At 47.9% G+C, this 140,586-nt stretch overlaps 6 protein-coding genes, 1 long non-coding RNA gene and 2 pseudogenes across 22 annotated transcripts in view; 6 read left to right on the top strand and 3 right to left on the bottom strand.

Moving 5' to 3' along the window:
- Positions 1-3,152, top strand: part of TMEM54 (transmembrane protein 54) — a 6,858-nt gene extending 3,706 nt beyond the window's left edge. Inside the window, exons 3-6 of the mRNA XM_061148488.1 lie at positions 1,377-1,436; positions 1,595-1,783; positions 1,917-2,051; positions 2,485-3,152. Coding sequence (XP_061004471.1) covers positions 1,377-1,436; positions 1,595-1,783; positions 1,917-2,051; positions 2,485-2,559 — 459 coding nt within the window. The 3' untranslated portion in view covers positions 2,560-3,152. The remainder of the gene's footprint in view (positions 1-1,376; positions 1,437-1,594; positions 1,784-1,916; positions 2,052-2,484) is intronic.
- Positions 3,153-3,258: 106 nt separating this feature from the next.
- HPCA (hippocalcin) lies at positions 3,259-11,467 on the bottom strand. Of its 2 annotated transcripts, none has more exons than XM_061148490.1 (4): positions 11,416-11,467; positions 8,200-8,598; positions 3,824-3,929; positions 3,259-3,704 (listed from the first exon to the last, which is right to left on the bottom strand). In XM_061148490.1, the coding sequence occupies exons 2-4, from the start codon at positions 8,575-8,577 to the stop codon at positions 3,607-3,609; spliced, it is 582 nt and encodes a 193-aa protein (XP_061004473.1). In that variant the 5' UTR covers positions 8,578-8,598; positions 11,416-11,467; the 3' UTR covers positions 3,259-3,606. The 2 variants fall into 2 exon arrangements, with proteins under 2 accessions (XP_061004473.1, XP_061004472.1); XM_061148489.1 differs by lacking the exon at positions 11,416-11,467 and adding an exon at positions 10,972-11,039.
- Positions 11,468-22,867: 11,400 nt separating this feature from the next.
- On the top strand, positions 22,868-24,954 carry LOC133060486 (large ribosomal subunit protein eL22-like; annotated as a pseudogene).
- A 1,842-nt stretch (positions 24,955-26,796) lies between these two features.
- FNDC5 (fibronectin type III domain containing 5) lies at positions 26,797-34,836 on the top strand. The gene is made up of 6 exons (XM_061147960.1): positions 26,797-26,869; positions 28,441-28,556; positions 29,302-29,500; positions 30,035-30,124; positions 32,288-32,421; positions 33,312-34,836. The coding sequence occupies exons 1-6, from the start codon at positions 26,797-26,799 to the stop codon at positions 33,348-33,350; spliced, it is 651 nt and encodes a 216-aa protein (XP_061003943.1). The 3' UTR covers positions 33,351-34,836.
- Positions 34,837-39,527: 4,691 nt separating this feature from the next.
- S100PBP (S100P binding protein) lies at positions 39,528-72,799 on the bottom strand. 9 transcript variants are annotated; one of them, XR_009693825.1, is made up of 9 exons: positions 72,678-72,798; positions 70,179-70,220; positions 67,118-67,234; positions 65,555-66,405; positions 65,031-65,119; positions 63,505-63,608; positions 60,201-60,228; positions 42,784-42,871; positions 40,721-40,770 (listed from the first exon to the last, which is right to left on the bottom strand). XR_009693825.1 is itself a non-coding variant. In XM_061148476.1 (8 exons), the coding sequence occupies exons 4-8, from the start codon at positions 66,401-66,403 to the stop codon at positions 40,629-40,631; spliced, it is 1,272 nt and encodes a 423-aa protein (XP_061004459.1). In that variant the 5' UTR covers positions 66,404-66,405; positions 67,118-67,234; positions 70,179-70,220; positions 72,678-72,799; the 3' UTR covers positions 39,528-40,628. The 9 variants fall into 9 exon arrangements, 8 of the variants coding, with proteins under 8 accessions (XP_061004459.1, XP_061004463.1, XP_061004460.1 ...); XM_061148476.1 differs by lacking the exon at positions 60,201-60,228 and having other exon boundaries at positions 39,528-40,770; positions 72,678-72,799; XM_061148480.1 differs by lacking the exon at positions 60,201-60,228 and having other exon boundaries at positions 39,528-40,770; positions 65,031-65,116.
- Positions 53,687-54,824, top strand: LOC133060767 (UPF0729 protein C18orf32 homolog; annotated as a pseudogene).
- Positions 72,800-72,985: 186 nt separating the features above from the next.
- Positions 72,986-103,601, top strand: YARS1 (tyrosyl-tRNA synthetase 1). 2 transcript variants are annotated; one of them, XM_061148470.1, is made up of 13 exons: positions 72,992-73,180; positions 77,492-77,638; positions 77,764-77,939; positions 85,001-85,130; positions 87,710-87,790; positions 92,752-92,844; positions 94,757-94,892; positions 95,339-95,424; positions 98,573-98,708; positions 99,691-99,788; positions 100,659-100,852; positions 101,376-101,517; positions 102,764-103,601. In XM_061148470.1, the coding sequence occupies exons 1-13, from the start codon at positions 73,124-73,126 to the stop codon at positions 102,872-102,874; spliced, it is 1,587 nt and encodes a 528-aa protein (XP_061004453.1). In that variant the 5' UTR covers positions 72,992-73,123; the 3' UTR covers positions 102,875-103,601. The 2 variants fall into 2 exon arrangements, with proteins under 2 accessions (XP_061004454.1, XP_061004453.1); XM_061148471.1 differs by lacking the exons at positions 101,376-101,517; positions 102,764-103,601 and adding an exon at positions 101,549-102,254 and having other exon boundaries at positions 72,986-73,180.
- Positions 103,602-103,871: 270 nt separating this feature from the next.
- Positions 103,872-131,870, bottom strand: NHSL3 (NHS like 3). The gene is made up of 7 exons (XM_061148469.1): positions 131,636-131,870; positions 110,267-110,437; positions 110,126-110,181; positions 109,700-109,823; positions 109,027-109,143; positions 106,397-108,919; positions 103,872-105,967 (listed from the first exon to the last, which is right to left on the bottom strand). The coding sequence occupies exons 1-7, from the start codon at positions 131,868-131,870 to the stop codon at positions 105,945-105,947; spliced, it is 3,249 nt and encodes a 1,082-aa protein (XP_061004452.1). The 3' UTR covers positions 103,872-105,944.
- Positions 131,343-137,064, top strand: LOC133060768 (uncharacterized). 6 transcript variants are annotated; one of them, XR_009693829.1, is made up of 4 exons: positions 131,343-131,618; positions 132,945-133,133; positions 133,551-133,657; positions 136,604-137,064. It is a non-coding gene; the product is annotated as an uncharacterized LOC133060768 (long non-coding RNA). The 6 variants fall into 6 exon arrangements; XR_009693830.1 differs by lacking the exon at positions 131,343-131,618 and adding an exon at positions 131,733-131,842; XR_009693828.1 differs by lacking the exon at positions 131,343-131,618 and adding an exon at positions 132,099-132,197.
- The last annotated feature ends 3,522 nt before the right edge of the window (positions 137,065-140,586 follow it).

Here is a 140,586-nt window from a genome sequence, read left to right as displayed (position 1 = left end):
TTCCATCCCTGCCACCTCCTGGCTGAGGGACTTCTTTCCCCTTCTAAGCCTGCTCCCTCCCCGCAAAGTGAAGCTCAGACAGCTCGCTGGCCCCAAGCCTTGGATAAGCGAGGATCAGAGGCCCCAGCGAGTAGAGGAGCCTCTGTCAGTGGGATAGAGCTAGGCTCTACAGATATGTGCTATGTCTTGTTATCATTCTTTGTTCCTCTGACCAGCTTTGTGAGGAAGGCAGGGAAGGCAGTGAGCTCAGGGTTGAAGGTCCAGCAGAGATGAACTCTGGGGTGGACTACTTCAGCTGTGCTCTCATTTCCCCAAGTAATCCCCACAGCTCCCTGCAACACAGGGCCACTCTTATCCCTACTTTACAGATGGGGACACTGAGACTCAGGGATTCACTCAACCTCCTGCTGATACAAAGAAGCCACCCTAGATGTGAAACAATCTGTGACCGACGCCAAAGTCAGTGTCCTTTCCATGGGGCTCATTCTGCTGAGCAGGCTTAGCCCAGAGAGTCTGAGGCACTTACTTGTGGCTGCAGAGCAAATTATAGGCATTACTGGGCCCTCCAGAGTCTAAGCTGCCTCCTGTGGGTCCAGCCCAGGCCTGATAAAGTGAGAGGACTGAAGGAGGGAGTCTGGCTGAGTGGAACCCAAAAGATCCAGAAGGCAGCTGGTGGGCTTATTAGTGGAGCTGCCCCGCCTATTGGGACCAGGGGTGTTTAGGGAGGCCTGCAGGAGGGAGACCCAAGCAGGTAAAGAGAAGCCGGAAGGGCGTTCCTGAGAAGGCGCTGTGTAGGTGGCGTCAAGGTCAGGCCCTGCGTGGGTGTCCACATCCAGGGTGATGAGGGAAGAGCCTGGCCCAGAGTGGAGTTGAGAAACTGATGGGACAGGGCCAGGTCACTGAGAGCCTGGGAGAGTTTACCATACTCCTAGGGATTTGGAATTCTACTCCATAAAGTGTCCTGGTCTATTTTAAAATAACAACGTTGTTTTTTTAGTTCCTTGCCAGTCGAGTTACTTCGTTTCTTCCAAAACCTTTTCCACTCCAGGGAGACATGTCATGTATATCCTTGGGATATACATCTACGACCCTTGGGATATAGAGGTTTGAGAAACATAGCTGTAGGCAGTGGGAAGTCAGGTAAGGTTGTCGGCAGCGAGTGACCGTGTTTTAGAAGCGTCACTTCGGGGCTGGACCATGAAGAGACAGCGCCCCTGAACAGATGGAGGAAGTGAGACCAAAGCTAAGCAGGGGGTGGGGGTTTGGAGGGCTAGATTTGGAGATGATGGACTCTTCATTGGAGAGCGGCCGGACCCCCTGCCCATTCTCCCCCAACGAGGGGAGGGGGGCAGAGCTGACCTGAGTCTCCCCCGCAGGTCATCACCTCAGGCATTACAGTCATCGTGTTGTCACGCTACCTCCCCAGCATCCCCCTGGTATGTGGTACCTCCTGGGATGGGGCTATGGGGGTCAGGGCAGCAGCTACCTCCAAAGATCTGGCCTGCTTGGAGGGCATAAGGCTGACCCCACAGGGGCTAGAGCTGCCCAGGGGACTGGGCCTGATGTCCACTGACCAGTAGTCTCCTCCATCTAGCGCTGGACAGTGTTTAGCTTGAGTGTGGCCTGCGCCCTTCTCTCTCTGACCTGTGCTCTCGGCCTCTTGGCTTCGATCGCCGTGACCTTTGCCACCCAGGGCCGGGCACTGCTGGCCGCCTGCACTTTTGGGGGCCCCGAACGCCTGGCGCTGGCACCTGACTGTCCCTTCGACCCTACACGCATTTACGTAAGTGCTTAGGCCTGGGCTGGGGGTAGGGAGGGGGGCAACCAGGGGCTCATCAGAGGTGGGTAGGGCTCTTGGAGTCCCACCCTCCACTCCCCAACCCCAGGTGACCATCTCTGCCCCTTGTCCACCGCAGAGCTCCAGCCTGTGTCTCTGGGGCATCTCGTTACTGTTCTGTGTGGCAGAGAGTGTGTTTGCTGTCCGCACCGCCCAGCTCGCCCACCAGCTGCTGGAACTGAGGCCCTGGTTGGGGAAAAGCAGCCATCGCATGGTAAGGCATGCTACCCAGCGCCCCCCCCAAGCCCTGAAAACTCCTCCATACCCCCTGGGAGCCCCTGCTGGGGGGCTCAGACTGATCTGCCCCCACCCCTCTGTAAAGAGCCCCCACCTTGAAAACTGGGGCAACAGTCTTCTCCCCCAGGACAAAACGGAGAGCACAGAGGCTCAGAGAACTCAGCTTTCCCAGCAAAGTCACACAGCTGACACTTGGCTCTCCTGAGCCCCAGGATGAGTCTTGAGCAGGAGAGGGATCTGGACTGGAATTGGGGGCACTGCAGGTGTATGGCCTCCCTCTTGCATAGTAGAGAGTAATGGTGTCCCTTCACCCCAAAGATCCCCCCAGTCCTCCCCTCCTCCCACTTCCTGGATGTCCTGACATCCAAACCCAGCCCCAGCGGGCCTGGCAGCCTCTGGTGTCTCCACAGATGCAGGAGAGTCCAGAGCCCGTGGAGGACCCTGACCTGCCAACCCATGCTAGCTCGGGGCCCATGACCCTCTGACAGCTGATGTCTCATCCAGGCCCCGTAGCCACTGGGGCCCTGCAACCAAGTCCGCACTGCAATCAGGCCAGTATTCCTGGAGCCAGCCAAGAGGGCTCAATGGCCACTCCAGGACCCGGGTGAGGTTTTCACCCCTCTCCTCCGGCCACCCAGCCCGCTGCACTGAAAGGAGACTTTATTCTGAAGTCATTAAAAAGAACAGAGATGCTCCACGTGGGCGCATGCAGCGGGGGAGGGGTGCGGCCAGGGGGGTCTGTTCTTTTCCATACAGGACGCTTTTGGGTGGGGGGGGAGGGGCTCCAGGAGTGTCTGCCCGTCTGTCTGTGGGTCTGTGTGTGTATCTGAGAGATAACACAGAGGGGTCTGTGTTCATCAGAATGCCAAAACGCAAGCGTGGGTTCCTGGGCCTCACAGCTGGGGGGCCGGAAACAGGAGGTTTCCCTCTTGCATCAGGGCCTCCAGGCCAGCAAGGGCAGGAGCAGGCGGGGTTGAGGCCCTCCTGCCAGGAAGGATAGCTCAAGGATGGTTTCACCTCAAGCCCCTAGGCCTCTGGAATCCTTCTCTCCCCTCCAAATAAAAAGACAAGCTCCTTACCTGGGTGTGATTCCCAGCTCCACCAAGGCTGAGATCTACAAGGGTGGGGGTGGAGGTGGGGGAGCTTGCTCCATGGTTGGGGGAGGGAAGTCTGGCCTCCTGGCTGGGGACTGGGGGATACAGGGGAGGGGAGAGGGGCTTAAGTCCTGATATCTAGGTAAGGGAGGGCTGACTCTGAGGGGCAGACCAGGCCAGGGCCCTTGTCTCTATCACTGCCGAAGGGAGACATTGCCTCCTGGATGGATGGGGCGGGGGGGTGGGGCGAGGGTGCTAACCACTTGCTGGCTTGGACCTTGAGGGAACGGCAGGGTTCCATTCTCCAGAGCCCCCGCCAAGAGTGCAGACCCTGGGGGTGGCCATCTGCCCCCCAGCCTGGATGGATACAAGGGTGAGGAAGCTGAGAGCCGGGAGAGGGTCAGTGAAGGCAGGGAGGGGAAACCTGGCTCCTCTTGCTCAGAACTGGGAGGCGCTGCTGGGGTCGCACTGCAGCAGACGCACGATGGACGGGTCGCTTTTGGCCCCGCGGATGAACTCCTCCAGGGACAGCTTGCCTGCGGGGCGAAGGGGACAGTGTTGGCGGGAGAAGGCAACAGCAGCTAGGGGTGGCCGAACAGAGCTGCCGCATAGGAACGGGGAGTGGTGCCCGCCGCGCCCGCCCCTGCCTCCTCACCGTCGTTGTTTGTGTCCATTTGGCGGAAGATTTTCTCGGTCCTCTTTTCCGGGGTCGACTCGTCCTCCGGCATCTTCATCACGGACGAAACCATCTTGTAAATGGCCTGGGGGGGAGGGGGCGGGTGGGGAAGGCAGAGCGTGAGGGGAGCCTGTCGGAGCCCTCCACCCCCAACTTTGTCCAAAAAACGCCCGCAGGTGCGCTGACAATCACCACTCCCACCGAGGTGAGGCGGAGTGGGGCCGGCGGAGGCGTGGGGAGCTGGGGAGTTCTGGAAGGAGTAACCGGGAAGGCTTCCCGGAAGAGGGGGCTATTGGAGCGGTCCCTGACCAAATTCCTCTGGAGCGTTCGGTGGCAAACGAATTGCTGGCAGAGGAATTTTCTTGCACAAAGGCCTCGCAGAGAGCAGCTCTGAGTGGGCACCGAGAATCTGGGGCTGGCTGAATGCAGGGGGTCGGGAGAGATGTTGGAGGACATCGGGGCCCACATGGCGAAGGGTCCGGGACGCCCAGCTAAGGAGTTTGTGCCGACGCCGAAGGTTCCCAGTTAAGCACCAGGTTAGAAAAGCCGCTTCTCAGAAACTTCGGGGCTCCGGGTGGCCCGCCCTCGATGGTTGACAGGGAGCGCTGGGCCGGAGCAGGTGGCACTGGACTGCGATGCCACTGTGGCCGGCAGGGGCCGCAGGGCCGCCCTAAGGGCTGGAGGGCGGGAGGCTGCTAGGTCCACAGGGGGCGGGGCATATTATGCAAATAAACGCACGGGACCATCAGTCGAGGGCGGGGACAGCCTGGGCTGTGACTGGCTGGGCGGGGGACCGCAGCCGTCAGGTACAGGAGCTACGGAGGCAACTCTAAGGAGGGGGGTTGCGCTAAATGTACACAGAGCACGTAGGACTTGGCCTGTGGGCTGGGTCCCACAGTCCCGGAGCTCAGGGACCCAGATTGGTCGCCTCAGTCTGCCAGCTTTTTGCTACTGACACCTCCTCCGAGAAGCCTTCCTTCTCCCAGACCATAAACTTCCCTAGCTTCAGATCCAGCTTTGGCCTCCGCAGTGGTCTGTTCCCAGGGCCACCTCTGAATGCTCTTTCCAAACAGAGATCTCCACTGCCACGTCCCCAGCCCAGGGCCGCCCCCTCGTTCCGTGATACACAGGCCTCCCTCCAGGCCTGCCGTGCACCCAGCTCCTTCTGGATGCTGCCCCACGCTCCTTCTGCTGCCTCCCACTCCTCCTTGGGGCTCAGCTTATATGGCGCTTTCTTAGGGAGGCCTTCTCTGATGCAGGCTGGGTCAGGGCCCATATGCTGCCCTAGCGCCTCCATTGGGGACCCCTCTCCAGAAGTAATTTTATGCCTTTGCTCCTTGCCTGCAGCATACAGATAAGAACAAAGTACCCAGACCTGTAGAATTTAGCAGGGTGCCTGGCATCTGGCAGGGACTCCCCTGTTTAAAAGCCGCTGGCACCTCCCACTGCCCTGTTACCAAGTCCAAACATTTGTCCCTTGGCATTCAAGGCACTTCACACTCTGGTCCCTGCTCTCCACCATCAGGCTTCCCCTAGTAGATGATTTTGCCATATCCAAATACCCCTCCACCTTTCAGGTTTTACAGCCTCTGCCTGGAACAATAATACTAGCTACTATTTACAGACACCCACTATATGAAGGTACTTTTACATACATTATTCTCACCCTTGCAATAGCCCTGAAAAGCAGGTACTGAGATCCCCATTTTCCAGACAAGAAATTGAGGCTCAGAAAGGAAACTGATGGCAGAGACCAGATTAGAACCCTCTCCCTCTTAGTCATTGGAGAGATGATTTTGGAGTGCTAACGACCCCTCAAAACAGGGTATTTGAAGTAAGGTTGACCAGGAATCGCATCTTGGTTCCACTAATCACTTGCTCTGTAGCCTTGGACAAGTACCTAACCTCAGTTTCCTCATCTGTAAAACAGGGAGTAATCATCTCTCCCTCATTTGGACTGTCCAGAGTATTAAATGAGATAATGTATATAGTTGGCTAGAGTAAGTGGTCAGTAAACAGTAGCTTAAAAAAAAAAACAAAACAGCAGCTTATACCATAATCATTACTCATCCACCACATCCTCAGGTCTTCCCTGCCCTTCAGTCCCCTGGACTCTCAAATGCCACATTTGTACCCCTGCCACTGAGCTGGTCTGTGTGCCCTGCACAGTTGTCTCTCCCAGCAGAGAGGGAGCTCCAGAGACTGAGGCAGGATCTCTTCCCTTCTAATATGCCTACCACCTGGCTCAGGGCTGGGTCCTGAGAAGGACTGAGTGAGTGACTTAGTGACTGCTCCCCTGTGACTGGCCTTCTCTCGGGCTTCCTAATTAATTGTCTGGAATTACTGCTCATTCATTGTTTCACTGGAGTCAACTTGTAATTAATCAGTCACTAAGGTTTGCAGAGTTCTGTCTGCACTGGCTGTCTGGGGCCCCTGGCCTGCTGTAAAAGAAACCAGTGTCTGTCTAAATAGCAGAGGCCAGTCTGGAAGGGGTCCTGAGGATGTCCAGAGAATGGTGCTGGCTTGACCAATGCCCTGGGTATGGAGCTTCCAGCAAGGCTGAGATTTACCAGTGTACACCAGTGCAACCACACTATGTGGTAAAACATGAACATTCACGTGGCTTGGTTGGTATCGAGCTGCTGCCCAATCCCTGAGAGATCTTCTACCACCCTGGCTACCCCAACCCTTCCATCAGGACCTTGAGAACTCCCCACTATCCATCAACTAGAGAGTTATTGCCTGGCCCGGGGGAGTTACTGACAATCATTAAGGCTTTCCCTTAGTAATAGACATAGGAAAGACACCACATCCAAAGGCAGCCCATCCTATTCTAGCTGGAGAGAGCAGACCCAGAAGCCAAAGTCAAGAATCCAGTAGAGGCTGGATGAGTTGGGAGGGGGGCTGTCAGCTGCGCTGAGGGGCCAGAAGGGAAGGGATTCAGAGAGACAGAAGGAAAAGGAACAAGAGCCTGTACAAAGTAGCACATTCTGAGGATGTTGGAAAGGCCACTCCAGCTGGAGTGGAGAATGTGCAGAAGAGAAAACAACAATTGACAATTACTAACGTTTACTGAGAGCCAGATATATGCCAGGCCCTCTACTAGAGTTCCCATCTTGCTTTATACCCACAATAGCCTTGGGAGTAGGGGTTAACACCCTCACTTTCCAGGTGAAGAAACAGAGGCTCAGGAGAAAAGTGAACAAGGAATTGACTAGGTAAAATAGAACCAGATCTCTGATGGACCTCAATGTTGCTGAGGGAATGAGCACTCTAGAAGATTTTTTACATAAAGCTAACATGCTATACTTAAATTTGGGCTAAGAAAGGACATTCCTAACAGGTCCTTAAGACACCCTGTGAGATATGCCTCACTATCCCCATTTTACAGATGAGCTATGTAGGAGCTGAAGCCAACTCCAGAATTGGAAGTCTGACTCCTTTAAAGAGGCAGCTCTGAGTGTTGGCCAACTTGAACCTGACTCCACATACATGCTGTGTGACGTTAGGCAAGCCCCTTCACCTCTCTGAGCCTCATGGGGTTGTTTTAAGGATGCACTGAGCTTATGGGTATAAGGATTTCACTCAGTACTAGGCTCTTAGTGGGCGCTCAACCAATTAGTTGGAAGATGGCTGGGTATCCAGATGGAATGTGGGCGACAGAGCCAGGTGGCCCATTCACAGTCTGTGTGATCTCAAGCAAATGTCTTTACCTCTCTGAGCATCCGTTTCCTCCTGAGTAAGTTGGGATCAATGAAACACAACTGGCCTGTACTCTGAAGAAATGTCAAGTCTTGAAAGACAAAGGAGGGCTGAGGAACTATTACAGACTGAAGTGGCCTAAAGAGATAGGATGACTAAAAGCAATGTGTGATCTTGGGGCAGAGGAAAAAATGCTATAAAGAACATTATTGAGATAGCTGGCAGAATTCAATGTGTCTGTAAGTTAGATACTAACATTGTTTCTATGTTAAACATCCTGACTTTGATAATCATATTATGGGTTATGTAAGAGAACGTCCTTGTTCTTAGGAAATCTATCCTGACGTATTCAGGGGTGGAGGGTCATGTTCAGACAACAGAACATCTCACACACACACACACACACACACACACACATAATGATAAAGCAAATGTGATAAAGTGTTCATTGGTGAAGTTGGGTTAAGGGTACACTGAAGTTTTCTCAACTTTTCTTTAAATCGGAAATTACTTCCTATTAAAGACTTTGTAAAATAGGCTATAAGAATAGCATCTGCCACTCGCCTAGGAGGACTGTCGGGAGGGTAAAGAGGGCAGGCGGGTGCAAGCTGCTGGGGCCTGTGCCTGGCATTCTGAGGGGTCCAGGGGCCCACCTGCACAATCTCCAGCATCTCCTCGCGGCTGATGTAGCCATTGCCATCCAAGTCGTACATGCTGAAGGCCCACATGAGCTTCTGCTCCAGGCGGCCCCGCGAGGTCACGCTCAGCGCGATGATGAACTCCCGGAAGTCGATGGTGCCGTCGCTGTTGGTGTCGAAGGTGCGGAAGACATGTTCGGCGAACTTGGAGGCGTCACCGTAGGGGAAGAAGTTGGCATAGATCTTCTTGAACTCGTCCACGTTGAGGATGCCCGTGGGGCAGTCCTTGAGGAAGCCCTTGTACCACTCCTGCAGCTCCAACTCGGAGAACTCCGTGTTCTCCCGCAGGTCCTGCAGCATCTCCGGCCGCAGCTTGCTGTTTTGCTTGCCCATGGCCACCGAGCCAAGTCCCACCTGGGTCCCCAGGGGGGTCAAAGGACAAAGGAGCAGTCAGGCCCTCCTGGCCCTTTGACAGCACTCCAAGAAAGCCCCCCGCCACCCCAGGCTCTCCTTTGACCCGGAGAGAGACAGGGGAGTTGGCCCAAGATCGCACAGCCTGCCAAGCACCCTGCCACTCTGTCAGCCCCACACCATTTCCCCAGACCTTCTACTTCTGCAGGGAACAGACCCGGAGACAGAGGAAGAGAAGGGGCTCACTTTTACTGAAGCCCTTCTCAGTGCCAGCTACCAAGCCTTCCCAGGAGTACACCACTTTGCCCTCACAAAGTGAAGCCTAGCGATTAGCCCATTTTACAGATGAAAAGGTAGGCTCAAGGAAGTGAGGTGACCTGGTTCAGGTCACATAGCCATGGAGACACAGTGCTAACTCCCAGAGTTGCCAGCCAGGTGCAAAATGGCCCTCTGGTCTTCCTCCGTCCTGCCCACTACCCGCCTACTGCGTCACATACACCTGCTCACGTAAAATACACCTGCAACCCAAACACTGACCTGTTCTCCCTCCCACACATGTGTGCTTGACAAGAGGCAGAACAAGACAGGTTAGCCTGAGCTCCAGAGCCGGACCAACATGGGTTTGAATTCCAGCTCTGCTTCTTACCACCTATGTGACCTTGAGCAAGTTCCTTAAACGCTGCCTTGTCTGTGAAGTGGGGGTAATAGTACCTACCTCATTATTGTTGTGAGGATTAAATTAGTTAATACATATGAAGAACTTAGATGCCTGCACATATAAGTGCTACCTAAGTGTTAAATAAATAAAAGAGATTTACAGGTATCCGGATGCCAACAGTAAACAAATGAATACATACTGATGTCTGTTATGCTAAACAGCTCACCAAATCCACACACAAATCCCCGGCCACTCGCATGCCAGCTCCCAGCACACACCCACCCAGGGTCACCATTCCTCCACACACAGCAACATTCCCTCTGCTCCGCAGCTCACACGTTCTGACACAGCACCACACACACACACAACTCCCATACCCTGTGCATCAAGACACACCAGCCCACGACCCCACATGTCTCAGGAATGCATCATAAGCCAGCTCCCATGCCGACACCTCTCACATGGCCAGCTGCACGTGGGACCCTCAGGCACCCTTGCCATCTTTCTTTCTTTACCCAGGGGTGCTGCCAGGTGCCAGGAGAGGGAGCTGCAACCCTTCTCAGACCTATGAAGGTCCCCTCTTCCAGGGAGACCCCTAGCCAGTCAACCATCCCCCAACACTTACCTTTCATCTAGTTCAGAAAGGTTCCCTCAGTGCAAGAGGTTAGACTGTGGAGGGCTAAGGGGAAGGTACTGGAGAGGAGGCAGCCAGGCAGTTCTGGGCAGGGATTTAGGGGTGTATGCAGGTGAATCTCGCCCCCCCCCCCAGCCTGGGGCTGTGAGATCAAGCAAAGGGGAGGGGGATTCCTTGTGTGTGCATGTGCACTTATGTATGAGCATGTGTGAGTGCGTGTGCTCATGCATGCATGTCTGCCCCTGGCTTCTGCGTTGCATTTGTCTCCCTGCATGTTCATATCTGTGCATGTGCATATGTGAGCGTGTGACTAGGTGTGCACCCATCACAGTGTGAGGAGGATGTGCCTGTGTGGCCATTTGGAGGACCTATGTGTGTCCTCAGCAGTGTGTCACACGCATGTTTCTGTAAGTTGGTGGCCCTCTTTTCTAAATCAGCCTTTTCTGCCCCAGGCTGTGGACCCACTGAACAAGTGTGTGGGAGGGCACGGAGGAAATGCCTGGGGCCGGGGCGGCCGAGTGTGTCCCTCAGTCCCCTCCTCAAGGTCCAAGGAACTGGGTCATCTGAGCGGGGGCAGAGAGATGCGCTGGGCAGGAAAGATCTTCCAATGCCCCCTCCTCCCTGCCACCCTCAGAGTTGCCCCCCTCCCACTTGGAAGACTTGGAAACGAGGGTGGCAGAAGGTTCTGCGGTCTCCGCGAAGACCCCCCAGGCCCCCCAAATGAGAAGGACCTAAGCTGAGTCTAAGAAATCCGCCTCGGAGACCCTCTCCAAACCTCTCCCCAGTTCTCGCCCTGGCCCTCGCCTCAATCCTTTCAGCTCTGGGAGAGCGCCGGGCGCGTGGCCCCTCCTAGAGGGGGCGTCCCGAGGCGGCCGAAACGCCGCTCCAGGCTGGCCACTCGGCGGTCAGGACCCTGGAGAGCGCCGCGCGTTTCCCTGGGGCAGCCCCACTCCGTGAGTCCCCCAAGGGAAAATTCCTGGGCGGCCCGGGAGCGGCAGGGTTGGGGAGTCCAGGACGTGGCCCCCCGCCTCCGGGATGCTCCCTCCTCGCACCCCCTAGCCCCGGCCCAGCGGCCCCCACTCACCCAGCGACGCGGAGACACCGACTGCGCAGGGAAGGCGGCGCTGCTGCGGCGCGCGGCGGCAGAGGCGGCCGGAGGGGCGGGCGGGGGGCGGGGGGCGGGCCTGCGAGGGAGACGCCCCGCCGCGTTCGCCCCGGGCCCCTCCCCTGGGGGGGGGGTTCCCGTTCCTCCCCTTTCCCTCCAGCCGTGAGAGCGCGGGCAGCATTGGTCTAGGCTCCGCCTCCGCCCTGCGGGGGAGAGGGAAGGGGGCGCCCTCTCGAGGAAGCACCCGGCCGGGGGACGAAGACAAGAGGTCTCCATCTCAGCATCTGGACTCAGGTAGCCTGAATAGGGTGGGGACTGAGGGGGATGGGGGGGTGGGTGGCGGGCGGTCAGTGCCCAGAGACCTCTTTCTTAAGCCGAGAACAAGCCGTGACGGCTCCGCCCCCTTGCCTCCCCTGTACCTACCTGGGCGTCGCTCCGAGGGCGGAATTCGGATCCTGGGCGTTTCGTTAGGCACTCTCCCTGCCCCTAATCCTCAACTCCGGAACTAACAGAGCTCTTCAGAGAAGGGGCAGCGCTTACTCCTCCAGTCTTTGAGGTCTGGGCCGGGGGGTGGGGTGGAGTGGGGAAAGGGGAGCAGACACGCCCCCAACCTCACCTCTGCCTTTGAGAGCCCCGCCCCCATTTCCGGCCCGCCACACCCGATCTCCTGCCCAGGACCCCATTCAGAATGAATCCCACCTCCTAACAGTGATCTAAATTGCCCCACCCATTTCCCCCCCTACTCCAATCAAGAAACCCTCTCCCTCCCTCTCCAGCCAGTGCCTGCACTGGATTACAATAAGCGAAGGCTAGGGAGCATCTCCAGCCTGGGGAATTCTGAGGTGTGTAGGCCCCCTGCCTGTAGACTGGACCGCGCCTTTCCAGAGTCGCTGACCCCTATCAAAGCTTTTCCTGCCGAAACGGTGGCTGCATCCTCCTTCCTCCAGCCCAGGCAACAGTCCAACATCTTGGCCTCAAATTTTGCTTTTTCAGTATTTCGGGGGAGGGGGTGGTGATCCTTATTGTCCCACTTCACAGATGAGAAAACTGAGGTTCACAGAGGTTAAATGATTTTTTTTCAGTGTCTGACAGTGAACAAGTTGGCTTGGACTTGAATCCATGTGCCCTCATCCATTCATTGCACCAATATTTATCAAGCATTAGTTCTATGTCCAGCACTGTTCTAGGCAGTGGGGTCACAGGAGTGGACAGTAAGGCATGGATATAATATACAAGTCAATTCTATAGTGTATTAGATAAATGTTTTGGGGAAAGTTGAGATCAGTGTGTGGAGGTTGGGATAGTGGCGATGCAAGGACTTTAGGTGAGATGGGAAACTTGGGGTTTTGAGCAGATTGGGATGGTCTGAGCTTACTCAGGCATTCTGTCCTCAACTGACTTTAAGGAGTGGAGGCCAGGGTGGGATCAGCAGGCCCTCGCAGGGTGAGAGATGACCAGGGTGGCAGAGATGGGTCTGCTTTCTGGACCTACTTTGAAGGTGATGTCATTTGTCATCTGACCTCCTCCGTGGCAGCAGCTGGAACCCTTCTGGCTCCCCAGGGCTCAGACCAAGCATCTTGGGTTATCCAAGTCTAGCCTTGGTCTCTCCTGCTTGAGGATGAATAAACAGAGTCTCAACCTCTCAACTGGAGGAGCTGGGGAGCCAAGCTGTGGGGGTTTGGGGCAGCTGGGCCCTTCAGAACATCAGCTCCTCCTCTGTGCGCCTTGGCTCTGGTGTTGGGACCCCCGAGGAGGTGCCAGACATGCGTGGGTGATTCCCAGATGCCTCCTGCGTGAGGACCTGGGGGTGGGGAGAGGCTTGCCACTCAAGATCCTTGAGTGATCCTGAGATCACTCAGGGAGAGATCCCACCCCTCTCCCCACCCGATCTGGAATCCTGGCTCTGCTTTGGGCTGGGAGAGGAACCTGCCCTTGACTCCTCCTCTCTTTCCTCCTCTTTCCCCTCTCCCCTGCCTGAACCCTGAGAATCTTCCCAGCCAGGTCTGGATCCTCCTCTCCAGTGGGGTCTCAGTTTTCCCTCACCAGTGGCTGCTCTGCCACTCTGCTTCCTCCCACTTCCCCACCCCAGCTTCACCTCCTGTGGGCTGACTTTTTGGTTCAGCCTCTTGGGAGCCTACTTCCCCCACCCACTGTTTTTCTTATCTGTGCAGGTGACTCTGACGCCTTGCCCTGGGGACCTCCAGTCTGCAGCCTGACTTCCCAATAGATGGAGCTTCTGAAGACAAGGCTATGTCTTGTCCTCACCTCGGGTACCCCACATCCCTCTGATTTTCCAGTACCTCAAATGAGTAGGTTGGATGGTGGGGGGAAAGGGCAGAGTTTGGGCTCTAGTAGGCTCTGCTAATTGCTTCCCATTAGCCACCTCTCCCCTCCTGGGGTCCTAAGAAGTACTGGGAGTCCCCTGAGCCAAAGGGAAGACATGGGGTTCCCCACACTGTCCACCAAGGCCACTGGCCCAGGACCTAGTGCCCCAAGATATAGTCCGGAAAAGGGGGACAGAGGGGCAGCTGTCAGAAGGCCTGGGTCCCTCACTTAGGATGCCCTGGAGCTAGTCTCTTCCCTTTTGTGAGCAGAAAGGTGAGGTGACCGGAGTGTGTTGACATCTCCCATCAAAATCCCTAACCAGAGTACAAACAAGACCGGCTTCATTTATTGCCTCACTGGCCCCTGGGGGTGGGGGTGGGGTGATTCTGGACATGAGCTTAACACAGATGAGGCTCCAGCACCCCTGGAACCCTGGGGATTGGAAGGGTTCTATGAAGGCCTGTGGCAGGGGTGGAGGTGAGGGGTGTCCTTGCTGATGATACTCAGCCCCCTTCCATCCCAGACTGAGGCATCCAGGAGAGCGGACAATGCAGGAGGGAGTTATTGAGAGAATTAAGTGAGGGATGAGTGAAAAGGCGACCCCATATCTCTTGAGCACCTACTGTATGCAGACTGCTTTGCACAAGTCACCTCCTTTGATCCAAATGGGTTTCCCTCGTGGCTCAGATGGTAAAGAATGTCTGCAATGCAGGAGACGGGGCTTCAGTCCCTGGGTCAGGAGGATCCCCTGGAGAAGGGAATGGCTACCCACTCCAGTATCCTTGTCTGGAGAATTCCATGGACGGAAGAGCCTGGTGGGCTAACAGTCCATGGGATCACAGAGAGTTGGACATGACTAAGTGGCTAACATTGATCCAAATTAATGCTGAGGAGTCAGTAATGTGACTGCCATTTTACAGATGTGAAGACTGAGGCTAGGACAAGTGAAGTCACCCGCCTGAGGTAAAACAGCAAGAAAGAGACAAAGCCAGAGTTTGAACCCAGTTCCACATGATTCGGGGGCCCAGGTCCCTCTCTGGACCCTCTCAGTGAGGCAGGTGGAGGGAGCCCCTCCCTAGCCCCCCTCGGAGGCACAGCCCCCACCCTCTCCTCTTGGGTCCCAAATGGTTTGGAAAATCCTGATGGGAGCAGATGGTGGGGACAGATGGAGGGAAAAGCATCTCAAGGGCTGAATTACACAAACAAACATTGATAAAGTGATTAAAACCTCAAGCCACCCCTTTCCAAAGGGCCCTACCCACCCCAGTCTGGAGCACGGTGGACCTCAAGGTGGGAGCCTGGGGGGGCGGGTGGTCTCCGGATACCTTGCATCTCAGCCCATCTGATCCCAGCTTCTGCCTGCCCGCCTCACTGCCGGGGACCACCCCCGGACCAGAGCCCAGGGTGGCAGAGCTGCCAGGAGCACAGCCCGGGAGGGGGAGGGGGCGGGCCCGGCTGTTCCCAGGGAGCTGGGCAAGCTGGGCTGAGAGGAACAGAAAGCAGGGAGGGTGGGGGTGATGGGGAAGTCCTGCAAAGCAGACCTGAAGTCAGCGATGGGCATAGGGGATTGTGGCGGGGCAGGAGGCCCTCAAGCAAGCCTCACTTTACAGGTGGGGCTCAGTTCCCTTGGAGCAGGGCCAAACCTTGTCCCACCACCCACCCTCACGGTGGAGGGGGGCAAGGCCCTTCACCTCTGGCAGATTTTTTAAATTAATTAATTTATTTTAATTGGAGGATAATTACTTTACAATATTGTGGGTTTTGCCATGCATCACATGAATCTGCCACGGGTCTGATGGGTTTCTTCATCTGTAAGATGGAAACAATGATATTAGCCCTTCCCTGGAAGGGGCCTATGAGGATTGAATGAAACGGAGTCTGTAAAGTTCAGGGCACTGAGCCTGCACACAGGCAGCCTCCAGGCTGCTAATAGGGCCTCCCTGCTGAAGGAGGATCCGGAAGGCTGGGGCTGGTGGTGGACAGGCCCTCCCCAGAGCAGCAGGCAGAGCCCCTGAGGCTGCGGCCTCTGAAGCAGAGGCTCCTCGTGATAAAGGCTGATCTCTTTACCAAGCCCAGAATCCAGGACCCCCAGGGAGAGGGAAGGGGCTGCGTCTCTTCTGCACCCTCACTATGAAGGGACATACCCTAACTATGAAGGAGGGCAATAGACCCAGGCTCAGATCTCGAAGTGGCCCCTTCCCAGCCTTGAGAAGTTGAGCAAAAACAAACTCCTCTGACCCTCTGGCTCCTTTTTTGTAAAATCTGCATTTCCAGCTGCTTTCTGGACTTGCTCCCAGAAACCCATAGACACACCTCAGGCTCAAGCCAGCCAGTATCCAGTTCGTCACCTCCCAGCCCAGCCTGCCCTGTGCCTGGATCCCCCTCCATCACCACACCAGGACCCCTTCCTGCTCTTAACTCCCACACCTGCTTCCTTCCCAAGTCAGCCTGTCTACTAGAGATGCCTCTCAGGCTTGCCCTCCTGTCTCCTTGCCACCTCCTCTGCCCCACACCCTCATCAGATTGTCCCTGTATGCTGGCTCTGGCCCTCTTACAGTTCCTGCCTTTGGTTTCTCTAAATCTAATCCCCTTCCTCTCTATTTAATAACCTTCCATGGCTTCCCACCACCTACCAGAGTAAGTGGACATTTCAGGCTCTCCATGACAGACCCCTGTCATGTCTTGGCTCTTCTCTGCCTTCCTTCAGCAGCTCCCCACCAGCCAGCACCTCTTCTACCAGACGGTCAGGATCTCCCTAACACCTAGAGAAGGGATCTAGAGCCAAGGTAGGGGGAAAGGGGCTCCCTGACCCCCATAACCCGCATGTGAGTTTTAACCTAGTTAGAGGTTGGGTGAAGTGAAGCAATGACCTTCCCTTGCCTGCCAATAATCCCTCTGCTGGTGTAAGCACCTCTTAGCTGGAAGGGCTTCCGACTCTGCCAAGGAGGGATGGTGACTTATCCAAGGTCACCTCGCCAGGCCCACCCTTTTGTCCCCTCCCCAAGTCATAAGTGACCCCTTCTGTGACAGCTTTCCTGACAGATAAGCATTCAGATCTTTCTCATGCATTTTCATTGCTGGCAGGTTTGCTCCTCCCGGTCCATCTCTGACTATCTGAAAATTGTTCCTGGGTTCACAGCAAATGGAATGGTCACTCTTGAAGGTGGAATGAAGGGCAGGCGGCTGAGTGTCCACTTGTGACTTCAGAAGCAATTCTGCCTGGATGTATTAAAACCTGCATGTAGGACACTTGAGACTTGAGTCAAAATCTAAAGAGTCAAGATTTTTTTTTTTTTTTTATGAGTCAAGATTTTTAAAAGATGGTTCCTCCACTGGGACCTGCCTTCCAGAAGCCTTCTGGCAGCCCAGCTCTGCCCCAGCGGGGCAGAAAGCTGCACCCAGTACTCATGGCCAGGGTGACTCTCCTTCTGGGGGACATGGGGACAGCAGACCTGACCCCACCCCTGGCCAGCGGTGTCTTTCCGGAGCCCCAGTTCCACTTCTAGGAACAGCCTCCCTCCCAGAGTTGCTGGGAGGAGCCCACGAGACCCTGGGAGGGTCGTGTACATGAAGGAGGCTGCGCTGTGGCATCCGGGGCCCTTCGGTGTACACTCATGCAGCTTCGAAGGCCAGGGCCCCCAGCAAGAGGAAAGGTAACATCCCAGCTCAAGGCTTCTGCTGGCCTGTGTGATTATCCCTATTCTATGGATGAGGAAACAAAGAGACCACGTTCCCTGCCTGAACCTGGGCACAGGGGTAGAGCCATATCCAAGATGGGACTCAGCTCTGTTTCTTGAGTTCTTTCCAGAAGGCTGGATGCTGTGGAGAAGTGAGAGCTTCTAGAGGGTTCAAAAGAATGCAGAGTCCCAGAATCCAACCAAACCCAGGAGGCTGAGGTTGCCAAATCCCAAGAGCATCATGCTCTGGCTCTGTCTTTCTGGGAAGACAGGGTCAGCTCTCATTTCTGGTATCTTAGGCTCTTCCCGTGGCTGGGGATTGCCTCTTTGTTTCCATGGTAACAGCTAACAGAGGGGCCTCCTGAATCAGTGCAGGGGTGCTGCACGGGTACCCGCAGGTACGCATGTGCCCTGGGAATCCCTGGGATGGAGAGCCTGATGTACATGCACACATACCCATGCACATCCTTGCATATGCATGCACACCCAGTGCATGTGTGTGCATACCCACACTCCCTGCACATGAAGTTACACGTACAATGTGCCCGCTAGCCGAGAAATGGGTCAGGACACCACCCTGCCAGACATGATCCACTCTCACGGCCACCCTGACCCACTCAGGCTCAGGGAGGGACTTGGAGAAATGAAAGATTTCCACTTTGTAATGATATTTTGGGAAGATCCCTTGGATCAGGAAATGGCAACCCACTCCAGTAGTCTTGCCTGGAGAATTCCGTGGACAGAGGAGCCTGGCAGGCTACAGTCCAAAGAGTCAGGCATGACTGAGCAACTTTCACTCACTTACACTATTTACTATGCGCCCAGTACTGCATTTTCCTTTTCACATGTAACATCTCCTATACTCCCCACAACGCCGCTTTCAGAGAGGTCCCTGGTGAGGAAACAGGTTCAGGGCGGTAGAATGATTTACCTGAGGTCACACAGTAGCTGAGATTTAGCCTAGGACTATTTGGCTCCTGCTCTCGTCAACAGATCGCTTGGTGCCAGACCCCAGAGCACTCACACTGGGACCCACAAACACAGGTGGGGGCACTGGGCAGCAGGTGGGGCTGGAGCTGAGGCCTCCCATCTAGGATGTCAGGCTTCCTGAACTTACAGCTCTGGATTCCCATGCCAGCCTCCAGCCATCCTTGAGACTGAGGAGGGAGGGAGGCCCAAAGGACCACAAAGACTTGCCTTCTACTGATTTCTCCCAGTCAGTAGAAAAGGAATATTGAACAGCCAGAACAAGACCCACCGGGAATCTCCTGCCGGCAAAGCCAGCTGGGTTCACCTGTCACCTCCCTGCCCTTCCTGAGAAGGCAAGAATCCAGCTGCCAATGTCCTGGTTCCCCAACCTCTTGAGCCTCTCAGGCAGAACTTGGGGGAACAAGGGAGCCTGAGGCCAGAGGCTAAGCCAGCTGGGTCAACCTGATAGGGAGCTGGGAGGTGGGCTGTTTTCCAGGAGGCAGCTTTCAGCAAAATGATGATGTGACTGTGAGACCAGGCTGCTGGGGAGGGAGTGAGCTCCCTGTCACTGGAGGCATCCCAGGTTGATAGGCACCAGATGCTCCCTGATTAGGAAATTCAAGATAAACAGGGACGGCATCATTCTCATCGTCACTGTCGTCATAGCACCAATGACTGGATACCCTTTGTGTAAGTCACTTTAAGATACAATACAACTGCCACCACTGTTAATAAAAATAGCAGCTCCTGTGTATTCAGCCCTTATGTGGTTGATCATCACTGAATCCTGTGAGGCAGGCACTATTATTAGGCCCATTTACAGAGGAGGAAACTGAGGTTTCTCAGAGAGGTATGACAGCAAGATTAAGGTTCTGCTTGGCTGGAGTCTGAGAGCTGGCCTCTTGGCACCCGGGCAGAGGAGCAAACAGGAGGCCGGGCGGCCTTCCCAGCTGGGGCTCTGGGTCCCCAGAGCCATTCCTGTTCTGGGCCAACACTGGCTTCACTGTGGCCCCGACTGGCACCCTCTGCTGGCCATGCCCTGTTTCTGCAGAGTGGCTTTTTTTTTTTTTCAGGCTGAGGGAGACCCTGAGATGTGGGAGGTGAGTGGGCTCTTGAGCCAAGACCCTCACTTTAGATGGTGATACCTGAGGTCACCCAGCCAGTCGGGGGGCTGAGCTAAGGTTCGAGCCTCAGAGCTGTCTTATTCTGAGGCCCTCGCCCTTCCACCCCTCCCTGCTGGGGAAGTTTTACTCCTGTAGCCTTTGCTTTCCACCCCCTGCCACATCTGGAACCCCTAAAACAGAGCCTCCAGCCCCACTGGTCCTCGGGGACCTCAGTGACTGTGGCTTGTAAGCTGAGAATCTGTCTCCAAAGGCAAATCTGGGATCCAGGAGTTGTAATTTGGGGCATGAAGATGCTGACTATCCGTGTGATGCTGGGCAAGGTTCTCAACCTCTCTGAGCCCTGTCAGATGGGAGTCGGTTCCTTTGTGGACTCTGAAGAACTGAAGACATCTTTTTAAAAGAGGAGGTCTCTTTTACCCAATTCGAAGGCCTTCACTCAGACTTCTCCTCTATCTCCTCCCTTTTCCCCCTTGTCCTTCCTCCTCCCCCATCTTCCCTCTTCTTTATCTCTTTCTCCTCTTCTCCCCACCCCCTACTATCTCTTCCACCATTCTGCGGTGTGGATATTACCTTTCTTTTCAAGAGGAGGCATTTGAGGCTCGGAGAGGCAGAGTAACTGGCCCAGCAACACCCAGCCAGATATTTCAGCTTAGAATCCAGACTTTGACAAGCTGCCCCCTGCCCCATTCCCTCTCCATCTCCTCTCTCCTCACTCATCAGATCTCATCCATCAGCTTCTCCTACGAGGAGTGTCCCCAAATCCTCCATCAGCTTCTCTCCTTGTCCCCTTGCCAAGACCTATCCGAGACCCATCATGATGGCTTGGCGACTGCAGCAGCTTCCCTGCTTCCTCACACGTCAGTGACTGTATGGTGGTGGACTTCAAGATCATTTCCTACGTGGGTGAGCTGGTCACCCAATTTTAAAAGCAGTAAGTCAGGGTTATGAAAAACTCCCAGGAGTGGGTGATTGGTGGAAGCCCCGGGACCTATCTCTCCGGAGCCATGAGCGGGACCTGCAGCTGGAAGAACAATGGTAATTAAGGTAAACCTCCCTGGAGCTACCGAAGAAGATGGTTTCGGACTCGAACGTTGAACTGCTCCATCCCAGTGTGACTGTGAGGAGCAGTCTTCTCCTGCCTTCTAGGATTTACAACCCAACCAGAGACAAGCCCTGCTATGCCTGCTGTAGACATGCCTCATGCCTTCCTCGTGCAGGGACCCCGAGGGAAGCACCATTCTCCCACCTTAAAGGACAAACTCAGGTTAAATACCCCCTCAAAACTATAGTGTCAGCCAGAGGCCCAGCCAGGATGTAGACTCAGAGCTCCAACATCAAAGCTTGCTGCCTTATCCACTACTGCGCGCGCGTGCACGCTTAGTCACTCAGTTCCATCTGACTCTTCACGACCTTTTGGACTGTTGTCTGCCAGGATCCTCTGTCCGTGGGATCTCCCAGGCAATCATGCTGGAGTGGGTTGCCATGCCCCTCCTCCAGAGGATCTTCCTGACTCAGGGATTAAACTCACGTCTCCTGTGTCTCCAACATTGCAGGGGGATTATTTACCTGCTGAGACATCGGGGAAGTCCAATCACTACTTAGATTTGGCCTCATCCAAATCTAAGGGAAAGCACTAGCAGATTTAAAAATCACCATCCCACAGTGATTTGGTGCTCACACCGTCTATCAGGCAGAGACCTGAATGTTCAGCAGGGTGAGGACCCGTCTGTCACATGAAAAAGTAACACTTTTAAAATGTCAATCAGATCACATCACATTTCTTTTAGATGCTTTCCACTGCAGGCAGAATAAATCTAAGCTCTATTCCATACACCTGGTCCCTGTGCTATTGATTCTAGCCACCTTCATTCTCCCTTCTTCCTCATGAAGACCCAGTCTCACTGGCTTCTGTAAGTTTCCTGATGGTGCCAAACCTGTAACATCTGTTGTACCTGCCTCCTTTTTCCTTCTTAGTTCAGATGTCACAGCCTCAGACCACTTTGTAACATTTCCCCACCTGTTTTCCCATTCTAAATCATGTTCCACCATTTTTGCTACAGCTGTGTGTCTCTGAAGGTATTTTACTTAGTCACTGGTATTGTTCACTTGCCAAGTTGTGTCCGACTCTTTGCAATCCCATGGACTGCAGCACGCCAGGCTTCCCTCTCCATGATCAACTCCCAGAGCTTGCTCAAACTCATGTCCATCGAGTCAGTGATGCCATCCAATCATCTCATCCTCTGTCATCCGCTTCTCCTCCTGCCTTCAATCTTTCCCAGCATCAGGGTCTTTTCCATTGAGTCAGTTCTTCACATCAGGTGGTCAAAGGATTGGAGCTTCAGCTTCAGTATCAGTCCTTCCAATGAATATTCAGGGTTGATTTTCTTAAGGATTGACTGGTTTGATCTCCTTGCTGAGAGTCTAAGGGACTCTCAAGTCATTAGCTCGCTTGTTTATTGCCTATCTTTCCCACTGGAACATGAGATTCATGAGGGCAGGGATGTTGTCATCCCCTTCACAGCTGTGTCCTCACGACCTAGCATGGGACCTGGCACTTAATATGTGCACAATATATGTTTGTTGAATGCAGAAAGCCATCCCCAGCCCTGACTTCTCTTGCAAGCTCAGAGCAGTCTTTCACACCAATCCTATTTCTCCTGCTCCCACTGTCACAGCCCAGAGCTGAGAGCAACCCCTCCCTGCCACCCTAGTCTGCCTCCCGTGTTTCCCCTCCATATAGACTCTGTGTCTCCCAGGCCTCAGGGCCAATGTTTCCTTTATCCCCTCTGCCTCTTTCCCCGCATTTGACTAATTCCCACCTGACTGTCAGCACTAATTAAGACGCCCTCCATGCTTTGCTTTTTTTTTTTTTTTCCCCATGCTTTCCTTTTAAGTTTTGTTTGTTTTTGGCTGTGCTGTGAGGCTTGTGGTATCTTAGTTTCCCAACCGAGGATCGAACCCATACCTCCTGTAATGGAAGCACTGAATCCTAACCACTGGACCACCAGGGAATCCCATCCTTTTAAGTTAATATTCTCTCCTGGCTCCTATAGATTTACGGTCCCTCTTGGTCCAGAAGGCAGTCCTCTCTTTGTCTTTTAAGAGTGTCTCTCTCTTTAAGGAGTTCCTCAAGAACTTGGACCAATCTGGTTCATCATGATGTCTTTGGCACCCAGCCCCAGGCTGGCCTGGTGCAGACATTCAAGAAACATTAAGCTGGGTTGGCCTCATCATTGCTGCGATGGGGACTTCAGGTGATTAGATGGGCCGGATCATTGTCTCCCAGCTGTATGACCCATGGCAAGCTACCTCCTCTCTTTAAGACTCAGTTTCTACACCCGTAAACGAGTATAACATTCCCAACGTCTCAGGGTGGTGAGGACTCAGGAGAAGCTTCTAGAGTGTATGTAATGTGCTGGCACATGGAAACTGTTGGATCAATGGTGAGCCCCTTTCCTGGTATGGTCTTGGGCCTGGGCTTAGCAACTGCCTCTGTGAGCAACCAGCCTCCTCAAGCCCTCTAGGGAATGAAAATATATATTCGCTGGTGGGACCTGAGCCCAGGACCCCTGAGGAACCCCCAGAGCTGAAGGAAGGATATAGGCAGACCAGATCAAGTCCTGAACTGGAAGCCGCTCCATAATTCACTAGCTGTGCAACCCAGAATGAGTCCTCACACCTCTCTGAGCCTCAGTTTCCTGATCTGGAATAGCAGCTAATAACACTTATCAGTCTAAGACTCAAAATAACATCGACAGCCTTTCTGCCTCGGCGGCCACCATGGTGCCTGTGAAAAAGCTTGTGGTGAAGGTGGGCAAAAAAGAAGCAGGTAGGTCCTGAAGTTTCCTCTTGACTGTACCCATCCTGAGAAGACGGACTCATGAATGCTGCCAGTTTTGAGCAGTTTCTTCAAGAGACAAAGTGAATGGACAAGCTGGGAGTCTTGGGGGAGGGGCTGTGACAATCGAAAGAAGCAAAAGCAAGATTACTGCAACCTCTGTGGTGCCTTTTTCCAAAAGGTATTTGAAATATCTCACCAAAAAATATTTGAAAAAGAAGAATCTATGTTGTGTGGAGTTGCTAACAGCAAAGAAAGTTACGAATTGCACTACTTCCAGATTAATCAAGATGAAGAAGAGGAGGAAGAGGAGGATGAAAACTCAGTTATCTTGGGGGGAGGGGCTTTCTTGGTGGCTCAGTGGTAAAAAAAAATGCGCCTTCCAATGCAGGGGATATGAGTTCAACCCCTGGTCCCGGAAGGTCTCACATGCCTCGGAGCAACTACTGAAGCCCACGCACCTAGAGCCCATGCTCCAAAAGCAGCCCATGCAGCAAAAGAAGGCACCTCAATGAGAAGTCCATGCAGCAACTAGAGAGTAATCCCCTCGCCACAACTAGAGAAAAGCCTGTGCAGCAACAAAGACTCAGCACAGCCATAAATAAATAGATACAATTTTTTTAATAGATTCAATTTTAATTGTATCTATCTCCAAACTCAGTTATCTGGAATATTTTGTATGGGTTTTTGAATAAAACTTAGGAACCAAAATAAATAAAGAATACGGACAAAAAGCCAAGTTCTGGGTAGGTGCTTGATTACCCTCAAAGCAATCTCCTGCCCTTCTCCTAATTCTTCCTGTGATTTGGAGTGTGCGTATCCACGAGGCACCCTAGAGAGGGCCACGACCATTCTAGGTGGCAAAGAGGAGACTTCCCATCCTAAATGCTTACCTGCAACCTGGGTTAGGCGCTGGGACGCTGAAGAACTCTGGACACTCAGGAAGATCCCCAAGTGCTTGTGACCTCACCAGGTGTGCCAATGTGTAAGTGACCAGTCAGCTCCCCAGGAGGTGTCTGTGGAGTCCTCCAAATGGAGATCTGTGCAGTTTGGGGGGACAGAGGTACACCCCTCTCCCCCTCCCATCCACATCCCCATTCATGCATTCATTCATTCTTCCACTGCTGTATTTCCAGAATGTTGCACAGAGCCTGGGACGTAAGTCTCAATAAATAAATGTTAGAAGAACAAGTTTTTACATGCAACACACCCTGATTGATTGCCTACTGCTCTTAGCCCTGTGCTAAGAGATAGTGTACTGGATGGTGCACATAAAGGAACTGGTCCTGACAGCTCTCTCCCGAGATCCCGCAGGGGGCCTCTAAATCCTCCCAGCTCTTCTCACCCCAGACCCAGCTTCCACTGGTTGCCACGCTCCAGGCATCAGGACTTTCCCCAGAACTGAAGTAATGCCCAAGCACCCCACGCATCATGGAACCCGGGAAGGCAGCACGCCCACAGCCACAATTCTTCAAGTCCTGTCGTTCATGCCCGGTCCATCCTCCAGCCACGCTTGCCCATCGTCTCAAACCCTCAAACACAGCCACCTCCCCGCCTCCCAATGCCCTACATCTGCCTGGGGTTATACCCGACGCGGCCAGCAGGTGGCGCTAAGACTCCCCTTTCCCCTTCGCTGGACTGGACTCCAGACCCCACCGGGACCCTGTCCCTCCCTCCTCTTGTCCCCAGCAGGGACAGGCGTGGACTCGGTGACCTCTAACTGACCCCTCTCCTTCCTGCTGGCTCCTGCGATGAGGCCTGAGGAGACTCCAGTTGCTCCTGCAGGCTCCGGGTTGTGTCTTCCTGCCTGGTGGGTGAGGAGGGTCCCTAAGGGGCCAAGCTGCAGCTGGTGGGGCGGGGCTGGGCGGGGTTGGGCTGAAGGCAGCTGCCGGGGAGAGAGAAAGAGAAGGAAGGAAGGAGAGGAAAAAAGAGAGCGAAGAGGGAAAGGACTGGAAGGGCGAGGCGCTCTGGCTCCCTGGCTCCTATCCCAAACAGGTGGAGGTCCCAGCTGAGGCTCACCCCAGGATAAGGTATGTGGCTGAGGAAACAGAGGGCGGGGGTACTGAGGGGCTAGTGCTCAGCCAGAACCCCCGAGCCCCCTCCCATCTCACCCCTTCCAAGGTGACCAAACAGAGACTTGGGGGCAATACGGTAGTTGTGGGGTGGGCATTAGGAGATGAGGGCTCTGTTGCCGCTCTGGACTTGCTCTGTGAATCTGCACCAAGCTCTGAACCTCAGGTTCTTAATCTAAAATGGAGACAGAGGCAGGGGGCATCTTGAATGTGTTGTTGGATAACTTTGCAAGGTGTCCCCTTTTCAAAAAGAATTAGGTCTTCCAGGGGCTTCTGAAGACCAGAAGGTTTTTAAGACCCAACGGGATGCCCCCTCATGGTGGGATTTCAAACAATGGGGGAGGAGGCTCATTGAGAGAGAAGGGGGGTCCCTCCCTGTCAGGGGCTTAAGGCCCTGGTCTGTTCTTGGCTCTTCAACCTTCTTTCTCTGACTGGGACTCAGGGTGAAGAGAGACACAGGGTGGGGGGTGGGGGGCTTCCCCAGGAGTCTGGTGCTCCAGAGATGCTCTCATCATTAGGGAGAGGGTGGTGGGTGCAGCGTGAGGGTGTGTCTCTGCCACTCCAAGATCATAAGAGTGGATGAGACCGAAGGATGTGTGGGCCGAGGCAGGGACAGTGGTAGGCATATGGATGTCCCCAGGGTGATGACGGAGAGGTACTCAAGCCCTTTCTGAACTGTGGCTGCGCTTTATAGAGTCATTAGCTCATTCACTGCATTCAGCCGCGGCCTGAAAGGCGGGGGTAGGGGGATTGCTGAAACAACTCCCTCATGCCTGCTCTTGAGGAGAGATTGTTCCAGATTGTTCTCTTGCTGGGGAGAAGCTGGCTCTAGGCTCTCAGGGATCTCAAGCGGGGAGACAGCCCAGTCAGGCACAGGATGGGGAGTCAGATGGGCCTGTGTTCCCATCCTGGCTCTGCTTGGGTCCTTGGGCGAGTCCAAGCTGCCGGCTCCTCCGGTGCAAAATGCCGACAGCAGAGCGGGCCCTGACAGGGTGGCAGTGACGTGAAACGAATAAAGGCCCCCGCGTGCATCTGGCACCTCGGAGATGCTCACTGTGGAGAGAAAAACGGAGGTCCAGGAAGGAGAAGGACTGGCCTGGGGTCTCAGGGCCAGGCCCTCCCCCTCTCTCTCCTCGGCCCCAGGGTAAACACCGAGCACCCTGGCACCTACTGAGCACTCTATAGAGTCACCCCCATCCCTACTGGGACTGCTTCCCGCGGCTCCCTCCTGCCCCAGTCTGCAAAGCCTTGGGCCTGGAGCAGGGGCGGGATGAGGGTGGGGACCCCCAGGCGAGGGGGCACAGAGGAGAGTCTCCGTGGCACTCGCCCTCCCTGTCTCCCCGGGAAAGGGCAGCGGTGGCGGCCGGGTCAGGGCAGAGGCGCGGCGGGCACAGGCGCTGCGAGGCCGGGGCTCACTCAGCACGGCGGGGCGCCGAGAAGCCCGGCTCGGGCTCGGGCACAGGCGAGAGGGTGGGAGCGCCAGCAGGCGCAGCCCCGAGGGCCGGGTCGCGGGCCCTCGGGTGGGGGCGGCTGGGGGGTGCCCTCCGGCCCTCACCCCGCCCTCGCGCCTCTCCCCGCAGCGGGGGCGCCCCGCCCCCCCGGGCGCCCGACGTGGACGCGGTCGCAGCCGCCGCCGTGCGGGAGTCGCTGTCCGCGGAGCCGACATGCAGGCGGCGCGGGGCGGCGCGGGGCGGCCGGGCCGGGCGGGCCGCGGGCCGGAGCGCCAGCGCGGGCGGCCGCCCGGCCCCGGAGCCACGTCCCCCTGCGCCGCCCCGGGCCGGCCGGCCGGAGCCGCCGCCATGCACCGCGGGCCGCCCCGCGCCGCGCTCCGCCTGTGGCTGGGCTGCGTCTGCCTCGCGCTGGTGCAGGCGGGTAAGGGGGCCCCGGGCGGGGGCGCGGGTGGGCGTCCTCCGGTCCTTTCCCTGCTCCCTGGGGACCCGGTCTCTGGCCCGCTCACTGCTCCCCCTTCGCCCCACCTCCAGCCCCTTTCCTGCCTACTTGACACCCACCCCCACCTGACCTCCAGCTCTCAAACCACTTCCCGCCACCCCTGGCCCTGGGATCTAGGGTCTTGGGATCCCCAGCCCCCTCCTCCGTTGCCCTGACCCCAGGCCTTTCCTTCAGGAGCCCCAGCTCCTTTCTCTGGCCCAGGGAGCAGCTGAGGACACGGTCCCCGAACCTAAGGCCTCTCTCCCTGTCCTCAGAGCCTTGCAGGCTAACTCTGCAGGTCGGAGCGGCCTGGGTCCTGCGGGGGAGAGAGGGAGAGGATTGGCACCCGAGGGCACTGGGAGAGGGGGGGGTGGACCCCGAGCCCGGAGGCGACTGCCCCCTGGGGCCTGGCCTCCTGGGCACCCTGCCTCTCCTGATGCCCTGGGGAAGTCCCGTCTGGCTGCTGCTGCCTTGCTAGTCTCCCTTCCTGCCCCCCCACCCTGGCCCAGGGCTGTCTCCCTGCTTCCATCCTGTGTCTGTCTCCCGTCCCCCCTTGTCTCTTCTCCGGTGCACTGTCTGCTGCCCCTGTCTGTGTCCCTCTGTCTCTCTTGGACTCCACGTCTGGCTTTGTGTCCCCAGGCCCCAGGCCCACAGGGCGAGGAGGATGGCTCAGGCTTAATCTTCTTCCCCTTTCAGCGCCTGCCCCTGGGGGATACAGAAGTTTCAGTGACTCTGGCACCCCTCTCTTGGAAGGTTCTTGCTTCCTTGACCCCTACCCTCCCCCCACTCTGGTTTCCTCTGGTCCCCTTTGTTCTGTCCCAGCTTCCAGAAGGCCCTCCCCTGTTCCTTTGACTCTGCTGGAGGGGCCCTGCTCTCAGTGACCCCGTCTTCCTCTGCTGCCTCCCCACCTGCCTCCTGGGGTTGGCAGGGTCTGGAGAAGGCCCTTCCCAGGGCTTCTCCTGCCTGGCCCTCCACAATCCTGGGGCTTCCTCTCTGGAGCCTCAGTCCCATCCCAGGGCTCGCCCAGCTAGACTCTTCTCGACCTCTGGGTCTTTCTCCTTCCCTCAAGGTCACTCGCTTGACAGTTCCATTTTGTAGCAAGAGCCCTGGACTGGGAGGCTTTCTGACCGCTTTCACCAGACTCACCTTAGCTCCTGCAACCCCGGCCACCTGTCTCCTCCATGCCTGTCCGCTACCCCCACCCCCCCACCTCCCGCTGCCCCTCCATGAGCCCTGGCCCTGGCCCAGGCTCATCAATTTCAGCTGGACTCTAGTGGGGCCAGTTGTGGCCAGCATGGGCCCCTGCCCTGGATCCAAGGAGCCTGGGGCTCCCCAGGCCTGGCTCTTCAAACCCTAAGAAACGGAGACCACCCCTGGGGGCCAGTCCCACCGGAGGCCTGGATTTCTTCCTTGTCACTGCATAGCCACCTCAGGTTCCCCTTTCTTACTTATGAGACGGTGGATCTGCGCCTCACAGCGGGGGTGCTCAGACTCAGGTGCCTCCCCACCCCCAGACAGCCCCTCGGCCCCAGTGAACGTCACTGTCAGGCACCTCAAGGCCAACTCTGCGGTGGTAAGCTGGGACGTCTTGGAGGACGAGGTTGTCATCGGATTTGCCATCTCTCAGCAGGTAACCCTCAAGGGTCCCTGGGAGGGAAGAACACATCCAGATACAAGTGATGGGTGGGAGAGGAGGGAAGCAGAAAGACAGAGGAACGAGGAGCAAGAGAGATGGACAGAAAGCTGCACAGGCGGCTGGGAAAGAAGGCCCCAGGAGGGAAACCTATGGTTGGAACCTGGGAATTAAGGGCAGGATTTTGATCGTAAACAGACATGAGTTTAGGACCTGGCTCCAGTCCATGGGGTCACAAAGAGTCAGACATGACTGAGCAACTAACACACCAGTTCTCTTGGGTTTCCCTCATGGCTAAGTGGTAAAGACTCCGCCTGCCAGTGCAGGAGACCCGGGTTCGACCCCTGGGTTGGGAAGAACCCCTGGAGAAGGAAATGGCAGCCCACTCCAGTATTCTTCTCTGGGAAATCCCATGAACAGAGGAGCCTGGTGGGCCACAGTCCATGGGGTCGCAAAGAGTTAGACATGATTTAGTCAGTAAACAAAACAACCACCACCACCAGTTCTCTCAAGATATATGTCCTTGGACAGCTTCTGAAACCTCTCTGAACCTATCTCCTGGCCTGCAAAATGGAGAGGTGGATACCTACCTGCAGAGGTGATGGGATGCTTGAGTCAGATTGTGGCTGTGGGGGGTTTAGCACGGTAGCTAGGGTGAGGCCTCATCACTGCTGGAGAGGTGGGCGGATGTGGCGTGAGGGCCCTGGCACTGAAACCCGGGGCCTGGCTTTGCTCTCGGTAGAAGAAGGACGTGCGGATGCTGCGCTTCATCCAGGAGGTGAACACCACCACCCGCTCGTGCGCGCTCTGGGACCTGGAGGAGGACACGGAGTACATTGTGCACGTGCAGGCCATATCCATCCAGGGTCAGAGTCCGGCCAGTGAGCCCGTGCTCTTCAAGACACCACGCGAGGCTGAGAAGATGGCCTCGAAGAACAAAGGCAGGCCTGGGCCACCGTCAGCACGGGACGGGGTGTGGGGAGCTGTGGTCTGGGCTGGAGCGGTGCATGGCTGACAGAAAGCACGAAACCTGCCCCTCCCCAGGGGCCCTGCCACCTAGTCAGGCAGCCCCTGAGCTAGGGAGGTCCACTCTGGTCCCCCAAACAATGGGACTCAAACTCACAGCTTTAAGTCCAGTTACTGCCACCTAAGTAGCCGTCAGTATGTTCTCGAATCTCTTTTTGAGCACAGGTAGAAATAAGCCCTGATGCTGGGAAAGATTGAGGGCAGGAAGAGAAGGGGATGACAAAAGATGAGATGGTTGGATGCCATCACTGCCTCAATAGACATGGGTTTGGGTGGACTCCGGGAGTTGGTGATGGACAGGGAGGCCTGGCGTGCTGCAGTTCATGGGGTCGCAGAGAGTCGGACACGACTGAGCTGAGAAATAAGCAGTTAATATTGGGGCTTGGCCCCAGACGGGTGGCTATTGGAGGGGCAGGGAGCCCCAGACCTTAGCGTCTCTCTCTGCACAGATGAGGTGACCATGAAGGAGATGGGGAGGAACCAACAGCTGCGGACGGGCGAGGTGCTGATCATCGTCGTGGTCCTGTTCATGTGGGCTGGTGAGTCCGCCCCGAGCTCCCCTTCACTTCACCTGGGCTGGGGGCGGGGGTGCGGAAATGGGGGACCCTGACCAGACCCTGTTCTCATGGAAATGAAGGGCGAAGGGCTTGGAGACAGTGAGAGAGGAGGATTTAAGAACCTAAGTTCTGCTCTGGAGGGCCAGATCTGACCCCTTCTCTAACTCACCCCTCACCCCAAAAAAATAGCAATTCAGTAGCTGCCTGGGTGGGGTTGGCCAAAAGGTTCATTTGGTTTTTTTCCATGACGTCATACGGAAACCCAAATGAACCTTTTGACCAACCCAGTAGGATTCTGTGAGTGCTTGCCCTCCCCCGCCCTCACGAGCAGCCACGGCTGCAGCAGCCTCTCGGTCCTCTTCTGGTGGCTGTGCCTCTCGGTCTGAGCAGCTTCAGGTCCGAGCAGCTCAGGCTTGGGCGACCCTCTTATCCCACTCATCATTCTAGACGCTGCTCCGAGACCGCCTGCATGAAGCCTCCCAATCCGTGCATTAGACTATTTCTCCTGCCTCCGTGCTCCCATGACGCACTGTGCTCCTCTCTGAATGTAGCTCTTCCTAGCTAAGTTAGTTGGGCTCCTTTCTCTCTCTTTTCCCACTTGTCTGTGAGCTCCCTGAGGATAGAGACCTCAGTCTCTGTACTCAACCCAACCAGAATTTACTGAACAGCTACTCTATTCCAGAGAGAAGTGCTACAGTTGGGACTACGAAGAGCCAGGTGCTTGTAAGGATCTCAGCCTGGGAGACGCCAGGCCCGTATTTAACTATAATTCGATGTAATGAGTGCTGTCAGAGCACCATGCATGGGAGCAGAGGACAGGGACTTCATTCTGGGGCTTGGAGTAGAAATCAAGAAAAACCCAGAGAGGAGGTAGATGGGGATTGTGTTTTGAAGGATGAGTAGGAGTTCACCAAGCAGCCAAATAAGGAAAGGTATTCTGGGCATGGTGTGTGCAAGAAACGAATTAAGCTCAGTCTGGCTCAGTGCAGCTGTGACCCTAGAGAGAAGGTAGAGAGTGAGGAGGGAAGGATGGTGAGGCTGTCAAGTGGACTGAAGTCCTTTTGAAGGAATTAAACACCATGTCAAAGTTATATTAACATCTGTGGTTGAGAGGGCATCCATGGTTGTTGAGGCATATGGGAAAATACGTTCTATAGATGCAAAGAAAAGCAGACACTTGAAGGAGAAAGGAAAAACAAAGGACTGTACAAAAGGGGAGGTTTGCTTATGTGGCATGTTATTAGACTTGGCACAGATAGTATTCATATAATTGTAACAATATAAAATAGTGAATTAACCCCAAATTGTGGTGTAATTCTACTAGAATGATGCGGAAGGAAGTAGAGGGGGTTGTTCGGCTCTGTCTCCCATGGAGGGGACGTCAACAGATAACCTCTAAAACAGATCAAGAAGTAGCACTCTAGGCGTTCCCTGGTGGCCTAGTGGTTAGGATTCTGGGCTTTCACTGCTGTGACCTGGGTTCAGTCCCTGGTCAGGGAACTAAGATCCTGCAAGCCATGCAGTGTGGCCAAAAGAGAAAAAGAAAAAGCACTGTAAATCAAGTATAGAAGTGAAAATGGGGAAGGCCCCCATGAGAGTTGGAGGTGGTTGCCTTAATATTATACTTAACAGCCTTTCAAAAAAATCAAAAAATACTAGTTTAATAGCATTAAACATTTAGGAGAGTGCAGGCCCTGGAGTGCACACCCCAGCTGCACCCTGTGATGGTGAGTAAGTTATCTGAGCTCTGCCTCAGGTCCTCCTTGGTAACCTGGGGAGGGTAATAACTGGTGCCCCCTGAGAGCTGTGAGGGCTCAGAGAGGTGGACTGTCAGGCCCTGGCACGTGCTTGATGGATGCTGTCATTGCTCTTTGCTCTAAAGGAAAGGGGAGCCCTCTGAGGTTTAGAAAAGGGGGAGGAGGATACAGGGTCAGAAGGGTGTTGTGGGAAGGCCGGTGAGATGCAGGGGTTTCAGGGCTAGGGACAGGTGGACATGGGAACCAGAGGCAGCCTCCTGCATCGGAGCAGGTGAGAGGCCACCTGGAACCTAGACCCGCAGGAGCTCAGCCAGGTCTAACTGGAATGAAGCGGAGGGGCGGGGACTGGGGCTCTAGCCTCTTGACTCCTCCCCCTTGTCCCCTGCAGGCGTCATCGCCCTCTTCTGCCGCCAGTATGACATCATCAAGGACAACGAACCTAACAACAACAAGGAAAAAACCAAAAGTGCATCAGAAACCAGCACACCAGAGCACCAAGGCGGGGGGCTTCTCCGTAGCAAGGTGAGGGTGAGATCTGAGCCCTGGGGCTGGCTCCCTGGTAGTCCCTGGGCTACCGAGGGGTCAGCTCAGGGCCTGGCGTGGCTGCCGCGGGACAGAGCCAAGCTTGGCTGATGCCCGTGTGACACTGGGCACACTGCAAATTGATTTTGGATCCTTTCCTTTTGCAGGGTGCCAGGGGCCAGGAGGGGTTTAACCAGAGGGCACCAAATGGGGGGGCAGAGTTCCTGGTTGATGCGGGATGACGAGAGTTGGGGTTCTGGGCTCATTCTGCTCCTGCTCTGCTCTGTGACCTTGGGCAGGTGCTTCACCTCTTTGTACCTTCGTTTCCTCTCCTGTGAAACAGATATGAAAACCCTGTCAGTGCTTGCTCTGGGCAGCGCAGAAGGAAGACGTAGAGAATGGGAGAGAATCTCATGGTTCTGACGATGGTTGTCCAACAAACATCTGGCCCTCTCCACATTTCCTCCCCTCTCCGTCTCCTTACACCCTCTGGCTTCCTGTCCTCTCTCTCGGCTTCTATCTGGCACTTTCCTGAAGCCTCTTATTAACCCCCATCTCCAGAAGCACCTCAGCAATGTCAGTGGCTGAGGCTGTGCTCAAGAGGCAGATCTCCAGGAGGTGAGAGGACCGGCCGGCGGGGCGGCTGTGCTGGGGCCCAGGACCCTGTCCTGGCCATTCAGCTGAGCGAGGCCGGAGGCTGGGCGTGAGAAGGCAGAGAGACCAGGCATCCAGGCAGGGTTCCTGCTTGCCTTCCACCTGAGACGAGAGCCTGGCTTTTAGGCTGCAGCCCTGCTGCTCCCTTCCTTCTGGTGTCTTCTCCCTGTTTCCAAACCTTGCAAGAACTCTGTTCAATTCAGCCCTGGCCGCTTCTCTCATTTTTTCCCTCCCAGTTTCCAAACAAGCCCTCGGTGAACATCATCGAAGCGTGACTGCCTATCTGCAGGAAGAAGGATTTTATTTTTCTTCTCTGCCAGTCCCCGGGTCCATGGGCTCAGGGAGAGAGGGGGCTGCCGAGGTCGGAGAGGGGGAGGCCCCGCTAGCTGCACAGTCTCCCTCTGCATTCCCATCCTGGTCTGGTGACGAAGGCTAAACTACAAACCCCAATTCTGCAAAAAATAAAACAAGCCACCAAACTAAAAGGCCTGGCCCCATTCTGGAAAAGGCAAAGCTGCATGAGACACAGCCTTCTTTCTGCCTCCTCGCCTCTCCTGGACTGGCCTCCTCTCTGAGAAAATGCACAAAGCTCCTGGGAGCTGACACGCACCTGGACTGACAGAAGCTGTGTCTTTCAGGGAAGCTGTGGGGCTGCCTGCTGGGCAGAGTCCTGGCTGCCATCAAGCCTTCGCTGGATCCAGCCATCAACGACTTGTTTGTGGTGTGATGCACAACTGATGTTTTCTGTTCTGTCTCTTTTGGAAAACACAATCGAAGGGCTTCACTCCAGAGGGCAGAGGGATTCCCTGACTGGTGGCCTGTATCCTGTACCTTCTTTGACCCTTGTTTTTGACTGTAAGGTCATCAGTCTGGGGTCTGAAGAAGACAGAATGGGAAAGAGACCTTTGAAGGTATGGGCTCCATTTTTTTAGAAAAAAAAAAATATCTCTTGGAGTTGCAACAGTGTTGGCTTGCACAAGTGAAAAGATAAGTCCACATGAGATACCCTGAGGGCTGCTCATCACTCCCTCTGGGTTGGACTCTGCTGGAAGGCAGGCCCAAGCCATTCACCATGGACAGTCAGCAGTCCTGGCCTCTGGGGTCTCCATATCTTGCCATCTCATCCAGGGTTCTGCGAAAGCTCCCCAGGGTCCTCATGTCCTTCCCTAGAGCCTGAGTGGTGTGAGGTGACGGGTCCCTCCCTCCACTGCCTCTTTCTGGTTTAAAACATAAATGGTGCTTGCTAAGGGAGGGCAGAGCCTTCCCTGGGACTGACAAGTTTCGGCTGCAGAGTGTCTGCGTGGGAAGAGACGGACCTCTGCGTCTTCCGGCTGTGACTGAGGACGAGTGCGTGGGAGACCGCGCCTGGCACAAGCCTGGCACTCCATGGGCGCCCAGTGCATACCTGTTGAACTGAATGATAAGAGCAATGGCCCCCAAGCCAGAGAGCTGAAAGCCATTACCCAGTGACCGCCCCTTCCTTCCGGTCTACAAGAGCTCTGGTGGCTGGGGCAGCCGCCACTCTGCTTTGCCCAAGTGTGGAGCACGGAGGGAGGAGACACAGGGTAAAACGCAGATGTCGGCAACACTAAGGGCTTCCTCATGGGAGGGCATGAGGCTCCACTCATTGTCTTGTGACTTCCATCCCTGCTGAATGGGGCTGCAAGGCCAAGGCTCCTTAGGGCAGAGGTCCTTACCTCTGATCCAGTTAGAGCAATAACCACTTTTTAAATGTAAAATAAAAAGACAAATGAAAAGGCACATCCTTGTCTTCTGGTAAATGCCCAAATGTTGCCCTCTTTTTCTGGCAGTTGGCAGCAAGTCAGGATGTGTGGAGGAGGGAGGCAGTTCTCTCTCCGTTTTGGCCTGCAGCTTCTTTAGGGACAAGCCTGCCAGCCAAGCTGGAGTTGGAAGGGAAATCTCGGAACAGATGGGGGTGCACGTGTAGGAGGAGAAAATAGCTGCTCTATCCTATGACTGAGCCCCTCCTCCCCCCAACCCCAAACCGAGGTTGGGCTGCCTCATCACATAGGTATGCAGGCTGGAGCTCAGTTTTTAAAACAAAGGGTTTTCCCCTCTGGATGGGTTTGGTGCTTTCCCTGGCCAAAGGAATGCACACAGCCCTGGTTCTCCCAGCGTGAGGGGGAAGTCAGGAAGAACTGCAGGAGCTGCTGGCTGCTGCCGCTCAGAATTCACAGCGTGCTGTTCAGGCTGTTAAAGGAACATCATTCTGATCCCGCAGCAGGCTGGAAGGTAGAGTAATGATGCCATTAGCCAATGAGCAGACCAGTAAATGGGGCACCTTGAACATTTCTGTCCAGAGTGGGGAGGAGCTTAGAAAACATAGGTGAGTGGGGCTTAGAGCAGGCTATTCTAGAAGGTTTTGAGAGCAGAGGGAAGCAGGTCTTGGAGTCTGGGTAAGAAAGTGGGAAATTGATTAGCACACAGAACTCCAAGCCAGATCTCAGAGGTACTTCCCAGGCCCTCTGTGCCCGTCCAGCGCCAGAGGATGGAGAAACTCCAGGTTGGCATCTGGTATAGACGGCTGTCCACGGGGTCCTGGGAGCGCCACTTGCGGTCTTCACCTTGTCAGTGCCTGAAGCACATTATCTTTTGGTTTGAGGGGAGTGGAGCGAACCACACTCCTAACTAAACTCCATTCCCTGTAATCATCTCCCTAACCTCCCAACTTCCCCAACAATTGAGCTCGTCTCCAATTAACTGGAGTTGTACAGTGGAACCCGACAGCTGTGACTTGGGCTGTTTCCTTTCTTCAGCCCTCACTTGGATCTACAAATCCCCCATAGCTTGGGAAGGGCCCAGGCAAGTCGCCTGAGACTGAGACCCCCGCCTGGAAGACCACAACAGGCCTGTGGGAGGATCCCTGGACTGAGGCAGGAGACCTTCAGGCCAGTTACTTCTCTGAGGGGCCCCTGGTCTCCTCTGTCAAAAGGGTAAGAACAGAGGATTCCCAGACCCCACCCTCACCAGAGTAGGAGCCAAAGGGCTTCCCTCTGAGAACAGCAGGGAGACCCCAGGGTCTTAGGAGAGGAAGGAGGACTGGTGAATTTCCATGGGTCAGGAGTCTTTCCTCTCTCCAGTCCAGTCCCCTCAACCCCAGTGGGGGCCTTCTCTGGCAAAGACCCTGATGCTGGGAAAGATTTGAGGCAAAAGGAAAAGGGGGCCGCAGAGGATTAGATGGTTGGATATCATCACCAACTCAAAGGACATGAATTTGACCTAACTCGGGGAGATGCCACCATCTCCCAGAGGACAGAGTAACCTGGCGCGCTGCAGTCCGTGGGGTTGCAAAGAGTCGGACATGACTTAGCCACTGAACAACAGCTCCTCTCAAATCCACTTTAAAGATGTCTAGTTCAGGCCTTTACAGAAATATGTAGTATCTCACCCCTCTAGTCATGTGATGTTTCAGACCTCTAGTTTCTCATCCTCTTTAAACCTATTTGACAGATTTTGGATTTTGCTTTTAAAAAGTGGCCTCCAAGAACAAAATGCTTCTGTAAACAGGACAACCCTCACCCCCAAGCTCCATGGGTACAATTTGCCCAAACCCTCGTTATTTGAAGATCTTTGTATACAAATAATTCCTTAATGATTCAACATTTCAGGACTAGATGGCTTTAAAGATTGTCCAAAAGATGACATTCCACTGCTTCCCAACAGGTGCTCAGAGGGTCAGATTTTCTGTCTGTGGCATGTTCCAGTTGTCACAGGGTGAGGACGGCGGGGGGCGGGGGTGGGGGGTAAGATTGACAAGGCGGGAGCTTTTAGTTAAGGAATTCCACTGTTAGCCAGCTGATACTTCCTGTGACAAGTGGACATTTTTTTCCTGACAGGTGCTCTGGCCTATAAAGCAGGCATACCCTAGAATCAGCTTAGGAATAATTGCCTTCTCTTAGAAAAGCGGGACAGCACTAAGAAAAGCAGGGAGCTCTGCTTTCTAGTTTTAGATGGTTGGGATTTTTTCTTTCTGTACAAGCTCACAAGAGGCTGGTTAGAAAATGAGCTTTTAGAGCAGGTCCACTTCTCCTCCTCCTCACTTCTTCACAACATAAAACAGAGGGTAAGGGACATCACCAGCTCGGAGAAAACCCCGCCTGGTCTCTGAAACCTTTGATGCTGACAGTAACACACAGTTTAAAAAGGAAATAAGCAGTTACTGGACAAAGGAACACCTACACCTGCAAGGACAAAATGGGTATGTGTATATACGCGAGTCAAGAGACAAGACTATCAAATAGCTGAGTATTTAGCAAATTAATACTGAGCCTTTCGCCTGCACTACAGAATACATATTAGACAAAACTTACAGCACAGCAGGACAGAGACCCTGTCCAAACATGTTGCTCCTTATTTCCTCAGCACAAGCTGAGACGGTGAAAGCACTGGCAGATGCAGGTGACAAGCTCTTACTGCCTTCCCTTTCATCCTTGCTCCTGAGGTGAGTCTAAGAAGCTTAGGTTCACAAAAGGGATCTAAGCAAGAAACACTGTGTCTCCCGCACCTACCCACACTTATCTGACCTTCACCCCAGGTTCTAGGAGCAACTTCTGGAGAGGCTGGGTTAAGAACAACCGTCAGTTCTGGTTTCTCACATCCCTTTCAAAGGAAGAATGCCCCAGGTAGCTCAGCTTCTTCCTCAGTCAGTGCTGGCGCTGGGGGCAGAGAGCCATAGGGGCAGCTGTCCAGCCACAGGAAGGAATTCGCCGCAGGCCTGTGTGCCGGGGCTGAGCCCTCCCCACCTCTGCAAACACCGGAGCACAGGGATATTTTGGGCTCTCTCTGTGGCAGGCTCCTGACGTGCACTATATGTAGCTGCAGATCCCAATCAATCTCAACATTTCTTAACTGTTGGAACGCCTTTCTCAACACTGTAATTTACCCTCAGAAGAACTGGGAGCACACACCTCGCCTCCCCAGTGCCACATTCTACTAACTGCCGCCCCCTCCCACACCCCACCAAGCTACCTATGTAGAGAAGGAAGGAACCCTCCTCCAGAGGCCGCAACAGAAGGCCATAGTACATAAGCCATTGACAAGAACTTTTATTTATTTTTAATGACATTAAACACAACTGCTACAAGGGGAAAAACATGATACACAGGAGGCACCAAACTTCATTTTCTTAATTGATCCTGACAACAACCAAAGTAAATTGGGGTCAAATCAGATGGAAAACTATAGGTTATTTCAGGCTCTTTTGGTTACAAGTAAACTATGTAAACAGCACAAGTCTACTCAGCAGTGTTAAGACCCCTGTGGTGAGAATGTCATCACAGATAAAGAAAGCTCGGTAGGCAGTTCAATGCACAGAGCCCTTACTCAAATAAAACAATACGGCAAGAATTCTACATGAAAATTAGACTTAAGAGGCCAACACCAAATATGAGATACATAAGCGCTTTTAAAAACAAATTCAAACTCCAGATTCTACCCACTACCATCTTTAAGGCGAACATGCCTGATAATAAGTTTTCTTTGGCTTTGTTTTTGTTCTTAAAGAATACCATGTTAACCGCTAGGGAACAGTTCTCTCCTCCCCCAGTCCAACAGATTTAATTAAGCTGCTAAAGCTTTGGAAAAACAGAATTATTTGAGCAAAGAGGAAATGTGATTGTCACATTTTCAAGATAACCCGTCACTCATTAGATTTGGCAAAGGCGATGCTCCCGTGACACGTCAGTCTTAAACCTTCCTGCACCAAGGAGGTAAGAGCATGAGAGTTAAGACTTCTGCCCGAGCAAACGGCCATCCCTTTACTCCTTGGTGATCTGTGGGGAACAAGACAACTACAATGCTAGATATTCCAGCAATACTTAGTTCTAATTGTGCTATAGTTTCAAAGTTGGATGTTTGTCTGTCCCACTCCATCAAGCTGATTTACGCGAACTTGGAGAAATGACTGACGTTGTAAATGCCAACTGAAATAACAGATTTTGACTCTTACCTTTGAACAGAACTTCTCCTTTGCATTTTGGCCCCAGACTCTCAACCAAATTTCCAAGGAAAAGAGACACCTTGACAGAAATGGTAAACACTTAGGGACATCCATCTAAATTTACTGGTAACAATGACCAAGTTTCTCCCAAGTTAGTTTCTAAAGCAGATGTTTATGTTAGGTTACTTGCAGACAAAGATGGGGCTGATGGAACAAAATCTGACAGGCAGTAAGCCCAGTATCACAGGCTGTGCTACAGCAACTAGGTACAACCTTCACTGAGAGTGAACAAGAGCACAAATGCCAGACTGTAAAATCTCCCAAGAGATGTCTAGAGCCGTCTGTAAAGAGAATAACAAACTCCAAAGACATCCATTAAGGTAGTTGCACAAAGCTCATCAACTTGGCTTAAGAGTACTAATCCTTAAGATCAGGTAATGCTTTGTGCACAGGCTTCATCAAAACTATTTTAAATCCACTTTAGTAGTTCTGTAAAACTGTACATCCTCTGACCAAGTGAGGAGGTGGAAACATCTGGATCAAAAGGCACCTCTTATTAACTAATAATGGAGACAAAGGACAGCTTCTCAAAAGTCTCTTCTATAGGATGGAGGCTCACTAACTAACTCGCCAACTCATACTCAAAGCTGGGTTCAGCAGATGAGACTGAAGACCAACTCACACCTCTCAATAGCACTGCCTTCTGGCCTGTCCTAGAGTCAAGACTCTCGGTGGGCAGCTCTTCAGTAAAGAGTGCAATGAGGCTGTTCTTAAGCGGCATCTCTATGTCCAAAAGCATACAGGAATATGCCAGTAGAGCCCTAAGATCACTGGGGAAACAAGGAAGGAACGAAAATCCTTGAAGAAAGAGAGAGAAGGCAATCAGTCACAAGACCACAAATCAACAGAGGTTTGTTAGTCACCAGTCTTCTGTTAAGAGTTAAGATATGTAAGACTTGTAAACACTACTGTGCAAAATAAATTTAATGAAGAATGGGGGAAAAAAAAAGCCAAAAAAATAAAGGCAGCTAGTAGGTACAAAAAGAAGAGAAGATTTACACTTTTAATTTGTCCTTTCAACTACTTCAGATGTCCTGAATTACTAACTTTAAAATACTGACGGGTATTCAGAGATTCACATAAAAAAAGTAAGAAGGGTTGTTAAAAGTGACTTGTATCCATTTATAAGTCATCAGCAATAATTAAAACTGGTTTGCAGCCTGATAAAGAATCTCTTCCTTCAAGAGATTAAAGAATGATTTCTTTTGGGCACCAGAAGTAGACTTCACCTCTGCAGAGAGGTGGCTCTTTGCTTGAGCCGGGATATTCTGACTTAATGCTGGCTTTCAGGAGGCAGCCACCTTTAATTTAAATTAAAAAATTAAAACTATGTCAACTCAACACTGCTTAAATGCATACACACACACAGAAACGAAGGACCCTATACAAAAAATTTCAAGTCAGCAATATGCATTTCCAAAAGGTGACGAGTTCTTTAAATAAAAATATTGTGAAAAATAAAATTCGAAATCTACAATGCATGGAACAGCAGAAGATGAGATGCTGCTCTGGACAGGACCCTGGATAGGGTCCTTCACTGCTGATGGGAGGAGACAAGTGGACCGTATGGGAAATCTGGTAGACGCTGGAACCGATGGTGGCTTCGCTTATTCTGGTCAACCCACTGGGTCAGACTGTATCTTTGCAGATTTCTCTGTCGGAACCGGGCGTAGTTTCTATCAGGAGAGGGGGAAAATAAAAAGAGGACAGATGAGGGTTTTGGCCAGAATGGCTATTTATACATAAAAAAAGGCCAAGACAACTATTTAAAGAATATTGTTATTTTACAAATTTGGATATTCATTTTATATTTTGATTCTCACAATTTTAGAAATTTTGTATTATTTTCCTGACATGAAAGTCATTCTGTAAGTGCTATTTCCCTCCAATTTCCAAAGCCACCTAATTCCCATGTAAGTATTATGGTAATATGGTCCATATACATGAATGTTCTAAGAAAAACCAGTGTGTAGCGTATAGTAATGTTTAAGTGGGAAAAAACCATTTTCTTCCTCTGGAAACATTCAAGACAGGATTTATATTTCATTGCTTGCATCAGATCCGTACCTCCAGCAGGACCTCACTGTCTGACACAGCTCAAGGTTGCTCAGGACACAGCAGTTAAAATTAGAATAAAATTCCCAGAGAAGGTAAGGTATCACATGAGTATCACACTGAAAGTTAAGTGGCTGAACAGACTCAAAAGACTGAGAGCCTTCTTTAGTCGTGTACTGGGCTGGGGCTTGGAGCAGGACCCTCTGAGTTAATTTCATCGCCTTCTCAACTCAGCTGTTCCTAATAGACACCTGGGAAGTTTGTTTTTTTTTTTTTCAAGATACAGATTCTTGGCCCCTCTCTCCACCTTTAGACTTAATAACTTAAGAGTCCCTTGAGTCAAGCCCTGGACATCTGTATTTTTAGGTATTTCCATAGGTAATTACGTGGAAGAGCCAAAGTTGAAAGTAATTTTAGTAGCACTTGGCATTTATCTAGCCCTATATGCAAATACCAGAGAAGGCAATGGCACCCCACTCCAGTACTCTTGCCTGGAGAATCCCAGGGATGGGGGAGCCTGGTGGGCGGCCGTCTATGGGGTTGCACAGAATCGGACATGACTGAAACGATTTAGCAGCAGCAGCAGCATATGCAAATACTTGCTGAATTCTTTAAACATGTCACCTCATTTAATCCTAATGACAATCTTACCAGCAAAGTTACTCTAATTTAAACTCCTTGTACAGGTTTAGGAAACTGAGCATCAGATAAAATAACTTCCCCAAGGTCATATAGTAGAGTAAGTAGAAGAGCCTAGATTTGAATTCACATCTGACTGCAGAATTTAATAACTATTACACGACACTGCTGTTCTGAGCACTGCTGTCATTCTGGTTACTATGGAGGAAATGCTGAGTGTAAAGGCCCTGATGTGGGAGCACATCTGATATACTTGAAAAATAGCAGGGAAGCCAGTGTGACCAGAGCAGAGTTGAGCAAGGTGAACAGTAGAGGAGAGGATGTTGATGAGCTAACCAAGCCAGGTTAGACCATGCATATAGGCACTTGCAGGGGATCAGGGAGATGGGAAGCCACTGGAAAATTCTGAGCAAAGAGATTCTGACTTATGTTTATGGCTGACAATCTCTTTGGCTGCTCAAGTTAAGAACACTACACAGGCAAGGGCAGAAGTAGTAAGACCATTTACGAGACTTGCAACAATCCAAGTGAAAATGATTGAGAAATGGTCAAGTTCTGGATAATATTATACATAAGAGCTTATAGGATCTGCTGATGCACTGACTATGGAGTAAGGACTTACAGGTGACTCCAAGGTTTCTGAGTAATTGGATAAAGTAACTGAATAGAACTGTAAAACAACAATGCATCAAGAAGCCAGAGGATTTTAAGACTAGAAAGGCCCTTTGAGCTCAAGTAGTCCAATATCTTATTTTACTGTTGAAAGGACCAGAGAAATGAAATAATTTGACCACAATCATGTAGCTAGTTAAAAAGTGCAAAGCTAGTATCAAAACCCAAGTTTCCTGAATTGTAGTCCAATTCTTATTCCATTATACTATATCACTTCCTTTCTACCTCTGTAGTTCAACAACAATTACAGCCCCAAAGCCCCACCACATTTCTCCTGCAGCGGAATTCTACCCTTTTCTCGCTTCTTCTAAATACCCACTCACCGCCTGGTGAGGTCTGAAGGATGCTGCCATTTCTGGTTGTGCATGTGATGAACTTGATCCATCAAGGCACACAGCTCCCCCAAGGTACCTGTGACACAGAGAGATCAGTGGTTAGGAAGCAGCTCAGTGAACTACCATGTCAGACTAGGTCAAAATATGTGCTTTCAGGAAAAGAGAAAATAGGCACTGGTTCTAAAACTATTTATGATTATCACAAGCACAAAAACCACAAGCCAGAGAGGAAACCTTGCTCTTGGATGATATGAAGATGATGAAGCAGCAATAATGACAGCCACCATTCATTCATTCAACATTTATTAGCTCCTATAATGTGTGAGAATCTTTACTGGGCCCTAGAATATGGTACAGATGAGAGACTGGACCTGTCCAATGATGTTTATACAGGAGACAGGCAATTCCAAAGCTGTGGTAAGTGTAGTGTCAAGAGGAATATGTGATGCTATGTGAGCACAAAGACTGCAGAATGGGGGTTTGAAAAAGTCCCGTCCAGGGCAAGTATCTAAAGGATATATAGAAGTTAATGAGGTAAAGGGGTGGGAGGTAGGAGTGGCCAATACAAGTAGCTAATACAAAGGCCCAGAGACACAAGACAGTGAAACACATTCAAGAAACAAGAGAAGTTGAGAACAGACGGTGGGTGGGGGCTTTCTCCTTAATAAGAAAAATCACTGGAGGCAATTTCTCAAACACCTAGGATCCTGGCAAGATCCTAGGTACTTTATATATTATCTTACTAATTCTGAAAAAATACCTTGAATGGAGATAAGATTTTATTAACATCATTTTAGAGATGGGAAACTGAGGCTCAGGGAGGTGAACCTGCCTTAAATGATTATTAAACTGGACTCAAAATTAGCTCCTGTTAGGTTCTATGCTTTTGTCACTTTGATAATACTTATTTTGCACTTAAGGGCTTAGACTTAGGCTGAAGCTTACAAAAGCAAAATTTATGGTTAGAGAGAATAAAATAATTCCCCTAGACCAGTGGCTCTCAAATTTTAACATGTATCAAAATCAGCTGCGAATATAAAGCAGGTTGCTGGGCCCCACCCCTAGCTTCTGATTCTGCAGGTTTGGAGTGTGACAGGACAATTTGCTTTTCTAACAAAGGCCCAAGTGATGTGCTGCTGCTGGTCTGGAAATCACACTTTGAGAACCACTGTCCTAGACAGTGGAAACCTTTCTTCCAGCTAGTTTACGTATTTCTCATTACCTTTCCTACTCTGCTCTCAGAAACCAAGAGCTGTCCAACTAGGCTGCAGATCATCTTTTCAAGTTCTGGTGAAAGATATTTACTCAACTTTTAAGACCAATTTAATTTATTTGAAGCCTCAAAAAGCCCAACTCTGCAGAAAAAGTATATACTTTGGAGTTACGCAGACTTGAGTTAAAATTCCAATCCAGCCACTAACTAGCTCGGTGACCCTGGGCAAATCATTTCACTTACCTATGAAATGTGGACAGTAGTAATATTTTGCTTGAAGTTGAATATTAGGGATATAGTACATAAAAGACCTAGCATATTTCCTGGCACACAGGCAGTGTGAGGTAAGTGGTAGCTATTATTATTGCGTTACAGCCTCAGGACTGTTAGTTTGCAAAGACTCTTCCTATGACAGTCAATCACCTATTTATAAGGAAAAATGCATATTACATGCATCAGTCTACATATAAACTATGACATGTTTTATAACACTCAGCAGAAATTCTCTAACCATAATGAGATGATACTTTTCAGGAAAATTTTAAGATTCATTACATTAAAAATTTCTATGCAGTTAAAAAGCACAACCAAGGGAAAAAGAAGATAACTGACAAGATGAAAAGTATACCTGAAATGTATTTGCAAGGGTTTACTGTCCTTATTCTATAAAGATCAGTCTCCTCATGAAACAAACAAAAGAGATCAAGGACATGAGTAGGTAATTCACAAATATAATATAGTAATCAAGGTTGCTGTTCAGTTGCTAGATCATGTCCAATGCTTTGTGACCCCATGAACTGCAGCACACCAGGGTTCCCTGTCCTTCACTATCCCAGAGCTTGCTCAAACTCATCCACGAGTAGATGATGCCATCCAACAATCTCCTTTTCCTCATGCCCTCAGTCTCTCCCAACATCAGGGTCTTTTTCTTTTTTTTTAACATCAGGGTCTTTTTCAATCAATAAACATAACAAAAAGATGTTCAATCTCATTAATATGGAAATAAAACATATTAATCTCACTTCTTGAGAAGGAAATACAAATCAGAAATGAATTTTCCCCTTGAGAGGTAGCTTTTGATTAGAAAATCCTTGGCCAATTTGATTTGTTAAGCTAAAATCAAAGTATCTCTATTCAAATCGCCTTTCCTTTATCATACTTTCACATCATCAGCATCCCCCTTCTTCTACCCCCCACAAAAAGAACATTTCAATGTTCTTTGGTGAAGAAATCAGGTTTCTAAGAATTTCAAGATACATTTTTTTTCTGACAAAGCATCACCAAAGGAGGGCTGGCAAGATATGAAAAGTCTAGTGTCCAATCTCAAAATGGAACAAGATAATCTTCAAACCATGTCTTTCAGCTCACTCAACTCTTCCACCTAGACTCAAATGATGGAGATTAAAGATACACTATAAACCTCCAACAAAGAAACTCATTCACTTTAACAGAAGAAAATGGCTGATCGATTAGGCCCAAGTATTCAACTGCTAGCATTTACCATGTTTCAGGCAGTATTCTATTTGCTTTACATATATTAGCTCATTTATTCCTTACAACAATCCTATAAGGTATTTCCTCCAATTTACAGATGAAGAAACTGAGGCACAGAGAGGTAATTCACACAGCTAGTTATAGAGCCCAAGTTCCAACAAAATAATACCATCACACGATTGAGTTTCCTTAAACATTTTCTAGGATTGACATTTCACTGTGGGGATTACAAGAATTATATATTGCAAAATGTCTTGTATATCCAGTTGGTACCTAACACAGCACTGAATAAACAAAGGCCCAATAATTAGGTCTCAGCTTATGCATCAAGAAATGTTAATTTTCATTAGCACTATGAACTTATTGATGTACCAACATTATTAGTAAGACTTTATTATTAGTAAGACAATGATCTAGAGATAATGGGAACTAATATTTTTCACGTATTTATTATGTGCCAAGCACGTGGCTAACTGCTTTGCATTCTTGTTGTTGTTGTTCACTCGGACATGTCCGACTCTTCACAACCCCATGGACTACAGCTCGCCAAGATTCCCTGTCCTTCATCATCTACCGGAGCTTGCTCAATTCATGTCCATCGAGTCGGTGATACCATCTAACCATCTCATCCTCTGTCATCCCCTTCTCCTGCCTTCAATCTTTCCCAGCATCAGGGTCTTTCCTAATGAGTCAGTTCTTCAAATCAGGTGGCCAAAATATTGGAGCTTCAGCTTTGGCATCAGTCCTTCCAATGAATATTCAGGCCTGATTTCCTTTAGGATTGACTGCTTTCATCTCCTTGCAGTTCAAAGGACTCTCAAGAGTCTTCTCCAACACCATGGTTCAAAAGCATCAATTCTTTGGCAATCAGCCTTCTTTATGGTGCATCTCTCACATCCATACGTGGGAAAATCATAGCTTTGATTATACAGACCTCCGTTGGCAAAGTAATGCCTGTGCTTTTTAATATGCTGTCTAGGTTTGTCATAGCTTTTCTTCCAAGAAGCAATCATCTTTTGATTTCATGGCTTTGCATATATCCTATCATTTAATCCCAACACCTACATGAGGCAAATACCATAATCTCCATTTTATTCATGAATAAACTGAAACTTAGAAAAGACAGTCATCTGTGCATGCATGCTAAGTCGCTTCATTTGTGTCTGACTCTTTGCAACCCTATAGACTGTAGCCTGCCAAGCTTCTCTGTCCATGGGATTCTCCAGGTAAGAATACTGGAGTGTGTTGCCATTTCTTACTCCAGGAGATCTTCCCAACCCAGGGATTGAACCTGCATCTCCTCCAGCTCCTGTGTTGCAGGTGGATTCTCTCCTGCTGAGCCACTGGGGAAGCCTGATACTCAACTATCATCGAGTAAATGAGAAAGCCAGGATTCAAACCCGTATGGAGCTATTAATCCAAAAACCTTATTTCAGCTCATAGCTTCAATCTCTTCTTCCTACAAATTTAGAGATGCTAACAAGAATGGAAACACTTTACTTTTCTCTTCTGTTCATAGTTTTTAACAGATGGGCTTTCTTGGACCAACAATCAGGACCACAGTTTTATTTTAAGTTGTGGCTAAAAGGTGGTGAAGACTGTTCTTTGTTTTGTGGCTAAGAATGAAATTCATCTAAGAATGAAATTAGGAAGAAAAAACCTCAACATTTCAAACAAGGGATCAGCACTTCACTGAAACCTTAATCAATAAATATGCAGCTGACTGATTTGGGGGAAAATCCAGTCTAGTAACTATCCTTAATAGGTTAAAAGTAAATCAATTGTTATAAAGGAGGAGGAATGATAATGTTGAATGCTTGCTATGCCAATGGCTCTTCTGACAGGTCTTACACATCACCATACTCTGTACTCTGTGACCAAGAACAAAGACTCTCTCTGCTGGCTAATGATCTAAGAGCTGGCCTGGCACCAGCAGATCATTAAGAGAATCAATCAGATACTCTCCCTTGGAATGTGAACAAGAGCTTAAATAATAAGAAGAGAGAGAACAGCACACACAGGCAGGGCTCTAGGACAGGATGGACACTTGAGATAGCTAGTAAAGAACAGCAGAAGCACTAGTTATGGAGACAGATTAGAAGGATCAGAATCACTAACTCAGGAGGGAAAACCTATTATATAGGAAACAAAAGGCACCTGTTTCTGAAGGGGCTGGCTCTATGGCTGATTCTTTTTCAGTATGAGACAGAGCTACATTGTTGAGCCTCTAATCTTCATCTTTTCCTATAAATCCTTAAATTGAGTTACTTAAAGGCAATCACAATGTCTCTATTTAATGTAATAAAAAAATACCTAATACAGGGGAGGGAATGAAAAAGAAAGGAAGGAAAAAAAAAACTGTGCTACAGGGTTATAGGCTACAGCTTTTCAGTTCATTCAGTCGTGTCTGTCTGTCTCTTTGTGACCCCACGGCCTGCAATACGCCAGGCTTCCCTGTCTGTCACCAATTCCTGGAGCTTGCTCAAACTCATGTCCATTGAGTCGGTGATGCCATCCAACCATCTCATCCTCTGTCATCCCCTTCTCCTCCCGCCTTCAATCTTTCCCAGCATCAGGATCTTTTCCAATGAGTCAGTGCTTCGCATCAGGTAGCCAAAGTATTGCAGCTTCAGCTTCAGCATCAGTCCTTCCAATGAATATTCAGGGCTGATCTCCTTTAGGATGGACTGGTTTGATCTTCTTGCTGTCCAAGGGACTCTTTTACAAAGAGATTAATTAAATAGGAGTAGGGAATTCCCTGGCAGTCCAATGGTTAGGACTCTGAGCTTTCACTGCTGAGGGCCCTGGGTTCAATCCCTGGTAGGGGAATTAAGATCCCACATCCCACAAGTCATGTGGTACAATCAAAACAGAAAAAAGGAAAAAAAGATTAACCAGAAAGCAAGAATGCAAACATGGCACCTCCAGGTCAACAAAACTATAATAAGGAATTTCGCTTGCAGTGCAGTGGTTAAGACTCCATGCTCCCAATGCAGGAGACATGGGTTCAGTCCCTGCTCTCAGAACTAAGATCCCACATGCCGCAAAGTATGGCCAAATAACAAACAAACAAACAAAAACCCTGTGATGATTTAGTACAAATCTTGACTGATTTTCCATGCACACAAGGCAAAAAGCGAAAGAAACAGGATTTATATAACTCATTTCTGCAGTGTTGTATTATATAGGGGATATTGAATGATGTATGAATGTCCTTAACAGTATTGGCAAATACAGAAACAGAATTTACATAACCACTGCTGCTTATGATCTTCAACAAAAAAATCAAAGCAGAGACTTCTAATTATAACAAATGGGCATATCTCTACTGCAAGCAACTAGAGACTAGGCAAAATGTATGAAACAACTGTTTTCAGACTGCTCAGAACTGTGATCTGTAAGGGAAGATCACAGATTCCTTTAGTCTTAAAGGAAATCAGTCCTGAATATTCATTGGAAGGACTGATGCTGAAACTCTAATACTTTGGCCACCTGATGCAAAGAACTGACTCATTGGAAAAGACCCTGACGCTGGGAAAGATTGAAGGCAGGAGGAGACGAGGACGACAGAGGATGAGATGGTAGGATGGCATAACCAACTCGATGGACATGAGTTTGAGCAAGCTCCAGGAGTTGGTGATGGACTGGGAAGTCTGGAGTGCTTTGGTCCATGGGGTCGCAAAGAGTTGGACACAACTGAGCGACTGAGCTGAACTGAAAGGAAGGGAAACAACTGAGATGAGCCTTGAAATTTCCTATGAGTCTAGAAGCTTATAATTTTTCAAAATTAAAATACTGTTTTTTAAATGAAGACCCAACAAACATTAAATAAACAAAAGCAAAGAGACTTCATCACCAGCAGATCTGCACTATGAGAAACTAAAAGGAGTTCACCAGGAAAAAAGAAAATGTGAGATGGAAACAAATCAAGAGCACTGGAAATGGAAATATGTGAGTAAATATAAAAATCATTTTCTCATTTAAAAAATATTTTTAAAAGATAACTGTCTTGGGACTTTCCTGAAGGTCCAATGGTTGAGACTTCTCGCTTCCCATGCAGAAGGTGTGGGTTTGATCCCTGGTTAGGGAACAAAGATTTTGCATGTCATGCAGCATGGCCAAGAAATTTTTTAAAAAAGATAACTACTTACAGTAAAAGCAATTATATATTGAAGCATTTATAATATATGTATATATGAAATCAATAGCAAAAAAATGGAGATTTGGAAGGGTACTATTGTTAGGGCCTTACAGTATATGTTAAAGTGTTAGTCATTCAGTCCTGTCCAGCTCTTTGAGACCCCTGGACTGTAGGCTGTCAGGCTCCTCTGTTCATGGAATTCTCCAGGCAAGAATACTGGAGTAAGTTGCCATTCCCTTCTCCAGGGGATCGTCCCGACCCAGGGATGGAACTCAGGTCTCCCGCATGGCAGGCAGATTCTTTACCATCTGAGCCACTAGGGAAGCTTAATGTGGTAAACTATTTTATCACAGAGTGGTTAAAGATCTGTACTGTAATCTACAGAGCAACAGTTCTCAATATATGTCCTATGGTCCCCAGAGTTCTCAGTACTCTTCAAAGCCTTCACAAGGTCAAAACTATTTTCATAACAACACTAAGATGCTATTTGCTTTTATTACTTGCTACTTGCCAGTGTACTGGGGAGTTTTCAAGAGGCTACATGACGTGATATGGAACCTACAACCACATATGAGAATCTGGTAGTATCCTATTAAGCCAGATAGTCAATGTAATCATTGCATTCTTCTCCCTAAAATTTTTTAAAAATTATTTTTATTTATTTAATGAATTTATTTGGCTGTACCAGGTCTTAGTTGTGGCATATGGGATCTTAGTTCCCTGACCAGGGACTGAACCCAGGCCTCCTGCATTGGGAGCATGGAGTTGTCTTAGTCACTGGACCAGTGACTAAGTCCAGTAAAGTCCCAAAATTTTGGCTTTGTTTTGAAAATTACAGTCACTTCTAATAAAAACACTATGTTAACATGCAATGAATTTGTTACCTTAAAATATATGAATAAATATTTTAATAATTTACCAGTTCTAAGTTTTAATATGGTTGCATAAAGATAGATATAATGCACACAAACAGAAACACTTCGGGGTCCTCAATTTTTAAGAGCATGAATAATCTGTAAAACTGCAAATGAGTCCTGAGACCAAAAACTTTGAAAACTACTATCCTAGAACAACCACTGAAAATAAAACAAAAGGTTAGGTAGTAAGTCAAACATGGAGATAAAAGAGAATACTTAAAAATACTCAAAAAAAGCAGGAAAAGATTTAAGATTTAAGAAAGAACTGGTAGACAAACAGAAAACAAGTGATAAATGTTAGATTTAAATCCAACCATACTGATAATTATATTAAATATAACTGAAATAACACTTGAATTAAAAGACAGATTGTGAGACTAGGGGAAAAAAGCAAGACCTAACAATATGCTGTCTATAAGACATCCATTTTAAACACAAAGATATAGCTAGGTTAAAAGTAAAAGGATGAAAAAAAAAATATCATGCAAACACTAGTCAAAAGAAAGCTCAAATGGCAATATTAATATTAGACAAATAAGACTCCAAAACAAGAAATATTACAAAGAGTATAGAGAGTTCATAATGATAAAGGAGTCAATTTATCACAAGGACATAATATTCCTAAATGTATTATGCATCAAACTGCAGAGTTTCAAAATACATGAGGTAAAAATGACAGAAATGAAAAGAGGAATAAAAACATCTTCAACTAGGGTTAGAGATATGAATACTTCTTTTTTAATAAAAAAAATCTGTAAGGATATAGAACTGAACACCACTATCAACCAACAAAACCTCATTGAAATTTATAGAACACTTTACCAAAATCAGAATACACATTTTCAAGTACACATGGAACATTCACCAAGAAAGACCATATGCTTGCCTATAAAGTAAGCCAGTTTATTTAAAAGGACTGAAATCACACCAAGTATATTCTCTAACCATAAGAGAATTAAACTAGAAAATTAATAATAGGAAGATAGCTGAAAATTCCTAAATATTTGGAAATAAACAACACACTTCAAGAAATCACAAGGGAAATTAGAAATTGCTTTGAACGAAATGAAAATGAACACACACCAAATTTGTGAGATGCACCTAAGTAGCACTTAAGATGGCCCATGACTGAAGTGACTTAGTAGCAGCACTTAGAAGGAAATCTGAGAATTTAAATGCTTACAGGAGTTAGAAAGATCTCAAATCAGTGATCTAAGTTTCCACAATAAAAGCTAGAGAACAAGAGCAAATTAAACCCAAAGTTAATGGAAAAGAAATAATAAAGTGAAGAAAAGAAAATAGCCAAAAATAATATAGAAATATGAAACTAAAGACTTACTTTTGGGGAAAAATAAAATTCATAAAGCTTTAACTAGATTTAAGAAAAAAAATGACAAATTACCAATATTAGAAATGAAACAGTGAACATCACTACAGATCCTACAGTAATTAAAGAAACAGTAAGGAAATATTAAGAATAATTTTATGCCAATAAATTAATCAACTTAGATAAAAAGGACAAATCTCTTTTAAGAGACAAATTATTAAAACGGACTCAAGACGATAAAGAAATTCTGAAAAGCCCTATATCTACTATTAATACATCTGTAGTTAGAAACCCTGCCAAAAAGAAAACTCCAGGCTTTATGAGTAAATTCTACCAAACATATAAAGGAAGAAACAATACCAATCCTGCAACAAACAGAAACTGAGGAGAAAACAATTCCCAACTGATTTTATGAAGCCAGCATCACCATGATACTTGAACCAGAAGAGGACAATACATACAAGAAAAATTAAAGACCAATATTCCTCATGAACAAGACAAAAAAAACCTAAAAAGACTAGCATATTGACTAAAGATAATTCATCAAGACCTACTGAGTTTATCCCAGGAATGCGGGTTGGTCTAACAGACAAAAAAAGGTCAATAAATGTAATACACCATATTACAGGAAAAAAGAGAAACAGCACATGGCTCAAATAAAATTCATTTGACAAAGTTCACTTATTCATGATAAAAACTCCCACCAAACTAATAAAAAGGGAACTTCCTTACCTGATAAAGAGTATCTATGATAAAGCTGTATCTAATGTATCATTCTTAATGTACTAGAGGTCCTAAAGGTCCTAATAATGTACTAGAGGTGCTATAAGGTAAGAAATAAAAAGCTTACAGATTGGCAAGGAAGAAGTAAACTGTCCTTATTTGCAGATAAGGTCATGTTAACATAGTCTAAGGAGTCTATTAAAAAGTTACCAGAAGTTACCAGAAAAATTTAGCATGGTTGTAGGATGTTAAGTTCAACAAAAAAAATCAATTGTAAAAAAAACCAACACAACCATCTCATCCTCTGTCATCCTCTTCTTAGCAAAGCCAGATAAAGAAAATAAATACTCAAAAAAAAAAAAATTGTATGTATATGCTAGCAATGACCAGCTAGAAATAGAAATATTATCACTTATAATACCATAAAAAGCATAAATGCTTATAAATTAACAAAGTATGTATAAGACCTGCACAAAAAACTGCTAAAAAATTAAACACAGAAATAAATGGATCTATATCTTCATCCATGATCCTCATCATATTGGAAGCCTCAGAATCATTATAATATCAACTTTCCCCAAACTGCTCTACAAATGCAACATAATCCCAATGAAATACCCAACAGGTTTTTTTTTTTTTTTTTTAACAAATTTACAAGCTGAAACTTGTCAATTTTTTAAAATTTAAAATTTTTTTAAATTATGGAAATCCAAAGGACCAAACAATTTTAAGACTTACTATAAAGTTACAGTATTATTGACATAAGAAAAGACTCATGCACCAATGGAACAGAACAGACAATTCAGAAATAAACCCATGGAAAATATAATCTTTTTAATGTTAGAACTAGATATTTATTTTTAAAAACAAAACAATCACAACAAAAAGCCTAAGACTTTGCCTTATAAAAGCCATAAAATAGTATAATCACTTTGGAAAACAGTTTGGAAGTTTCTTACAGAGTTAAGAAAAGACACATATTAAACGACTCAGTAATTCCACTCCTAATTATTTAACCTTAGAGAAATGAACACGTTAACACAAAAATCCCATATATGTATGTTCATAGATGCTTTCTTCATAATAACAAAAAACTAGAAACAGAAATGTCTAATATCAACAAATGACTACACTGTGGTATATTTATACAAGAAAAAATTCAGCAGTGAAAAAGTATAAAACTATTGATATAGACAACAATATGAAGTCATTTGTTGTTGTTTTAAAAAAACTATTCCAAGTAAAAAACCAAACACAAGCTTCCGGAAGCGTGGATACTGCCAATGGGACTTGATCGTCGCCGTTCAGGAACTCACATCTGGGACAATGGTGTGCATTCCCTGCATCGTCATTCCAGTTCTGCTCTGGGTCTACAAAAAGTTCTTGGAGCCATATATATACCCTCTGATCTCCCCCTTTGTTAGTCGTATGTAGCCTCGGAAAGCTATACGAGAAACCAATGATAAAAACAAAGGCAAAGTAGACTATAAGGGTGCAGACATAAATGGATTACCAACAAGAGGACCAACAGAAATCTGTGACAAAAAGAAAGACTAAACTGATTGTCCCGAAGGATCTCATTGTTTTAAAAATGGACCTGATACTATGAAGCACCTTCTTTGTAATTGTCTCTGATCTTTTTCCAAGACCAGAATTTGGGTTAGATATTAATAGTTCAGATATTTACCTGACACTAATCAGGGAATACCTGGTATTTGTATTTAAAATGTAGCTAGTTATATTTAACGACCTCATTCCTGAGTTCCTTTTTCATTAAAGTAGCTTTCATTTCCTTTATTGCAGTTTTAAAAATATGAATAAATATATAAGGTTTGTGCCAGTAGACACTCTCACTAAGTCAGTACCTAGAAGTCCCTGGGGGCTCTAGCTTTTATTCAGGCTCTTCAAATTTGAGTAGCGTAATTTTACTGTGAAACATTGCAGTGAGACTGTGCAGTCAAATGAAAGGTAGTTTTTGGAGATGATAAAAACTTGAAATAAAGATGTAGTTACTGTCCAACTCAAAGGAGTAGCTTATCTGTGAGAATAATAATTACTATTTATTGCTCTGAGGAAGATAGAAAAGACAGGGAAATAGGGGAAACCTCTCTGGAAAATGGAACATCTTTTACATAAATGTCTAATGTGTAATATAAAATTCTAATCCTTGTTTTGTTCCTTCTGTTCCTACAAATGTATTAAATATTCAGTTTAGCTTGTTAAAAAAAAAACAAAAAAAAAAAAACCAAACACAAGAGCACATATTGCATGATTCCATTTATATGAAATCCTAGAAAAGACAAATCTAATATACAGTGACCAAAAACAAATCAGTGCTTTCCCAAAGCTGGAGTTGGGGCAGGGACAGACTGACTGGGATGGAGCACAAGAGAAAATTTTAGGGTGACAGGAATGTTTTATTGATTGTGATTGCTATGATGATCTCACAAGTACATAAAACTGTCAAAAGTCACCAAAGTGTACACTTAAAATGGGTGCATTTTATTGCATTAAAACATACTACAATAAAGTTGATTTAAAAAAAGAAAAAGTTAAGGCTTATTTCCAGATAAACATACCAGGTCGACTGCATGAGTTTATCTCCTCTTGCCCCTAACATCCTTCACTAAATTAGAAATGAAAGGTCTGAAATCAATGATCTTAGCAACCAGCTAAAGAAAACTAGAAAAAGAAAAGCAAATGAAACTCAAAGTAATCAGAAAAAAGGAAGCAATAAATATCTATCAGAATAGAAATTAGTAAAACAAAAAAATAGAAAAAAAAAAAAAATCAATGAAAAGGCTGTTTTGAAAAAAGAAAAAAAAAAAGAGAATACTACTGTTTGTAAAGTTATAAACCAGACTAATTAGAAGACAGAAAACACAAATGATCAATATTAAAAATGAGAAAGATATCACTAGATACTATAAAAAAGCTTTATAAGGGAATATTATTAAGTGTGAGCCAATGATTTTAACAACTTAAATGCAATAAATTCCTTGAAAAAAAAAAAAAAAAAAAAAAGATTACCCAAGTTCACCCCAAAAGAGATACCAGTTTTTCTATACAAATTCTTCCAGGGAATTCTCAATTCATTCTGTTAGGCCAACATTATTACTCTGCTACCAAGACCACACAAAGAGATTACAAGGAAAGTGCAGACCACATCCCTTATGAAGATAGACTCATAACAAAATTCATGATGAAATTTTAGCAAATCAACCCAATGCTATTATTACAAAGATTATACTTTAAGACCAAGTGCAGAATGCATAAGACCAGGAATTCATGATTGGTTTAACAATGGAAAATCAAAGAACGTAATTCTCTAACATTGTATGATTATCTCAATAGATGCAGAAAAAGTATTTAATAAAACCCAATGCCCATTTCTAATAAGACCTCTCAACAGATCTTAAATATGAGGGAACATTCTCAAGTTAATAAAGGGTATTCAAAAAGAAACATAAAGCTAACATAATAGTTAATGGTGAAATACTAAATGTTTTCCTCTTAAGAGCAGCAACAAATTACTTGTATTACTTGTATTCAACACTGTACTGGAGGTAGTACGATAAGTCCAAGAAAAATAAATAAAATGGCATCCAAATTGGAAATGAACAAGTAAAAATGTATTTATTTGCTAATGACATGATTGTATATGTAGAAGCTGATGGAATCTACAAAATAGGTACTAAAACTAATAAATGAAATTAGCAAGGTTATAGAAGATAAGATCAATGTACAAAAATCAACTGAATTTCCATATACTAGCAATGAATAAATCTTGGTAAAGATGGTAGCAACTGGAATTCATACACTGGGTATACAAAGCGGTACAACTGCTCTGGAAAACAGTTTGGTAGGTTCTCAACAAGTTAAACATATCTACCATATGACCCTGTCATTGATAGCATATCCATACAAAGATTTGTACATGAAAGTTTATAACAGCTTTATTAAATAGCCAAAAACTATGTAAATAGCCAAAACTATGTAAATAGCCAAAAATGCCCATCAACAGATGAATGGATACACAAACTGTGGTATAGCTATTTAGGGACTACTACTCAGCAATAAAAAGGAGTAAACTACCAAGAATATGATGAATTTCAAAATAATTACGTTTTAAGAAAGAAGCCATGCTCAAAGAAGTGTATAAAATGACAGCAAACCAGTGATGGCCTGGGGAGTGGAGGGAGCAAGAAAAGACAGAAAGGAAAGAATTACAAAGGGGCACAAAGAAATTTTGGGCTGTTACAGTAGTTTTATTTTGGTTGCGGTTAGTTTCAGGGTGTTTACATATGTCAAAATTTAACAAATTGTATTTAAATTTGTACAGTTTATTGTATTTCATCAATTACAACTTAAAAGAGAAAAAATATCTGGAGAGAAACAAGAAATTAATTCATAAAATAAGAATATGATAAGAAAAAGGTTCAAAGAGGAAAGAATTCTTAGAAATCATAAATGTGAATGTAAAAATAAAGAGGTCAATATAATAGAAAATATCCCAGAAAATATTAACAGAAAAAGAGACAGGTAGAAAAAGGAAAGAAAAGATAGGAGACATAGAAGATCAGTTCCTGGAAGTTTAATATATAACTATTAGGAATTTCTTAGAGAACAGATTATACAGAGAAGAAACAATTATCAAAGAAATATAAGAACTTCTCAGAATTGAGAAATACATATCCAAATTTAAAAGGCCCACAGAGTGTCTATAAAATACAAAGAATGGAAGAAAGAAGAAAAATAGCTACAGGGACTTCCCTGGTGGTCCAGTGGGCTAAGACGCCATGCTCCCAATTCAGGAGGTCTGGGGTTCAATCCTGGTCAGGGAAACCAGATCCCATATGCTACAACTAAGAATTCCCATGCCCCAACTAAAGAATCCCACATTTGATCCCTGGCTCAGGAACTAAGATCCCACAAGCCCAGGGTTACTGAGTCCCCAAGCTCTGGAGCCTGCAGGCCACAACTAGAGAGATGCCCACGCAGACAATGAAAGATTGCACAAGCTACAACTAAGACCCAATGTAGCCAAAAACAAATAAATGAATATTTTTAAAAAATTAAACTGAAACCAGATTTCTTAACAGCAACACTGGATGTATGCCTTCAAATTTCTAAGCAAAAATTAGTTTTCAATTTAGAATTTTCTATCAAACCATCAATCAAATATGAGGACAAAGACATTTTCAGATATGGAGGAGCCCCACATATTTATTTCCTATATGCCCTTACTTAGAAATTCTCAAAAAAGTAAAAAGAAATTTTCAGAAGACATGCTTCACTAAGACAAAAACCAAGAAAGAAGAAGAAATGGAATTTAGGAAACAGGATTTAACTCAAAAGGGCAGTAAAGGAAAATACTAAGATGACAGCTCTGCAGCAGGCCTAGAGAACAAGCAGTACAGATTAGAGCAGAAGAACAGAAGGCTCAAGGAAGAAAGTCTCCAGAAAATAATTTAAAAGGAATCAATAATTATTGAGTATATCTGAGCATTTGCAGGGGAAGAAGTGAGTGTGAGTGACAGTCACTCAGTCGTGTCTGACTCTTTGCGACCCCATGCACTGTAGTCCGCCAAGCTCCTCTGTCAATGGAATTCTCCAGACAAGAGTACTGGAGTGGATTGCCATTTCCTTCTCTAAGGGGAAGAAGGGGGAATACTAATAAGGATATGTTGCACTTGTAAAAAAATTAAAGATAAATTCATTTGTAATTTTTAAGAAAGTGAGGTAATTAGCTCCAGAAAAACAAATAAATTCAAAAAAAAAAAAAAAAGAAACCATAGTACTATACCACTTGGCTTTGCAGTAAACAGTATTTACTTAGCTGTAATGCAAATAATGAATACTGATTTAAGAATCATTAGGAAAGATACCACCAGAAAACAGAAAATAGCAAGCATTGGTGGGGATGTAGAAAAGCTGGAACCCATGTGCCTTCCTGGTGAGATTCCAAAATACTATCGTACAATCACTGTGTTAAACACTATGGAAGTAAAAAATTAGAAACAGAACTACCATATGACCCAGCAATCCCACTTCTGGGGACATATCCAAAAGAACTGAAAGCAGGGTCTCAAAGAGGTATGCACACCCATGTCCATAAGCAGCACTATTCACAGTAGCCAAGACGTGGAAGCAATCCAAATGTCTACAAGAGGGGGAATGGATAAACAAAATGTGGTATATATTATAAACACAATGGAATATTATTCATCCATAAGGGAGGAAATTCTGGCACATGCTATACCACAGATGAAGAACCTTGAGGACATTATAATAAGTCAAATAAACCAGTCACAAAAAGTCCAGTATGGTATGATTCTATAAAGTATTAAAATTCATAGAAACAAAATGTAGAATGATGGTTACTAGGGGCTTTGGGGGAGTGTTGGGAGAAGTTAGTTATTTTTTAATGGGTACAGAGTTTGAGATTTGCAAGACAAATGTTTTAGAGATTTGTTTTACAACAACTTGAATAAACAACACTACAGAACTATACACTTAAAAACGGCTAAAGATGATAAATTTCACGTTTTGTTGATGTTTAGTCAGTAAGTCATGTCCTACTCTTATGTTACTTTTTTAAAATCACAATTAAAAAAACAACACTAACAGGGTCATGTCGGAAGACATAGGAGCCCACTTAAAGGATTTCTCATTGGTCAAAATCGGAACAAATTAAGCAACAAAATGGGTAATGACTATAACTGATTAGAAGATACTGATTTTTTTTAAAAAAACTGTAATAGTGATACTAAAAAAACATTAAATTCTTCATACAAGAATTAACAACTAGTAATTCTAGAAGAAATGATATATTTAGAAAACAAACATTTCCTATGCGACTCTCTGTGTAGTAGCTAATTCAGACAGAGATCACCAATGAATGTTCAAACCATTAGATGAACAACAGTTGTGCAAGGATTTTCAAATGGTGCCAAAGCATCACCCCCCCAGATAATTTACTAATTATAAAGGGGAAAATGTACCTTCAAATGGAAAGATGTAGCAGTGAACATTTAACAAAGTGATCAAACTTAGCATCTCTATTAGTGGACCAATCTGTCATTAGATGGTGCCTCCTTACTTGATACAGGATGTATATACAATGGTACCTATAAATTATTCCAGCTTATGTTAAATGCTTAATCTGAATCTAATCCCTCCTCTAGGCCCAACTTCCAGTTTACAGGAAATACAGTGGATGGAGAAACAAGTTAAACAACACCACAAAGAAACAATCAGACACAATTCAGAAGGAGGGACAATCTACAAAACAAGTGACCCAGATTAAGAGAGACTAAGGAGACGATAACCAAACACATGATCCTGCTTGAACACTTTATAAGAAGATATTTTTCGGAAAACTGGAATACAGACTAGATATCAGATAATTTTAAGGAATTATGATTAAATATAAATTACCAAAAAACATGTGAAAATATTTAACCTAATTATTAAAACAAAATGTTAAAATTTACCTATCAAATTGGTGACAAAAATTAATACTAGTTTTTGGGGCAGGACGATCTGGTAACATTTAACAAAAATTTTAAAAATGTTTATATACTTTACCCAGCAATTCCACTTCTAGGCATTCATCCTATAGAAATAAGAGTTGTACATAAACATTTATGAACCAGAATGTTCACTGCAGCATTACTAATGAAAATGGACATAACCAAAAAAAAAAAAGAAAATGGATATAACCTAATTTATCAAGATGGAATAATAAATTATATGATTCTTTTAATCACTAAAAACCCTTTAATTTGAGATATTTAATATGGACAGGTCCTTAAATACATTAAGTAAATGGAAGAGAGTAGTTATTTTTTGTGATCCTAGAGGACAGAACTAGGAACTACCACTGGAAATTATAAGGAAGCACAAGTTGGTCAATGTAAGGACTAACTTTCTAACAATTAGAATTTTCTGAAAAGAATCTGAAAAAGAATGAATATATGCATATGTGCAACTAAATCCCTTTGCTGTACACCTGAAACTAACACAACATTGTATATCAACTATACTACAATTAAATAAAAAAGAATTTTCCAAGCAACAAACGGCCTGCTTCATGAGGTAACAAGTTCTGCACTATTAGACGCTAAGCAGAGGCTTAATAATCTTTTGGCAAAGATATATGGCATAGATTTACATGGTAGGAGATTGAGGAGAAGATCTTAACGGTACTTTCCAACTCTAAGAATTTATTATCCAATATAAAATTATCTGTTAGCGGGGATGACAAAAAGGAAGTGGTATGTATTTCTTTGTAAATGCTATTAATGACCCACGTGGCACTAAACTAAAAAGAGATTATACCTATATTATAATAATGGAGTTGAAGGATGATTTAATTATTATATTCTGTATCAATAATATACAAATTACTGATAAACTGAAAAAGATGATTTAACCTAATGCAGAGGGATTAAATTGAATTGATAGGAACTAATTTTGAATCTGTCCCCTATTATTTCTCTGTGTCTAATAAGGGGCCTGAAGAGTTAAACCCTTCCAAGGTAGACAGCACTAAACATCTCAAAAAGGACAGGAGGTACTCTGCTCCTTCTCTTTGCTTCCGGCTGCCCAGTAATTCATATATAAAGAAAGGAGAAAGAATATGCCCATATCTCCCCTGCAATATGATATATAAAATCTTCAAATTTTTGAGGTGTGGAAAGTAACACAGAAATTAGTATCACACTGGGTTTCTGAAAGGCAGAAGAAAACACTGGAGGCCTATGAAGGTTTTAGAGTAGCTAGTAATGTCGAAAATTCTTAAGATGTCAAAAAAGAAATTCCCTAAAAGATGCACGTTAAAAAAAAAAAAACACCCTTTTATTATGGAAAATTTCAAATATACACAAAAGTAGAGAATAGCATGTAATAAGCACCCTCACCCTCAATCACAGTCACTGAGCTTCATTTATCAACATTTTTGTAAAGCTGTTTTCTCTAATTTTTCAGATTGAGTTTTTTATATTGTTTTGTTTTTAGATTTAAAAACAAATACCCGACATCACATTATTTTACCTATAAAAACTTCAGTATGAGAAGACACAATTTCTTGCTAATAATACTAAATATGCAATAAACTTCCTATGGTAAGGTACTGTTCTATGTATACTACTACTACTTACACATATAATTTTCATGTCAATTAAGCTTCACTGTTATCTTCATCTTATAAATGAGAAAACTAGTTTTTACTGGCTCAAGGTCACAAAGTCAGTAAGCAGTGGTGCTAGGGTATGAACCCAGGTGTTAATTCTAGACCAGACTTTGTTCTCCCAACCATTAAAGCAACTGACTTTTCTCTTAGTTATTCTAGTTGTCCCTTATGGGATATAGATTGTTGTGATAAAATGAAAGAGGGATTGCTGAACGAGGAAAAGATTGGAAAAGATACAGTAATATGAGCAGCTACTCACTGCTCTTCCCATGAAATTTTCTTTTTAAATGCCCCAAATGAGAAAGGAAAATGTGGCTGGATATCATCACTGTCAACTACCTAAGATATAAGAGAAAGTAAGTCACCTTAGAGAGGGGAGCAATGATCAAGTCTCTTCCACAGAGGTTGAATATAGATGAACTACTTTTAATCTGCCCCTTCAATGACAGCAGGGGCGGGGGTGGGGATGTCTCTAGTTTCACACATCCTTTTAGTTCAAGCCAAGGGATCTCACAAGGAGAGGGCCAAGCAATCAGTACAAGTGCATCTGACTGCTTAATGAAATCTGAGGAAAAACATAAAAGAACCTGGAGTAAAAATTCTTCTGGCTGATATCTCAGAGTTCTCAACCTTTAGCTCATAGCCTTATAAAACAAAAAAGAAAAAACTACCAAGTAATTCAAGATTTGTCAAAGAAAGGAGAGTTCTCCTTGGATCTTTGGCCAAAAATCCTTCTAAAACCCTCCCTACTGATTTACAACAGATCTTAGAGTAACTGAACTAAATTATCTTCTGTGTAGAGGCTGCTTAGGACATTCTTCTTTCCCAAACACAAACTTCTTCCCTGTTCCTACTGCACTTTATTCATAGTTCTATTAGGACACTAACCAATATTGCATTAACTCTTTACATTTTCAATCCCTTATCTTCAAACTGAGCACTACTGAAAGTACCTGAGAAAACTGTGCTGAATGAATAGAGAAAGAAGCTAAGATGACAGAATATGAACTGAAGCAATTCTTTCACCAGTATTTTCTAACCTCCACACCTTCAGTATAATTTACAAGCTTCCCTTTAGGAGTCTTCCCATCAGCTAATACTTCAAGATGAACAAAAACATGAACTATAGTCTCTTGAGGCCTGGAGAAAGAATCTAGCCATTTTGGTTTGCAACAGCTTTTGACTGACAAGGAAAAACTCACAGACTGAAGAATCTGAACAGTAGTCAACCCTTCCAAGAGCTTTTATTCAGATGCCAAGATGCAAGAAGGTATCCAAAATACCTGCTTTTTACTTTTAAATGTTGAAGGCAACAGGGATAAAAATTAAAAAAAAAAAAAAACCCAATGATTACTAAGCAGTGCCTGGTCATCATTTCTACTATTTTTCAGATGAAAAAAATCCAAAGCAAAAAAATCCCAGGCAAAAAATGTCTGGTTATAGACCTCAACCATGGGGGAGACTCTTTTCATGTACTGGTATGAGTCTCCTTGGATGCCTCTCTAATACTAGTTAGCCAAACAAGGTTGAGGATTATCTGGTTAGGCAATCCCTTAAAGTGAAAACCTTTGGATAAGGAAATTATCTTTCTCACCAATTTGTAAAAATTCAAGACATCGCCCAGTTTAAGCTATATCACACTGGAATAAAAAAGTCTCACCATATCGTTTATAGGCCATTCTCTGGTTACCATGTTACCTTGGTTTGAATCCACTGGGTCTTCTATATGAGCAATGACATTCCTGAGATAACTTTGCTTCTGCTTTTCCAGGTCTGACGGTGAAAATGTCGGAACATTAGTCCTTTAGCAAAGCAAACCAGGAGGAAAAACAATCGGTTAGAAGCATGAGGACAGTGCTTTGTAGAGAATCATATACTGTTCATGGGTTGTGTGTGCTTAGTTGCTCAGCTGTGTCCGACTCTTTGTGACCCCATGGACTGTAGCCCACCAGGCTCCTTTGTCCATGGGGATTCTTGAGGCAAGAATATTGGAGTGGGTTGCCATGCCCTCCTCCAGGGGATCTTCCCAAACTAGGGATCAAACCCAGGCCTCCACATTGCAGGTGGAATCTTTACCATCTGAGCCACCAAGGAAGCGATGGATTAGAACAATGAACTCTCAAAACACTAAGATGCAATGACAAAAGACAGTGTTAGTCACGTAATGCAAAGCTGCAATCAAGTATAGAGCCGAAGAAAAAAGATACAACCTCCTGTTAACAAGGCATAGCAAAATGAAGACTACCTACTCCACCGAGACAGGAAGCATTTTGAGCAATTCAAGGTTAGTAAGGAAAGTAACTAACTTCATAAAGCCACACAAAAATTGAGTAAGATAAAGACCAAAAAGAATCAGCTAGATCTGGCAATTAAAACATTGGTGACCTTGGCACAAACAACTTCTGGCCTTTGCTCATGCTGATTATACTGTACTGAGTGTCTGTGGATGAGATCGTGAATTTATTACTGCTCCAAGTAGCCTGACTTGTGTACCTTGGTATAATTTTCATTGTATGCAACTCACAAAGCTCCTTGAAGTAACCCAAACAAAACAGAGAAAAAACCCAGAAAACTGGGACTAGGGGATTATAGTCAAAGGACTTTAGCCTCATCTGTACTACTGAAGAAATTTAATATCTGTAATCAAATTTTTAAAAAGAATCTCACTGTAAGGAAGCACATATGACACAACCTAAAAAAATAGCTTTGCTAATTAAAAAGGCCCGTGTAGAGATACTGCCATCTCCTGGCAACAAGAAAATAGACTGAAAAGGTGACCCAAATCTGCAACCTCTATAAAATTTTTTCACCAAGGACAGATATATGCAAGTTGGGAGAAATGTTTAAATGACTTTCTACATAGATATATCTTAACATTTTTGTTAAAGTTATTCTAACTTCCTATGCCTGTGAACAGGCTTCCCCACACATAGGAAAAGAAATCTTACATTTATACAGTGCTTTCACTAAAGTCTTTTTTTCTTCTTAAAAATAACCCTATGAGGCAGCAGAGAAGGCATCATTAGCCTTATTCTATTGACAAAGAAACTGAGGTCAGAGAGTATTTGACTGTCCAAGGTCACACAGTTATTGGTAGTCCCAGAACTTCAAGTATGCTTACTTCTGGCGCGGGGCTTTTTTCCCACACTAAGGAGAAACTCAGGAGAGTAAGAAAGCAATTGAACAGAACCAACATAAACCAGAATATTTCACTATATTCTTACCTTGTTTTGGTTTGCAGAACAGGAATGACTTTGCCTAGTCTTTTTTCATGGACCTTTAGCTTCCCAGAATCCTTGTCAAGAACATCCTGCTTTTTTCAGAGCAGAAGGAATGAAGAAGGAAAGATGGCCTTAGTTATAAGAAAATAACTAAAAATATTACTTATGGAAATATTCTTGAACTAAAGGTTACATAAGCATACTTGTGAACTTTACTGTACCAGGTACTAACAGAGGTGCTTTAAATGAGATGATAGTAATCTCAAGGAAAAAAAGTAGAATAGCAAAGTCATCATCTTATTCAGTAAATGGTTATATACCAGTTACTATGAATATATTATTTAATTTTCCATATACTGTAAAGTACTACTCACTCCAGTTTATAGATAAGAAATGTGAGGAAACAGAGAAGCTAAATAATTTGCCCAAGGACACAGTGCTAGTTAGGCTTCAAGCCCCAATTTATTTGAATACAAAGCTCTGTTATACAGTTTCATTCCTCTCTTCACCTTGAAAAACATACTTACTTTGCTTGATGAACTGGAAACTGGTAACTTCATTTCAAAACTTGATTTATATGATCCATTTCTCCAGGATGACCCTGTATTAGAAGTCTCTGAATGGTCCAAGATCTGAGAGAATACAGGCGTAGGTTTCTTACTGTTGGATATATTTTTATCAGAGACAGTATGTTGAAAATTATTGTTTGAAGAAGGGAGTGGGGGCCCATCATAGGCAGAGTTATTGGGGCTGATCCCTTCAGATTCTGTGCAAAGTGTGCTCTCATTTGGGCTAAGATCATCTTCTCTCATCTCTTCCCCAAGGGAGGAGGGTTTTTCAGTAACTCTGGATGTAACTTTGGACACATAAGTCTTGTCCTTATCAAGTACAACATCACAAACTGTTGGATCAAATGGTGCAACTGTAACTTTTATAAGATTCTTTTCTAGTGCAAAGCGTCTGTTCAATGGTTTAGTAGGAGTTGGTCCATGACCAACTGATGTAGTTAGTTGAGGTAGTTTGAATGTGTCAGGGGTCTCAGCTTCTGGTCCCATGTTGTATGGTGAATCTTTCTCTTGGGGAGTGTCAAGTGGAATTTGACTCCCCTTCTCTCCCTTCTCAACATTCCTGCTGTCATCATTAGGCAACCCTCCTCCCCAAGGAAAGTGCTCATTTGATAGGTCATCATCCTTCAAGAGTTCCTGAATCTGTTCCTCTGTGAAACTGAAATGGCCATCATCTTCTCCATCAGATAGCTCCAGCAAGGAGTCATCCAATTCATCCTCATCCAAGGAACTCCAAGAAAAAGGAGCATTGTCTTTAGGCAAGAGAGAGGTACCAGAAGACTGTTCAGAGGGCACTAGTGAGCACATCATATCTGGAGAAATAAGAGGCAGTTTCACTGAGAACAGGAAATACCCTTTTAACAACTCCAATCTGCTTTAGAGAGTGATAGTGTCTTAGTATTTCAAATTCTTTGCACCATGGCTTGTAACACGAGAAAGTTCTAAGATATTTAACTTTACCAGAATCAGGGGAATAGCTATCATAACAATGAGATTTTTTTTTCCTATCAAAGTGGCAAACATTAAAATGACACGATAACCTATTTTGGTGAGAATGTGAGAAACAAGGATTCTCACATACTATCAGTGAGAGTATAAATCAGTACAATATTTTGTGGAGAGTAATTTGGCCATAGCATCTGACTCAGCAATTTCACTACAAGAAATTTACCTTGCAGAAATACCTGTACAAAGGCACATAGATACAGTTAAAAGGTGTTCAAAGCAGTATTATTCAGAACATCCAAATATTGGATACAACCTAGATGTCCATCACCAGATCTGTTCACTAAAATCATGGTACATTCATCTTATGGAATACTTTACAATTATTTAAAAACAATGAAGTGGATTGTATGTAGTATCACTGGAATAATATCTATAACATACAACAAAACAAATACATATATATAAAATGTTTGGATTTTCACAGTGTATACTTTTTAGAAAACACACATATTACTTTTGAAATTTAAAAAGAAACAATTTTATGCATACAAGAAGAAAAAAAATTGTCTTTCATACTGTATGGAACTGCTGGTGTGATCTCTGCCTTTGCCACGAGACCAAATGGAAAAAGGGTTCAGCTCCTGCTAGCTGTTCCTTTCGGGAGACTTGTCAAAATGATTGACTCCCACCTTCCTGCAGGCACAAAGAAAATTAGAGGATCTTCTCATCACTTTCAACTCTGCTAATTACAAAGTCAACTGCATTATGCTTTAAGGTGCTCCATCTATTAATTTTGATCTTGATATTTTTTAAAATACCACAAAGTTGGATTCTGAGTCAAGAACATCAAAGAAAAATCTTTAGAGGAAAAATTATGCAACTTAAGGAACTAGTTTTTTTCCTCCCAACAATTTATACTTTCTTAAGAATATCATTTGCTCTAGTAGGATGAACACGGTCTTGACAGTCTAAAGACCTGGGCTACGGTCCTGGTTCTGTCACTAACTAGTTGTGATAATTTGGGCAAGCCATTTAACCAGGGACTTGTTTCCTCATATAAAAAATATGGAAGGGATAGAGAACTGGGATTAGATGATGTCTAAGAGCAACTGAAATGAACTGAAGATTCCACCAAGATCCAAAAGTTGTAGTCATGACCATACATACAAAAACCTCATTTTCAATACATACATAAACACAAAAAACAGGTCTAGAAAAACACAACACAAAATTGATGATTATAATAACCTGCAGGGGCATCGAGAGAGGGACAAGGGGAGACTTCACTACTTTACTTGATATTTATATATACTTGTATAATTAAAAATTAGGTCTTAAGTAGCTAATGATGGACCTGATCTCTCATTATTTTCTAGATGGCAAAAGTGATAGAAAATTTGGAAAATTCTTATAGCCTTTTAACTGTAAATTCTTCCCCACCCCACTTCCCTCTCTAAATTTTAGTTTTGGTTCATGCATTCTTTCAGAAAACATTTTCTAAGCTACCATCAACACACATGACTGAGCTAGATAGTATGTCTCTATATGATTTCTAAGAAATAATTAGATATGGATTCTACCCTCAAAGAATGTATAACCTTCCAATAAAGACAACACTCAACTTACGCACCAAGATAAGAAAATACAAAATGGTATGGGCAATAAAGCACTAGAGAACTACATGAAGTAATGTATGTTAACTCATTATTGCAATCATCTTGCATTATATGCATATGTCAAGTCATGTTGTATACCTTAAGCTAATACAATGTTAGTGACTCAGTCGTGTCTGACTCTTTGCAACCCCATGGATTGTAGCCCACCAGACTCCTCTGTCCATGTAATTCTCCAGGCAAGAATACTGGAGTGGGTTGCCATTTCCTTCTCCAGGGGATCTTCCCAACCCAGGGATTGAACCCGGGTCTCCTGCATTACAGGCAGATTCTTTACTGACTGATCCACCAGGGAAGCCCCAAACTAATACAGTGTTATATGGGAATTACATCTCAATAAAACAGGGAAAATTAAAAAAAAAAAAAAAAAGCCTTGCTCATCGTAGAAATGAGACAAACGGGACAAAAAGGGAAAAACTACTAAGCACCTATACTATAAACTACGCACTGTGAGACACATTTTACAACTCTAACTCATGTAACTCTATAACACAGGTCTTATCAAAGAAACTAAACTGTTATAGTTAAACTTAAGAATTGCTATGATTTTTTTATCTCATTTTACCAATTTTTCAGCAATCGTGGAAGAGTTCTAGGCACCAGGCTTCCCAGGTGGTGCTAGGGGTAAAGAATCTGCCTGCCTATGCAGGAGATGCAAGAGAGAGATGCTGATTGGATCCCTGAGTCAGGAAAATCCCCTGGAGTAGGAAATGGCAACCCACTCCAGTATTCTTGACTGGGAAATCTCATGAACAGAGGAGTCTGGCGGGCTACAGGCCACGGGGCCACAAACAGTTGGACACAACTGAGCAACTGAACACACTCTAGGTAGGCACTGAAGCAGGTGTCTCTATGAAGAAAAAAGTGATTTCTCTGCCCAGTGACTGGGTTATAAAGTTATTTCTTTAGGCAGCAGTAGAAAAAAGGTTTACTTTTGAAAGATATTTCCTTTACTTAAAGTTTGTGCTTGTCAAGCACAAGTATGATAGACACTGGGGTTAAGTAGCCACTTTCTGAGAAGCTCTGAGTCACAATCGCCACTCTCCTACTCCTTCCAAAAGTCTAGTCCTGGGAGTTCCCAGGCAGTCCAGTTAGGTAAGGATTCTGCGCTTCCACTGCAGGGGGCTTCCACTGCAGGGAGCATGGGATCCTACATATTGTGCAATACAGCCAAAAAAACCCCAAAAAACAAAGGGTCTAGTCCAAGCACTTGCTTAACCAAATGAAGAATTCAATACATTTTCACTCTTGGGAAACTAAAGTTCAGAGGCATTTAATGTACTGAGTATACAGAGCTAATATGCTAGAACAAGGATCCAAACCCAAGTTTAATTTCAAAGGCAATGTTTTTTCTTGCTTTTTCTACCAGCCTTGTGATAGACTTGCCCAGAGTCAGTGAGCAAATGGAAATCTTCTACATTCAGTACACTCTCTAACACACTATGAAGGATGCAGACATTAAAGAGGGTTTTTGGTCCCTTGGCAAAAATAATTTAAGCCACTGTATTATGCACAGGCTCCACTTAATTTCCCAAGTGGAACGGAAGAATGTAGAAATGACCTGTGAAAGTGGTCAAACCTCAATGGAAAAAAAAAATCATTACTTGCTAACTTTACTGTGCAAACACAGGACCAATAGTCTCCATAGCCACTGAAAGCATCAATTCCTACGCCACATGACATCCAGAGGCACAGAGCCAGCTCTTCTGAGCTTTCCTCACAGAATGCTCCAATAGGTCTAACTTTGCTCTAAATTTGAATGCTCTTAGACATGCAAAACAATACCACAAACATCTATTTAACTTGCACAAATCATTCTCTTCACAATTACTTCATTAAAAATTTTTATTATAATTGAAAACATATGCAAAAACAACGTAATAATGAATACCCACATACCCATCACCCAGCCCCAACAACTATCAACCCATTGCTAATCTTGCCCCATCCACTACCCCCTTTACCAGATTACTTTGAAGCAAATCCCAGGCATCACATCATTTCATCTGTAAACAACAAGAATTCTTTATCATAAAATATCCAGTTCATATTTTCAGCTATTTTTTAAATGTCACATTAAAAAAAACACACAACAGTATCCAAGTAAGGTCCATACATTAGGTGTGGCTGATAAATCTTGTATTTTAATCTACAGATTCCCATCTTTTTTTTTCTTGCAATTTGCTAAAGAAACAATAACGTAAACTGTGTATGGATACAAACATGGATGTATTATAAAATTATAAAAACATGCCATTTCAAGATAGGGATTACCTCTGGTGGTGAGGAGGGAAAAGGAATGGTAAGGGGGCATGAGTAGTTTCAATTCTTTTTGTAATGTTTTATTTCTTTAAAAATCACTAACAGGAAAAGACCTAAAACAATAAAGCTGAGTAGGGGGTTAATAGTATTCATTATTATGTTATATGGTATATCTGTAACTTTTATATGCTTGAAATATTTAATAATAAAACCATTTTAAAATTAAGAAGCCAGTGGGGAAACAATGATTACATTTTGAAGTTTAAAATGTCCTCTCAAGTAAAATAGGGACCATCATAGTACCTACCTCATAAGGTCCTTCTAAGAATTAAAAATGAGATTATGAATACAAAAGCACTTAGCATACTACAGGCACAATGTAAAAGATAAAGTGAAGTTCCACAAAGACGGCCTTAGTATGTGCCTGTCTGCCATTCTACCATCATCTGCCTTTCCTGGCACTTGGCTTTGTAGTAATCTCAAATATGAAGATCCTGGGACTTCCTTAGCAATCCACTGGTTAAGACTCCATGCTCCTAAAGCAGTGGGCTCGGGGTTCAAACTCTAGTTAGGAAACTAAGATCCTACATGCCACCACCAAAAAAAAAATTAAAATTAAATATGAAAATCTAATTTTTAAAGGAAAAATATAATTCCCATCTCCCGTTTCTCTCTTAATTCTCTGTGACCCTATTCTGTCCTTCCATGTCTCTCTCATCTGTCCACCCCCTCCTTCACACTTCAGTTTACCACCCCCTCGCTCTGTTCTCTAACCTGGTTGCAACCTCAGAAACCAGCTCCCTTTCTATTTTTACCGTACCTAAGAAAACCTACTGCCTTAAAACACAAGCCTTATATTATTCAGGCCACTAAAACTGCAACACCAAACACAACCTCATACCCCTTTCAAGGCTCTAAAAACCAAGACCATTACCAAGCTGGATCTGACAGGTTTGGCCAAGGGCAAGGATTATTTCCCAAAGACCCACTGATTTTTGAGCTTTGATTTCCAACCTTTCCTACGTGTGAGACGTATAGCATTAAAGACACTCGGTGGCCTTTATCACTCCATGAAACGGGCATAAAGTTTAAGCCAAATTAAACTGAACTGCAATTATCTGTAAGAATTCTGCAACTCCCTTGGAGGTAACTGTAGACACTGCAGGAAAGAAAAACAACTCGGACCGCAAATCTCTGCTTTAGGTAACGGCTCACTTAGATAAGGGTGCCAGGACTTTCCTCCCACAGAAACCAAATACTACTCAGCTGAGGCAACAGGTTTCTTTTTAAAAAGAAAATGTTTTTTAAATGATTTAGACAGGATTGCTAAAGCTTGAAGCCTCTAACAAATCCATCAAACTGGAATCAGGTTGGGGCAGCAGATGGGCAATTCAATCATTTCCTCTCCCGGGCCCACCCGGCGGTGCCAAGTGCCCGCTCTCCTGCCCTGGAAGGAACTGGTGGCACGTCCGATCCTCGAGTGCTTCATCGCAGTTCGCTCAACGTAGGATAAGGCTTGACCGCCCCCAGCTCTCCCTTAGAAGCTCTATAGCCGCCGCACCGCACTGCCCTGCGGGCAGGGCCTTCGCACTTCCCTCCTCCCCAAAGACCAAGAATTCCCGCCTCTCCGCTGAAGGCGGGAGCAGCTCGGGGCTTGCTCCCCATTCCTCCCCCAGCAGGAGCCAAACAGCCCCTCAGCAGAGCGGCGCGGTACACCCTCACCCTGCCGCTGGCTGCCCGTCCCACACCTCCGCTCTCCCCTGGGGCGGGCCAGCCTCTCTCCGCTGCCTACCCGCCGGCAAGGCGCGGCCGGAAAGACCGCGATTTTTTGCCTAGCAACACCCTCCCAGCCTTGGGGCAGGGGGAGAGGCAACCCCCACCGCCACCTCCAGTCCCCACCCGCACCGGGCACAGAAAACAGACGTCGTTCGCCCCTCTCGGGTAACCAGACGGCACCCTTTGCCTGGGCAGGGTGAGGGGCATCTATCGTCCGCCGACGTGAATTGGCGGGCGGCACAGACACTCCCCCCTCCCGCCGCCATCACCTCAGAAACGAAAACGAGCCCTTCTCCCAGCAGGGTGAGGGCCTCAACCCCTCAACGGGGCGAACGGCATGCGCGGCCCTCTGGAGAAGCAACAGGCGCCCCCTTCCCCCTCCCAGCAGAGGCTCGCCGACCCCCGCTCCTCCCTCAGCTGTTCACCTCCGGAAGCCGGGCCACAGCCTAGGCGAACGACTGCGTCTCACTCCGCCCCCTGCGCCATCTTATCGCCCCCTCCCCGACCTCCCCCACCCCGAGGCTGCCGGGCCAGCGCCAAGGGGAGGGCAAACAGGCAATGATTGGCAGGAAACCGCCCCGCCTTTCAGAGGGCTGCGCCTGGCGCAGGCACTGAAACCCCGCCCTCCACACCGCCTCCCCCCACCTACGGGCTCCACCCCTTTTCGTCTCATCGACCCGCTCGACACTTGGCTGTTCCTGGCTGCTGGTAGGAGGAGAAGGGTGCAGGCCTGTCAAGCCGAGGGACGAGTTCAGCTGATGCAACCTAACCTGGACCCGCGTGACAGTTTCCGGCACGCGGCGGCGGCGGCTGCGACCGTGAAAGGGGCCCGGGTGCCGGGCTAACTGCTGGAGACAGCAGCGACAGAGCCATGGGGGACTCTCTGAGCCCTGAAGAGAAGCTAAACCTTATCACCCGGAACCTGCAGGTGGGGCCTCGGGGTTGAAAGTGCGCGGTTGGGGACTACGGGCCGGAGGTCCAAGTGATCCTGAGCACCTCTACGGAGTCATAAATGTATGGTACCCGGGATTTCGCGCCGAGGCAGCCCTGAAAGAGATTGCAGTCCTTGCTGCCGGTCGGTCAGTCAGTCCGTTACTACAGAAATCACAGTGGTCTCACCTTCTGTGTGCCATTACTTGTGTTGAGCCAGGCTTTGAATCCACCCCACCCACCCTATTGTGTGCCGGGCGCGGTGCTAAGGCGCTGGGGGGTACGTCAGGACCCTACCCTCCCAGAGCATGTCTGGAGGAAATCAGACGTTTGCAAGGACCCAGGATCCAGACATCTAATTAAGTCGAAACTAGTACTGAAAGGTGCTTTACGCGGAGATATTTATTGAAAGGAAGTTAGGAGGAAGGCTGCGGAGAGTGTTCAGGGAAAGCTGAGGAACTCTAAACTGCCCTTAGGGATTCGGATCACCTCATCACTTCACCTATGTTCTGCTGGTTCCAGAAACTGCAGGAGTAGAAGTTAACCAGAATAATGGGTGTTAAAAACGTGTCAGGTAGAGGGAACCCAGGTCAAGAGCCAGAGGGGAGAAAGAACCCATTGGTTCTGAGAGAAGGCTAACTTGGCTGGAGTAAAGGAGGCAAAGTACAGATCAAACACTTAGAAAATATTTACATTGCTCATTCTGTTGACTTCTCAGGCCTCTGTTGTCATATCATCTGTGGTCTTTATTTAAATAATAAACCCCTGCCAGAAAAACTGCCTCATCCCTTACTCTACCTTTTTTTATTTCTCCATAGAACTGATCACCATCTAACATATGGTACATTTTACTAGTTTGTTTAGGAGGAGCAGGCAAGGACCAGGTCATGAAGGTATTGTAGGCAATGTTTGACAGTGGGGTTTATTCTGAAGGCAGTAGCTTGCTTTTCTGTTTTTATAAGATACAATTCACATACCATAAAATCCTCCCCTTTAAAGTGTGTGGGTCAGTGGGTTTTCTAGTAGTCACATGGTTGTTCAATTACCATCATTATTTAATTCCAGAGCATTTTCATCATCAAAAATAACCTGTACTCATTACTAATCACTGTTTATTCTTCCCCTCTCCCCAGCCCTAGGGAACCACTAATCTGTTTTCTGTCTCTAATTTGCCTATTCTAGACATTTCATGTAAATGGAATTACAATATGTGGCCTTTTATGTCTAGCTTCTTTCACTAAGCTTAATGTTTTCATGTTTCATCCATGTTGTTACACTTACCGGAACTCTGTTCCTTATTACAGCTGAATAATATCCCATTATATGTTGGATTCCTGAATCGGAAAGATCCCCTGGAGAAGGGAATGGCAACCCACTCCAGTATTCTTGCCTGGAGAATTCCATGGACAGAGTTGCCTGGCAAGCTACAGGACATGGAGTCACAAAGAGTTGGACACGATTGAGTAACCAATACTACTTTTATATGAATATACTGCATTTTATTTCTCTGTTTGTCGGTTGATGGACCTTTGAGTTATTTTCACTCATAACTTGATCTTTTTTTTGTCCACACCACGCAGCATGTGGGATCTTTTCCAACCAGATATTGAACCCGCGTCCCTTGCAGTGGAAGCACAGAGTCTTAACCACTGAACCAGAGAAGTCCCACTCCCATAACTTCATCTTAACCAGAGATTCTTGCATGCTTCGCCGTAGCCAGATTCTTTGTTTCCTGGCCTCTCTCCATAAGGAGAGAAATAACACACAAAGCTAGTAGCATTGATTTACTCAGGTTTTAAAGGTTAAGTGATATGACCTTTCCTTGAGTAGTAAAAACTCTAAATGTTCCATAGTCAGGGGTTTGAAGGATGCAGGATCAGCCTCCACCTGGCTTGGAACACATGATTTTAACAAGTCCTGCCAACAGATATTCAAACCAGCAAAACGATTTTTGTCTTTCATGGCTTCCAGTAGTTTCCCCAAACCATCACCTGAAGAAACACTAAAATCTCTTTTTCATGGCTTTCAATAGTTTCCCCAACCGTCACCTGAAGAAACACTAAAATCTCCTTTGTCACAGCATACTAGCCTGTTGGGCTTCCCTTGTGGCTCAGCTGGTAAAGAATCCGCCTGCAATGCAGGAGACCTGGGTTCGATCCCTGGGTTGGGAAGATCCCCTGGAGAAGGAAAAGGCTCCCCAGTCCAGTGTTCTGGCCTGGAGAATCCCATTGGGGTTGCAAAGAGTCAGACATGACTGAGCGACTTTCACTTTCACTAGCCTATTAGAATTTTTTTAATATTGTCTTAGAGCAAAGGAAATTATTAAATGAAGTATTTAAATAGGCAAATGAGTTAATCGAATTTTGTTCTCAAGACCTCTCTGGCTTCCTTTTGCGATGTGGATTGAAGAGAACAAGAGTAGATTTGGGAGACCTGTTAAGAAGCTATTACAGTTGTCTTGGTATGATCTAATGATGGCTAAGGCTATGTTGGTTGTGTAAAGGTGGAAAGAAGTAGGAGGACTTAAGAGCTGTTTCAGAGTAGCTTTTGCAACTCAGTACCATTTACTGCACTAGGGGTGAAACTGTAAGTGAAAAAGATGCCTGGGGAGTGAAGGAGAAAGGTGAAAGCATGAGTTTAATTTTGAACATGTGATTGAATTAACTGGGTTGATAACAAGTACATGTTCTATATAGGTGTGAGCAGGAGATTTGGTAGTTACTAGGGAGACCTGGGTTCAATCCCTGGGTTGGGAAGATTCCCCGTGGAGGAGGGCAGGGCAACCCATTCCAGTATTCTTGTCTGGAGAATCCCCATGGACAGAGGAGCTTGATGGGCTACAGTCCATGGGGTCGCAAAGAGTAGGACACGACTAAGCAGCTAAGCACAGCACACAACACAGATCATAAGTAGTAATTGAAGCAACTGAAGAGGATCAGTTACAGAGAATGTAGAGTAAAAAGAGAGAGGGCCCCAAGGATTACTAACATTTAAATAATTAGGAAGACAAATATCTGCAAAGAAATCTGAAAGACAGCAGCCAGAGAAGTAGGAGGAAAACTAAGAATAAAATAGAGGAAACTGAAAGAGATTTCCATGAAGTGAGGACTAAAAAGTATTCATTCAATTTAGCAATTTGGAGGCCATCTGTGATCTTAGCAAGAGCATTTTCAGTTGTGTGATGCTGTGTGGAATTCAGAGTGGAATGGGAGATAAGGAATGGAGAGCAGAAGAGACACCTTTCAAGAAACTGGCTGTGAAAGGAAGGAGCATGAGCTGAAGGCAGTTGGAGGGGAAGATGGGGATAGGGACAGTCTCCGTTTCCCTAAAGTCACTGACATTACACCGGAGTGGTACTAGCAACAGCACCAGCTTCCTTTGGTTCTCACTCAGCGCTGAGAGCCTGGCTAGACCTCCCTGCTGGCTCTGAGTCTGGACTCTCAGTGAAACGTACCTTTGTTTTCCTTGTCACGGGGTAAAGGATGAGCAGGTGGTGGTGTTCAGTTACTCAGTTGTGTCCGACTCTTTGGGACCTCATAGACTGCAGCATGCTTCCAGGCTTCCCTGTCTTCACTGTCTCCCAGAGTTTGCTCCAAGTCATGTCCTTTGAGTCACTGATGCCATCCAACTATCTCCTCCTCTGTCGCCCCCTTCTCCTCCTGCCCTCAGTCCTTCCCAGCATCAGGGTCTTTGCCGAGGAATTCGTTCTTTGAATCAGGTGGCAAAGAATTGGAGTTTCAGTATCAGTTCTTCCAGTGAATACTCAGGACTGATTTCCTTTAGGATTGACTGGATCTCGTTGCTGTACCAGGGACTCTGAAGAGTCTTCTCCAGCACCACAGTTTGAAAGCCTCAATTCTTTGACGCTCAGCCTTCTTTATGGTCTGACTCTCATGTTTGTATATGACTGCTGGAAAAACCATAGCTTTGACTATGTCAGCAAAGTGATGTCTCTGATTTTTAATATGCTGTCCAGGTTTGTCATAGCTTTTCTTCCAAGGAGCATCTTTTAATTTCATGGCTGCAGTCACTGCAGTGATTTTGGAGCCCAAGGAAACAAGGTCTGTCACTGTTTGCATTTTTTCCCCCCATCTATTTGCCATGAAGTAGTGGGACCGGATGCCATGATCTTTGTTTTTTGAATGTTGAGTTTTAAGCCAGCTTTTTCACTCTCTTTCACCTTCATCAAGAGGTTCTTTAGTTCCTCTTTGCCTTCTGCCATTAGGGTAGTATAATCTGCATATCTGAAGTTATTGGTTGAGTGAGGTGGGACACTGCCATTAAAGCAGCTCTTTTGCTTCCACTGCAGGAGGTTCTCGGGGAAGAGAAGCTGAAGGAGATATTGAAGGAGCGGGAACTTAAAGTTTACTGGGGGACAGCAACTACAGGCAAGCCCCATGTGGCTTACTTTGTGCCCATGTCAAAGATCGCAGACTTCCTGAAAGCAGGATGTGAGGTAAGAACTAATATTATAAACCACGCAGTTGCCCTTGAGCAGCGGCCAAAAGAGAGACTTAGTCGCTTGTTTGGAGGTACTTGAACAAATTCACATTTTAGTGACCCCTTATCTTTTCTGTCCAGGTAACAATTCTGTTTGCAGACCTGCACGCATACCTGGATAACATGAAGGCTCCGTGGGAACTTCTAGAACTTCGAACCAGCTATTATGAGAATGTGATCAAGGCAATGCTGGAGAGCATTGGGGTGCCCTTGGAGAAGCTCAAGTTCATCAAAGGCACTGATTACCAGCTCAGCAAGTAAGTGTTCCACCCTCCTCACGGGTCTGGTGCTTCTAGCTAGTTACAGGCAGTCTAAATTTGGATTCAAAGGTGTTGGGCTCCACTTGTTAAGAACCATTAAAAATTGTATACACTTTGTCCTTTTAATTCATCTATCAAATATCTACTGACTAGTAAATGCCTAGGTACCATACTATTTGCTGGGAATATAAAAGTCACCACAACAAAGTCCTTGGCCTTGTAGACCTCACAGCATATGGGAAAGTGGCAGCCTCCCTTTCTCCTTCCAGACACAGCAAATAGTAATAAAAGAAATGTGGGGGAAAAAAAATCATACTTGTAACATCAGCATTCATATAATTCTTTGCTCTAATTTTTTAGAAATTATTTGTTTATTAGGCTCTGCCAGCTCTTAGTTGCAGCATGCAGGATCTTTAGTTGTGGTATACCGGATTTAGTTCCCTGATCAGGGATTGAACCCAGGCCCCTCCATTGGGATTACAGAGTCTCAGCCACTGGGCCACCAGGAAAGTCCCTGTGCCCTAATTTTTTAGCCCCAGTTTCCTAAGTAATCCTTCCTGCCCACTGCCTCATAGTCTCCACATTATTTATATATAAGCCATGTATCTCTATAATGGTCACTTTTACAGTTAAACCATTAGACTAACTTTTTAAAAGGTAAGCATTGTTCTATCCTATTTCACAGATAAGGAAATGAATTCAGATTTAACTTTCACAAGTTCATTCATGCAGCTAGTAAGTGTAAGGGCCATGATGTGAACTCAGATCTCTTGCTTACAGGTTGATTTTTATTTCATCTAACATAATTTTCTTTGTATTCCCCACTGTTGGACATTTAGAGTTTTAAATAAAGCATATACCTGAAAGATATTGCAGGTTTGGTTCTAGACCACCTCAATAAAGGGAATGTCACAATAAAGTGAGTTGCATGAATATTTTGATTTCCTAGTGCATATAAAAATATGTGAAAATATGTGTTGGACTTCCCTGGTGGTCCAGTGGTTAAAACTCCCTGCTTCCACTACAGGGGGCATGGGTTCAATCCCTGGTCAGGGAAGTTGTGCATGCTGCAACTAAGTGAGGACAAAAATAATAAATAAATAAAAGTTGTGTTTATGCAGTACTATAGTCTGTTAAGTGTACCATAGCATTATGTCTAAAGAAGCAGTGTGTGTGCCTTAATGTGTTGTTAAAAAATGCTAACCATCATCGGAGCCCTTGGTGAATCATAATCTTTTTGCTGGTGGAGGGTCTCTTCTCATTGTTGATGGCTGGCAACCGATCAGGGTGGTGGTTGCTAAGGGTTGGGGTGACTATGGCAGCTTCTTAAGACAACAACAGAGTTTGTCACATCAATTAGTCTTTCACAAACAATTTCTCTATAATTTGTGATGCTTTTTGATAGCATTTTACCCACAGTAGAACTTCTTTCAAAATTGGGGTTAGTCCTCTCGAAGCCTGCCACTGCTTTATCAACTAAGTTGATATAATATTCTAAATCTTTGGTTGTCTATTCAACAGTCTCCATTGCATCTCCACCAGGAGTAGTTTCTATCTCAAGAATCCACTTTCTCTAGTCATCCCTAAGAAGCAACTCCTCATCCATTTAAGTTTTTTCATGAGGTTGCAGCAATTTGGGCTCCACTTCTAATTCTAGTTCTCTTGCTCTTCCCATTATGTCTGCAGTTACTTCCTTCACTAAAGTTTTGAACCCTTCACTTCCACCTGTGCAAATTGAAAGCAATTTCTTCCAAATTCTTGTAATGTTGATATTTTGCCTACTTCCCATGAATGACAAATTTTGTTGTATTTCTAAAATTATGAGACTTTAATGTTGAAATTACTGTTTGAGCCACAGGCTGCAGAATGGATATTGTGTTAGCAGGTGTGAAAATAACGTCAGTCTCATTGTACACCTCCATCAGAGCTCTTGGGTGACCAGATGAATTGTCAGTGAGCAGTAATGTTTTGAGAAGAATCTTTTTCTGAGTTGTTGTTCAGTTGCTCAGTTGTGTCCCACTCTTTGTGACCCCACAGACTGCAGCATGCCAGGCTTCCCTGGCCTTCACCATCTCCCAGAGCTTGTTCAAACTCATGTTCATTGAGTCGGTGATACCATCCTACCATCCAACCATCTCATCCTCTGTCATCCCCTTCTCCTCTTGCCTCAGTCTCTCCCAGTGTCAGGGTCTTTTCCAGTGAGTCAGTTCTTCACATCAGGTGGCCAAAGAATGGAGCTTCAGCTTCAGCATCAGTCCTTCCAGGGAGTATTCAGGACTGATTTCCTCTAGGCTTGACTGGTTTGATCTCCTTATAGTCCAAGGGACTCTCAAGAGTGTTCTCCAACACTACAGTTCAAAAGCCTCAATTCTTCAGCACTCAGCCTTCTTTATGGTCCAACTCTCATATCCATACATGACTATTGGAAAAACCATAGTTTTGACCACCATACAGACCTTTGTCTACAAACTAGTGTCTGTGCTTTTTAATATGCTGTCTAGGTTTGCCATAGCTTTCCTTCCAAGGAGCAAGCGTCTTTTAATTTCATGGCTGCAGTCACCATCTGCAGTGATTTTGGAGCCCAGGAAAATAAAGTTTGTCATTGTTTTCCCATTTGCCATGAAGTGGTGGGACCGGATGCCATGATCTTGGTTTTTTGAATGTTGAGTTTTAAGCCAGCTTTTTCACTCTCCTCTTTCACCTTCATCAAGAAACTCTTTAGTTCCTCTTTGCTTTCTGCTATAAGGATGGTGTGGGCTTAAAATATTCAGTAAACCATGTTGTAAACAGATGTGCTTTCATCCAGGTTTTGTTGTTCCATTTATAGAACACAGGAAGAATAGATTTAACATAATTCTTAAGAGCCTTGGATTTTTGAAATGATGAATGAGCATTAGCTTCAGCGTAAAGTTGCTAGCTGTATTCCCCCTAACAAGACAGTCAGCTTGTCCTTGAAGCTTTGCAGTCTGTCACTGACTTTTCTCTAGCTCTGAAAGTCCTAGATGGCTTCTTCCAGTATAAGGTGTTTCTTCTACACTGAAAACCTGTTGTTTGATGGAGCCACCTTCATTAATTATATTATCTAGATCTTCTGGATGACTTGCTGCAGCTTCTGTATCAGCACCTGCTTCTTCACCTTGCACTTTAATGTTATGGCTTCTTTTCTCTTAAACCTCATGAAGTGTGAAGTTAGCAAAATCCCTATTGATGTTACTATTGCAAAAAAATTATAGTTTGATGAAGGCTCAGATGATGGTTAGCATTTTTCAGCATGTATTTACTAAGGCGTGTACGTTTTATTTTTCAGGTATGTACAGTTTTTAGGCATAATGCTATTGCACACTTAATAGAATGCAACATAGTATAAATGTAACTTGAATATGCACTAGGGAACCAAAACATTATGTGACTTACTTTATTGCAATATTTATTTCCTTGTGGTCATCTGGAACTGAACCCACGGTATCCCCAAGGTATGCCTATAACGTGAAAGATCATGTATGACAATACAGAAGAAGTTTGAAATATTGCAAGAGTTAACCAAAATGCAGCACAGACATGACATGAACAAACACTGTTGGAAAAATGGCACTGATAGACTTGCGCAGAAACGTTTCCACAGAAGAAACCCTTCAATTTTTAACAAACACAGAATCTGTGAGGCACAATAAAGTGAAGTGCAGTAAAATGAGGTCTGCCTGTACCAGGAAATCCACCTAGAATGCAGCTCAGAGATGGACAGAAAAGCTTTAAGCGTGATTAAGTTGTGGATAAGAACTTTTGTTTCCAGCAATCTGGCAGACTAGGTACTCTGATCAGCCTTCCTGCTGAAAAATGTTTTTTTTAATGCTATTTTTAAGCCTTCCAAAGTTCAGATATCGGCTTCCCTAGTGACTCAGACAGTAAAGAATCTGCCTGCAAGGCAGGAGACCCGGGTTCAATCCCTGGGAAGCTCCCCTGGAGAAGAGAATGGCTACCCACGCCAGTTTCTTTTTTTTTTAATCACAATTTAATCTGCTAACAGTAGGCATGCATGCATGTGTGTGTGTAAAGTCACTTCAGTCGTGTTCGACTGTTTGCGACCGCATGGACTATAGCCTGCCAGGCTCCTCCGTCCATGGGATTTCCCAGGCAAGAATACTGGAGTGGGTTGCCATTCCCTTCTCCAGGGGATCTTCCCAACCCAGGGATTGAACGCAAGTCTCTTACGTCTCCTGCTTTAGCGGGCAGGTCCTTTACCACTAGTGCCACCTGGGGAGCCCCCACTCTGGTATTCTTGCTTGGAGAATTCCATGGACAGTCAGTCCGTGGGGTCACAAAGAGTCAGATACAGCTGAGCAACGAACACAAGTTTTCAAATAAATCAGTTGACAACTTAATTGAGAATACTCAGTGACCGGAAACCAAGTGAAGGTGGGAGTACAAAGAGATTTGTATTTCACTTAATCTAAGATGTTTTTTTAAATACTGCTAATTAATCTATAACATGCCTTAATTTTTAATAGTCATCTAGGTTTCAGAGATGCTAAATATTTAAATAAATATGTCTTAAAATCTGTAAAAGGTGATAAAATCATCTTTTCAGTAAAAGAAGACTTTTATTGAAGACTACATGTACCTGAGGAAACTACTTGAATTGTAGTTTTTGTGGCCTCACAGACCACAGTGGGAAAAAAGGAAAAGATAAAACTAGAGTACTAGGCCAAGAGGCATAATATTTGAGTAGAAAGTGTTCCAGAAAAGCAATAAAAAGAGTCAGAGGAAAAAAAAGAAAAAAAAAAGAGTCAGAGGAAAGGAAGTTGATGATGAAATAATGTAAGGACAATTAAAGGACATGAGTTTCCAGACTGAAAGGGCTCATTGAGTGCCTAACACAATGAATGAAAGTAAACCTATGCTGAAGTGCATTATTTTGAAATTTTAAAGCACTGGGAACAAAAAAGTATATGCAAATTTCTAAAGGGACAAAAGTCACATACAAAATAACAGCAATCATAATGGTTCTGCATTTCCCCAAAGGAACAATGAAAACTGAAAGGGGATGAAACAGAGCCTTTAAAATTCTGAAGGAAAGGAATTTGCAACCGAAAAATCTGTACCTACACAAACGACCATTCAAGTGTAAGGGCAAAATATCTGAAAATATTTATTGAAAAAAATTATCTTCAAGTTTTTCTTGGCCATTTGTATTTCCTTTTCTGTCAATCAAGTGTCTATGCAAGTGTCTTGGCCCATTTTTTCACTTTTTTTTATAAAGTTCCTTGTGTTTTCTAGATGCCAAGTCCTTTGTCATTTATATAGCATGTAGATAGGATAAACAACTGGAACAGAACAAACGAACAACTGAAACAGTTCAGAAATAGATCATCACAAATATGTTAAGTTGATATATATGACAGAGCTGGCAGTATAGGTCAGCAGAGCAAGAATAAACTTTTTAAGAAAAAAGTGATGCAGAGATTTTTGGTTATCCATATCGGGAAAAAAATGATCCCTTCGTTCCAAGTGGGTTAAAGATTTAACTGTTAAGGCCAAACTATAAACATTTAAAAGACAACATATAAGACGACTGTCCTCTAATTGTGGGTCAGGGAAAATTAAACAAGACATACCAAAAATAAATCACAGGAAAAGATTGATGGATTCACCTTTACTACAGTCGAAACCTTCACTGTATCAAAAGTAAGATAAAAAGACAAGCCACCCACTAGGAGAAGATATTTATAACATATATAAGTGGCAAAGGAGTATTATATGTCAAAAACTGCAAAACCAGTTGTCAAAAATTGGGCTTCCCTGGTACTCCAGTGGTTAAGTGTCCAGCTGCCAATGCAGGGGACATGAGCTTGATCCCTGGTCCAGGAAGATTCCACATGCCTCAGGGCATCTAAGCCTGTGTACCATAACTACTGAGCTTGCACACTCTAGGGCCCTTGAGCCCTGAGTACTGAAACCCAAGCACCCTAGAGCCCTCAAGCCGCAACAAGAAAAACCACTGCAGTGAGCAGCCCATGCTCCACTAGAGAAAGCCCACACGCAGCAACGAAGACCCATTGCAACCAGAAATAAGTAATTTTTTAATGGCAAAACTTTAAATAATGAGAATATTAAGTAATAAAATTGATGAAAAGCCTCTTTGGAAAATAGTTTGACATTATCTTGAACTGAAGTTCAAGATGCAAATCCCTTGTCTTACAGAAATTCTACTCCTAAGCATATATAAAGGAACTTGCACATATGTACCAGGATACGTATATAAGAATATTTATAGCACATTGTTTAGAGATACAAACAGACTATAAAACAGGACAGAAATACAAAAGTTCAAGCTAATGGTTACTCTGGAGAAGGAAGAAGTAGGATTGTGGAGGAGTGCACAGGAGCCTTAGAAGTAATTAAGTCTTTTTTTTTTTTTTTTTTTGCTATACATGCGGGATCTAAGTTCCCCAACCAGGGATCAAACCCAAACCCTCTGCAGTGGAAGTGTGGGGTCTTAACCACTGGACCACCAAGGAATTCCCTAGGTCCCTTTTCTTAAACTGAGTGATGGGTAATTTAGTCATAATATTGTTCATTATTCCTTACATGTATTTAAGTTAAAATAAAGACATATCGAGACTTGAGAAATTCTGGCGTTTATTTAATAGGCATCCAGAAGAAGAGAGTAGAGGGGAATGGCGGAGAAGCCCTATTTTAGGAGTTAAACAAAGAGAAAGATTAAAGATTAATTTAAATCCATCTTTAAAAAGGAAAAATATAAAAATTAAGTAGTATTTTCAGGAGTGGATGGACTGCTTACATTTAGAAACCAGCAGGCAGAGATGGTTGGATGGCATCACCGACTCAATGGACTTGAGTTTGAGCAAGCTCCGGGAGTTGTTGAAGGACAGGGAAGCCTGGCTGCAGTCCACGGGGTTGCAAAGAGTTGGACACAACTGAGCGACTGAACTGAACTGATTCTTTCTGAATGTCTTAAGATGTGAATTAACAACACACTTTTAGGGTTGCATTGAGACCTGGGCCCCGTCTTAGAGCTGTCTCCTCTTGTCTCCTCTCAGAGAGTACACGCTGGATGTCTACCGCCTTTCTTCTGTGGTCACACAGCACGATGCCAAAAAAGCTGGAGCTGAGGTGGTGAAGCAGGTAGAGCACCCTCTGCTGAGTGGCCTGCTGTACCCGGGGCTGCAGGTACGTGGGAGGGATGGAGTCACCTATGACCTTCTCTGCTCTGATTCTGACTACTAGTCACAAACCTCTCTCTCAGCCCGTTAGCCCAGTGTCCTGGCTGTTCCTTCACCTTGCGGGAGGCCTTCCTTCCCCCTACAGCCCCTCCTCCAGACTTCTGGACCACTCTTTGACTTCTTCGCCTACCTCTCTGTCCTTTAAAATGCTGCTCATCTCACATAGCTTCTTTATAGTAATCATGATCCCTTAATTGAAGAACATTAATTTCAGAGTGATGTGATTGAGTGAGGGAGTGAAGTCCCTCAGTCGTGTCCAACTCTTTGCGACACCATAGACTGTAGCCTACCAGGCTCCTCAGTCCATGGAATTTTCCAGGCAAAGAGTACTGGAGTGGGTTGCCATTTCCTTCTCCAGGGGATCTTCCCGACCCAGGGATCAAACCCGGGTCTCCTGCATTGCAGGTAGACACTTTAGCATCTGAGCCACGCTGCCTGTCTTTAGAGTGATGAGTGAAAATAAATTTTAGGCATGATCCTATTTCCCATTAAGCAAAACAAACACATCATATTTCATGTGTGTGCATTTTTGTATGAGCATGGAGAAAGCATGGGAAAATTCAAACCAAGCTATTGATACTGGTTATTAACTCAGGAAGATGGGATGAAAATGTCGATAGACTTTTCTTTTCCCTTGTATATTTCTCTAATGTTTGATAAAGTCTTACACACTGCTGTATATAAAATAAACAAGGTCCTCCTCCATAGCCCAGGGAACTATATTCAATATCTTATAATAAACTATAATGGAAAAGAATCTGAGAAAGAATATATGTATATATATGTAAAACTGAATCACTTTGCTATATGGCAGAAACTAATATACATTGGAAATCAACTAAATTTTAATGAAATACATTAAAATTTTAAAAATAAATAATTTTTTTTTTTTAACTTGAAAGAAAAGAAAATCAAGTCTTCTCTTGGTCAGGAACTCTAGATCTGAACTCGGGAACTCTATATCTAATTCAGTCCATTATGGTAGCCTCTTGTCATAGTCATATGTGGCTACCGAAGTAATTAAAATTTTAGTTTTCCAGTCCTACTGACTGTATTTCAGGTTGCTCACAAACCACATGTGGCTGGAGGCTGACGCGTTGAACACCACAGGTGTGGAACATACTCACCCTCACCGAAACTTCTGTTAGTGCTGTTCTGCGCCTAACTGCTTGCTTACCTTTCTCTTCCTCTCCTTTCTTTTTCCCCCGCGTCCAATCAGATACTAAATTTTCTTAATCCTACTTAAAAATCTCTTAAATTCACTCTTCTTCTACATCCCCTGAAAGTGAAAGTAAAAGTCACTCAGTCGTGTCTGACTCTTTGCAACTCCATGGACTATACAGTCCATGGAATTCTCCAGATCAGAATAATGAAGTGGATAGCCTTTCCCTTCTCCAGGGGATCTTCCCAACCCAGGGATTGAACCCGGGTCTCCCGCACTGCAGGTGGATTCTTTACCAGCTGAGCCCCAAGGGAAGCCCCCTCACCAACGTCATTCATTGTTATTTCTTACCTGGACTCTCACAGCAGCTTTCTCGCTGTTGTCTTTGTCTCCAACCCTCAGGCCACAGCTCTATACTCTGCTGTCTCAGTGGTGTGGTTTTTCTGCAGTTATGTGAATTGTGGTTCTTCCCTCCTTAAAATCATTCAGTGGCCAGGATGAGGCTAGGTACCCTCACATGACACTCAGTGTCCTGACCAACTTGTCTAACGTCATCACTCACCACTTCCCACACCCCTTGGAGTTTGCAGACTGACTCAGTCATAGTTTCCCTAAACATCTCACACGTCTGAGCCTTCTCACAGTCTGTTTCCTCTCCATGGTGAAAAACATCTATATGTTCTTCAGAACCCGTCTCAGCCCACAGTCTGATTCTAGGAAGCCTTCACCGCCACCAGGCTGAGCAGATAGAGAAAATAATTTCTTTCTTAGTGTTAGCATGTTCCTTAAATGAACGTGTAAGTTAGCCCTTGGAATGCTGTATTGAAATGACCTGTTTATGTGTCTTTCTTCTCAGCTAGTTAATTGACTTCATGAAGGCAGAATCTGGGTCTGGGTATGATTCACATCCACAGGGTTGGCACTAGGCCTGGCATGTAACAAGTGATAGAAACTGTTTGTTTACTAATTTAGTCTTGCCCCTTTTTTCTGAGCTCTCACAGCACTTGCTTCTTACTGCCAGTTATTTGACACTTGTTGCAGGCTACCTCATTAATTGGGTACCTTTGATGTGAGTATAATTTGTCTTTTTCCTTCCCTTTCCTTCCCTACCGGATCGTGAGCTTCCTGAGAGCAGAGACTCTTCTTATTTTTTTATCCTATAATATCCACATGGAGTGCAGTTCACAGAAGGCACTCAGCAAATGTGTGTCCAGCTCTTGAAGCCAACAGGAAGACTGAGTGCTGCTTATTTGCTTCCTGGTTTACTTTTTGAAAATTCTAATGGTTTTCAAAAGTTTCTGGTTTCTTATACCCATTTGGAAGAAATACAGTAGAAGTTCATGCTTGTGTGTTTCTTCCCACAGGCCTTGGATGAAGAGTATTTGAAAGTGGATGCCCAGTTTGGAGGTGTTGATCAGAGAAAGATTTTCACCTTTGCAGAGAAGGTTAGTGTCCTCTTTCTTGTCTTTTTTTCTTTTGCATCGCAGAGGTATACATTGGAGTTTCTTTCTTTGTTTCTCTTTATTTTGTTTTATGTTTTTATCTGGGTTGGGGCTTAGTTGTAGCCTGTGGGATCTTCATTGCAGTGTGCAGGCTCCAGAGCATGTGGGCTCTCTAGTTATGGCACGTGGGCTCAGTGGTTGCATCTCACAGGCTTATTTGCCCTGCAGCCTGTGGGATCTTGGTTCCCCAGTCAGGGATCAAACCCACACCTGCCGCATTGGAAGGCAGATTCTTAACCACTGGAACACCAGAGAAGTCCGCATTAGAGTTTCTTGAATGTGCCAGTCCCAGCAGTCATATGGTACGGTAGATATTATTCTCCTTGTTTTGCAGATAAGAAAACTGAGCGTAGAGAATAAAAAAGCTGTCCAGTATCACACAGTCAGTGACTGAGCAGGAACGAGCATTCAGATCTGTCTGACTAAAAAGCCTGTACTCTTGCTGCCACCAAGAAGCTGCCCTCAGACCTGGTGGATTTTCTTCTTCTTCTTTTATTCCCACCACCCCGCCCCCCCCCCTTTTTTTTTTGCTTCTTGCCTAATAGCTCAGTTTCCAGGGAAAGGCACCACCAGATAGAACTTCTGTTCTTTCCCAGAGCATTTGGTCCATATTTCTCTGGATCTTACATAAACCACTCCTCTCTGAAATGAGGTTAACAGGGTTTAGAAGAGGAAATCAGCACAAACCCCTAATAGTTCTTTTCTGGGAAATAACTTGAATAAGTTGAAAAGGGCTTTTGAGAAGTGGTTGGTATTTTTGAAAGCTTTTCAAAACCTCATGTTGGCAAGGGAGTAGAGAAAATACTGCCAGTGAAAATGTAAATTCCTGATGGGTGATTTGATGCCTCTAAAATGTTTCTACACTTTTTCCTAATAATAATTACACAAATGGGTCCTCAGGAAATAATTTTTAAAATGCAACTTGGTTGGAGTGGGGAGAGGGGAGAATGTGTAGCTTGGGAGTTCCCTGGTTGTTAGGATTTGGCACTTCCACTGCTGGGGCCCAGGTTTAATCCCTGGTTGGGGAACTGAGATCCTGCAAGCCATGCTGAGTGGCCAGAATTCTAAAATGTTTTTAATTAAAAAAATAAAAGTGCAACTTGAGTTCTGTATGGAAGTATTTATCATGTTATCAATTTAAAGCCCACTCCAGTATTCTTGCCTGGACAATTCCATGGACAGAGGAGCTTGGCGGCCTTCTCTGGAGCCCATGTCCATGAGGTTGGAAAGAGTCGGACACCGACTGAGCACACACCACAATTTAGAGCACAACTTAGAAATAAATTAGTATTCAGTGGCAAGGGATTAGTTGAATACATTAAGATAAATCCTCCAGTGGGATATAATATAACATTTTTTAAAATATTTTATTTATTTATTTATTCGACTGCACTGGGTCTGAGCTGCAGCGTCTAGTTCCCTGAGTAGGGATTGAACCTGGGTCTCCTGAATTGGGAGTGCACTGTCTCAGCCACTGGACCACCAAGGAAGTCCCTATAGAATATTTTTTAATGGTTTTTGGATATATTTAATAAATGGGGAAATGTTGACAATGTAAGGTTTTTACTATTATTGAGGTATTTTCTGTTCCATATTATCTCTTAAATTTTTTTTTAAAGAAGAAAAAAGGATTTTAATTGTAACAAAATACAAAACAAAGCAGTGTTATAGCAACTAGTACATGTAAGTATGCAAGACACTTAGCATAGAAACAGCAAGAAGTCTTATCCATGTAAAGAAATTGTATATACATACACACATATATAGAGAGAGAGAAGGTCCCCTGGAGGAGGGCATGGCAGCCCACTCCAGTATTCTTGCCTGGAGAATCCCATGGACAGAGGAGCCTGGCGGGCTACAGGCCATGGAGTCACAAAGAGTCGGACACGACTGAAGTGGCTTAGCACAGCATAGCATGCATATACACACACACACACACAAAATAAACTAGCATATTGTTAGAAGTCAGCCACGTAAAAAATAGATATATATGTGTGGGTGTGTGTGTGTATATGTATTCAAATATATTTTCTCTAAGAATATTTTTTTCTCCTTGACTTTATTTTTTTTCTTTATATATATGTATATTTTATGAAGTATAGGTGGCTTACTTTTTAATCAAACCTTTTATTATTCTAACAGAGATAGAGCTGATGGCCTGTTTTTGTATGACTTAGAAGCTCTAAGAATGGTTTTTGTATTTTTTTTTAAGGGTTGTAAAAAAAATGAAAAAAGATATGCAATAGAGACTATATATCGCCCAGCAAGCCTAAAATATTTACTATCTGACCTTTTACAGAAAAGTTTTGCCCAGCCCTGTCCTAGAGATTACATGTCCTTGTAATTCATTATAGTTAGATGTATTTACCACTTCCCAACAATGCAAGAACCTACAACAGTTTTACCTTATTTAACACCCTCCTGCCCTTTGTGCTATTGCCATATATTTTAGTTTTACATATATTTTAAATCCCAAAGACCTATTTATAATGGTTTTCTAAACAGTCAATTTTCATGTATATTTACCACCACTTACCCTTCCTGATGGGCTTCCCTGGTGGCTTAGCCAGGTAAAGAACCCACCTGCCAATGCAGGAGACACGGGTTTGATCCCTGGGTCAGGGAGATCCCCTGGAGAAGGAAATGGCAACCCTCTTCAGTATTCTTGCCTGGGAAGTCCCATGAACAGGGGAGCATGATGGGCTACGGTCCTTGGGGTCTCGAAAGTCAGACATGACTTGGTGACTGAACAGCCACCACCACCCTTTCTGATACTATTAATTCCTTCTTTCGGTTTTGTGCTTCCATCTGAGATCAGTTTCCTTCGGCCTGAAGACTCCTTTGTATTTTGTGTCTGCAATGCAGTTCTCTCAGTAAGGAGTTCTTACAGCTTTCTTTTTATCTGAGAACATCTCTCTCGTTTTTTTTTAACTGTCTTTTTTTGTTTGTTTGTTTGGTAGGTTTTTTCAAGAATATTAATTTACTTGGCTGTATTGGGTCTTATGGGCTTCCCTGGTGGCTCAGCAGTAAAGAATCTGCCTGTAGTACAGAAGACGCAGGTTCGATCCCTGGGTCAGGAAGTTTCCCTGGAGGAGGGCATGGCAGCCCACTTCAGTACTCTTGCCTGGAGAACCCCATGGACTGAGGGAGGACCTGGCAGGCTACAGTCCATAGCGTTGCAAAGAGTTGAACATGACTGAAGTGACTGAGCCTGCACACACGCACATTGGGTCTTCGTTTAAACATGTGGATCTTTGTTGTGGCAGGCGGGCTCAGTAGTTATGCCCCGGGGCATGCGGGACCTTGGTTTTCTGTCGAGAGATCGAACTCTGAACTTGTATCCCCTTCTTTGTTCCTCTGTGTTTTAGTTGGATATTATCTGTTGACTTTTCTTCCATGTTCATTAATCCTGTCTTTTGTTAAATCCATCCAGTTTTATACTGTACCATTTTAAAATTTCCATTTGTTTTTGGTTTTTTTTTTTTTATTAAAAAAAAAAGCCAGTTCTCTTTTATATTTCTCCATCTTTTACCCATTTCATTCATCTTTTCCTTTATTTCTTTTAACACACCAATTATAGTTATTCTGACATCATGATCTGCTTATTCTAGTATCTGGATTGTTTCCGTGTCTGCTTTTATTGACTGTTTCCTCTTGTCTGTCAGTCCCTTTAAATTTTCTGCCTCCCATTTCTTGTACCTTTTTATTGTATCAGGGACACCATAAATATGCTGTGGTTGCTCTGGATTATGTATACAGAGTGCTGTGTTTTCTGTAGGCTATTAAATTACTGACTCATCACCTTGATCACGTCAAGGGTGGATTTTAGGCTTTGTAGAATAGGTCTATTTCAGTTTGCTGTTACTCCTATGAGGTAAACCTTATCTTAGGATGTGGCCTTTCTGGAGTCTCAAACTTAAATGAAATCTCAGGGTATTCACAAAGCCCTCTGTGCTTTGATTGAACCTAAACTTCAACTTCTGCCTCACCAGCACTGTGCAGCCCCTAAAATTTGCTCAAGTCTCCAACCTATCAGAGCCTGTTCCCTGCTGCGCTTCCCTATGTCTCTCCAAATTCTGGCACAGTTGTGATTCAATTAAGAAAGCAGTGGAGGGGCTTCCCTGGTGGTCCAGTGGTTAAGAATCTGTCTTGCAACGCAAGGGACACTGGTTTGATCCCTGGTCCAGGAAGCTTCCACATGCCATGGAGCAACTAAGTCTGAGTGCCACAACCCCTGAGCCCATGCACTGCAACTACTGAAGCCCATGTACCTAGAGCTTGTGCTACACAACAAGAGAAACCACCACAGTGAGAACCCCTTGTGTCATAGCAAAAAATAGCCACCACTTGTTGCACCTAGAGAAAGCCTGCATGCAGCAGCGAAGACCCACTAGAGTCAAAAATAAATAAATAAAACTTTTAAAAAAGGAAAGCATTGGAGCACTTTGGGATTTTTGGAGGGCCTCTTCACTCTGGAACCCTTTCCAAATCCTTAGCCTCCTTACATCCTCTGTCTCCTCTGCTTAGTTAAGACTGCTGCTCTCTGCTTGGTCTCTTTTTCTCAGCACTCAGTTTGAAAACAAAAATGCCCTCAAGGAGAAAGCCAGGGTGGGTATGGGGTCACCTAGCTTCCCTACTCTCCAGATTTGTAGCCCTACACTGGTTGCTATCTAATAGAGTTGTTTATGGTGTGTAGAGTAAGTCCAATAGGTTCATGATGTAATACTAATAGACAGTAGGGACAAAAAGCTTTGTTCATATTATGATCACCATTGAAAAGTTATATATTCAGTAGAAAAAAGATTGGAAGGCATATATCAAACTGTTAAGTGACAGTCCAGGTTAGATGAGATTGGGGAATTTATACTAACATCTGCTTTTGTGTGTTTCTTTCTAACACCTAGTACCTCCCTGCACTTGGTTACTCAAAACGAGTCCATCTGATGAATCCTATGGTTCCAGGTTTAACTGGCAGCAAAATGAGCTCTTCAGAAGAGGTAGGTTACAAGCTCTGACTTGAGTTGAGAAATCTTTAGCAAAAGATGAAGAAATTGAGGACTAGAAAGAAAAGTAACCTGGCTGACTAAGATGTACAAATATTCCAGCTATAAGGAATCTTAAGTTATCAAGTTAATTCCAGTGGTTCTTGAGCACTGAAGCAGTTCTGATGGGATCCAATTATAATTTTTAAGTTTTACTGCTAATAAGAAGTACAGGCAAAAGTAGTTTCTTCAGCCATACAACTATGACAAAGTTCAGCCTTATTAATGAGAAGGCTGCAGTTGCATTTCACCAAGTAACATATTTTTAATTTAGTTTTTAATTTATTTTAGAGTATAATTGATTCAAGTGTTGTGTTTCAGGTACATAGCAAAGTGATTTAGTTATATATATATCCATTCTTTTTCAGATTTTTTTTCCCACATAAGTTATTACAGAATATTGGGAAGAGTTGCCTGTGCTATGCAGTAGGTCCTTGTTGACATCAGTTAGCACTTTGATTCTTACAGTGGTATTTAATATGATGATTTTGATAAATATGATGTCTTAACATTTAAAAGTCCTGCTTAGGGAAGGTACACTTTTCTTCTGATCATTTAGGGCACAGAATACAAGAATTGGTAGAAGCCAAAGAAGTGGAAGTTTGGGTTCTGGGTTCACAAACATGGCTGATCTTTAGAATCGCCTGGGGAATTTTTATAAAGGAGAGAATGTGTGTGTAGAGTAAGGCCCTGTCCTTAGAGATTCTTTTTTTTTTTTTTTAATATTTATTTATTCATTTGGCAGTGCCAAGTCTTGGTTGCAGCACACGGGATCTTTGATCTTACAGCTTGCGAACTCTCAGTTGCAGCATGTGGGATCTAGTTCCCTGACCAGGGATTGAATCCAGCTCCCCCTGCGTTGGGCACATTGATAAAGTGGTTCTGGGGGACAACTCAGAAATCTTGTTTTCTTTCACAGCCTACTAGTTGATTCAAATTGAAGTCATTTTGGACATTCAACTAGTTCTTTAAGTCTGATTTCTAGATTATCCTATTTGGTCACGTTTACCATGTCTTCATCCTAGAAATAGCACCAGCATCAGTTCCAAAATGTGACTGCATCAGAACCACACGAGAGCTTTTAAAAATGCAAATGTCTGGGTCAACCCCCCAAAATTTTGATTTAGTAGCTTTGGGTAGAGCCCAGTAGCTTATGTTATTTTAAGCGCCCCAGGTGATTCACATCCAGTCGTATGTTGACTGAGCTTGGTAACCACTGGACACAAATGAGCATGAGGTCACTCACTCCAAAATAAGAAACAAAGCCTATTGCCCTATGAAGGACAAAGGCGCTAAATAATACCTGGTGTTGGCGATTGCCGCGAAACGTCTCCTCACACATGGCGGGTGGCAGTGTCACTTGCTGTATGCCTGTCGGAAAACAGTTCGGGGCCCAGCAGTGTTTGGTAGCTTAAGGAAGTAATCCTAGAGAAGGCAAGAGGACCTCTGCAGAGAGGTTCGTTGTAGCATTATATATAGTTTGTAAAGATGAGAGCAAATCTGACAGTTTAGAAACTGCTAAATAAATTACATTGTCACTAATAATTAGGAATATAATACAACATAAAATCTACAAGTGAAGACTAGGTAGCCACTCGCAGGTACTTATGATATAGTCCCAAGGACATTTATTCTCCAGATACAAATTTGCCATGATTCCGTATGCTACAAACAAGGCCTGGGAAGAACAGAGAAAAATTAAAATATTTTTATGTAGTATTGTGAGTGGTCCTTGACTCCAATTAATTCTGCTCACATTAAAGTCATTTAATGTTTACATCTTTGTCCAAAAAATTAAAATACAGATGAGTTGAGCATATTCTCATTTTCAACCACAAGAGGTCCTCCTCTCCTCCCTGGCTTCTAGGAGTCCAAGATTGATCTGCTTGATCGGAAAGAGGATGTAAAGAAAAAACTGAAGAAGGCCTTCTGTGAGCCAGGGAATGTGGAGAACAACGGCGTTCTGGCCTTCATCAGACATGTTCTCTTTCCCCTCAAGTCTGGTAAGATACTCCCTGTTTTCTTCTCAGCGTTTAGGCTGAAATAGCAAAACCAGTGCTGGGTCATACCTGTGGCTTGTCAGTCTTCCTCCAGAGACTGGCTTCTCTGATTCTCTGCTCTGATTTCTCATATGTTATGTGTGATTGAAGTGGGGATATCACTGAGATGTCTGTGTGTTTGCATGTCTGAGTGGGCATGAGTGGTAGGAATGAAGGGGGTAGGCATGTGGAGTGGAGGAATACAAAAGAGATGTAAGACACAATTGTTTCCCCTGAGCTTGGATGCTAGCTGGGTATACAACACTGCCACTGATCCAATTTAAAAAACAATAAAATACTGTACGATTAAGTTTAAAATACATGGCAGAAACTACAAATACATGTTTGGGCCAGGGATGCTGACTCGCCATCGTCTGTGAGTTTGTTGGCATGAATCCTTTTTCTTACAGAGTTTGTGATCCTTCGAGATGAAAAATGGGGTGGAAACAAAACCTACACAGCTTACTTGGACCTGGAAAAGGACTTTGCTGATGAGGTAATACCAGAGGAGGATTATCCCCACTGAATTTATTCTGACAAACCTCTCTGTGTGGCCTCACCAAGTTTCTTTCTACCATAGGGCTCTGTCATGATGATCTCAAGGCTGTATATTTTGTTAATGGCTCAGATGAGGATTCAGATGGTTCGTGGAGTAGATTAGCAAATGGCAGAAAGCTAGTATGTTGGTGTCTTAATCACTCTCCAAAGGACTTAACCTGGAATGAAGGATCAAACCCAACAAGATGAAGCATTTCAGGTACCACATCAAGGTTCAGAAAAGAGACGCAGCTATAAAAGAACAGAAGAGAGAATACTATTTCCACAATTTAACAAAAGACCTCCTAGGTGCCCATGTGTTTGGCACCATGCTAGGGGGCTGATATTACAAAGAGGATTAAATCTTCATGAAGCTCATAGTCCATAGGAGAGGATGACTTGTAAATAAATGTCATTTACTGGTTACTGTACCATATATACATGGTCCAGAAATAGAACGGGAGGAAGTGACTAACTGGCTGGCTCGGAAAGTTTTGTGGTGGGGATGACGTTCACACACTGTCTCACTCATTAGGGGTTCTTCAGGAAACCTGTGAGGGAATTCATTGTGTGAGGCAGGGTAAGAGGAAGCAGTGTGGTATCTAGGGACCGTCAAGTGGTTTAGAGTCTGACTGGAGTCTGCAAGGTGAGGGGGCCACTGTGGTAGAGGAAGACTGGGCCAGATGATAAAGGAAGCGAGTAATGACTGTATATAGTGGATGAGGTGGGGGTCTTGACTGGCTCTGAACACGGGCTGAATTGGCATTATGACAGGGCTGTCAGAAATGTTCACGAGGTCTTGGCCTCATCATCAGAAATGTAGAGTCCAGACCAGGGAGTTGATCATTCGGTTCTCCAATGTTCTGAGTACCTTTGGTAAGATACCTGTTCTTATCTGCACTAACATAGTTGCCACTGGCCATTTTGGTTGTGTTGGACTTTTTGTGAGGTTTTTTTGTCAAATAAGCCTCACAAAAATAAATTTTGTAATGTTTATTTGACAATCTGGAGTGTATTGATGGGGAGAGGAAGGATGTGGTGATAGGGAACTGGTTGCAAACCAGGTCATAAAGCACAAGTTGAAAGAATGGGCATGTTGAACTGGAATGCAAGTATGTGTTCACCCATCCTCAAACCCAAGAAGAACTCTCCTGAGTTAGGGGTGAGGTTTCTTCCTGTGGCAACAGAGGGCTGAACCAGGACTGCAGATGCAGACTGCAGGGAGGCTTGTTTAAGCTTGAAGACCTCAGTTGTGTGGTGATGGGCAGGGCTGCCTTGCCTGCCCTTGCATTCCCCATCACTGAGGTAAGTGTTCAGGCAGAGGCCAGAGGCAATGTCATATGAGGGTTTGAGCGTCCAATGGAAGAAAAGACTTAGTGACCTCTGAGTTCTGAGGTTCCTTCAGGCCCATTTTTTGGATATTTGGCAGCTGTTGCTCTGAAACTGTCTGTCTGCAGCCTGAGGCAGGCCATGGAACCCACACTCAACTCTTCAACCTCATGAGCAGTCTTTTGTGGAAGTGATAAAAAGGCTTCCCTGGTGACTCAGATGGTAAAGAATCTGCCTACAAAGCAGGAGACCCAGGTTCAATCCCTGGGACGGGAAGATCCCCTGGAGAAGGGAATGGCTACACATTCCAGTATTCTCGCCTGGAGAGCCCCATGGACAGAGGAGCCTGACAGGCTGCAGTCCATGGGGTCGCAGAGTCAGACACAACTGAGTGACTAACACTTTCACTTTCTCTCACTGAGAAGGAATAGAAGAAATGTTTCTAAAGAAAGATAACATAACTAGCAGCACTTCCTGTGATGGTAAACATGTTCTTATCTGTACTGACAACAGTTGCCACTGGCCACATGTGACCAGTACAACAGAGGAACTGAATTCTAACTTACATTTAAATATCCATATGTGGCTTGTGACCACCATATTGGACAGTGCAGGTCTAAAGCTTTTCTTTTGTTAAAAAGGAAGGACTTCCCTGGTGGTCCAGTGGTTAGGACTTGGTTCTATCTCTCCTAGAACCAGGTTCAACCCCTCGTCAGGGAACTAGATCCCACATGCTACACAGTGTGGCCAACAACAACAAAAACACCATTCCCGAGAAAATGAAGGAGTAGCATCAGAAACAAAAACATAGGATTTGTTTTATTACATGTATTCATACCTAAGGGACATCTGTCGGAATACCTTAGAAGATCCTTTTGGGCCAGATTTAGCATGTAAAGGTTCTAGTCGTGGGACACGAGAAGAAAAAATGGAATTACTGAGCTCCTACCATGAACTAGCACTACGCATCATTTTCACCCATGTTAAGTGAGTTAATCCTCATTCCGACACTGGAAGATACAAGTATTGTTATTTTCATTTATTTTTAAGTGAAGAATCCAAAACTCAGAGAGGTTAAGTGCCTGGTTTGAGGTCACCCAGCTAGCTGGGACTCTCACCCCAGGTGATCTAACATCAGAGCCTTTGTTCTTCCTTCTTGCTCACTCATCTCCCCCTCAGGCTGTCTGTAGCCCCTGGGTTCCCTGTGTGAATGTTTCCCTGTATATAAATAATACCTGCTTTATGCCACTACTCAGAGCGTAAATGGAAGAATTTGAGTCATCCCAGGTGGCGCTAGTGGTAAAGAACCCACCTGCCAATGCAGGAGACTCAAGAGACTTTTATTCAATCCCTGGATCGGGAAGATCCCCTGGAAAAGGGCACAGCAACCCACTGCAGTGTTCTTACCTGGAGAATCCCAGGGACAGAGGAGCCTGGCAGGCTACAGTCCATGGGGTCGCATAGAGTCGGACATGACTGAGCAGTTTTGCACGTACAGAGAAATTTGACTAATTAGAAACATTTAGCCTCTAAAAACTCTCAAATTAGCATGGAGTTCAGTGTCAGAAGACCTAAGTCTCTGACAAACTAGATAACCTTTTGAACCTGTGTCCCCTTCTCTACTCTGCCAGCTTCACAAGGTTGTTCTAAGGTTCAAATAAGACTCTGCTGGGAAAACACTGTGCGTTCTGTCCGCACATTTTTCTTAGTAGATCCAGGTGTCCTGCACCCCATTTACCTGTTCAGTGCCCCTTCTCACCGGCCTTATGCACTTGCAGGTTGTACACCCTGGAGACCTAAAGAATTCTGTTGAAGTTGCCCTGAACAAGTTGCTGGATCCCATCCGGGAGAAGTTTAATACCCCTGCTTTGAAGAAACTGTCCAGCGCTGCCTACCCAGATCCCTCAAAGCAGAGTAAGGCTAGCTGGGGAGGGGCCCGGGAACGGGGGTGTGGGAGGGTACTAGCATGAGAGAGCATGAGAGACATGTAGAGAGCCTGTCCGTTCCTCAGAAAAGGGTTTGTCTTCAGTTCAGGCCCAAGAAGCCAGGAGGGTCTGAAATGCAGGAATGTCATGCCCCATTGACTGCTAGAATGGAAAACTCGTCATCTTGAATTTGGTTTGGTCAGTATCACGAAGCAATTTTGCTGTTGTTTTAGTCGCTAAGTCATGACCGACTCTTTTGTGACACCATGGACCATAGCCCCACCAGACTCCTCTGTCCATGGGATTTCCCAGGCAAGAATCCTGGAGGGGGCTGCCATTTCCTTCTCCAGGGGACCTTCCCGACTCAGGGTTTAAACCCGCGTCGCCTGCATCGGCAGGTGGGTTCTTCACCGCTGAGCCACCTGACGCAGTTATACCCTGCTGTACCAACAGTGCTGTGAGTGCTGGTGTGAGACACACGAGTTGGTCCTTTCACGAAACCCACGTCTTCAGTTAAGGAGAGAGGTTGCATCCGACCCTGAGGCTGACGTAGCTGCTCAGGCAGGGCTTGCACAGCTCCTTAGGGAAGCTGATCTCTAGATTCACCAAGTTCCCTTCTGCATTTTTGTGACTGGCTCTTAGTTGACCAGCCATGTAGCCACGAAGCTGAGATGTTAACATTGATAGTCTTTGTGGGGGCCTCCCAGAAAAGACTCAGTACTTATATATGGAGCGTGTGAATGACAGCAAAGCTACACCAACCCCTCCTCTCCCCTCCAGCCCAATACCTGAGCGGGAGAGAAGTGAAATCTGGCACGTCTCTTCTCAACAGCAGCCTCCTCTGTTTTAATTCAGTGGGTGGATTCTAGGGATTCTGCACTAAGTCCTGCTCATGTCCTTATTTGAGGGCATCAGCAGCTGATCTGTCGTGGGAAGGAGAGCTGTGAGCCTTGGGTTCTTCTCATCCCCAGAGCCAGCTGTCAAAGGCCCTGCCAAGAATTCAGAACCAGAGGAGGTCATCCCATCCCGGCTGGATATCCGTGTGGGGAAAGTCATTAGTGTGGACAAGGTACTCATTTTCTACCACGTCCTGGAGAGGCAGACAGGGGTCAGGTTTGTCTGCTTCCATCTGGAGGAAACCTGGCCTGGGATGGAAAGCAACAGCCCTTAGGTCATACTGCAAGTCAGCACCTAAGCATCTAGTTCGAGGCATCAGGCTTTTCCCCTGGCTATCTCTGGACCTCATGCAACCAAACACAGCCAGGAACTCAGAGTACAGAGCGGATGTTAGTCAGAAGGAACTTGTTTATCACATCCAGTCTGATGGACTCACCTGGTATCTCCCAGCTTGTCTGAACTAGTTGCAGACCTTATCGTCGATCAGCCACTTTGTCCTTCCCTGTCCCCACCCCAGAAAATGGTGAAGGAAGAAAGAAGGACTTCCTCTTTCCCAGAGGCGCAGAAAGCTTTGTAGCCAGTGACCTAGGACCAGTGGTCTGGATATTTTTTTCTCCCAGTATATATTTGCTTTTCACCATATAGACCAACCACCAAAACTACCTTGAAAGAGCTACTGATGCTTTCATTTCAGATGGTGAAGCCGGTAGCCGTCCCCCATCTTCCAGTCCCCCCCAGGATTGGGGTTGATCCAGCGCACATTTAGCCATAAGGATGGCCACCCAGGCACTCCAGGCCATTTTAATCTCTGTTAGAGACTCCTTTCACCTCTAATGCATGTAATTAGCCTCATGTTACTCAAATCTGTCTCTTCAGGGCCCCTTCTCATGTCTGCTATCTGAGACCTGGAGAGTTGGCTCTAGAGGGTTCCTCTGGGGCCCCTGTAGAGAGTGGATGCCCCTTTCTATAGCCAGAGGGCTCACCAGGCCCCATGATCTGTTCCACTGTGATACTCTCCAAGACTTGACATCTCTTGTGGCAGCACCCAGATGCAGACAGCCTGTATGTGGAGAAGATTGATGTGGGGGAAGCTGAGCCACGGACTGTGGTGAGCGGCCTGGTGCAGTTTGTGCCCAAGGAGGAACTACAGGACAGGCTGGTGGTGGTGCTGTGCAATCTGAAACCCCAGAAGATGAGAGGAGTCGAGTCCCAAGGCATGCTCCTGTGTGCTTCTATGTGAGTGAGCACTGGGGGGTTAGAGGGCCTTGGGAGGCCTGGAAGAGGGGGGTGGCCCACATGCTGCCCTTCCACATGCCAGGTGGAGGCCCTGAGAACACTCCCCAAAAGATGATGCATGGAGGAATTACTTATTGTACAGGAACCGTGGATGAAGCACTTTACCTTAAGTTAACTGTATTAAAATAGAAAGATTCAGAGCTATGTGCATGCTCAAGTCGCTCTACTAGTAATGAGTGAAGCCAGGATTCAAACCCAGTTCATTGGCTATTACATCATATCCCTTAAAAGCCCGAGTTTTGGAATCTCTCCTGACATAGGATTTCAGTTAAGCCCTGGTTGACCCAGTGCTGGTAATGTCCAGAGATGTGGTACAGCAGTGAGGAGCTCCTGGGGCTCTGGCATTGTGGGTACCCTAAATCCTATTAGAGCCCATGAGGTAAAGGCCCCAATGCTTTGGCCTCCACGGCAGCTGGAGGCCATCCAGGGCCTCACTGTCTCATTGTCCTGTGTGTCCTTCCAGAGAAGGGGTAAACCGCAAGGTTGAGCCTCTAGACCCTCCTGCAGGCTCTGCTCCTGGTGAGCGAGTGTTTGTGAAGGGCTATGAGAAGGGCCAACCGGACGAAGAGCTGAAGCCCAAGAAGAAAGTCTTTGAGAAATTGCAGGTAACACGCTGCCCTTTCTCCCTCTTTCCAGGGCTGCCCGGACTGTCTGCAGATTGCTGTTACTGATTCCCCACCTGCCCATTTCCCAGCTGGGCCTTCCTGCATCTAAGCCCCTCTCTTCCTTCATTCCAGCCCTCTCAAATGAGGTGCCCGAGGAGCCCATGGGCCCTCACAGGTCCTGAGCACTGACAGACTGCTAGAGGCATCGTGTGAGGGACTGGAGATGTTTCCTCGTTAGGCCTTCAGTCTATGATGGGAGATGATCCCCAGCACGGCCACACTGGAAGTGATAGAGCCAGGATCAGAGCCCTCCTGGAGTCCTTCCTGCCCAACCTGGTGTGAGAGCACTGATTCTCAGAGCACTGACTCACATCACCTGTCCAGAATTCATTCATTCATTCATTTAGCACCTGTTGAGTCCCTAACATGTATGTCTGGTACTGTTCTAGGTGCTGGGGGGCTACATCACTGCATAAAGCAGCAGAGATTCACTCTCCTTGTGCAGCTAAGTCACTGCACGTGTGGCTTTATCTAGTTAATACTTGGTTTCCTCCAGAGACAAGTGTTTCTGGAGGGCTTTTAGAGTGGTTTCTGCCTCTCCATGCTCCTGCAAGTGACACCTGGCTTTGTCCACTCCCTCCTTTCCTAGTTTCCCAGGCTGGTTTTTTGAACAACTTATTTTTTTTCTAGGCTATAAACTAAATTTTCATTGTAGAAATGTCTAAAATGTAGGGGGAACAAAAATAACATCTATAATTCTGCTACCTACTGGTTCTGAAACATGTCATTAGTGATTGGTTTCCTTCTGGACTTTTATGTATAGTGATAATGTGTTTATATTGGTAGTTTGAGTCGTACTATATGTTTATTCTTTTTTTTTTTAACTTTATGCTTCAAAATTTTACCTATCTTCTTAAATACTGAGGAGTGAGAATCACATATATATAGTATAGTACCATAATGATCATTTTATCCAAAACCTTATTTGGACATTGAGGTTGTTCTCAGATTTTCACTTAGAATGCTACAGTAGATGCATTGGACCAGTTCTTTGTACTTATTCATGATTATTTTCTTAAACTAAATTCCTGAAGTGAACTTACCTTAGGCAAATGATAGGAGATGAAAGTTTTCAAACTGCTCTTAGAGAAGTTGAGTCACCTTACTACTAGTAGTATGAGTCTGTTTTCTTGACGTCCTGCCACCATCACTATAATCACTTTTTTTTGTTATTTTTCTTGCCTAGGCTGACTTTAAAATTTCTGACGAGTGCATTGCACAGTGGAAGCAAACCAACTTCATGACCAAGCTGGGGTCCGTCTCCTGTAAATCGCTGAAAGGGGGGAACATCAGCTAGCCAACCTGGCGTCTTCCTCCCTTCTCTCATCATCCTTAGTCATCTGTTGTCTCCTTAATTTGCTCCGTCCATCACCTGCTTATCCATCTCCCAGGACACTGAGGCAGGATGTTCAGGACTCTTTTAGGCACAAGACTTGGTGAGGGGCAGCTCAGCCTCCCTAGGGTCCAGGAGCATCCTGTCTGGCTGCAGGGAGAGGCTGACCTGGGGAGTGATGGGGGCAGGGCAGCACGGGGAGTCCAGCCCTACCTTCTTCCCTTGGCAGCTGATCTGACAAATCTGGTTTCAATATAATGTAACTCAGAAAAAGGTTATGCCATAATCCTTCTAATTGGAAAAATATTGGTTTCCAGTTTTCCTAGAGTTATCACGGCAGCCATGTCTCTGGCTGGGATCTGGTGCCTGAACCGGGCTAATTACAGCCTCTCCCCAACAGGAAACTGTGGGATTTGAAAAGGGGAGGGAAGGGAAAACAGAGAACCTAGTGGTCTACCAAGTGGCTGGCAGCTTTCCCCAAGCATGCCAACTCTGAGGCTTGGCGCTGGGGGACAGGGCTCCTGGAATGTCCTTTGATCATGCTAGGTGGGGACACTCCCTGAACCAGCTGTGTGTTGTTGGATGGCACAGACTGGTTTTTTCTTCAGGGAGTGTGGGGTACTTCTCCATAAGCCATCTCAGAACCACTAAATGTCGCTGTCATAAATTGAAATAAAATACCTGAACAAGGGTGCCTGGATGGGACCTGTCTGTGAGCTCAGGAGAGAATACAGTATAGCAGCTTCTGGGCTCCTCACTCTGCCTAGGGCTGTATCTATCTTGGACTTTTGAACCTGTAATGGGGGCATGGGTGGACTGGGCTGGACAGCAGATACCTTGACTTTCCCTTCAGCTGTGTTGAGCAGAAAAGGCTCACTTTGGGGTCCAGAACATTTTCCTTTCTAAATGTGGGTGCAGACCACCACCCTCACCCTCCCCATTAAGCAGCAGCAGCCACAGCCAAGTTTTAATCATTTAATTAACACCTTCGAATGAAACCCACACAGAGTTTTTCCATGTGTCTCACTCCGGCTTCAGGGCAGAAGGAACAGATTGTATAGACATATCAAAGACTCAAAAATTTAAAGAAATATATATATATATCTATATACTTCTCTCTCTAACATTTTTATGGAAATTAAAAACCAGAGGCTTTTGGTCTCCATGTGCACTAGGTCAAGTTCATTTACCCCAGAGGACAAAGGATTGCCTCTTGGGAGATCCTCCCTTCTCCTTTCAACTCTGTCCCACCCAGTGGGGAAACAAGCCCAGAGGACTAACTGAAGATAAGGAGTAACGGGGAGGGAAAGAGACAGAAGGTGGGCTCCCTCCCACCTCCAGCAGCTCTGGCTGCTGCCTAGGCCTGATGTCATGGAAGCTTTGGCCTGGTCCTAGTCCCTCATTCCCAGGAGGCTGATCAGGAGCTCTGAGCAGAGCTGGTTTACCGACTGTCTTCCCCATCTTACTGGGCAGGCACAAGACATACCCAGCGGGCAGGGAAGAACACTGGTTTATAACTACAGAGAAGATAGCAGAGAGGGCCAGAGGAACCTGGGCTCTCCAACTACACCCCCTGTGTTCCCAGCTCTTGTTCTGGGAGAAGGTCAGCCTGTCTCCTGGGTGGAGGAGAAGCAGCTAAAAAGGTAATACAGAAGGGGCGACCCTGGTGACAGCCACACTGCAGTGAGAGGAAGCACTAGGGTCACCCCCGTAGAACCTTGAAGGAAACTAGCTTACCAACATAGGTGGCACAGGTTGAAAATGGAAAGATCGGTAAGATTCCTGGAGGAGAGATCAGTAGCAGAGACCGACATCTACGGGGGAGAACCACCCGGCCCGCCCCTAGAAGCATCAAGTGCCCCTGCTGTGACTAGGGAAAAGTCTGGAATAGAATGCACCCTTGGCTTCCCATCCTGTCACTCGGCGTCAGCACCCCCCCGAGTGGAACCACCTGCACCAACAGGCAGCTGCAGAAAGGACATGCACAGAGCAGAGCGAAGGAAGGTCTGGATGAAATCCACAGGGCCAGGGCCAGCCCACTGCCCAAAGCAGCTCTTCCCTGCCAGCCCCAGCCCCACCCTTTCATCCACGTCCTCAGTACTTCCTGCCAAGCTGAAAGGGACCCTGCTCTGACACGGCCCACGGGCTCCTGCCTCTAAAGAGTCGTGCTCCCCCACCCCAACCTGATCAAGTGAAATGGGGCCAAGTGACCCACGACATGACTCCCTGTTCTGTTCTTAGAGGGCAGAGTGAGCCTGTGAACCTCCCCTCTGGTGTTCTCCACCACCCATTTGGACCTTGACAGGCTCCCACTTCCTGTCCCCTGCATGAAGCACCTGGCAGAACTAGAAGGCAGGAAGCTGGTTGGTGGTAAGTTGAGGCACAGGGGGGCTAACCCCTGCTGCACCTTTTGTGCTTTGGAATGCCACAGCCCCACTCCTGCCTCCAGCCTGGAGAAGCCTGTGGGAATACGACTTGACTACCTCCAAGAACTAAGAAAAAGGAGCAAACGATCGGAGGAGCGGGGGGACAGGTTAGTCCCAGCCATGGGCTGGCTGCTGGGGACTGATGCTGCTGCCGTGTAAACAGGCCCTTGGAATGTGGCTTCACGGGCCCAGGGGGATGGACATGCAGCCACTTTTCAAAAGTGCTTTGATTCTGGACTACAGCATGTGCATGATTTGGATATGAAAAAAAAGTGAGGTGCTCTGGTCCCCCATCTCTGTGGCCTTGAGGCCAGCAGGGGGCGCAGACATCCACTCCCACCAGCTACCTCCTCCAAGATGAGGCTAAGGCCAAGACTGAAGCGGCAGCTGCCAGAGGTGAGTCCATTCAGGAAAAGGCATGAGAGCTGGGTGACTTGGAGGACAGGGTCCACACAGGCTTGCATAAATACCGAAGGCCATGGAGGTTAAGGCTGCAGGCGTCCCCCCATTAGGTTGTGTCTGCCGTATCCTCTCATCCTCGGAGCCGCTAACGTCCCTGAGAATGTATTCCTGGGATGGGTCAGCAGTGCCAGCGAGGAGTCTGGTGGTCAGACCAGCTCTTTCTGTGGGTCTGCAGAGGGAAAGAAGGGACACTCAGCCAGGGGCCCCTGAGTTTGGTTCTGGCCACTAAGATCCCAGGGCACATCCTCACCCGCTTGCTTTACTGACCACGCCCACAGCACGGGCCTTGACATTTTACAAATGCTCCCTCTGCCTCTATAAAGTATCACTCCTCACACTTCACAGTGAGGAACTCAAGGCCAGGATGGGTGGGTAAAATGGTAGAGCTGGAATTCAAACTCAGTAGGTCTGACTCCAGAGGCCCTCATATCAAACTCCAATGGAGCTCACTGAAGGTGACAGGTCACCATTCCTAGACACCCTGAGACCAGAAAAACCTTCAAGATCCAAGAGCAAGTGCCTAAGGGCAGGACTTCCGATACCTGTGTCCCATGATCAGTGCTGGAATCCACACCCTACCCCTCCCAGCCCACTGTACCTGTACCGGGCAGGCCCAGCTTTTGCTCCTCTGGGCCCACCAGCTGCAGGACACTTCCATTCTCTGCCAGCTCCTCCTTAGTCCTGTCCTCGGCATGGGGGAGCCCGTTGGTGGGAGGCGCAGTAAGGGGCTCAGCCCGAGGAAAGCTGGGGGAGGTGGGAAGGGGGACGCCCCCAGAAGGCTTGCGAGCCACGGGCGGGGGGGCCTTAGGTGGCTTCTTTGGGGCCTGGGGTGGCCGTTGCTCTGAGATGCTCCTTAGTTCAGCTACCAGGTTCCGCTGGAGGTCAGCCTGGGTCTCCGGGGACACGGGCCGCTCCAGCTGCAGCTTCTTAGTGCCCTTGGAGAAGATGAAGCTGGCCGTAGAGGCAGGGGACCGTGGCTCTGCCTCAGGTGGTCCATTGGGCTGGGCACCCACAGGGCCCGCGCTGACAGCCAGGTTAGAGGCCTTGAGCCGAACAGCCGCGTGGAGCCCCGAGGAGGCGGCAGACGCAGGGCTGGCCCGCCCTGACAGGGCCCTTCGGAGTGGCTTCTGGGGGGGCGATGGCCCCGATGCTGGATTTGGAGCCACCGTGGGAGCGCCCACAGAGCGCAGCCGAACCGTCTGCAGGAGTGAGGGTGTGACCAGGGGCGCGCTGGCATCCTCCCGGGGAAGGCCCCCGCCCTTGCTGCAGCCCACCGGCTCCTTCCGAGGGGCCTTAGCCAGAAGCCCTGCGACAGAGCCGGCAGCAGGTGGGGCTGGCGGGGCTGGAGGAGGGTCTGGGGTACCAGAGGGCTGGCTCTGATAGGAAACAGCAGGTAAGGAGGCCTCCGGGAGGGGTGAAGAGCCTGCGGGCTCAGGGCTAGCCACTGAGAAAAAGGCTTCCTCGGGTGGTGGGAAGTCGGCCATAGACAGGTCCTGCTCCTCTGGGGTAGGAGGCGGGGGAGGGGGCCAGTTGGGATCTTGGAGAGGCTCCTCAGCAGTCTCCAGGGCAGACAGGGCCCCCTCAGCCAGCTCTGGCTTCTTAGTGGGAGGTGGGGGTGGGTGATAAGATGGGGGTGGGGACGGAGGGGGTGACTGGTCTTTGGAGGCAGCAGGAGATGCCTGAGGTGGGGTCAGGGATGTCTGCGGAGTGGGTGGGGACTCAGGACTGGCAGCGGTGGTAGAGACGGGCCCAGGGACTACAGCAGGGGCAAGGGCAGCTTGGTTTGGACTCTTGGGCTTAGAGGGAGGCGGGGAGAAGGGGGCGGCCACCTTGGGGTGAGGAGGTATGAAAAACCTGTCACCCAGGGCAGTCGACATGTGAGGACCAGAGCGGTCTGAGGGTGCTGGATCAGAGGAAGAGGAACACAGAGACGTGAGGGAAGAGGAGACGGAGGCCTCGGGAGATCGAAGGGAAGTGACACGTTCTGGTTTGGGGGGCTGGGCCTTGCCTGGGGAAGCGGGGGCCCCTGCTAGACCCTTGGGAGGGAGGGTAGGGGTACCACTTTGGCTCGAGTATCCACTGGAGGGTGAGAGTGTCCGTTCCGGGGAGCGTGGGGGGCGCCGGGAGCCACTCGGAGACAAGCCAGACACCCAGCCGCCTGCCGAGCTGGGTGGACAGGGCGGGGCCGCCATCCCTGCCGACCCTCCAGTGGTGGGCGGCCGGGGCAGCTGCAGCTGCTGCTTCCGCTCGGGCTTGGGAGGCAGCCCCAAGGGCCCATCAGGGACCGCTGAGCTGCGCTGATGTAGCGAGTGGGTCCGGCGGGGAGGCGGCGGGGGCCGCTTCAGCTTACGTAGGGACACGCTCCGGCCAGACAGCTGGCCCCCGCTCCGAATGCTGACAGTGTCCGAGGCTTCCGCGGTGCTGCCCCCGCTGGGAGAGCCCCGCCCGCTGCCCCCCGGGGGAGGGGGCGCCACGCTACTGTTGGCCACGGAGCTCTCTGGCCGGCCCTCAGAGCCACCCTTAGAGGAGAGGGTGGAGCCGTCAGACACGATGGTCTCGGAGGACTGAGAGTGGCTCCAGGTGTCGCTAGAGGAGGAAGGGTGGCGGCTACGGGGTCGCGGGCTGGAGACCGAGGAGAAGCGGCCCAGAGAGCGGACGGAGGCCGGGCTGGCTGAGAGCAGGCTGCAGCGGCTCAGGGTGCGCAGGCTGCAGCGGCCCAGGGCCACCACGTCTACGGTGGGCGGCAGCACGGCGTGTGGGATCAGCTTCGACAAGTAGGTGGCTTGGGGCGAGATGGACATGGCCGGGCTCAGGGGTTCTGGAGGCCCGGCCCCTCCCGTCAGTCCAGGCACTGCGAGGGACATGGGCCGGGTGAGCGGCGGGGGCCGGGCCCCCATGGACCGGCCGAGGAGCGTGTCATCGCGGTAGATGCGGTCGATGTGGCGCTGCAGCAGGGCCTCGGCCCCGGCTTCGGCCTCTGCCTCCAGCGCCTGCAGGGACACCCTGGCCCCCGGCCCTATGGCCGGGCCTGCCGGACGACCATCCACTGTGGGAATGCGCACAGCATCCCGTGGACCTGGAGGCCGAGGTGTACCTGGTGCCTCACGCTCATTCCGCAGGCCTGGAACGGACCAAGGAGGACGTGGGAGTCAGCGGAGATGTGGGTGGGAGTCAGCGGAGGGGTGGGCCAGGGCTCCCAACCCGCAGCCTCCTCATAGGGGTGCTCACCGAGTTCCTTCTGCACGTGCTGCGGCAGTCCCAGCACTGTGCTCCGCCGCTCCCGACGCCGCCTCCCCGACTTTCCAGATGGTTTGGGAAACGAGTCGTGGGGCCGGAAGGTGGAGCCTGGGGGCCAGTCCAGGGGAGAGAAACTGTTAGAGCAGGTCTTGGAGCACATTCCGCCAAGCACGACTTTTACAGAATATTAATAAGAGCTCTGTGAAAAAAGATTTTCCACCGTCAAGTAGGCATGGGCTTTAACTGGGTTAAAGCTAGATGCTCTTCCGCAAGGTTCTACTAGGTCAATAAGGATAATTTCCATTTAGTGAACACTTACTATGTGTTCTAAACACTTGGCATTTGTTCCCATAAGGTAAGTATTCTTGTCCTCCTTTTTATAGAACATCAAACAGAAACAGGGAGAGGTAAAGGGTTGGCCCAAGATCACACAGCTGTATCAACACGAGGCTCAAACCCAGGTTTCAACTCTGAACTATCCTGCTTTTCAGTTAATGTTCATCACGAATCTCCAAGAGGACATAGGGTACTATGTTTCCTGAATTCACTGAGTCACAGAGTCTTGGGAAACAGTGGATTAGGGGGAAAAGGGAAAGCTGCACATGCTGGGTGCCCGCCGCTCCCCCCTCCCTTGCCCAAGAATCCCCGGCGGGTGAGCAGACACCTTTGCGCTGGATCATCTCAGAGCGGATGGAGAGCGCGTCCTCTGCCGTGGAGCTCTCAGCCGTGTAGGACGTGGTCTGGCTGCAGAAGGAGATGCTATCATCATCTGGCCCGGTGCGGGAAGACTGTTGGGAGAAGAAGGATCAACAACCCAGAGGCGTGAATGGGGCTGACCCTTGCCTCCGCAGGCTCCCCCTTTTGAACTTCTGACTCAGATTCACCCCTCCTAACCTGCCCCAGCATCACCTAGCACTGAGCAGGCATCAACCAGAGCTACCATGGACCAGCCCTCAGTGGGCAACTAGTCCAGCCTTTCATGATACAGAAAGGAAACAGATCCAGAAAGGTTCAAAGACATACTTGGCAGAGGTCAAGTCAAGCAGGGAGGGAGGAATACAGTCAGGACTGAGCTGGGGGCGGGGCGCACCTGTAAGCTCTGGGTGTCTCCATGGTCCCAGGCACCCTTGTTCAGTTTCTGTTTTTCTGAAAGACATCAGACAGGTATGCTGAGCCAGGCCCCTGGCTTTGCGAGCTGAAAGCATCGCTGGACGGGGAGGGAGGCAGTTACCTTGGTGCTGGAGGGAACGGAGCCCCTCCTGGGCCTGCGTGTGTAACTCTTCCAGGTGAGGTGGTCGCCCACTGGGGAAGAAGACATTGTCCTGGTGGTCATCCACTACAGACCCTGGACCCTGGCCGGACCCTACACTCAGTCGTTTGTCGCTCTCGGCCTTGGCAGAGCCTGGTGGGATGAAGGAGGAAGGGAAGTAAGGCCCAAAGGCATCTGGGTCCTGCGAATGCACTGGAGCAAGGGCACCCACAGTCCCCACAGTGCACAGGGCACCTGCCCGGCACCCTTCTGTACCAGCACCTGCCCGGTACAGACTTCTCCTAGTCTGTACTCACAACCCACAGTCCCTGGGTATATACTCCATACACACAGCCCCCAAGAATTGGGTTGGCTGAAAAGTTTGTTTTCCATAGCATCTTATGGAAAAACCCCCAAATGAACTTTTTGGCCAATGCGATACATACTCAAGCTGTATCCAAGTGTACATGTATCTGAGTACCCACACAACACAAAGGGCCCCATATAGGGGCACATACGCCCATTATAGAGGCACACAACATCCACAGGCTTCGTTCAGTGTGTATACAAACAAAGAGCATCCAAGTATAACCACATCTGCGTGCCCACACCACAGCTCACCCAGCCCCCAGGTATACACATGACTCCCACAGTCCCCATTCACTATCTATGCAAACAGTACTCATATATACACACAACTGTCACTCAGAGGCCCGTGTAAGACACTCCAGTGTACACACAGGCCAGAGCAAATACATTCCTCTTGTCTCCAGATTCTGAGCTCCACTTTACAGAAAGACAAACCACCTTTCTGTACACCCCCTTGGCCCAGGTCCATGAAAAAGACACACGGGACACTAGGAAGGGGCGGGCACTAACACGGGTCATAACTGGATTCCCAGAAGTCCTGGGGTGTGGGCTAAACCAAGGATATGGCCTCCTGGATCCCCCACTCACCCATGCAGCTGTCCCCTAGTGGAAGGATAGGCAGGGGAGGGGAGAAGATGGACCCCAGCCCCTCCACTCCCAGAAGAGGCAGGTCCAGCCTCTCTTGGGGACCAGTCCCCGGTATCCCCCTCTCTTCAAGGCCCAGGCCCTGATACCAAGGAGCCAGGGATCCATTACAAAGGATCCTGTTACAGGCCCCGCCCATGGAGGAGCTGGTCATCTAATCCTGGGAATAGGGGTCTGTGTCAGCACTGTGCAGCCCCAGCTCCCCTTTAAATGGAACCCACAACATAAGCAAAAGCTCGGGTGTGGGTCACGTGACCTTGGCAGCACCTTGTGGAGCAACAGGAACAAAACAAGCCCTTTAAAGGGCCACGCCCCAAGATCAGGGTCTTCAGCTCAGACACCTGACCTGTCCCTTCCTCCTTCCTCAGCCCATTCCTCAACAGCTGAGCTCCTGCCCAGGGAATCCTCAGGAAACCCACAAGGTCAGAGGTGGGTGCGTCTCTCAGCGATCCTCTCCCTAATCTCCAGAGTTTACAAGTCCATAAACAGGCCCCAAGAGGAAAGGTCTTGCCTAAGGTCACCCAGCAAACTGCGGTCAGAGCCAAGACAGGTTCCCAGAGGGGCCTCCTGAATCATACCCACACTTGGGGGCCCTTTAGCACCCCCAAAAAGTCTAATAAGCTCTGGCCCCTACATCTTAATCCAGGCCTGAAAGCCCATATCCTAGAAGAAAGTGGGGAGAGGCCCCCTCCCCTCAAAACAAACCCCCAGGCCTTCAAACAGGATTTCCCTGACCTGCTCCCCAACTTCCAGGGTCACTACTTTCCTCCTCATTCTGCTTCCCACTGGCCATCCTCCCACACACCTGAGCCCACCTGGGAGGGGGTGCCCTACCTCTTGGAACTGAAGTACTGGGATGTACCCAGCAAAGTATGAGCACCCCTGGAGGAAGGCAATCCTGCCCGAGGGCTGCAGGCTTCAAGGTCAGAGACACCTAGAGCCGCCCTCCGAACGAGCAGAGAGCAGACAAAGGCAGTGGAAGAGCACCGGACAAAGGCATCGTGGCCGACAGGGCAGCCTGGCCTCATTTCCAGCCCCCAGCCCGCATCCCATGACCTTCCCCGGCCTCGACCCCCCATCCTACAGAAGAGCCTGGCAAATGGGGGTGTCGGGGATCCCTCATCTAAGCCCCCAGCCACACCCACTCACCCTTCTTCTTAAAGAGCCCGAGGAGCGCCGGGAGGTGGCGGCCCAGGAACACCACCATGACCGCAGGCACCACTGGGGTCGTCCCCTACGCTGACCTCTCCAGAACACCCGGCGACGCCTTCTTCGCCAGAACCCAGTGCTGAGGGGACTCTGCCAGAGCCCAGCTGCAGAGCGCCGGCTCCAGCCAGAGGAGGGGGAGGGGCTGCTCCCCAGGTCCTCCTCCCACCTTCGCCACTGATCCCGCCCACCACCGACACCGCCCCCGAGTGCGGGGCTGGGACAGGAACCCTCCCAGGCTCCGACAGGGAAACTGAGGCCCAGAGTCTCTGAACACCCCGCTCTTGTAGAGGGGATGACTAGGAGGGTCAAAGATAGTTAACTCCAGGGGCCGCCTGCTGACTGCCCCCCACCCCCGTCACGTTCCCAAGTCTTTTTCTAAATAGTCAGGAGCCAGAGCTAAGGCAAGGGTCCCAGCTGCCAGATGGGAGGTGGAAGAGCCACTAGACTAGACTTGGCATGATGCCCAGCCCCAAGTCCTCCTGGCTGGTGAGGGTGCTTCCCTGGGGAAGGATCTCAGAGCAGGCAGCGGCCAGGCAGAGGCTCAGGACTGCCTGTGGGGATGGCAAAGCCCCTGGCAGAGGTTCTAGAGGAGTGGGAGCCAGCCCAGGACACATGCTGGGAAGCCAGGGAGACACCCATCACGGTAGCAGGTGCTAACAGCCCCTCGTGTGTGTGTGTTCGGCCCCAGATTTGCCAAAGGACTGTCTTCCCACTGGGGTGACGTGACATCAGCAACCCCAGAAGGAAGCACTGTGAACTCTGCACGGCCACCCAACAGAGGCAGGCCTTCCACACAGACTTCTTGCTCCTCCTGCCCAGGATCCTTCCCACTGGCCTCACTCTGTGACTCAGTGACTCTGCTGGATCACTAGGCAAGGAGAACAGAATTAGCCAAGAAACAGCTCATAGATGAGGGCAGTGAGAGTGGCGGCAGGAAGGCACTTGCGGGGAACTCAGATCCAGGTTCAAATCCAGCTCCATCACATACAAGTAACGACCCCTTATGGAAACAAGGCCAATAACTACTCTTTGTAAGACATTTATTTAATCAGCAAATATTTATTAAACTAGTACTAGGGGTTATAGCTAATGGAGAATTTTTACCTTGTTCACCAGTATATCCCTAGTGTCTGGCACATACAATGAGTTCAATAAATATTTGATGAATACATGAATGAGATGAACTAGCAGAATAATTTCAGATAGTGAAGGCTGAGAAGCTATGACAGGAAGTGCATAACCTGAGGGGGCATCAAAGGAAAGCCATTGGAAGCAAGACCTAAAGAATGAGAAGGAACCAGCCAGGCCAAGTGCTGGGCACACAATCTAGAAAGAGGCAACAGCAGGCCTAAAGACTTGAGGCAGGAGTGGTGGGGTGGGTTTCCCAGAACAGAGGGGAGGCCAGTGTGGCTGGAATACAGTGAGCAAGGGAGAGAAAGCAGGTGAGAAAAGGCAGGAGCCAGGTCAGGGAGGGCCCCGTTGGTGCTGGCAGAGTCTGGATTTTATTCAAAAAACCCCAAGAGGTCAGTACTAAAGGTTAAGCTGAGTATTGACAGTGTTAAAAAAGATTGCCCCTGGCAACTCCAGAAAGAGTAGCTAGCTGAGGGACTTCCCTGGAGGTCCAGTGGTTAAGACTCTGTGCTTCCACTGCAAGGGGCACAGGTTCAATTCCTGCTTAGGAAACTAAGATCTTGTATGCCATGCCAGGCGGTTCAGTAAAAAAAAAAAAAGAGTAGCTGAGACTGTGGAAGAGAAGGTCTGTGAACCATAAAGTGCAGTCCCCCAAACTCACCTAAGGACACCCCTGTCTCACAGCACCTCTCTCTCTCTGAGTCCCTAGATATCTAAGAATTCACAGTGGCTCCCATGCCGTAAGATCCTTCTGCTGGTCCTTCTCCACTTGCTGTGCCACTTCTTATGGACCATTTCATGCAGACAGCTGAGCCTTCACTCTCCAGAGAACAAAATTCTGTGGGGCTACATAGTATATATCCACAGATCACTGAAATCTAAACAACACTTTTAAGAAATAGGCTTTTTTTCCCCTTTGGCTACACTGCATAGCTTGCAGGATCTTCGTTCCCTGAACAGGAGCTGAACTCCAGGCCCCAGCAGTGAAAACCCAGAATCCTAACCACTGGACCACCAGGGAATTCCCAAGAAGCAGGCACTTTTATCTCCATTTTACAGATGAGAATAATGGACACCAGAGAGGGGAAGCATTATAATAAAGCTGGTAAATGATGGGGCAGCATTGGCACTCAAGACCACTTGAATCCAAAAGCCATGTTCTGCCCACTGTGCCAGCTACAAACCTGATCTCCCCTCTGAAGAAGCGGAGATCACCCCCACAGATGGCAGGTTTCTTGGCCACATTGTTGACTCTTCCCTCCCTCTTAGGCCAGACCCATCCACCCCTCTTATGAGTCCCACTCAAACAGAAAAGAGCAGTAGACTGACACTTGTAGGGTGATTAATTCATGCCAGGCACCATGCCAGATGCTGGTGGAAGGCAGTCTCTGCCCTCTCAGATCTGACAACAGTCCTTTGAGGTAGGTGCTCAAAGGTACTCTCCTGGTAACTGACCTGTGAGGCTCAGAGAGCCTGGAGACTACCCAAGCTCCGGCTGGCCCCCAAACTGGAGCCTTCAACCCTGCAGGACCAAGTCATGCTCAGTTTTCCCAACCAGGGAAACTAAGGGCTGAGCTCTTCTAAGTCAGGGGCGGGGGGAGCATCAAGGTCCCAGGCCTGCAGCCTTCAGTCAGGGCCACAGCTGCAAATTCCCTGGTCTGATCCAAGGCTCTTATACTTGATAACATCTGGTTCCCCCAGCAACACCCTGCCCCCAACCAACTGCAGCTTGGCCAAGTCAAAGCCACTCTGAGCCACTTCAGCCACAGGTTGACACACCTGTAGCTCGTCTGGGGAGAGGCTCAGCAAGCCGAGTCTTGGGTGGAGAGCACTGGACCTCGCCAAGAAACTGAGGCCCAGAGGATGGAAGGACTTTGGCAAAGGCCAAACTTGGGAGTCCGTATTCCAGGACCTTCTGCCCCAGCTGAGTCCAGAGGTGCAGCCGGGCTGAGGCTCACCGCGCTGCCTCCTCCGCCTACCTGCCTGGGGGAGGAGGCTTCCCAGCTCTGAGAAGACACCTTGATCCCGGGCACGCCTCCCGAGACGCAGGGCACACCAGGAAGCACACCTGCAGATGCCGTCCACCAGCAGAGGTGTGCAGCTCGCACCTCCAAAATGTCACACTGGGGCCACCCCCACAGGCAGGCCCCTCATGAACACATCCACAAAGTACACCCACGCCTCCTGAAGCCACGTGAGCACCACTGCACAGATTCACGCAGGGCCCTGCCAGATGGCTGCTTGTACACGAAGGCAAGTACATGTATCCGTGGCTCTGCAGCCCTCCTGCGCCTGGGAAGTCAGGAATCGGGCAGGGAGCCCCCGCCCCTCCAAGGCCACGTGCACCTGTGCGCATGCGTACACACTGTCTTGGCAACATCCTCCATGGGGTGAGGCCTCAACCTGCCCCATTCCAAAGCAAGGGGCGGGGGCTGCGGCGCGCCCAAAGCCAGGCCAGCCTGACTCAGGGGAGAGGAATGAAGGGGGAGGGCACAGCTGCCCAGGTGGCCTTGCTCTGGAGCCAGGATCCAGGGTGTTTGGAGGCCCCTGCGTCTCAACCTCTCCGCAGCTGTACTGGTGGGCCACCCAAGACCCAGAGGGGACCAGGGCCTTCCTTTCCTATAGGAGCAGCATCCAAAGCACGGGTAGATTTTATTCTCTTACAGGCAAGACAAAGGGAAGTAAATGTAACTCTCAGGTGGAGACGCTTTACAGTTCTCGACACACTTTCCCCTCTACTGTCTCAAAGAACTCGAAGAACAAGAAACCTGAAAGGAAGGTGTGAGCTCCCCTCTTATGAATGAGTGCAAGGAGGCCTGTGGGAAAGTGACTTGCGGGAAAGTGACTTGCTCAAGGTCACCCAACCAGGAAGTGGCTGAGCCCAGAACCCAGGTCTCACTCCAAATGCCTTAGTGACCCTAAGTCTTGGGAAGTTAAGGGGTTGGAGAGGGGGAAGCGGGGAGTAGCCTCAGTCATGGCCCAAAGTGGGGGAACTCTGCACCCCACTTCTGCACAATGGGAATCCCCCTTCCTTTTCTCAGTGCAAAGCTCCGCCCCAGCCTGGGAAGAGCTGACAGGCCGGTTCTAAGGTAAATATTGGGGGCAGGGAGTGCCAGGGACAGGGAGGGGAGGATCCCATCCCACAGGCGCCTGGGGGAACAGACAGTAACACAGGGAGGAATTAGCTACCATAATATTAGTAAATGTCATAACGAGTTTCCGGGTCAGTATCTGTTGCTGACAATGACATAATAATCTCTTTCGGCCAGGGTGCGATTCTGACTTTCCCAAACCCTTTCCTTTGTTCCTTCAAGGCATGATTATCCTCATTGTATAGATGCCAGAGAGGCAGTCACCATGAAGCCAGGAGAGAAAAAGGCTGGGAGTCAGGTCTGGATTCCAGGCCTTGAACAAACGAATCAGCCTCTCAGGGTATCTGCAAGGTGGGACTAATCCCCACTCATAGAGTGCCTGGGAAAGTTAAAGCCATGCAACCAAGTGTAAAGGCAAAGTGTTATCATAGAGGGAGCCTCTGCCTCTCCAGGTGTGGGGCCTTTGTGTGTGTGTGTGTGTGTGTGTGTGTGTGTGTGTGCACGCGCGTGCATGTATGTGCGCACACAGTCGCTCAGTCATGTCCAACTCTTTGCAACCCCAAAGACTGCAGCCTGCCAGGCTCCTCTGTCCATGGAATTCTCCAAGCAAGAATACTGGAGTGGATAGCCATGCCCTTCTCCAGGGAATCTTCCTGACCCAAGGATCGAACCCATGTCTCCTGTGTCTCCTGCAATGCAGGTGGATTCTTTACCTACTGAGTTTTTACTTACAACAATAAATAAGCTAGTGCTGACTGAGTGCTGACTGAGACACACATGGTCTCACTAAATGCCCCTCGTCATACAAAGGCACTCCCCTAGGGTTAGTGACCTGTCCAAGGTCACACAGCTAATAACGGCAGAGTCAGGATGTGAGGCCAGCTCAGACTGGCCGCTGCTCTTCCCATGCCACCAGAGGCCTCCTCTCCCATCCACATGCAGAGCGCTCTTCAAACCTCAAGTGGCGTTAAGAACCATTTTTAAGATAAAGTCTGATAAAGGACACTTAACATCAGCTTCCTATCAGCTCCTCAGTGACTTAGCCCCATCTGGTAGCTCTAACCCCCCTGTTTGGAAGGAAAGGGAGTTCAGATCCCACACCAGATATCCCACTACCCTGGGAATCAGAGGTCCTAGGTCTGAGCTCTCACTGCCCCTCCACTGCAGTCCGATCCTGAACCAGGCACTGCCTTCTTCGGGCCTCAGTCTCTATGAGGTGGGAGGGCTGGGGAGACAAGTTCTAAAGAGTCCTTGGCATGTATGACTCTGCCCCGAGAAAGAGGGGAGTGGTCCCTCACTTTGGGTCAAGGCCTGGGGCAGCGAGGGGGGTTCAGCTTATCTCAGATCCCTCAGACCAGAGAGGGCTGGCCCAGCCCTTTATCTGGAAGCCCAGGGCTCCAACAAGCAAGTCTAGACTTACAGTTGATCACAAGTCGTCCCACCCTAGTCAAATGAAAGAGATGTAGAAGGAAGGGGACAGGGGAGGTAACAGGAGCACTCCTCCCAGCTGTGGCCCTGGGGCTCCAGGTCCAGAGGCAGGGGGAGTCTGACTCCACCAATGACTTGGTCCTGTCCCTCAGTTTCTTCACCTGCAAAGTGGGAAAAATAAACCCTACCAGGAAGAGGGCCGTGTGTGTAAACCTGACAGCATAATGCATGTGGGAACAGGAGGTGGGCAGGGTGCTGGGGTACTCCTTGAGCTCCCAGTTCACATCCTCCACCAGTCCCCCAAACTTCCCAGGACTAACTGCCCAGCTGGCCTGCGGCTGGGAGAATTGAGTTGGATTCCTAAGAACCAAGGTCAAACAATCCTAGCGGGTTCCAATGGCTTTCCAGCACTGAGGAGGCCTCTCCCCATCCATCCTCACCCTTCTCTATGGTTCAAGGACATTTGCAACACAGGGCCAACCCTTCCTTAAAACTCAGTTTCCCATCTCACTGCCCACCCGCTCCCTCGCTGAGCCCTTGGAGGGTTCAATGCTTAGTCCTCAACCCCTGCCCTTCCTCCACAGTGTTTCCTCCACCTTTGCTCCCCACAGGGTCCCAGTCTCCCAGGGCCTCAGGCTTTCTTCATCAGAGGACCTGCAGGCCCCTCCATCATAGGAGCAAATCCATCTATACCTAAAATAATTAAGAGCGCAATCTTTGGAATCTGACAGGCTTGGGTGTGAATCCCCATTCAGCAACCTCCTTGCTGAGTAGCCTTGGACAAGTGACTTAACTTCTCTGAACTCCAGCTTTCTCATCTGTAAAATGGGGAGAACAATAGCTTCTGGCTTGTAAAACAGCTAGAGGACATGTGAATTAATTGATGTAAAGGGTTTAGCATAAGGTTTATCTCTGCATAGGGCTTCCCTGGTGGCTCAGATGATAAAGCATCTGAGCGCAATGCGGGAGGCCCGGGTTTGATCCCTCGGTCGGGAAGATCTCCTGGAGAAGGAAGTGGCAACCCACTTCAGTATTCTTACCTGGAAAATCCCATGGATGGAAGAACCTGGTAGGCTACAGTCCATGGGGTCCAAGGAGCTGGATATGACTAAGCGCCTTCATTTTCTTTTCTATCTCTGCATTATCTCTGCTACCATCCCCCAGTCAAGCAGCCTCAGGCACAGAGCCTTCACAGCCCTCTCTGGCCCATAGAGCTCGACATCTGATTAATCCCAGGTCCGATCACTTCTGCTCCCAGTGTCTCTGCAGCTGCCACTCCTCTTCCACTCCCACAGCCCTCACTCTGGCCCCAGCCTTCACTTCACCACCTCTCCCCTGGATTACTGCAACAGCCTCCAGACTCTTCTATGAGTCTCTACTCTCACCACCCCACCCCCCCAACCTGTCCTGCCTGCACCTGCCATCCTCCTAACACACCGCTTTCACAGGCTCCTCCCTTGCTCAAACACCTTCACTGGCTCCCTGTGGTCTATAGACTGCAGCCCTCTCTGTTTGCCTTGCATTCTTTCCCCCATCCCTTCACAGACCAATCCAATGAGTAAGTACTCAAGCCTCAGTCCCATACCTAGGCCTGTGTCAGCAGAGGCCGAGGCCAGGGAAGCCTCAGAATCCTCAGCAGAAGTAAAAATAAAAGACTGAAGTTTACATTCACATTTTCTCCTCCCAGGCACAAGGAAGAAGCCTCAACTACGTTTCTTTCCAACCTCCATACTCAATGTCAAAGCCTTTGTTCGTGACCATACCCACAGCTGAAGTGCATCCTTGGCCAGGTTCTCTCATCTAATCAAAGTTCAGTTAATGATACAGTTAACTTTCTTCTTTTTCCCTTTTTTGCCATTCCACATGGGCATGTGGGATCTTAGTTCCCTGACCAGGAGTTGAACCTAGGCCCCTACAGTGGAATCGCACAGTCTTAACCACTGGGCTGCCAGAGAAGTCCCAACAGTTAACTTCTTTAATACCAGCTCCCCACAACCCAAAAGCCTTTTAATATATAGCCTAGAATATTCCCTAGCCCCCACACTTATTTGTGTTGCCCTGACATTGCTTTCTGGGTTTTTAGGAACACCTTCAAAGCCTGGTTGACCCTTGAGTTGTAGCAGGAACTGGAAGAACACAAGGGCTGCTAGAAGCCCCAGGCCTCTTCCTTAAGGGGTGGAGGGCAGACGACTGTAAACACAGCCCTCCTACTCTCTCTCTCCCCTACCACAAATGGTCACAAGTCTGGACCCACAGCTGGTTCTCAGGAAACTATCAGATTAGAGTGGCCATCTGAGGGCAGATGGAGATCCCCAGCCCCCGCCCCACCCACTCACTGCAGATTCCAAGAGGAGAGACAGGTGGGCACAAGCCAGATTTCAGGATTACTGGGACAGGGAGACTGGAAGGTTCAGGAGTCTCTCATCAACCCAGCTTCTGAGGAGCCTCAGACAGCCTACCAGAATTTAACTAACCTTCTTCCTAATAACCATGATTATTCTTCAGACCGCTGCAGGCAGTGACCTTGGATAAGCCCACCTTCTCTAGACTTCAGTATCTTTCACCACGAAATAACCAGCCAGAAACCACAAGGATCCCAAGAAGTCACCTAAGCTACGCCGCCCTAATTTGACAGACAGGCCTCCTCTAGGAGCCAGGGAGGTCCAGAAAAGTGAAAGCAATTTGCTCAAGGTCATTGAGCCCAAACCAGAGACACTTGGAAAACACAGACCCCCTAATTCCCAGGCGTGGTCCTTTCTGTCACCCCCTGCCTGGAGGGATGAGATCATCAGGCTCAATTCAGAACCTCTAGGAATGTGGAACCTGGGAATATAAGAGTGTATTCCCCACCACAACAGGGAGGCCCTCCTAAGCCATCTTCTCTGGGAGTCTCTCATTCCCAAAGACCAGCAGACACCAGACTCTGTTGGAGACCCCTTACCTTGTGGGGTAGTGGGTGGCTCACTGTCCTGCCCCTATCCCATGTCTGGATTCACCAGGTGAGGGAACTAGGCACTCTCGACAGCCCCTCCTCCATAACACCCCTTGGGACGCGGGGATACCCTGAACCGCCACACCCGCTAGAGGAAACCAGGAATTCCGGCTCCCAGCCCTGGAGCTGGAGGCCTTCCCAATTCTGCCCCCTCCCCCCGACTTGGAGGATGGAATGTGACACGCGGAGGGATCCCGCAGCACGCCGGGAAGGACTGCGTTCCAGCTCGGTGGCTGCACTGAAAGGGGGAGATGCGGCAGCGACCACGGGGACCGCGGGTGGGGGGGAAGGGGGACAGATAGAGGCAGCGGCGGTGCGGATGGGGGTGGGGAGGGAACCCAGAGAACCAGTCCGACTCCCGATCACGCCAGATGGAGGCGGCCCGAGTCTCCAGCCCCTGGTTTCCTGCTTCTCCCCTTCACCTTTGTCTCCCCTCCCTCCTGCAAACTTTCAGCCTGTGGGGGCTAAAGCCTGGGGACCAAATGTGCGTGCGTGAGTGTGTCTGGGTGTGTATAAGTGCTTTAGGGTCTGGATGGTTGTGCAATTTTGAACCTGTGTATACATGTGTGCCTAAGACGTTGGGCAACTCTACCTACATGAATGATTGTGCCTGAATCTGTGCGTGTGGTGGTGTTTGTGTGGCTGTATAAGCTGTATACATAGGTAAGTGTACCTGAGTCTCAGGATCCGTGGGTCCCACGATGGTGTGGGTGTGAACGTGTATGTGATTTTGTGTCTGCATGTCCATACGTCTCAGTGGGTGTTGTGTATGTGACCGTGTAGATTGTGAACATGTACGTGTGCCCGCCCGCGGGTATTCGTGCGTACATGTGTCTGTCTGCATGTGAGGGGTGGGGTCTGTGCGGGGGATTCCCGGCCCCCCCAGACTCACACCCGACAAGCCCCGGGAGGGGGCAGCAGCGGCGGCGGCGGCTGCGGCAGGCAGACCCTCCTCCCCGCCTGCCCCGCCCCCACCCCCAGCCCCTACCTGCCGGCCGCTTCGCCGACCGCCCGAACCGCCAGAAGCTGCGGGCCCGGGGGCCGCTGGGGGCCTTCCTCTTGTGGTGTGAGTTGCCCATGGTGGGCGCGGGAGCCGGCGCGGGAACCCTAGCGCAGCCCTACCAGCCCGGCCGCCGGGCCCGCAGCCACAGGAGGGAGGCAGAGAGAAGCGCGGGCGGCCACCGCAGGCGCCCCCAGCCCCGGCTCGGCCACGCCCCCGGGCTCTGCGGCCAATGGCCGGGGAGGGGAGTGGCCGGTTGAGGGGCGGGGCCTGGCGCAGCTCCGTCAGGCCCCACCTCTCCAAGGACCTGGGAGACCTGCTGAGCCGCCCCGCCCAGTTGCTCTGGGAACGGCCGGGCCTGTCCAGGTGGGGCCCTCGAGTCGCTCGCCCTCCCAAGCCAGGGACTGCCTGCCTCTGAGGATTGCAGTGGAACCAAGAGAACTAGGGGCCCGGGCTCCAGAGAGGCGGGGTCCGAAACCTTGCTGCTGCTAGGGACAACCAACCACTACCCCGTGAGTCTCACGTGTCTGCGTGTCTCGTCTCTGCTTGTTTGTACAAATATATCTATCTGACTATATTTCTGTAGTAACCTTGTTCAAAATAATAACAGAACACTTTTATATAGCACATAGTATGTGCCAGGCACTGTGATAACTGCTTTCATGCATTACTTCATTTCATCCACAAAACAACTCTATTAAGGTAGGTATACTTTTTGTCATCTCCATTTTACAGACGGGAAAACTGAGGTTCCATGAAGTTAACTGATGAGCCCAGAGTCAAACAGCATTAAGCTACAGAGCCAGTACTCAAACCCAGACTGAGACCAATACCCACTGGTTCAAGCTACCTACCCCTCCACTTTATCTGTGCCTCTCCATGACCTTGAAGGACATATACTTGGACATTTGTATTTGTGTGCTTGAATGTGGCTGTGTAGTTGTGTTATCTGTAACCCTGAACATGTAGGTTCCTCTCTGTGTAGTCATCTGAGTGTGACCACATGCCTGTATATATATAATTGAGTCTGTTTACATTGGTTTCAATTTGTGTTTTTGCATATTTGCCTGTGTAATTTTGACTCTCAAGCTGGTGGAATATCACTGATTTTTGTGTATTTGAGTGTGTAACAGTCTGCTTCTGTGCATGTAAGTGAAAAGGTTTGTCTCTAAGACTGTGTAATTTCATGTGCTTTTGTGGATCAGTATGACTGTGCAACTGTCTATTTGATACACCCATATCTGGGCTTCCCAGATGGTGCTAGTGGTAAAGAACCCTCTTGCCAATTCAAGAGACATAAGAGATGCAGGTTTGACCCCTGGCTGAGGAAGATCCTCTGGAGAAGGGCATGGCAATCCACTGCAGTATTCTTGCCTGGAGAATCCCATGGACAGAGGAGCCTGGTGTACAGTCCATAGGGTTACAAAGAGGTGGACACGACTGAGGCGACTTAGCATGCACACACATACCCATATCTACATTGGGTGGGGGGGTGTATGTGTAAGTAATGGAGCACATGGGTAAACATACATGAAACAATACATGTCTATGCATGTGTCCCCCTCTCTCATCTCCCCTTATACAAGTCTTTGTTTCTCAAAGCCCAGGCCAAGCTTTACCTCTTCTGAAAGCCTTCCAGGTTGCCTAAGGCATCCACTTCTCATGTTCTCACAAGTCCCCTGTGTCCAGGGACCTGCCCAGGGCCCTGCATACTGAGCAGTGACTCTCCTTTATGATCACTCTACAATCTCTCCAACAAGGGGCAGCCTGGTATAGAGAGAGCTCCACTGGGCTGGGAGTCCACAGTCCTCAGTTCTAATCCCCTTATGGCTCATCTTTCTGCCACCTGGGCAAGCCCCTCCACCACACCACACTGCCTCTTATGCCCAGTGGCTCTAAGACACCCTGTTCCTGCCCTGCAAGATGGGAGAATTAAAGCTGATCCACACCCTCCCTGAGGCCCCTCTCTTGCTGAAAGACTGAGGTTGACAACAGTGCAGTCCCTAGGGGCTGGTATTTTATTCATCCACCCAGAAGATACTTACTGAGCACACACTGTATACCACGCCATGTGCACCAGACTCCCTGCTTTGCACAGAGAAGAGGGTCCCAGTGTCAGAGCTAGATGAGACCTCAGAGATCTGCTGGTCCATTTCCCTTAATTTACAGGTGGGGAACCTGAAGCCCATGAAGGGGAAATGTGGTATGGGAGAGCAGACAGAAAACACAAGAGTAAAATACAAACCCCTTAGCATGAATGGAGTGAGGACAGGCATGCAGAGAGCTTAGAAGGTGCCATGGCCTTCACAGGAGACCCTGCAGGAGCTAGTCCTGCCCACCAGTTCAGCCTCATCTCTGACCACACCCCTCTCATTCTCAGGGCCCCAGGACACAGAACTGCTTGTGGCTTCCCAGTGCACACCTCCAGGCCTCACACATGCTCCTTCCTCTTCCACCTCTGCCTGTCCCCAGGGCCCTGCTAGCCAGTGTCCTTCTCCATGTCTTCCTTGCCCCCCTCGTTCTGCAGCCCAGTTCTCAGGGCTCCCCTCTGCTGATACAGTACTGATCACACCCATACCAGCACTTGTTTCAAGGCAACAGTTAGTTTCCTTGGCATCTCCCTGTCCAACCAGAAAACAAGTTTCTCAAGGACAGTGATCCTGTCACTCCTCTTAGTAGCCCCAGGCTCAGATCGCGTCTGGCACACAGTAGGTGTGTCCCACGTGTTTTACAGAAACTGGCGGAGGTGGTGGTGATGGCACCTTAAGTGCTGGTGGAGGTGAAGAGGCACAGTTGGAAAAGGCTAAGGCACTCCCCCAGTCTTACAGCCTTCCACTGCAAAGGCTGTGCTTTGCTCCTGGGCCTGGGGGGCACGAGTACTACCAATGAGCCAAGTGCCCAGGAGATCCTGGGGTATGACTGGTGGGAAGAAGTAGGTGATATGGAAGACAAATGAACCAGAACTCCTGGAACCACAAGACAGGGCTTGAGTGTCTCTTGACCCTCACCCGGCTAGGGACTTGGAGGAGAGGGTGTCTGTAAGCAGGCAGGAGACCCGACTTAGAAGAGGCCCCACCAGCAGCCTCCTGGGAAGCATGCATTTTGACAGAAGATTCAGGGTTTGAGCCCTTGGCAGGCTGAGCTGTCTCTGTCTGACCCCTCCATGCCAACACAGAGCACCCTGCTGAGTGGCCCTGCTTGATTGATGAAGGCCCCCAGGACAGTGGATGGAGCCCAGAGTCCTGGGGAGTGTAGTAATGGGGGGAGGTGGACAAGGAAGCTGGTTCCACCAACCTCCTTCCCCATGTCAGTCACAGGACTGGAGGTGGGGTCTTCAGATGGGGGCAGAGGGGTGTACCTGCTCTCCCCACCCCAGCACATTCACTGCAGCCTCAACAATATACAATGCCTCCTCTTATTAGTTTTCTTCAGCATGTGACAGGCCAGGAGCAGCTGAGACAGCTTTGAGAGTTTGAGGAGAGGGGAATTTCCAAGGGGCAGGTGGGTGGAGGGAGGCTCCCCCTCTGCCCTCTGCAGACAACAGATTAAGAGATTTTTCTGGCCACAGGGTGTAGCCGCCCCAGAGCAGCAGATCTCGCTGGCAGCCCTGCTTCAGGAGCAGAAAGTGGGGGGGGGGGGGGGGGGGGGGGGGGAGGGCCGCCCCCCCCCAGCCTGAGGGGGATTTCCAGGAGAACCTGGGCCCTGTGCCACGGGGGTGGGCAGGGGAGGGGGGGTACAGATTTGGGGCCTCCGTGAGGAGGGAGGAGAGGCAGTTGAAACGGCCCCTGAAGGTGTCAGAGCTAAGGGAGGGGATGAATGAGGCCTTCTTGGCCTCGCTTCCTGCTCCTCTCATCCCACCCCCGTAGAGGCCCCTCTCTGCAACGGGATTTTCCATCTGAAGTCAAGACAAAGGAGTGGGAAAGCTGAGGTCAGCCTGGCAGGTGTGGGCTCCTGTTCTGCCTCCAACACTGACTGGCGGTATGACCTTCAGCAAGCCACTTCCTCCTCTGGGCCTCAGATGCCCATCTGTATGCGCCATAAGGGCTCCCCATGACATCTCAGGCCATCAGCTCTGAGCACCTAGGATCTGGAGATGCCCATGCTCTGGGGACCCATATCATACCACCCACCTATCACCCGAAGCCACTTTTTAGGGCCAGGCCCTGTGCTGGGCAGGGCAGAGGGAAAATACAAGTCAGCCCAGATCCTGCCCTCAGGGTGTTCAGAATAGTGATGTCTGGTGATGCCTGTGCTCGTGGAACCGGACAGCCAGCTGATCCCAACCCCTTGCAGGAGCCTTGCCTGATTCCAGCTCTGCAAATGCCTCAACCCCAGCTTCCCCTCATCCTTCTATTATAGCTCATGTCACCTGGGGAAGCTGTCTTTGATTCCCCCCTGGGATCTCTCTGTTCCCTCCTTGGTTACACTTCTTGACCCTTAATTACTTGCTCAGTGTCTACCAACCCCCTCAAATCGAGAAGTTCATGAGGACTGGGATCTTGTCTTTCTTTCATCCCCAGGACAGAGTCCGGCCCATAGTAGGTACTTAGTACCTAGTATTAAAAACTTAAGAAGTATTTGTGAAATAAATTAGTGAGACACCGTCTCCCATCTGAACCCAGGGCAGATAATGCTCATTCCTTCAGAGGGGTCTGGAGGAGGCAGACCCAGACTCCTCTGGGGAAGCCACTCCCCCACGGACGCATCCCAGCCCATATGACATTAGTCCAGGCCCCAGGCTAAGGATGCTGAGATGCCCCTCCCCATGAAGAAGGTGCCAGAAAAGCACATCCTGTCCAACTCCAAATCGCTTGAGCACCCTGCTGTAGAGTCCAGGGCAGTGATTTCCCCAGGAGTATCACAGAGAAGATGACACTGGACCAAGTCTTGAGGATGAATAGGAGTTCTGGATGGAAAAGGAGAGGGAACACATCCTCGGTGAGGATCAATGCATGCAATGGCACCGAATGTGGAACTGCATGAAATGTGTTTATCGACAGGCAAAGAGATATCACGCAGAACTCAGAGAGGCAAAGTGACCACTAACCAAAGTGCCTGTGAGTCCTCAGTTTGCTTTAGAGCTACACAGGCCCCTTCCTCAGCAGGAAGACTTGGCACCATTCACCTCATTCTCCTGCATTCTCCTCACCCACCTTCCTATGATATCCAGGCCACTGGGTCCTGATGTCATGTCCACCCTACTGACCAGAGGCAGGCTCTCCTTCCCTTAACACAGCTCCCACCCCCAGCCTCCCTTCCGGCTTGCTCCTCCAGCCCATTTTCAAACCCACAGAATTCTAGAATGAGAAAGGGCCACTAACAGTGGAGGCCATTAAACCCCATCTTTATTAAGAGAGTGTCTTTGCCAAGAGTGGGGCAGGACTTGGCAAAGCAGAACTCACACTCAGGAGTCTCTCTGTAACCCCATGCCAAGGACGGTTTGCCATGAATGAGGGCCAAAGTTCATGGGGTCAAATCGGCTGAACCTGGCAGGGTACCTCCTAAATTCTATCAGTACCCTCGCCCCTAGCCACTGCCCCCTGCCTGAGAGAAACCTTCAGGAGAGCTGGCATACGTCTTTCCCCAAAGGTGGTCCCAAGCTCTACAGTTACTCCCCACCAGAGTCAGAAACATTTCCAACCTCATGTTATCTCGTGTGGGGAGTGAGGCCTCGGGAGGCCAACTGAGTGGCTCTGTCACTACCACGCTGTGTTCATCACTTCCATGCAAGTGACAACCATGCCTGTCTTGTCCCAAGTATTTGCCTTACCCTGACCAGTGCCTGACACTATATAGTAAGGAATATGTCTCTTTCACCCTGGAGGAGGAAATGGTAACCCACTCCAGTATTCTTGCCTGGAGAATCCCATAGACAAAAAGGCAAGCAGGCTATAGTCCACAGGGACTGGACATGACTGAGCGCCTGAGCACATACATGTCTTTTTCAAATGAATGAAGCTGAATGACCTTGACCAACTTACTTTTACCATCTGAGCCTATTTTCTCACCTATAAACTTCTTCCCAGGTTGTTGAGGACAACAAGGGAAAACATTCATGAAAATGCTTGGCCAGGGTCTGGCATGTAGCAGCCTTCATGTTCCCCTTCAAATTAGCCAACACCCTGCCTTCCTTCCACACCCTGCTTACCTCCTCCAGGAAGCCTCCCCCGATTATCTCCCGGGCTCCAGTCCTGGCCTCTGTCCCAGAAACACTTCCTCCCCACATACTTGTCTAGAGTCCAGGTGATATTTCTGAAAAATATGGATTCCTGCTTGTTTTGGGGGGTGTTTTGTTTTGTTTTTTTATGTTTTCTGTGCCTGTGTCCTCCATTGAACAAAGGTAAGACTCCACCTTCTGTGTAAGCAATGAATTGTTTTCCAAACACAAATAAGAATAAACTCAGCTAATACTCAAGTCCTCAGCATCACAACAGCAACAACTTCCTGCCGTCCGCACCACGCTCCACAGTTCACAAGGCACTTGCATGTCTGTTATCTGATTTGATCTTTGAAACACCCCTGTAAAGCCAGGATTTATCATCTCTATTTTACAGGTGAGGAAACTGAGGCTTGGAGGGGTTACTAACCTGCTGGTATTACATGGCCCGAGAAAGCAGCAGGCCACGGCCCAGGCCAGAGTTGTCCTATCAACCTCAGAGCCCATTCCTTCCAGACTGGGTCCTTACAACTCAGGTGAATAAACTCACAAACAAAAAAATAAAATAAAATAAACTCACAAACACAATAACAGCGACCCCGTTACATTTCTATGGTGACTTCACTTTCATGTAATTTTCACATCCTCTTTTGTGAGAATCTTGGAGAGAAAGCTCACAGACCCATCAAGGATATGGGTCTACCTGGACGGATACCCCAGTGAAAGGGTCCCCTCTATTCCAAAGAGAGTAATGGAAACGATGAGACCACAGAGAAGTTGCCTGCCTGGTGTCACCAAGCTTGCTAACCGCTGGGCCAGGAATGTGAACTCTCATCAATTTGCCTGCCTCTGATACTCTTCCTACTCTACCAAGTTCCCTCACTTTTCTCTGGGCCTCTTCCTATCTGTAGAATGGGTTGGACAAGGAGATCTTTAAGCCTTACCCCCTGGTCTGTGTCTTTGGGTAAATTAAGAAAGTAGGACCAGTTCTGGAGTCAGATGACTTGAGTTAAAATCTCAGGTGGGTAAATCAATCACTCACTGTTCCTGAGACTCAGTTTTTTTCATCTGCAAATGGGTATAAATGAGATCATGGATATGGGGCTTCTGGCACATTCAGAATAATAAATAAATGTCAGACTTCCTCCCTTCCCTTTTTAAGTATGTGGCAGGGCAGTGAAGGGAGCAGGAAAGATACAGGCTCAGAATCTATACCAAGCTCAGTTTTCCCATTTACAGTAGGGGACTCAGATTAGGGAAGCCAAGACCTGCATCTATGGGTCTTTGATTCAGCACCTGGGAGGGGGGAAATAATGACGTCCGTAGCAAAGGCCCCTGACCTCCTAGGAACTTTGTGTGTGTGCCTCCTCCCTCTCTCCCCAAATCTTCATTCTAAACATTTTCCCCAGAAAGAGTTAAGCCTTCTCTGGGCTTCCCCTTCCTGACCAGCGGTGCCAGTGGAGATTAGAGAGATCGGATTTATTTCTCTTAATAAACAGAAAAGAAGTTTGGCCGGGCAGGTGACAAAGAAACAATTGGAATAATAGGAGGTTGGAGCAAAAGGGAACAGGACTCCCTCCAGACATACCTGGGGCCACCCCCAGACCTGGGGAAACAACAGCCAGGGGCAGGGAGGTTTGGCCCACGCACGTGGGCCCAAATCAGGCCGACCTGCTGCCCAGAGAGCCCAGTGCTACCCAACACCAAACACAAGGCCGGGGGAGGTCTACCACTTACCCAGTGACCTCTAACCAGGCTGTCAGAGGAGGGACCTACAGAGTCAGTTTTCCTGTCTCCCCCTTCACCACCACCACCCCACCCCGCCCCAGGCTGGTCTCCCAGGAGAGAATGGTCCACTGGCCTGGGCTACACCATTAGCCTTCATTCTCTAACCCTGACAGTGGGACCACAACCCATCTTGTCCAGTTCTGCCCCAGGACTCTGTGAATGAGATGACTTCAGGCTGAATCCTGGTGGAACAGCCCTGGAACAGGTTTCATGTATCGTGGGAGCTGCCCTTGGAAACATCCCCCTTGCAAACCTTCCCTCAGGGCTTGGCCCAGTGACCTCAGCCCCAACACCCAACCTCCATTTGTGGCTGGGTTGCAGGGATGCAGGGCCCATTTCCAAAAGGAAGATCAGGCCAGATGCAATCACACAAGAGGCTTTTCACCCTCTTCCTGACCCCAGGAAGTGTTCCTTCTCATTCTCCTCCAGAGGAGGTGGTTAAAGGACACTGGGAGGGTAAACACGGTGGAATGGGATGGGCCTGCACACACCACCATTTCCTCACCTCTGGCACTAGCACTGCCAGCAGGAAAGGTAGACTTCCTAGGATTGCAGCCCCAAGGGAGCCCCATCTTCTGGCAGAGACTCATGCCCTCCCCCTCAATCAGGAGACACAAACAGAGTGGAAGATGAGGGGAGAACCAAGCAAGTGGCCAAAAGAAAAGTGACCCAGTAGGCATGGGCTGGGTCAGCCACTCCTACCCTCAGGCTGCCCAACCACCAGGCCAGAGGGAGCCTACAGGCAGAGAATTAGCTGTAGTATTTCAGGTACCCACCGTTGTCCCAGGTACAGCCTCTCCATTAACTTGGGCCTCAGTTTCCCCCCTCTGCAAGCACACTTCCAACACAGGAACAACGCCGGGCTGGGGGAAGGAGTGGTGGGAGGGGCTGTTGGCACAAATCCCGAGCTTACCACCCCAGGAGGTGGATGTTTGCGGTTTGGCCCAGGTGAGTGGTAAGGGGGTGGGGGGGGGGGGGGGTGGGGGCCAGGTAGGAAAAGCTAACACTGCTAATAACATAAAGCATGTCACTGTTCCGGGCTGGGTCCTGTGTGGGGCTGGCAACCCAGATCCACCTCCACAGCTAACACACCTTTTGAGTGCAGTTGACTTTTCAGACCCAGAGGAACCCCCACCAGCCATGCAAGGCCACTTGCCTCTCCCATTGGCTCCAGGCCAGAGTCAAGTCTGACCCCCTGACTCAGCAGCAGAGGGCAGAACCTGGGTGAGCCTGGGGGAGGGGGGGACTGCCTCACCGTCCCAAGAGCCGGGCGGCCAGCACTTCCTGTCTAAGCCAGGGGATCCCTGCCCCAGTCGGGGGTCCCCCCGCCCCTAGAGCGGGGCTGGGCTGAGTCTGGGACATCTGGGAGCGGGGTAGCGCAAAGTCGGGGTGCTCGGACCGAGCCCCGGGCTCTTCGCTCCCCCAGCACCAACGCCTAGGAAGTCAGCACCCTCCCGACACGCCGCGGACCCCCAGTGGAGCCACCCGAGCCGCACCCCGGGCGCCGCCCCGCGCCTCCCCAGGTGCCCGGCCGCCTTACCTCGGCCCTTACCCTTGGCCTTCCTGGCCTTGTCGTCCGCCTTCTTGGCCCGGGGGGCGGCCGGCTCGGCGCCCTCGGCCCCCGCCGCCTTCTTCTTGCGCCGCTTGCCCCGCAGCCAGCTGAAGGCGCGGCGGAGGCCGGACGCGCCGGAGCGAGACTTCTTCCTGCGCGGGGGGCCGCCGGGGCCCCCCGGCTCGTCGGCCGCAGGTGCGGCGGGGGGCGCGCGGGCCGCCATGGCGCGGCGGGCGGACCTGGCGGCGGGGGTCAGGCCCCCTGAGGCGGGGCGCCCATGGGCTGGGGGCGGGCGGGCAGGCGGCCGCCGCGCCGAGACGCGCCCGGAGAAAAGTTTGGGCGGCGGAGGCAGAGCGGGCGAGGAGCGGCCGGGGGGCGGGAGCGGCGCGGGAGGGGCCGCGGGGCGGCGGGCGGGGCGCGGAGGCCGGCCGGGAGGGACGGGGCCGGGAGGGAGCGGCCACGGGGTTGGGCAGGCGCTGCCTGCGGCCCCTCCCGCCTCCTCCGGCCCGCCGGCCGGGGTCCCGGAGCTCAGGGGCTCGCGGAGGGCGAGGTCCGGTCCCGAGGGAGGGTGGCCCCCAGCGCCCCCCGAGCCGCGGCGGCGGGCTCGGGCCGAGAGGGCGGGGTCGCGGGGTGGGCGTGGGAGGGGGCGGTACCGAAGTTCCGTCCCGGCGGGGCCGCTGAGGAGAGCAAGGTTCGGACAGAGAAGTACGGGCGCTGGGGTGGGGGTACCCAGGGAAAGCGGGGAGAGAAATGTTGGGGTCGGATCCCAAGAGAACTTGGTGTCCTGAGTTCGGTCCAGAAAGAGATGGGGAATTCTGGAATCCTCTTTCTGGAGTGAGGGGATTCTGAGAATGCTTTCCAGGATCTGGGTAGTATTGGAGGTTTTGCTCTAGAGACAGACTTCAGACCCACCTGAGACCTTCTTCTCCTGTCTGGCAACCCAGAGTCTCCCTTCCCTCCTTTCCCCTTCCTCACCACACCTTCCCCCAGCACCCATCAGTGTGGAGCTGGGACCCATGCTTCCTGGGTTCCTGCTTCACCCTTGGGTGGCGGGTAGTGGGATGAGAAGAGCCATGCCTCAGTTTACCCTTGGGCCAGGCTGTGAGTCCCCAGAGCATTCCTGTCTGGGTCTGGATTTTCCACCGAGATGCTCAGCACTGATCAGAACTGATCTTGGACTTGAGCTCACAGCTTTATAATGTGCTTTGAGATCCTCTGCGGGTGACAGGTGTGACTGAGGAAGCTGGTAAAGGATGCCTTTAAGAATCACAAAAATACTCTACTTTGTTTCCTCCAGGCCTCTGGCTCTTTATTGTAGCTGAGGAAGCCCTTTCGTATGATCTGATCCTACAAGAGGCTCTGAGGGAGGCAGGCCAGGGAGTGATACTCCCATAGTACAGAAGAGAAACTGAGGCCAGAAGAAGACAGGGATTGCCCAGGAGCATGGAGGGGGTCATCAGCAGAGGACCATTGTAAGATTGACAAGGTAAGTCTTGTCTCTGCCTGGTCCCCAGGAGCTAGAAATTGCCCTAGGGACCAGCTGTGAGATCTTGGACTCCCTTTTGACTCAGAAGGGCATCATGATCACCCCACCGGTTAGAATTTGTCTTTATCATCCAGCCGGACCTTGGTAAACAGCCTTCTCCTTGTCCTTACTCAGCCTAGTCAGCCCTGGTGTAGCGTCAACAACACTATGATATTGTAGAGGGATTAGAGTGAGCAGTGTGACCTTTTGAACTTGCCTTAGCTCCCTGGGTGTCCCCAGGGGCTCAGCTGCGGCAAACCTGGGCCATCGCTGACACCGCCCCCCCCCATACACACACACGTGGTGGGCCTGGGGCAGATCATTGTACTTACTGGGCCCCAGTTTCCCATCTAACCGTCATCACTCATTTGGTTTCAGCCCACAATCCCAGAGTACCCATTCCGGATCAGTCTGCATCACTGGGCCAAGCAGAGGGATCCCACTGGGCTTGTCCTCGTGGTGCTCTCTGCCCCGTTCAGCACTAGGTGAGTATCAGAGGAAAAGTGATACTGGAGGGGCTGATACTTTAAGAGCATGCACAGAGCCTCAGCCTGTTGGATAATGTGGATGGACTGGTAGGGAGGAGAGAGACGGCAAACAAGCTCTGGCTTTTGGAAGGGGTGATCAGGAGGGGAATAGTTGGGCAGCCTTGCCCCCCACCCACCCTTTCAGCACCTCCTTTTTTCCTGGTGGCCAGACTGATTACACAGTTTCAGAGCCCAGTGCAAAATGAAAATGCAGGGCCTCTGTTCAACATTTATTACAAATTTCGAGAAAGTAACAGCAGAGCATGATCAAGCATGGGGCCTTTCAGAGAGCAGGGCCAAGTGGACTATGCCCATGAAGTTGATCCTGCCAGTGGCTCATATAATTCCTCAGGAAGCCTTCCCCTTGAACCACAATCCCCAGGAGTCAACTCACAGATTAGGCCCCCTGACTTGGAGGTGGGGAGAGAAAAGGGAGTAGGGGGAGGTCAGGGCTGTATTCCCCTCACTACTTCTAACTCCAACACCCAGACGCTCTCACCGCCCATCTCCAGCCATCCGCAAACCAGCAGCCCAGCTTTCCTGTTTGTCCCCTGGCCTGATAGACAGGCCTGATTCTGAGCCTCTTAGGGCTAGCTGGAACAGGCTAGCCTGCAACACTGCTCTCTGGATTCACGATTGCTCAGCTCAGCTACATTTCTTTGCTGTCCCTCTGGGCAGCTAAGGAAACTGACTTCCCAGCAGTCCCTGTCGGCAGGGCCCAAAGTCCATCCTGGAGCCAGGCTGTCACCTGACCAGGAAGGAAGCTGCCAGCCTGTCCCCAGGGAGGAATGAGCCATAACCAAGCTTAGGGCTGTAGCCCTTGAGGTCATCCAGCTTTTCTCCCTCTGTTATTGTTTGTTATTGTTATTGTTCTCTGGCTGTGCCCCATGGCTTGCAGGATCTTAGCTCCCCAACCAGGGATCAAACCCAGACCCTCAACAATAAAAGTTCAGAGTCCTAATCACTGTACTGACAGGGAATTCTCTGTTCCCTCTGTTTTTGGAAAACTCAGGACCACCCCAGGTGGCCCTCACACCAATCCAACATTTCCTGATCCTCCGACCCTTGGGAGACCTGCCTTTCATAGGATCCAGCTTTGTCCTCTGCTAGGTCTGGCCCATGGACTTTATTCAGACTGGGCAGCCAGGCCAAGGTGTGGCTGAGCCACCCTCATTTTACAGGGAACACCGGGAAGGGTCTGTAAATCAAGCAGCCGCAGCTGAGAGCATCTATGGCTTCCCTTCATTCTTAGACCAATTGGAGGGTGGAGCAGTTCCGCAAAGTTGATGATTTTGAGAGATTAACAGTCCTATTCCAAGGATAAGAAAGCCTAAAGAGAGGTGGAGTGACTTGCCAAAAGACACACAGCTCCCTCTGGGCAGAGGTGAAATTTAAAACTGCTTTGTGTTCCTGGGTGTGTGTGTGTGTGTTTCTAATTGATCACTAGCTTTGTGCTCCTGCCTCACCCCTGCTGCTTTCAAAGGTTGGGAAAGGAAAGAATTTATTCTGGGGCCACAGCTGGGCCTCTAGGAACTTCCAGAAATGTTCTGCTTAACTTCAGATGCACCTGTATGCATCTTTTCTGGGGAAAGGGTCCACGGCTTTAGCAAACTGTCTATGTCTAGCCTTTGATCCTTTTCAGTGGGAGAAGATAGAGGTTCCTTGTGTCTGATGCCCTCCACTTCTTCCCTGCCTAACCTAGGAGTGGGGGGACCCTGCAGTCTCATCCCCACCATAGGCACTCCTGTGCCCCTACCCTGTGGCTCCTGGCATCTATGGCAGCGTTTCCAACAACCTCCCTGTTGAGTTCTTTGATCCTCCCAGCATCTCTTAGAGTCAGGCCCAAAGCCTAATTCCACCCATTTTCCCTGCTGGGTTGAGAGGTCCAAGGTGTTAGTGGCGTGTGTGGAAAGGAAATGGAGTCTTGTGGGCTCCCTCCCAGCTCCAAGTTGCTGCCAGCTCCTGGGAGGTTAAGGAAGGGAAGGGAAGAGAGAGAGGAGGGGGAGACTAGGAGAAAGACGAGGTCACTGTAGCCACTGCCGTTTCCACTGGAATGAACTCTGATTCCTCACATTCTTTCAGCCACTATCTCCTGAGCACCGGCTCTGTGCTCCAGGCCTCCAGATTGACCTGTTATTATTATTCTATGATCAAATTGTCACTCTGAACTGTCCACAGTATAGACAAGTGGGTTTCAATCTTTTTCTTTTAGCAGTTTTTATTTTTCCTCTCAAACAAAAGCCCCCAGAATTTTACCTGACAAATAAAATTCAGTGCTTTTACATATGAATTTATTTTTGTCAATCAAAATGTATAACCTTTACTTACCACAAAATAAGTCAGCGGGAACAATGCTGACATTTTGATAGACTAAAAATTTAAAACGCTGAATTACAGGTGATGGTTATGGTTTTAGCTGAGAGCCAGCATTCAATTTATTTCTGCGGCAGTTTCTTTTAGTCAGTAATTAGAAAATACTGCACTTCACAGACATGCAGAGGCAAATGGTAAGATCTTTAACATCTTGGTAGAAGTGTCAGGAGAAGCTTTATTCTGAGGTCTGCACAGAAATAAGTTATGCAGGACTTCCCTGGAAATCCACTGGTTAAGATTCCGTGCTTCCACTGCAGAGGGCATAGGTTCGATCCCTGGTTGGGTAAGTTCTGCATGCTGCGGAGAAAAAGAAAAAAGTTGTGCATGATGTGAAGGAAAAAAAAGTTATGCATGCTGCGGCCAAAAAGAAAAGTTATCCAACCAGCCCAGCCTAATGGCTTCTTTTTGGTTTGTTTGCTTTGGTTTTCTGCCTATGGTGATTTTATTATTGCTACAATGGCTTGTTAAATGTTAGGGACTTCCTAGGCTTCTCTGATAGCTCAGTGGTAAAGAATCTGCTTGCCAGTGCAGGAGACATTGGTTCAATCCCTGATCTGGGAAGATTCCCACATGCTGCGAAGCAACCAGGCCCGTGAGCCACAACTACTGAGCCTGTTGTCTAGAGCTTGGGAGCCACAACTACTGAAGCCCATGTGCCCCAAAGCCTGTGCTGTACAACAGAAGTCATGGCAATGAGAAGCTCATGCATTGCGACTAGAGAGTAGCCCCCACTCGCCACAACTAGAGAAAAAAACCGAGCAGCAATGAAGACCCAGCACAGCCAAAAATAAAGATTGAAGGCAGGAGGAGAAGAGAACAACAGAGGACAAGATGGTTGGATGGCATCACCAACTCAATGGACATGAGTTTGAGCAAGCTCCAGGAGATGGTGAAGGACAGGGAAGCCTGGCGTGCTACAGTCCATGGGGTCGCAAAGGGTCGGACATGACTGAGTGAACAACAAAAACATTAAAAGTAACATGTCACTTTATTGTTGTTGTTGTTGTTGTTGTTTTTAACATGTCACTTAAGAAAAATAAAGTTAGGAACTTCCCTGGCAGTCCACTGGTTAAGACTCCGTGCTTCCACTGCAGGGGCATGAATTCAATCCCAGGTCCAGGAACTAAAATCCCACATGCCACACGGTATGGGCAAAAAGTTTTAAAAAAGGACAAGTTAGCCTAGTCTGTTTCTCGTCTCTGTCCTGCCACTAACTTACCTGTTGCTCATCTCAGTCCTGCCACTAACTTGCTGGATGTCTTTGGATAAGACACTTGCCCTCTCTGGGTGCCAGTTTCCCCATCGGAACATCTGATTTCACCTAGAAAAGGAGTGTGTGTAGAGGTACTGGAGTGGGTTGGGGCATGTGGGGTGATGCATGGAGCATATACGGAAGCTTCATTACTCATTCTCACCACCCATGCCCAGCCAGTGCTGAGCCTAAAGAAGGGGCCACAAAACCACTGAACTGCCCAAGTTCAAAGGCAGAGGCAAGTTGCCATGGAGACATGCTTTGTTTCCTAACTGTCTGACTGCATCTGACAAGCAGAAGGCCAGCCAGATGGACACTGACCTAGGCGGAGAGAACCAGGATTTCCTGACCCCAAGATCCACAGGGCTCACTGCTCTCCAAGGAGAGCCGGCAGTTCTCAATTCTCACCCTCAAATCAGGGGCATGACCAGCCTGGCCTGCCAGCTGATAAGGCTTCCTGTAGGGAGCTGCTGGGTGGGGCCTCCAGGTGTTTGCAGACACCCACTCCACCAGTCCCAGGCAGGGAGGCTGGCCCTGTGCCCAAGGGCAGGGCTAGGAGGGAAGTGCCCACGTTCAGGGCCTTCTGGAAGCTGGGGGAGGGATCAAGATGTGTGGGCAGAGCTCCCTGCCCATGATCAGAAGGAAACATCTGGGTGTGGATTCTGAGCAACACCCTCCACCCCCCAGCATCCACACGGAAAGAAAGTGAAGTCGCTCAGTCATGTCCGACTCTTTGAGACCCATGGACTGTAGCCTGCCAGACTCCTCCATCCATGGGATTTTCCAGGCAAGAATACTGGAGTGAGTTGCCATCTCCTTTTTCAGGGGATCTTCCTGAACCAGCGATCGAACCTGGGTCTCCCGCACTGCAGGCAGAGTCTTTACCATCTGAGCCACCAGGGAAGCCCAGCATCCACACAGGGGCCTACACAAACACACCAAGACACAAAGATAGGATGACAGACCTACATGCACACCAGTTCACACTGGCATACCCAAACACAGGGACACACCAAAACACAAACCCAGATACACACTGACAGTTCTGGGTACCCATAAACACCCAGGTACACTAAGATAGCCTGATGTCTAAACACATGTAAACACACACAGATGCAGAAATGTACCAAATTACACAGACATGCTGACACACAGACACACACAGATACACAAATGCTCACACTCCCAGATGCACACTCATACAGACATCCACTGTACAAAAACCACACACACAGATACCCACTGGGCCATAAATCAGAGAGGTATACAGAAGGCCTTGTTACATAATTATAAACAAACAGTTACAAGGAGAAACATCAATACACAAAACCCAACACAGATTCAGGCAAGAGGAAGAGAAAGGAGCTAATACTGGGTGGGGGTCCATTCTGCACAGGCAGCATGAAAGGAGTTATATCTGTAGGATCTTTTTAAAATCCTTCCGACAATCTGTGAAGTTGGCAGTGTTATCCCCGCTTTTTACAGATGCGAAATGTAGGATATATGTGCTTATAAAAGGCCCAAACAATGCAGAAATAAATAGGATAAAATGTGAAAATGTCTCTTCACACACATTCCCCACCCACTCCACACCACTGTTCATGTTAGTGGGCAGTATGCATATATTTTTCTATGCATTTACATACAAGCATTTAAAAATACTACAAGTTTAGGGGGCTTCCCAGGTGGTCTAGTGATGAAGACTGTGCTTCTAATGCAGGGGGTGTGGGTTCACTCGCTGGTTGGGGAACTAGGATCCCACCTGCCTTGTGGTCAAAAAAGAGAGAGAGAGATCATAAACTGGAAAGTCTAAAAAATAATCAAAATACAAGTTTGAACGTTTTCCAGGAAACCAACTCAGAGTGGTTAAGAAATGTGACCAAGGTCATAGAGCCAGTTAGCAGAATCAGGGTTTGGATTTAGCTCTGGCTCACTCCAAAATACTGTTTCTGCTGCCTCAGCCCACAGACAACCACAGAGACACAGATTCACAAAGGGGAGGCCCAGGGCAGGGGGAGGGGTGGCACCTCGGGGCTGGCCCAACAGGCTTTCTGTCTGATTGCTCTGGGTCCCTTGGGTGGCTCCTCTGGCTAAAGGCGTTGTCCCTGTAAATTCCTGTTAAGGGGCAGATATATTCCTGGGATGGGAACCTTTGAATCATTGACCCCAGGTGAGAGCCAGGCAGGTGACTAAATGATGCAGGCACGGCTCCAACTCTAGCTTCCCCGTCTCCTAACCTCTCAATCTCTTCTCCACATGCCCCAAAGGGACCTTTTCTAAGGCTAAATCTGGACCTTCCTGTTGACTCCAGTATAAATCCCAGCCTCTTGGACACATAGAGTCCTTCGCTCTCTGGCCTCAACCTGCCTCTCCCCATTTTTCCTTTTGATAAAGCACTTGTCCTTCAGGAGCAACTCAAATGCTCCTTTTGTTGAGCCTTCCCTGACTCTTCTGTGCAGAATGCCCTCTGTTTCACCCCCCACCCTGCCCCAGAGTGTGCTCACAGACACCCACCATGACTTACAATCAGCACCATCAAGGCGTCTCCACTGATGGGCTGACCAGCTTCCAGGACCTGCCCTATGTGTATTATATAATTGTTGTTGTTGTTTAGTCGCTAAGTCATGTCCAATTCTTTTGCAACCCCGTGGACTGTAGCCCACCAGGCTTCTCTGTCCATGGGATTCTCTAGGCAAGAATACCAGAGTTGGTTACCTTTCCTTCTCCAGGGGATCTTCCCGACCCAAGGATTGAACCCATGTCTCCTGCATTGCAGGTGGATTCTTTACCACTGAGCCACCAGGGAAGCCCCAATTATATAATTGCCTCCCTTAATCTTTACAACAGCCCTAAAGAGATAAAAAAAAAGTCTTGTCCCCATTTTGCAGATTATTAAATGGAGACACAAAGAATTTAAGTCCCTTCTTTAAGGTCTGATTTTCTCAAAAGTCAGTCCCTGGCCATATCACATACCACCACGTTATTGCAAACATGTTTCCCTTGCCCTCCCAGCTAGACTAGAAGCCCTGAAGAACAAGGACTCGGCTCCTTCATCTCTGAATCTCTGGTGCCGGCATTGGACAGAGGCAAGGGGCTCAGTGAATGGTTGTTGAATGAGAGCCCCATCCATCCCCCTGAGTGACAGAATAAGAGAGGAGAGGAGAGGAGAGGAGACATTTGTGGGACTCGGGTACCCTGGGAGTGTCCCTGCTGGATGGATTCCCCAGGAAGTCACTGACAGCAAGAGTTCCCTCAGATCAGG

This window comes from Dama dama, chromosome 8, assembly GCF_033118175.1.
Source record: "Dama dama isolate Ldn47 chromosome 8, ASM3311817v1, whole genome shotgun sequence".
Taxonomy (NCBI): domain Eukaryota; kingdom Metazoa; phylum Chordata; class Mammalia; order Artiodactyla; family Cervidae; genus Dama; species Dama dama.
The sequence above is the reverse complement of the archived record's forward strand: the minus strand, read 5'-3'. Positions and strand labels throughout refer to the sequence as shown.

Coding starts and splice junctions, on each gene's coding strand:
- NHSL3 (XM_061148469.1), bottom strand. CDS start 131,870: ATGGCGGCCCGCGCGCCCCCCGCCGCACCTGCGGCCGACGAGCCGGGG. Junction 110,438..131,635: donor GGCCAAGGGTAAGGGCCGAG/GTAAGGCGGCCG, acceptor TCATCCCACCAG/GCTCTGCCAAGGCCGAGAGC. Junction 109,144..109,699: donor TGAGATGATCCAGCGCAAAG/GTGTCTGCTCAC, acceptor ACTGGCCCCCAG/GCTCCACCTTCCGGCCCCAC.
- YARS1 (XM_061148470.1), top strand. CDS start 73,124: ATGGGGGACTCTCTGAGCCCTGAAGAGAAGCTAAACCTTATCACCCGG. Junction 73,181..77,491: donor TTATCACCCGGAACCTGCAG/GTGGGGCCTCGG, acceptor CTTCCACTGCAG/GAGGTTCTCGGGGAAGAGAA. Junction 85,131..87,709: donor TGCTGTACCCGGGGCTGCAG/GTACGTGGGAGG, acceptor TTCTTCCCACAG/GCCTTGGATGAAGAGTATTT.
- FNDC5 (XM_061147960.1), top strand. CDS start 26,797: ATGCACCGCGGGCCGCCCCGCGCCGCGCTCCGCCTGTGGCTGGGCTGC. Junction 29,501..30,034: donor GATGGCCTCGAAGAACAAAG/GCAGGCCTGGGC, acceptor CTCTCTGCACAG/ATGAGGTGACCATGAAGGAG. Junction 32,422..33,311: donor GGGGGCTTCTCCGTAGCAAG/GTGAGGGTGAGA, acceptor TTTCCCTCCCAG/TTTCCAAACAAGCCCTCGGT.
- S100PBP (XM_061148476.1), bottom strand. CDS start 66,403: ATGATGTGCTCACTAGTGCCCTCTGAACAGTCTTCTGGTACCTCTCTC. Junction 42,872..63,504: donor CCCAGTGGATTCAAACCAAG/GTAACATGGTAA, acceptor TCTGTGTCACAG/GTACCTTGGGGGAGCTGTGT. Junction 40,771..42,783: donor CCTTCAGACCTCACCAGGCG/GTGAGTGGGTAT, acceptor CTCTCCTGATAG/AAACTACGCCCGGTTCCGAC.
- HPCA (XM_061148490.1), bottom strand. CDS start 8,577: ATGGGCAAGCAAAACAGCAAGCTGCGGCCGGAGATGCTGCAGGACCTG. Junction 3,930..8,199: donor AGATGCTGGAGATTGTGCAG/GTGGGCCCCTGG, acceptor CCTCCCCCCCAG/GCCATTTACAAGATGGTTTC. Junction 3,705..3,823: donor AATGGACACAAACAACGACG/GTGAGGAGGCAG, acceptor TTCGCCCCGCAG/GCAAGCTGTCCCTGGAGGAG.